Genomic DNA, 144,179 nt, shown 5'->3' with positions numbered 1-144,179 from the left:
GATGACTCTGCTAATCATAAATGAAGTGAATGTAGCAAGGGGCGAAATAGATTGCATGGTCCATGCAACTCCACCCCGTGTCACCACTATAAGCCCTTAAGCTCCAGTCCCCATCAGTCTGGTCTTCCAGAGATGTGTGCACACAGGCTGATGTGCTCCCATGGACTCTGCCAAGAGGAAAAAGTTTACAGTGCAGTCCAGTGAAAAATATTCCACCACTCCCCTTCTTCTTCAGTGTCCTATGGGAACTCTAATGCAAGGGTCTATAAGTCCCATTCTATGATTGATGTCCTGGATTTCAGTCTTCACGATGCTATATAAATATGCAGGATTAACAATCATTGATGTGTCATCTCCTCATGGCCTGTAAGCCCACACCCCCCTTGCCGCACGCGGTTGCGCCAAGACACCATTTACTTGGATGGGTCTCATTTGGTTAAACACGACAGGGGTTATCAGTTTTGCTGTGGCTGCGAAGGAAAGCATAATAGCCGCAGCATGTGTACAACCTCCTTTCGGCTACTGTGTTGGGTTAAGGGGGACGATCAACCCAACTAGGGTGAACTAGGCCTAATAAACATGGAAGGAACTTGATGTGTTCCCAAAATTTGCATCTTTAATAACTTAATTTAGCCAATTAAAGGGATCACTTAAAGCTTAACTCCAGGCAGATATAAAAGACACAATGGGGCTCATTTATTGAAATACACTATATTGTCAAAAGTATTGGGACACCTGCCTTTACACACACATGAGCTTTAATGTCATCCCAGTCTTAAGGCCCATACACACGATCAGACTTTTTGACAACAAACATGCAAATTAGCTGTTTTGGAGCAACATCCGACTGTGTGTACGCTCCATCGGACAAACTTTTTTGGTTTTCATCTGACTTTTGTTGGCTATGCGAACGGACAAACTTTCTGGCAACAAAAGTCCGATGGAGCAAAGTCTGATCGTGTGTACAGAAAACCATAAGACTTTTGTACAAAGTACAAACAGGCATGCTCAGAACCAATGCAAAAGATTAGACAACAATACAGACGTTGACCAAAGGTGGCGGTAATGAGCAGAAAAACCACGTGATTTGGTGAAAGTTTGCTGAAAAAGTCCTGCTGTGTGTATGCAATACAAGTTCAGGGCCGACGCCCTTTGTACAAAAATCCAAGGGAAAGTTTGTACAAAGTCCTATCGTGTGTATGAGGCTTTAGTCCGTAGGATTAAATACTGAGTTGGTCCACCCTTTGCAGCTATAACAGATTCAACTCTTCTGGGAAGGCCGTCCACAAGGTTTAGGAGTGTGTCTATGGGAATGTTTGACCATTCTTCCAGAAGCGCATTTGTGAGGTCAGGCACTGATGTTGGAGAGAAGGCCTGGCTCTAATTCATCCCAAAGGTGTTCTATTGGGTTGAGGTCGAGACCTTGTTTTGGTGATTTTGGTGGAGGGGGGATTATGGTGTGGGGTTGTTTCTCAGGGGTTGGGCTTGGCCCTTTAGTTCCAGCGAAGGGAACTCTTAAGGAGTCAGCTTAGCAAGACATGTTGGACAATTTCATGCTCCCGACTTTATGGGAACAAAGTAGGGATTGCCCCTTCCTGTTCCAACATGACTGCACACCAGTGCACAAAGCAAGGTCCATAAAGACATAGATGAACGAGTTTGGGGTAGAAGAACTTGACTGGCCTGCACAGAGTCCTGACCCCAACCCCATAGAACACCTTTGGGATGAATTAGAGTGGAGAATGCGTGCCAGGCCTTCTTGTCCAACATCAGTGCCTGACCTCACAAATGCACCTCTGGTGGAATGGTCAAACATTCCCATAGACCCCTAATCCATGCGCCCGGCCCCCTAATCTACATGGAGACGCCGGACTCATGGATTTCAATAGGGTTATTTTTTTTAAGCACATGATTAGAGCCTGAGACTTCAAAAAAAGGGTGGGCACTGCGCCCTGAGCCCACCCACTTGAGTGACATTAGCAAATTAATATTCGCTAATTTCTTCCTGCTTCTCCTCCCAGCCAATCAGGGGGGCCTGATTGGCCAGGGACTCTTGGGACTTCCAGCCAATCGGGTCCCAGGACCCACTTCCTGTTCGGCTGGGAGGAGAAGCAATGGTTCCGGCTCTTCCCTCTGCACTGATCACCGCCTTCCTGTCCATCTCGTGGGGGGTGGGGCGTAGTGCGTGTAAGGAGGGCAGGGTCGTTTGCAGCTCCTACCCCAAAATATTGAGCACCAGCCGCAACTGCTCCTATCATTCCCTACAAAGCAGTTCTCAAATTGGGAATGGGATTGTGGAAGACAGTAGAATTACAATACAATTCAATACAGGAGGGATCAGATATAAAACGTTTTGCACTCTTCTTTTCTCCTTAGGTATGACATACTGGATCCCCAGATGATGCCTCATTAAGGCGAAACACGTTTGGAAAGGTTAAATGATTTTTAATGTACATGCCTTTTATGTCTTCTCACGTGCGAGTACCCATTTTTTATTTGATAAATGCTTTCTATATAAACGGTTATAAACTATGTGGCTCCATTTCCTCCTTTTTCGTTATATGTAACCTGGGAAAGATTTGCAGTGTATACCTGGCCACTATATTTTGGATCCCTTTATAATCCATATATGGAAGTATCCAATTTAAACGTTTGATGTGTATGGAAGTCTCAGTGAGCATAAGCCTAGTTGGGTCCATCGCTTCCGGTAAGCCTCACTCCATAAGGTGGTGGATATCTTCAGATAAATCACTAATTTTTCCAGAACTCCTTGGACTCTTTACGGATTCATAGGACCTAATCTTTTTGCACCATTGCTGTTGTTATGGTGGATAGCTTCAGTTTAACCACTCACCTTTTGAGTTTTTACAACACGGAGGAGGTAAACGGTAAGCCCAAGAAAACCAGCCGCTCCTTCGGGGGTCAGTGCTACAATAGTCTTATGAGTATTAATGACCCCAGGCAGAGGAGAGACTGGAGAGATAGCTGTGAGGTGTTGCACATGCTTTCACCTGGGACTACTTCAGATCATCCACTTTATGTAACTGACTGTGTATGTCAAGTGCCTCCAGATTGTATGATTCTAGTGATGTCTTGTCATTCCCTGAAAAACATCAGTAAAGTGCAGTGAAGTTATTTGTTGTGTGGACATTCCTCCTTCAGATATAAAGGTCTATGGCCAGGGATGTTACATAGTTACATAGTTAGCAAGGTTGAATAAAGGCACCAGCCCATCCTGAGTGAGTGAGTGTCTACAATTGTCCCTATCCCTGTACATCGCACACTCACATCAGTCCCTTCCTTCAAGGAGCCCACAACCCAAGGTCCCCATTCATATACTAGGGCCAATTTTTGAACAGAAGCCAAATAACCTACCTGCATGTCTTTGGAGCGTGGGAGGAAACCCACGCAGGCACAGGGAGAACATGCAAACTCCAGGCAGGTAGTGTCATGGTTGGGATTCAGCGACCCTTTTTACCGCTAGGTGAGAGTGCTACCCACTACACCACTGTGCCGCCCTGTGCTGTTGTGAGGAGGCCTACAGCAAGGAACAGGGCACAAGATGGCAGAGGAGTCAGGTCTAGCAGGGCTGGAGTAGGGCCTTTTGCTTGGGTGCCAAAGCTAGCCAACCATAAAGCTCTCTTAAAAGCAAAAAGGGCTTTCTGAGGCCCAACGCTGCTAATGTTTATCACCATTCTGCCCACTTCCTGTAGGCTAAAGCTAAATGTTATAGTTATATAGTTAGTCTGGTTGAAAAAAGACATCGAGTTCAACCAATAAATGGTAAGAATTGTAACTTATTATTTTTCCCTGTTAGCCAAACGGCTTAATTTAAGAGCAGCCCAGAGTGGAGCTTTAAACAAAATTCATGGGTACATACAGTAGGTAACATTGTTAGCAGAAAATACCTAAAACAAAGGTGGCATAGCTTCTTTTTTTTCCAAGTTACAGTATCCAGTAGCAACACAGAGTTTCTAAAAGTTTTATGGTCTACTGCAGTGGTCTCCAAACTGTGGCCCGGGGGCCAGATACGGCCCTTTGCTTGCTTTTATCTGGCCCCTGGGACACTATTCCTCTCACTGACATCAGTGATGGGACACTATTCCTTCCACTGATACCAATGATGGGGCACTATTCCTCCCAATGGCACCATTAATGGGGCACTATTCCTTCCACTGGCACCATTAATGGGGCACTATTCCTTCCACTGGCACCATTAATGGGGCACTATTCCTCCCACTGGCACCATTGATGGGCCACTATTCCTTCCACTGGCACCATTAACAGGGCACTATTCCTTCCATTGGCACTCATGATGGGGCACTATTCCTCCCACTGGCACCATTGATGGGGCACTATTCCTCCCACTGGCACCATTGATGGGGCACTATTCCTCCCACTTATACCAAGGTGGAGGTACTATTCCTGCCACTGACACCAATGATGGGGCACTAGTACTCCCTCTAATAATAAGGATAGGGCATAGTTTACTCCCACTGAATACAGTCTGGCCCCTCTAAAGTCTGAAGGACAGTACACTGGCGAAGACCCCCTGACTTACTGCTTTGTTTTTAAACCAAGTGACAAAGGTGGTGGGTCATCTATATACCCATATCCATTTCTTACCCTGTAATTCTTTATTGGGCTTACCCTTATCTCCTTGTTTGTTTCTCCGTCTAGGGATTCCCGTGGTAGATGGCCTAAAGAATGTGGAAACTGACACAGAATCTTCTTTTGGGTTATTTATTTGGCACAGAAACAACAGAGTCTTTCACTTAGAGGGTAAAGGGTTAGGAGTAAGTTCAGGTACTTAGGTTGCAAAAATTAAAGGAAGCCCTTATAGAAAATCCAGAAAACAAAGACCGTTTCACAACTGGATTTTACAAGCCCCGGATAGACCTCCTCCCACTAGGCCCAGCAGCCGGTAGGGTGCTTGACAAAGTCTCTGCCACAGACTTGTGATGCACACTTGAGCGTTACTGAGGGACATAGATAAATTTAAAGAGCTATCATACGGCACCAGGCTCTCCCAGTCAATCTGGCGATACCCTATAAGTGTGGATCCAGGTTGTGTCCTTCAACTAAGCCTCCAGGCTCCTTCAGAGATGCCAGCCTTGCGCACGGCCTTCTCCTGAAGAGTCCTCCCCTGGGGTTCTTCAGTTGCTGGGCCTCTCCCTTCAGGTGAGACGGCACCGGACCACCCTTGGATCAATAGGCCCCGAAATCCAGAGACTCGGGATGCATGGTTCCGCGCCCCAGGCCAGGAGGGCCATGGGCTGGGTCTGGAGGACCACCAGAACTGAACAGACAGAAAATCAAAGATGGAACCCCGAAGCACGTGGCATCGGTACCTTAAATACCACCCCCCAGAATGCACAGCAGGAGAACACTCCCATTGGGCTGGTTCAGAGAGAACAGTGGCATTCAATACACCCAGCTAAACTGCATTCCTACTCTTGCCGGCGGTGACAGCGACACCTGCGGTCAAGGAGAACCCAGTGCAATCCAGCTGAACTGGTACTGAAACCAGAAATTTAGAGAACAGTCCTGAAACCCAACTGTTTCAGGCAAATTAACTTTAGAAATAAAACCATAGCGCCTGCTCGTCAGGAGTCTATATAAATCCTGTATAATAGTAATAATTTCTATGTCAGCCCAGCAATATTGCAGATCTCTACAGGTAGCTAGGACCAAAAGATTTTAAATATCTGACCATCACATCTACCCACAGTATATGGTCAAAAGTATGTGGACCTTCCCTCCAAATTATAGAGTTCAGGTGTCTTCAGTGAAGGGTACTGTTAATACTACAGCATATAAAGACCTTATGCTGTCCCAACCTTGTGCTAACAGTTTGGTGAAGTCCCTTTTCTGTTCCAGCATGACTGTACCCCTGTATACAAAGTCAGCTTTATGAAGTCATAGTTTGATTAGTGTAGAAGAACTTGAGTGTCCTGCACAGAGCTCTGACCTCAGCTTCATTGACTATCCTACATAAAGACATGGTTTGATGAGTTAGTGTGGAGGAACTCGTGTCCTGCACAGGGCCCTGACCTCAACCCTGCTGACCACCATACATAAAGATATGGTTTGATAAGTCTGGTGTGGAAGAACTTGAGTGTCCTGCACAGGGCCCTGATCTCAACCCTGTTGATCACCATAAATAAAGTCATGGCTTGATGAGTTTGATGTGGAGGAACTCAAGTGTCCCACTTAAAGTCCTGACCTTAACCACTTAAGCCCTGGACCATTTGGCTGGCCAAAGACCAGAGCATTCTTTGCGATACGGCACTGCGTCGCTTTTACTGACAATTGCGCGGTCGTGCGACGTGGCTCCCAAACAAAATTGAAGTACTTTTTTCCCCACAAATAGAGCTTTCTTTTGGTGGTATTTGATCACCTCTGCAGTTTTTATTTTTTTGCCCTATAAACAAAAAAATAGCGCCAATTTTGAAAAAAAAGCATTATTTTTTACTTTTTGCTATAATAAATATCCCCCCAAAAAATATTAAAAAAACATTTTTTTCCTCAGTTTAGGCTGATACGTATTCTTCTACATATTTTTGGAAAAAAAATCGCAATAAGCGTTTATTGATTGGTTTGCACAAAAGTTATACAACTACAAAATAGGGGATAGTTGGGACCATTCACATTTATACAGCGATCAGTGCGACTAAAAATGCACTGATTACTGTGTAAATGTGACTGGCAGTGAAGGGGTTAACCAGTAGAGGGTGCTGGAGGGGTTAAAGTGGAAGTAAACTCCCCTATCGTTTTCAGCCAAGGAAGCTGCCATCTTTGCCTCTGTTTAATCTTCAACTGCTATTGTGCTGCACATGTGATTCGTTATGACACCAGCCATTGGATGGTTTGATAGTTTGGCTGAGCGCACAGCCAATGTGCAGTTAGCATTCCCGGCATGCCTTTTTTTTTTAACTGTTTAAATCGATGGGTTTACTTCCACTTTAAGTGTGTCCTAGGGAGTGATTCTAATAGTGATTCTAACCGTGGGGGGGTGGGCTACTTGTGAAACGAGACTGATCACCGCTCCCAATCACAGGGAGCTGTGATCAGTGTCCTGTCACTAGGAAGAATGGGGGAATGCTTGTTTACATTAGCATTTCCCCAGCATTTCTACCTCTCCTTGAGACGATCGCAGTTATCAGACATCGGTCCACGGGATCCACGATCACACGGCTGCAAATTTAAAAGGACGTACATGTACGCCCATTTGCCTGTCCGTGCCATTCTGTCGACATAAATGTTCGTGCGGTGGTCGGCAAGTGGTTAACCCTACTGACCACCATACATAAAGACATGGGGGTTTATTTACGAAAGGCAAATCCACTTTATACTACAAGTGCAGTTGGAAATGCAGTCACTGTAGATCTGAGGGGGACATGCAAGGAAAGTAAAAAACAACATTTTTGTTTGTACATGATTGGATGATAAAAATCAGCAGAGCTTCACCAGGTTTCAGATCTTCCCCTCAGATCTACAGCGACTGCACTTCCAAGTGCACTTGTAGTGCAAAGTGGATTTGCCTTTCGTAAATCAGCCACATGGTTTGATAAATGTTGGTTTGGAGGAATTTAAGTGTCCTGCACAGGGCCCTGACCTCAACCCTGCTGACCACCATACATAAAGAGATGGCTTGATGAGTTTGGTGTGGAGGAAATTGAGTGTCCTGCACAAAGTCCTGACCTCAACCCTACGTACCTCCATACATGAAAACATGACTTAATGGGTTTGGTATGGAGGAACTTGAGTGTCCTGTGTAAAAGTCCTGATCCCAGCCCTACTGACCACCATATATAAAGACATAGATTGATGAGATTGGTGTGGTGGAACTCAAGTGTCCTTCGTAAAATCCTAACCTCAACCCTACTGAACACCTTTGGGATGAATTGGAATTTTTTGGTTGTGATCCAGGTCTTCTTATCCAACATCAGTACCCGACCTCACAAATGCTTTTTTGCTGAATAACCACAAAATCCCAAAAGACACCTTCCAAAATCTATCCACCGCTCTTTCCAGAAGAGTGGTATATATCATAGCCAAGAAGAAAGATGGGGGCACAAAAGCAATCAAAACTGCTGTTTGTAGGCCAAACATGATGATGCATTTACTTGGATTCTTATGGCTTGGAGTCCTTTCTCCTAAGCAGATCACTTGGAACGGTTGGAGAGCTCTCTCTTTCCTTATTTAGTTGCACTCAATACGTTATAAGGGAAATGTTGCTCACTCAATGGATGGCCAAGTTGGAAGGCTGGCCGCAGGCTAGCCTGAATTTGTAGGAGGAGTCTGAGGGCTTTAAATCCCTCCTCCTCCTCCATCAGAGCCTTCGTCGGCTCATTTCTGGGGGGCGGGGCCGCCTTTCAGAGCGGTGTTCGGCCGCAGCATGCTGTCGGTTCCTCTCTCGGGCACCATCGAGGGACCACTCGCTCGTCCCCCCTGTCACCCCCGGGGTTCTACCTGCTTCATGGAAGCCGCCCTGCCCGTCCTCCCTTGCAGCCATGTTCCACACTGCTTCCTGGGGGGGGGGAGCCAGCCGCTTCTCCCGGCGCACACGAGGGGGGGGGGCGTCCATCTTGCCATCCTCCACCTCTCCACTCAGCTCCTTCTGGCCAGCGTGTGGCCCGCCCGCTTCTCCCGGCGCTCATGCCAGGGGGAGCGGGGGAGCATCCATCATTCCACCCTCCACCTCTCTATGCTGCTCCTTCTGGCCAGCGTATGGCCTGCCCGTTTCTCCCAGCGCTCATGCCGGGGGGAGCGGGGGCCATCCATCATTCCATCCTCCACCTCTCCACTCGGCTTCATCTGGCCAGCGTGTGGCCCGCCCGCTTCTCCCGGCGCTCATGCCGGGGGGAGCGGGGGGCGTCTCTACTTCCAGCCTCCACCTTACAATCTCCCCACAGCTCCAGTTAGCCAGCATGCAGCCCGCCTACTTCTCCCGGCGCTCATGCCGGGGGAAGCGGGTGGGCATCATTCTTCTATCCTCCACCCACTAGTCTCCTTACTCGGCTCCAGCTGGCCAGCGTCTACCACTTCTCTAGGGCTCTGCTTGGCCAGGGTGCTACCCGCCTGCTTCCCACGGTGTATAGGTGGGGGGGGGGGGGGGGTTGTCTGTCCACTAGTGATGTCCAGTTCATGAACGAATCGTTCTTTTGAACCGGTTCTTTTTAGTGAACTGGATGAATCGATTCTTTTCAGTGAACTGATTCGTTTGAAACAGTTCACTCTGCACTCAGTACATAGCAGAGCAGCAGAGCTGGCAGTGGTAATATGATCCTAGAGTGAGAGAGCTCGGCCCCTCCCTGCAACCAATTAGCTGACTCTAAGCACAGTGACACTCAGGAACTGGATACAAACTTAAAACAAGAGCCAGGAGTACACAGTACACCGAGTTAAAGAATCGAACAGTACACCGAGTTAAAGAATCGTACAAGTTACCGAGTTAAAGAATCGTACAAGTTACCGAGTTAACGAGTGAAAGAATCATATCAGTTTTTAGAACACAGTACACTAAAAGAACCATGAGTCACCACCAGTAGAGAACACTACACTAAATCAATGATCAGCTAGCAGTAGTACACTTACAGACTGCTTTATAGACAGAGAGGACAGAGTCAGGATAAGAAGATATCCTCATTCAGATTAATTATTTAACCCTTTAATATTTAGTTGGTTTATGCTAAAGAAGATATTCATGTTAAGAAGGACAGGAATGCCTTCTGGGACATGTGTCTAATTTAGTAGCTATATAACTGAATGAGAGAGCTGTCTAATTTTTATAACACAAAAATACATTTTATCCTGCTTTATGGTAATATTTTTCTGCGTTCTGGTCCTGAGATTTCTATGCCCCCTGGATCCTTAGATTATTATTTATTTTTTTTAATTCCTCCAACCATGACCATTTTTTAAATAGTGGTATAAAAAAATAACACAGACAAAATAGGAAAAAAATCAACAGTTTTTAATAGAACAATATAAAACTATTTAAAAGTACTGGAATAATTACGATAAAAAAAAACATTTATTCACATGCAGATATCGGGGTTGGTGGGGATGGTTTTAGTTTTTATTTTATAATTTTTTCACTTAACAAGCCCCTATGTGATCGTTTGTTGAAGTGACAGGTTCTCTTTATTGCATATGGGGTCTGGTATATGATTATATGAGTATAGGATTGTGCTCAGTGACCTGGGTAGCAGGTGTTCTGTCAGATCAAGCGATCTATAGGAGCAGCCAATATTGCGACTTTCGGTGATGCACAAACAGTCGTGTAAATGAAAAGCGTGTTTTTGTGTGTATTTTCTGCATTCTGATGGGCCAACTTCACAGGTAAGATTGCTAGCTATCAGATTTGTCCGTAGTCTTTACAGTGCATAATGAGGCTCCTTTTACACTTGTGTGACTTATCATGCAACTTGGGACTACAAAGTCGCATGACAAGTCGTACCCCAAGATTTCCAATGAGTACCGTTCATATCTGTGGGTCTTCCAGTCACAGCGACTTCAAAGTAGTTACTGCACTACTTTGGTACGATTTTGATGCGACTTGAGGCAGAGACCTCAAGATTACATAAGTATTCCTTCAAGTCACATCAAAATCGCATCAAAGTCACGGTAAAAATCGTGGCAAAAATTGCATGACTTTCAAGTCGCACAAGTGTGAAAGGAGCCTAACGATTGGATTTTACTACCGTGGACACTTCGCCTGCACGCGGAAGTAAAATACAATCATTTTTCCTGTGAATGCGCTGTAAAGAGAACGGAAAAATATGTCTAGCAATGTTAACTGTGTAGTTAGCCCATCATATGCACAAAAATCCGCTTTTCATTTTCACAGCTTTATGTGTCACCAAAATTGATGACGCTGGCTGATCTGACAGAATAATAGGATTGTGCTACTAGCAAGGAACTAAATGCAAATAAACCTCCCAGGACCTGCCAGCCTTCTGAGAAGAATCATTCTTTTGATTCTAATCATTTAAGAAGGCTGAGTCAGAGCTTCGGTTCACTTGCTTGTCAGTAGACTCAGCAAGTGAACCGAAGAACCGAAGAATCGGTTCATTGAATCGGTTCATTTCACTGAGTAGTTCGAAATGAACCGATTCAGTTAAAAGATCCGGACTTCCCATCACTACTGTCCACCCATTACCTTCGCTGGGCTCAATCATGCAGGGTGGGGGGGTGCCTCCCACTTCTCCCGGCACTCATGTGGGGGGTTTCGGCCGCCCGCCAGCTCCTCTCCCCCTCCCAATGGGCATACAGTAGGGACCTACATAGGGACAATATGTCACTGCATCTACCTACTTCTTGTTTAAGTCCTCCAAAACTGTTTCTAATCAAGGTCAATGCTAGCAGCAGCTGTGAATTCTTAACACTGTACGGTATATATATTTCTTTCTCAGCTCAGGCTGGCGAGCTGCTACTTTCATATGACGAGGAATGTTTTTTGCCCAAACGCATCTTCTAGAGCATTCCTGAATAGGGGTATTGTTGTTCTGTTAATCCACACCAGGCACATTGGTCACGGGTATGGCAGTCATGGGGTCATAGTTACTTCAGGGGTGCATTCACACTGGCGGTTGGGGGGTGGTGGTTGAGTCGTTTTTTCCTCCACTCAACCATTCCGCTTTAGTTGGTTAGTCAGCGGTCGGCGGTGTAGTCAGGACACAGGAGATTTCCCCCCCCCCGCGTTGCACTCAGCACACCTCCTGCATACTCGGCCCATTGAGGTGTTTGGATATTTTACGTATTTCTATCATTAGCGTGTTCTGTCATTAGCGTGTTCTGTCATTAGCGTGTTCTGTCAGCGTGTTCGGTCATTAGCGGGTTCGGTCATTAGCGCAGTTTCTCTTGGTGAGGGGGAGGTGATCGGCCGCATCTCCCCTTGCATGTGCAGAGCACTCGCCATTTCTCCCAGTGTGTGTGTGTGTGGGGGGATTGGCCGCCCGACAGCTCCTCTCTCCCTATGCACTCTGCTTGCCTCTGGCGGCCTCCCGCCGATTCTGGGGGGGGGATTGGTATCTATCCCCACATCTGTGCCGCACACCTGGTGGGGGGGTCAGTGTTCTGTCCCCTCCTTCTCCTCTGGCTCCACCAGTAGGGGGGGGGGCGACGGTGCTCTGGGGGTGAACGGTCACTGACATCTCTGCTGCTGTGACAGAGGATGTCAGACCAACCACAGCAATCTTTAGTACGGCAGGTCTGCCAGGGTTGCTGCTGTCTCTTGTTAATTTGTTTCTTTGGTCTATGTGTCGATCGCAGCCTGCGTTCTGTCCAGGTTTCGGTCATAAGCGTTTTGTCCAGCATTTTCGGTCACAGCATTTTCTGTCCAACATTTCTGTCATAACGTTTCTGTCCAGCATTTTCTGTCATAACGTTTCTGTCCAGCATTTTCTGTCATATACGTTTCTGTCCAGCGTTTTCTGTCTCAGCGTTTTTCTGTCATAGCATTTCTGTCCAACTTTCAGTCGTAGCGTCACCCTACACCCACCACTTGTCGCTTGCCAGCCAGTTCACCTCCCGGGAACTCTCGCCATGCTCCATGGAGGGGAAGCCAACACGCTTCCTGGTTTTCATGGGGGGGTTCTCACCCACCTGTTCACCTCCCGGCACTCTCGCACCCCCCCAGCACGTCCAGGCACCCATTTCAGTCACGGGGGTTTATCACGGCGTTCGGCCCCAGGTTTCTGTCTCTGCATTCTTCTGTCATCACGTTCTGTCCAGGGGTTCCCGTCATATCGTTCGGTCCAGCTTTCTGTCAGTTCGTTCAGTCCAGTGTTTCTGTTATATCGTTCGGTCCAACTTTTCGTTGGTCCAGCTTTTCTGTCATTTCATTTGGTCCAGCTTTTTCCGTCATAGCGTTTCTGTCCAGCATTTCCGTCATAGCGTTTCTGTCCAGCATTTCCGTCATAGCATTTCTGTCCAGCATTTCCGTCATAGCGTTTCTGTCCAGCATTTCCGTCATAGCGTTTCTGTCAAGCATTTCCGTCATAGCATTCTGTCCAGCATTTCCGTCATAGCGTTTCTTTCCAGCATTTCCGTCATAGCGTTCTGTCCTGCATTTCTGTCAGATCCATACAGGCTGAGGTTTGTTTCATTTTGTTTGTCGTCCCTTTATTTTCTCTCCCATATAACACACATCATACGGTGCATGCTCATTTCTTTGCACGTCTACCCACCACGGTTTGTGGGTATACTAGGCCGGAGGGTTGTTGCTACCTGTCTGCATTCTGTCATGGCGTTTTGTATGTAGCTTTCTGTTAGCCAGGGCTCATTTCCTGGTCTGTCACGCCTACGGACCATACGGGCTGAGGTTTCGTTTCAATTGATTGCCGTTCCACAATCTTCTCGCCTGCATACCATACGTTATACGCTGCATGCTTTTTCATCTCACTTGTACATCTACCCACCATGGTCTGTGGGTACACTAGGCCTGAGGGTTGTTTGCTATCTGTCTCTGTTGTTCTGCCATAGCTTTTCTATTCGTAGCATTATTGTCGTTCGTAGTTTGTTAGGTGGGGCTCACATCCAGGGTCTGTCACGTCTATGGACTCATACGGGCTGAGGTTTCGTTATTAATTGATTGTCGTCCCACAATCTTCTCGCCCGTATATTGTACGTCATACGTTGCATGCTTATTTCTTCACTCTTGTATGTCCACCCACCACGGTCTGTGGGTACACCAGCCCGGAGGGTTTGTTTGCTATCTGTCTCTGTTGTTCTGTCATAGCATTTCGTTTGTAAACTTTCATGTCATAGCTTGATGTTCGTAGTATGTCTGTTAGCTAGGGCTCACATCCAGGGTCCGTCACGTCTACGGACCCATACGGGCTGAGGTTTCGTTTTTAATTGATTGTCGTCCCACAATCTTCTCGCCCGTATACCATACGTCATACGTGCACGTTCACCATACCTTTACTACTACCCACCACGGTCTGTGGGTACCTCAGCCCTGAGTGTTCGTTTTTTAATTACCTGTCTTGGCGCTGCAGGTTGCTCGGGCTCACTCACTACATACATTAGGGTTGTGTCAGCATTAGGTTCATATTCACGCGCTGTTGGTATTGTCATTTCTGCACTTACATCCTCATACTTGTTAGGTACGTAGGGGTATTGTTTAGTGTGTTGGTTGTCTGTTCTCTTTTCGCTTGTTGTGTGTTTTCTTGGTTCAGGGTTTGGGGTGGGTTGCGGAGGAGGCCGGTGCACATTCATCCCTCCACCGTCGCATGGGGGTTCAGTGCTTGGTAGCACCCCATTTTTAGGGGTGGGACCAAACTCTCTTAGCTCAGTTGTCCCGGGGTACCCCTTTCCCGGCCTCAGCTGGGGGGGGCAGTATTCAGTGGGTTATTCCCCACTCTGTTCAAACCTCTTACATCCACCAGTGCAGCGCATGTTTCGTGCAGGATTCTTCAACCCAGTTCATGAAGTTTCTCTATGCGCTCTTATTTGTTAGTCAGGATGGTGGGGTTCATAGCCCGCTAGGCTTGCACTGAGGTTTCATCTGCGGCTCCTGTTCTTCTCAGTGCGCCTTCAGGTGTTGTTGGAATTTCTCACAGTGGCTTGTAGAACTGGGGGCAGTGTGGTCTCGCATAATCAATCTGGCCATTGGTTCTTATCCAGAGTTTGCAGTGGGCTTCTCACAAGGCGGAATGGTCTCAGGTTCATGTTTATGGCTTTCGCTGGGTATTGCATCGGCAATTTGGCCTCATCTGCCAATTCCATGAAGTTTCTATCAGGTGACCAGTTTTCAGGACCTACAAACTCCTGTCAAGCTGTCCATTTTTGCGGCTTACCCTCTCTAACCATCAAGGGAGGAGAGTCAGGGATGTTTCTCTTTGGCACGGCTACCAGTTACCGGACAGGTTTTCGTGGTGTTTCAGACTTCCTGTCTCCTTCCCTTGGCAGTTCCCAGTTAGTGCTCTAGGCAGTTTCTCTTTTACTACTTACTCATCTATACCAATGAAGGGGATGTTGTAAGCTAGGGGTTTGTGGTCATATTTCGGTACGTTAGCCTTGGTGTCGGGCAAGTAAGTTAGCCTTCTCTGCTTCATTCCGTGGGTCTGCGCTTTCTCCATCCTCTCACTACAAACAGTTGTTCTCACGCCCAGGTTACTTGCCAAACCAGGCTGGAATCCTAAACCCCCTTTTTTCTGGTTATTCATCTGGTTCCTGGGCAATGTTGGTAGGTCTTGCAGGGGGTCCTTTCTTTACATCAGGTTCATGGGGCGCTGGAGATCCTCCATGTTAGCAGCTACATACGTAACCCCCTTTTCCTGTAGTCAGCCGGGCATTCGCATTTTCCGGACTTAACGATTGTTGCGGGCCTTCTTTGTAGCTTTCACATCACACCTACTTTGTGTCCTTTTTGCCCTCTTTTAGGCATACTGTCCAGCCAGGCCAAGGCACACCTCAGGCCTTGGTAGTTGGGGTTATCGTATTTCCGTATGAAGACTCTGACTACAAGTAATGTTTAATAGTCACCGGTGTATTTATCAGTTACAAATTAAGCTTTAATAGCTAAGCCCTGGTTTTGTGTTATCATTTAAAAGGTAATGCTTTTGTTGGGCTTGAGCCTACACTGCTTTATTTGGTTATGGTTAATTATTTTCTAAGTGTGAGTTAATTGTTTATCTGAAAACCCAATAAGGTACCATGGCAATTTAAAGCTGAAGTTTAGGTATGACTTTTTTCATAGTTACATGGGACCAGCTTGGATCAAAGTCAGGCCCGGATTGGCCATAGGGCAACCGGGCACTTGCCCGGTGGGCTGCGGCCACCGGGGCAACCAGGCTGCAAGTCCTTGCGGGGCTTGAGCTTGCGCTGTTCATCCAGCCTCTCCTCGGCCGCCCGGTGTAGTAGAATTTTCTGCGACGTGCTGGAAAAGAAAATGTGAGTTCAGCCCCCCCCCTGTAAACTGCATAGGAGGAGGGGTGGGGGCGGCTGCATATAGAAGAATAATTCTCTCCATCTTCCTCCTGCACTAGCGGAATGCCTGCGAGAGGGAGAGGAGAAGAATTCAGAGACTGCAGGAGGAGGATGGAGAGAATTATTCTTCTATATGCAGCCGCCCCCACCGCTCCTCATATCCTACTTGTCTCTGCCGCTCCCCCCTGGGCTCTCCACCGCACAAATACTCTCTGCCATCCCGTGCTCTCCTCTTCACCTCCCCCCCATACTCTCCACCTCACCCATGCTCTCTGCCATCCTCCCATACTCTCTGCCGCCCCCCATGCTCTCTGCCGCCCCATGCTCTCCGCCACCTCCCCCATACTCTCCGCCACCTCCCCCATGCTCTCCGCCGCCCTCCCTGTGCTCTCCGCCACCCTCCCTGTGCTCTCCGCCACCCCCCCTGTGCTCTCCGCCACCCCCCGTGCTCTACGCTACCCCCCACTGTGCTCTCTTCCACCTCCCCCATACTCTCTTCCACCTCCCCCATATTCTCCGCCACCTCCCCCATACTCTCCGCTACCTCCTCCGTGCTCTCCGCCGTCCTCCCTGTGCTCTCTGCCGCCCTCCCTGTGCTCTCCGCCGCCCTCCCTGTGCTCTCCGCCGCCCTCCCTGTGCTCTCCGCCCCCCCCCCCCGTGCTCTCCGCCACCCCCCGTGCTCTCCGCCACCTCCCTGTGCTCTCTGCTATCCCCCACTGTGCTCTCCGCCACCCCCCTGTGCTCTCTGCCATCCCCCCATGCTCTCCACCTCCCCCCCATGCTCTCCACGGCACCCATACTCTCTGCCATCCCCCATATTCTCCACCCCCTATACTCTCCACCTCCCCCCATGCTCTCCACCTCCCCCCATGCTCTCCACCTTCCCCCATGCTCTCTGCCACCCCCCATGCTCTCTGCCACCCCCCCTGCTCTCTGCCACCCCCCATGCTCTCCGCCACCCCCATGCTCTCTGCCACCCCCCCATGCTCTCCGCCGCCCTCCCTGTGCTCTCCGCCGCCCCCGTGCTCCCCGCCACCTCCCTGTGCTCTCTGCTATCCCCCACTGTGCTCTCCGCCACCCCCCTGTGCTCTCTGCCATCCCCCCATGCTCTCCACCTCCCCCCATGCTCTCCAAGGCACCCATACTCTCTGCCATCCCCCCATATTCTCCACCCCCATACTCTCCACCTCCCCCCATGCTCTCCACCTCCCCCCATGCTCTCTGCCACCCCCCAATGCTCTCCACCACCCCCCCATGCTCTCCGCCACCCCCCCCCATGCTCTCCGCCACCCCCATGCTCTCCGCCGCCCCCCCATGCTCTCCGCCGCCCCCCCGTGCTCTCCGCCACCTCCCGTGCTCTCCGCCACCTCCCGTGCTCTCCGCCACCTCCCGTGCTCTCCGCCACTCCCCGTGCTCTCCGCCACCTCCCTGTGCTCTCTGCTATTCCCCCCTGTGCTCTCCGCCACCCCCCTGTGCTCTCTGCCATCCCCCCATGCTCTCCACCTCCCCCCCATGCTCTCCACGGCACCCATACTCTCTGCCATCCCCCCATATTCTCCACCCCCATACTCTCCACCTCCCCCCATGCTCTCCACCTCCCCCATGCTCTCTGCTACCCCCCCATGCTCTCTGCCGCCCTCCCTGTGCTCTCCGCCACCCCCCGTGCTCTGCGCCACCTCCCTGTGCTCTCTGCTATCCCCCACTGTGCTCTCCGCCACCCCCCTGTGCTCTCTGCCATCCCCCCATGCTCTCCACCTCCCCCCCATGCTCTCATCGGCACCCATACTCTCTGCCATCCCCCCATATTCTCCACCCCCATACTCTCCATCTCCCCCCATGCTCTCCACCTCCCCCCATGCTCTCCGCCACCCTCCCATGCTCTCTGCCACCCCCCCATGCTCTCTGCCACCCCCCCATGCTCTCCGCCACCCCCCATGCTCTCCGCCACCCCCATGCTCTCCGCCGCCCCCCTCTGTGCTCTCCACCACCCCCGTGCTTTCCGCCACCCCCCGTGCTCTCCGCCACCCCCCGTGCTCTCCGCCACCTCCCCGTGCTCTCCGCCACCTCCCTGTGCTCTCTGCTATCCCCCCCTGTGCTCTCCGCCACCCCCCTGTGCTCTCTGCCACCCCCCATGCTCTACGCCACCCCCCATGCTCTCCACGGCACCCATACTCTCTGCCATCCCCCCATATTCTCCACCCCCATACTCTCCACCTCCCCCCATTCTCTCCACCTCCCCCCATGCTCTCTGCCACCCCCCCATGCTCTCCGCCACCCCCCATGCTCTCTGCCACCCCCCATGCTCTCCGCCACCCCCATGCTCTCTGCCATCCCCCCATGCTCTCCACCTCCCCCCCATGCTCTCCACGGCACCTATACTCTCTGCCATCCCCCCATATTCTCCACCCCCATACTCTCCACCTCCCCCCATGCTCTCCACCTGCCCCCATGCTCTCTGCCACCCCCCATGCTCTCTGCCACCCCCCCATGCTCTCTGCCACCCCCCCATGCTCTCTGCCACCCCCATGCTCTCTGCCACCCCCCCATGCTCTCCGCCGCCCTCCCTGTGTTCTCCGCCGCCCTCCCTGTGTTCTCCGCCACCCCCATGCTCTCCGCCACCCCCCGTGCTCTCCGCCACCTCCCTGTGCTCTCTGCTATCCCCCACTGTGCTCTCCGCCACCCCCCTGTGCTCTCTGCCATCCCCCCATGCTCTCCACCTCCCGCCCATGCTCTCCACTGCACCCATACTCTCTGCCATCCCCCCATATTCTGCACCCCCATACTCTCCACCTCCCCCCATGCTCTCCACCTCCCCCCATGCTCTCTGCCACCCCCCCATGCTCTCCGCTACCCCCCCATGCTCTCCGCCCCCCCCCATGCTCTCTGCCACCCCCCCATGCTCTCTGCCACCCCCCCATGCTCTCCGCCACCTCCCCCATGCTCTCTGCCACCTCCCCCCCATGCTCTCCGCCACCCCCCATGCTCTCTGCCACCTCCCCCCCATGCTCCGCTGCCCTCCCTGTGCTCTCCGCCGCCCTCCCTGTGCTCTCCACCACCCCCCGTGCTCTCTGCCACCTCCCTGTGCTCTCTGCTATCCCCCCCTGTGCTCTCCCCCACCCCCCTGTGCTCTCTGCCATCCCCCCATGCTTTCCACCTCCCCCCCATGCTCTCCACGGCACCCATACTCTCTGCCATCCCCCCATATTCTCCACCCCCATAATCTCCACCTCCCCCCATGCTCTCCGCCACCCCCCCATGCTCTCCGCCACCCCCCCCATGCTCTCCGCCACCCCCCCATGCTCTCCGCCACCCTCCCGTGCTCTCCGCCACCCTCCCTGTGCTCTCCGCCACCCCCCGTGCTCTCCGCCACCCCCCGTGCTCTCCGCCACCTCCCTGTGCTCTCTGCTATCCCCCCCTGTGCTCTCCGCCACCCCCCTGTGCTCTCTGCCATCTCCCATGCTCTCCACCTCCCCCCCATGCTCTCCACGGCACCCATACTCTCTGCCATCCCCCCATATTCTCCACCCCCATACTCTCCACCTCCCCCCATGCTCTCCACCTCCCCCCATGCTCTCCACCTCCCCCCATGCTATCCGCCACCCCCCCATGCTATCCGCCACCCCCCCATGCTCTCCGCCACCCCCCATGCTCTCCGCCACCCCCCATGCTCTCCGCCACCCCCCATGCTCTCCGCCACCCCCCATGCTCTCCGCCACCCCCCATGCTCTCCGCCACCCCCCATGCTCTCCGCCACCCCCCATGCTCTCCGCCACCCCCCATGCTCTCCGCCACCCCCCATGCTCTCCGCCACCCCCCATGCTCTCCGCCGCCCTCCCTGTGCTCTCCGCCACCCCCGTGCTCTCCGCCACCTCCCTGTGCTCTCTGCTATCCCCCCCTGTGCTCTCCGCCACCCCCCTGTGCTCTCTACCATCCCCCCATGCTCTCCACCTCCCCCCCATGCTCTCCACGGCACCCATACTCTCTGCCATCCCCCCATTTTCTCCACCCCCATACTCTCCACCTCCCCCCATGCTCTCCACCTCCCCCCATGCTCTCTGCCACCCCCCCATGCTCTCTGCCACCCCCCCATGCTCTCTGCCACCCCCCCATGCTCTCTGCCACCTCCCATGCTCTCTGCCACCCCCCATGCTCTACGCCACCCCCCATGCTCTCTGCCGCCCCCCGTGCTCTCTGCCGCCCCCCGTGCTCTCTGCCGCCCCCCGTGCTCTCCGCCACCCCCTGTGCTCTCCGCCACCCCCTGTGCTCTCCGCCACCTCCCTGTGCTTTCTGCTATCCCCCACTGTGCTCTCCGCCACCCCCCTGTGCTTTCTGCCATCCCCCCATGCTCTCCACCTCCCCCCTATGCTCTCCACGGCACCCATACTCTCTGCCATCCCCCCATATTCTCCACCCCCATACTCTCCACCTCCCCCCATGCTCTCCACCTCCCCCCATGCTCTCTGCCACCCCCCCATGCTCTCCGCTACAACCCCATGCTCTCTGCCACCCCCCCATGCTCTCTGCCACCTCCCCCCATGCTCTCCGCCACCTCCCCCCATGCTCTCCGCCACCTCTCCCCATGCTCTCTGCCACCTCCCCCCCATGCTCTCTGCCACCTCCCCCCCATGCTCTCTGCCACCTCCCCCCCATGCTCTCTGCCACCTCCCCCCCATGCTCTCTGCCACCTCCCCCCCATGCTCTCTGCCATTCCCCCATGCTCTCCGTCATCCCCCCATGCTCTCCGTCATCCCCCCCATGCTCTCCGCCACCCCCCCATGCTCTCCGCCACCCCCCCATGCTCTCCGCCACCCCCCCCCATGCTCTCCGCCATCCCTCCATGCTCTCCGCCATCCCCCCATGCTCTCTGCCATCCCCCCATGCTCTCCTCTTCCTCTCCCCTGTGCTCTCGCCCCACCCCATGTTCTCAAGGTTCTTCCCTGTGCTCTCCAACCCCCCATGCTCTTTCCTGGTCCCACCTCACCCCCTCCCCCTCTCAGGGGATCTGTCATGGAGGAGAGTGGGGAAGGGGCCGGTTAACATGTCATGGGCTGCTCAATGCAAAATGCCCAGGCCTATTTTTTGTCCCAGTCGGGCCTGATCAGAGTAGATAGTTGGTAAGGTTGAATAAACATACCAGTCCATTCAGTTCAACCCGAGTGTGTGTGTCTATATCACTTCTGTTTTCCATATCCCATGCATTAGGGTTGATTTACTAAAACTGGAGAGTGCAAGATCTGGTGCAGCTCTGCATAGAAACCAATCAGCTTCCAGTTTTTTTTTTTGTCAAAGCTTTACTAAACAAGCTGAAGTTAGAAGCTGATTGGCTACCACTTACAACTGCAGTGGATTTTGCACTCCAGTTTTGGAAAACCAACCCCATGGTGTTCAATAAGAAAAACATAAAAAAGTTTTTTAATTTATTTAATGTCCCCGCTGACACCACCATCTGTGGAAGGGACATGTACATCCTTACGGCTCTAACAGGAAAGATCCCCTTACCCAGGGTAAGATGAACAGCTTCTCATGTGATTTTATTGTGTGGCCGCGTGTTGGGTAGGTGCAGCAATAATCACACGGAGATCCGACGTGCAGCAACAGGTGTATTGGTGAATTTGCAAAAAGTACAACAACACAGTGGGAAAGCACACCTGACCAGGAACTCACAGTCAATGCAGCAGAGAGCAGCGGTGAGTAGGCCTGAGCTGAAGACATCCCCTGCTGAGGGAGGTTGACTGTGGCCTGGATGGTCCAACCCAAAAGGGAGCTTGATGAAATCCAGACGAAGGCCCTAAGCTGACCTTACTCCTCCGGAACCTGTCCCTATCGCTTGGACTGTCCCCAAAGAATGGGGATGTTTTCCCTATACTAGCACTTCGCCAAAGCATGCCAAAACTTGGGGCAGAGACTTAAAATGACTCTGTGTGACCCAAGGTGGTGGCAAGGGTCACCTAGCTGCAGTATAGCCAACCAGAACGCTGCTCAAAGGAGCAAAGGAAACCATACAGAAACCGAGTTTCCCTAGACTTCCCCTCCAGCTGCTGTACCGCTGCAGTCAAGAGCGCCACCTGCAGTCAAAAAAATAGACTGCACCTGCCTACACGTGTGTCTTCTTTAGAGACCCAAGATTAAACTGTTTTCTCCCAATGAGTCCCCCCATTTAAAGTAGAACATAAGTCAAGTCCGGTTAGCTGCACTACTTGATGGCTTTATTAATAAAAGCACTACAATGACATCCTGCAAACAGTGGGGGACAGGAGGGGAAAAGGGGTTTCGTACCCACTCTGCACTTAATCATAACTGGGTTATGACTAATCGCAGGGTGGGTGCAAAAAGCGTAACCTTCTCCTGTCCCCCACTGTTTGCATAATGTACATTTAGTGCTTTTATTAATAAAGCCATCAAGTAGTGCAGCTAACTGGACTTTATTTGTGTTCTTCGTGGTGGCTGGTGGGTCAGGCTTGCACCTTGTGGAGCTTTAGGGCAAGAATTAGTGAGGTGGGTGAGCAGCAGCAGAGTGGTACATAAGTTACCCAAAGTTCAGAGGGGTCCTCCAGCCAGGACCAGTAGCTGGGGTAGGAGCAGAGGGCAGTCAGGGTTGGGCTCAGGGCTGCTGAAACTGGGTGCAGGATGCGACAATCAGTGGCAGGGAGGCCATGGAGTTCCTCCCACCGGCAGGTCAGACCATGAAGTAGTGGTGGTTTGCTGTGAAAACTGCTCCATCGTTTGACCTGTACATTGTTGTGGGTACTGCTTAGGTGCAATTCCAATTCCAAATTTTTACTATAATATAGCACATCCTAACTTTTTCAGTTCCATGTTAATGTAACACACTCGCAGGTACTGCCCCATGAATTTCCTTTTTAATTGGTAGATTGTGTGGGGAATCTTGGTTGCCTTGAAATAGAACATGTGTTGGATTTTATCTGCATTTCATAAATAATTTTTCATGATTAATAAAAAGCTTGTTAACTGCAGGATCAATGTTAATTCTTTCTTGCATTGCATAAATTAAGATCTGCAGAAGAGCCCCCTTGTGGCTGCATATGGGACAGACCGCTGTGAAAAGCTTACAAAAGCTCCATCTGCTGGCTAGATTAAAGACTGCATAACATTCATATGCCTCGTTCTGTATTGTACTATATTATACATCTAAAGGGTTCAATATTGAGTTGCCCCCCCTGCAGCGATAAGATCTTCAACTCTTCTGGGAAGGCCATCCACAAGGTTTAGGAGTGTCTATGAAAATGTTTGAACATTCTTCCAGAAGAGCATTTGTGAGGTCAGGCACTGATGTTTGAGGAGAAGGCCTGGCTCACAGTCTCCGCTCTAATTCATAACAAAGGTGTTCTATTGGGTTGAGGTCAGGACTCTGTGCAGGCCAGTCAAGTTCCTCCACCCCAGACTCTCTCATCCATGTCTCTATGGACCTTGCTTTGTGCCTTATGCGCAGTCATGTTGGAACAGGAAGGGGCCATCCCCAAACTGTTCCCACAAAGTTGGGAGCATGAAATTGTCCAAAATGTCTTGGTATGCTGTCGCTTAAGAGTTCCCTTCACTGGAACCAAGGGGCCAAGCCCAACTCCTGAAAAACAACCCCACACCATAATCCCCCTTCCACCAAATGATTTGGACCAGTGCACAAAGCAAGGTCCATAAAGGCATGGGAGAGAGAGAGTTTAGGGTGGAGGAACTTGACTGGCCTGACCTCAACCCGATAGAACCCCTTTGGGGTGAATTAGAGCAGAGACTGTGAGCCAGGCCTTCTCGTCCAACATCAGTGCCTGACCTCACAAATGTGCTTATGGAAGAATGATCAAACATTCCCATAGACACACTCCTAAACCTTGTGGACGGCCTTCCCAGAAGAGTTGAAGCTGTTATAGCTGCAAAGGGTGGACCAACGCAATATTGAACCCTACAGACTAAGACTGGAATGCCATTAAAGTTCATGTGCGTGTAAAGGCAAGATGACCCAATGTATGTATGTATGTGTGTGTGTGTGTGCGTGTGCGTGTGTGTGCGTGTGTGTGTGTGTGTATATATATATATATATATATATATATATATATATATATATATATATATAGTGCTGGCTCCTGACGAGCATGCGCTATATATGTTTTTCAAAGTTAAATCTCCTGAAACCACAGTTGGGTTTTGGGGCTAATTTTACTAAATTATGGTTTCAGTGCCAGTCCAGTTGGGTTGCACTGGGTTCTCCTTGACCGCAGGTGTCGCTGTCACCGCCAGCAAGTGTGAGAACGCAGTCTAGCTGGGTGTATTAAATGCCGCGTTTCTTTCGGAACACCCAGAACAGTGGGGGTGTTCTCCTGCTGTGCATTCTGGGAGGTGGTATTTAAGGTACAGAGATCACGTGCTTCAGGGTTCTGTGCCAGAAGATATTTTCTGTCTGTTTGGTTCTGGTCCTCCTGAGCAGCACCGATGGCCCTCCTGGCCCGGGGTGCGGATCCATGCATTTCCAAGTCTCGGGGCTGGCTAGCCCGAGGCAACGCAACTGCAGGGACAGGCCTGAATGGATATCGAGGGTCTATTGATCCAAAGGTGGTCCAGTGCCGTCCCATCTAAGGGAGAGGCCCAGCAACTGGAAAAGCATCCAGGGGAGGACTCTTCAGGAGAAGGTCGTGCGCAAGGCTGGCTTCTCTGAAGGAGCCTGGAGGATTAGTTGAAGGACACTTCATGGATCTACACTCATACGGTATCGCCGGACCGGCTGAGAGATACTGGTACCGTATCATAGCTCTTTAAATTTGTCTATATGTCTATGTCCTCAGTTATATTCAAGTCTGTGGCAGAGACTTTACTTTACTTAACACCCTACCGGCTGCTAGGCCTAGTGAGAGGAGGTCTATCCGGGGGTGGTGAAATCCAGCTGTGAAACAGTTATTCTCTGGATTTCTTCTATAAGAGACTTTCCTTTATTGCAGTCCAAAGTACCTGAACTTACTCCTAACCCTCTACCCGAAACGGAGAGACTCTGTTTCTACTTCAAATAAATAACCCAAAAGGAGATTCAGTGTCAGTTTCCATATTTATAGAAGGTATCGGTAAGCCCATTAAAACCAGCAGCTCCTTCAGGGGTCAGTGCTATATATATATATATATATATATATATATGTGACAACACTGAAGAAATGACACTTGTCTACAATGTAAAGTAGTGAGTGTACAGCTTGTATAACAGTGTAAATTTTCTGTCCCCTCAAAATAATTCAACACACAGCCGTTAATGTCTAAACCGCTGGCAACAAAAGTGAGTACACCCCTAAGTGAAAATGTCCAAATTTGGCCCAATTAGCCATTTTCCCTCATGTCAAACTTTCATGCCTTGCAATAGCTCTTTACGAGCCTGGTATTCTCCAATTGTATTATATATTATGTTAGTTCTATGTTATTACATGTGCAATTCGTTTAGTTCCGAATTCGTTTTTTAACGAATTTTGACAAATACGCTAATTCCGAATTTTTCAATTTCCGAAATTCCGAATTTCCGAAATTTCAAATTTCCGAAATTTCCAATTTCCGAATTTTCGGATTTTCGAATTTCCAATTTTCGGATTTCCGAATTTTGGAATTGCAAAATTTTCGAATTTTCGAATTTCCGAGATCCAAAAGTTCAAAATTTGGAAATTCGAAAATTCGGAAATCCAAAAAAATCGAAATGTGAAAACTCACGAAATTTCCAAATTCCAAATTTTTGAATTTCCGAAAAAAGCAAAAAAAAGAATGAAACGAAAATGAAAATGAACTAAATTTTTTGTCAGTGCACATGTCTAATTGTTACTAAGGGGCCCAAAGTGTGCCAAGAAAATATCCTCCACACCATTACACCACAAGCAGCCTGACCCATTGATACAAGGCAGGATGGATCTATGCTTTCATGTTGTTTCGACCAAATTCTGACCCCATGTGAATGTCACAGCTGAATTCGAGACTCGTCAGGTCAGGCAACGTTTTTTCAATCTTCTATTGTGCAATTTTGGTGAGCCTGTGCTAATCATAGCCTCAGTTATCTGTTCTTACCTGACAGGAGTGGCACCCGGTGTGGTCTTCTGCTGTTGTAGCCCATCTGCTGCAAGGTTCGATGTGTTCACAGATGGTATTCTGTATGCCTTGGTTGTAACGAGTGTTTATTTGAGTTACTGTTGACTTTCAATCATCTGGAATTAGTCTGCCCATTCTCCTGACGCTCACTGGATATTTTCTCTTTTTCGGACCATTCTCTGTAAACCCTAGAGGTGGTAATGCGTGAAAATCCCAGTAGATCAGCAGTTTTTGAAATACTCAGACCAGCCCATCTGGCACCAACAACCATGCTACTTTCAAATTCACTTACATCCTCTTTCTTCCCCATTCTGATGCTCGGTTTGAACTTCAGCAAGTTGTCTTCACCACATCTAGATGCCTAAATGCATTGAGTTGCTGCCATGGGATTTCCCGATTAGCAATTTGTGTTACCAAGTAATTGAACAGGTGTACCTAATAAAGTGGCCGGTGAGTGTATGTATGGGTTGTGGGGGGAACTGGAGAGCCCAGGGAAAGCCCAGGCAAGAATAGGAAGAACATACAAACTTCAGTATTTTCATATTAAATCTGTAGCTATTATAACCCTTTAAAATGCCAATTATACTGAATATCAGCCAATTTGAGGCATCTGGAAGTCCCTGTTTTTGATACAGTGCATGGTTATCCCCTAGAACCTAAATGCCTATTACACAAATAGTGACCAGTAGCTATAAGTTTGGGCTGCACTTCACCATTAGCTTATCACTGAGATTGGAGAGGAGAAGACCAGTGGAGTTCCACATGTGTAAAAAGATGCATGGTGGAGGGCGACATCTAAGTGCAGCATTAAATGTATATTGTATGATAAAAACAAATTAGCAACTCACATGAAGTAAGTTTTTTGAGGACATCCAAGGAACCCTGGCTGTAACAGAGGCATCCAGTCCAGGGATTGTGCAGCACTGCCACCTGCTGAGTAGGCATGGAAAGCTCAAAGCACTTCCTGGTTGGACGGATACTCCAGAGGAACCCAATGGATTATGTCAGACTTCCGGAGAACATCCTGGGGTGTGGCTACGCGTTTCTGTTCCTGCCTCTTTGTCAAGCCTCTGTGTGGCTCTGTTTATAATAAATTGCTGAAAAATAGTTCACCATCAGCACATTAAAAGAAAATCTTTCGGAGATTTTCCACAAAACCTCAACTTGGCTATACAGAACACAGTCAATTTTATTGAAACTAATTGAGCTCAGAACCAGAAGCTGGTAATGCAGACACGACTGGTTTCTTGTGTAACACATACTTCGTCAGGGGTAAAGACAACATCAGAGATTGACACAGAGGTAACCACATACTGAAGCTGAATGAGGATGATCCAAGAGCTAATAGCTCATTCCAGTGTAAGGCATTTTATATGTACATTGCCATCTGTCATCAAGTCATTACATGGCCATCACTTCAATCTCCTAAATATGCAACATATATACTATACTCTGCTTACAACCTTCATACTTTAAAGTATAACATACATTGTGGATAATTTCCTATGTTTCATCAATTGCACATCTTACATGCCTCCATTGGCTATATTTGCATCTTACATGCAGCTATGAGTTCTAAATTAGGGTGGTGACAACATGGATACGTTTTTAACCACATAGTGAGATTTTTTAAGGCTGAGGTTGTCACTCCTATATTTTGAATAATGTGCCTATCATGTATTCTTAAAAAAACTTTAGTAATTTTGTATCTATCCCTTATTACCATTATTTAGGCGTGTGTTTGATCTCTGGCCTAGTTTAGGATAGTTACATTGCAACATAAAAATGTACTATAGTGTCCTCTACATATAAATTCTATACTATTACAGACGCCTTTGAAGGAATTTTTATTATTGCTTTAATGCCAACATCAGACACTAACCTTAAAGGGGTTGTAAAGGTTCATTTTCTAAATAGGTTCCTTTAAGCTAATGCATTGTTGGTTAACTTACCTTTTCCTTTGATTTCCCTTCTAAATGTTTTTTTTTTTCTTTGTTTTCTTTGTCTGAATTTCTCACTTCCTGTTCCTCCTCAGTAAGCTTTTCAGTAAGCTGTTCTGGCTGACTAACCACCGCTCGGATGATGGTGTAAAGTTTACTGAGGAGAAACAGGAAGTGAGAAATTCAGACAAAGAAAAAACCATTTAGAAGGGAAATCGAAGGAAAAAGTAAGTGAACCAACAATGCACTAGCTTAAAGGAACCTATTTAGAAAATAAAAAACTAACCTTTACAACCCCTTTAAGTACAGCAGCTCACTTGACCCAGAGGTTCCATGGCTACTACAGATAAAACCAATCCAGTATGATGTTACATATTCTAATACAGTGATTCTCAACTAGGGTTCCTCTAGAGGTTGCTAAGGGTTCCTTCAGCATTGGGCCATTTCTGCCTCTCGGATAAGTTCCCGCCGACATCACTGATCTTTTTAGCTATCTGTAAGGAAAAAATTCTTCCCATTGACCACAAGTGTAAGGTCCATTCTTCCCACTGACCATCACACTAATGTATCATGAGTTGTAGATTTCTAATTTTTATCAGGGGTTCCCCGAGACTGGAGAGCTATTTCAAGGGTTCCTCTGTGTTGGAAAGCTTGAGAAAGGCTGTTCTAATATATCATTTATCTAATGATTATCTACATATGATCGGACTTCCTGCCAACAAAACCATGGATTTTTGTTTTGAAGGTTGTTGGCTCAAACTTGTCTTGCATACACACGGTCACACAAATGTTGGCCAACAATTACGAACGTGGGAAATTGGTGATGTACAAGACGTACGACGAGCCGAGAAAAAGGAAGTTCAATAGCCAGTGCTGCTCCTTCTGCTTGATTCCGAGCATGCGTGAACTTTTGTGTACACACAATCGAAAATTCCGACAACGACGTTTTGTTGGTGGAAAATTTGAGAACCTGCTAGCTAACATTTGTTGGCAGAAAGTCCGACAATAAATGTTCGATGGAGCGCACACACACGGTCGGACTTTCCACCAGCAAGCTCACATCCAACATTTGTTGTTGGGAAATCCGATCGTGTGTACGGGGAATAAGATATAAAGTATCCGAAAGAGGTATGTTATCAAGAAAAACTACAAATGAAACATAATCATATGTATGTGAAGTGATGTTACTCCCCCAATGTAAGCTACAACACACTATGGATATATCAGTCAACATTTAACCTTCATGAAGCAAGAGTTGGTAACCTTTATGCACACTATGTTAAAAGTCTTTGTATATGCCTATAGACATTAAACAATGTTTTAAGGGGCTCTCATACCTCATAAAATGTTTTACTACCCAAAACACTAAATCATTTTTCCAATATTACTGGTTTCTTTTATATTTATTCTTCCTTAGACCTTTTTATGTTCCTCCCACACAGAAATGTGGGTAATAATAATTTCCAATGACTTGAGTTTAATATGGGCGAGTTGAAGAAAGGTGTGGAGGTGTTGGACCTCATAAATCAACAGGTATTTTCAGTCAGGCGTAGGCTCACCTTTACTTGTGATTCCCAATAAGGTCCCCTTGCACCAAAGTGTACCCAATATATTAGAATTCCTTGCTCCTCTCCTAAAACAAATGCCCATACCATTGGCTTCCGCAGTTCCTCCTGCACATCGCCAAAATCGTCCCCTCCGCTCCCCCCAGGACCTCCTGCTCTCTAGCTCCCTTGTACCTCCTCTCATGCTCGTCTTCAGGACTTCCCCAGAGCCGCTCCCATCCTCTGGAACTCCCTGCCCCGGTATCTCCGATAAGAAAGACGCTTACCAGATAGTAAAAGCAAGTAGCATTCATATAAACCCAGCCACGGTCTTAAACATAGGAGATGGATCCCTCACAGCAACCTCCTCCCGATAGATGTAAACACTTGGACTCAGCAATTCATGTGGTTTGTAACAATGTGGACCAAACAGAGGACCATAGCGTGATACCGTAATAACGATTAATTTATTAAAATATAAAATATACTCACAATGTTTCAAAATTAGGAAGCATTAAAAAACAAAATGCCGGCCAGCATTCTAGGAGCCCTTCCTCCTTCGTAAAAAAATGCGGTGACGTCAATTCATGTCCTTCCAGACGTGTTTCGTCATTACCAAGCGTTCTCAATGGGGATGCACCCAATATTTAGAATTCCTTGCTCCTTTCCTAAAACAAATGCCCAGACCATTATCCTCTGCATTTCCTCCTGTACATCACCCAAATCGTCCCCTCCACTCCTCCCAGGACCTCCAGCTATCTAGCTCCCTTGTTACCTCCTCTCATGCTCGTCTTCAGGACTTCTCCAGAGCCTCTCCCATCCTCTGGAACTCCCAGCCCCGGTATACCCGATCAGCCCCTACCCTGTCCCCCTTTAGGAGATCCCTGAAAACTCACTTATTCAGGGAAGCCTATCCCACACCCCTAATAACCCAATCAAATCATTCCCCGCATCTATTATCGTTTGTACCACCACCCCCCCCCCCCCTTTAGAATGTAAGCTCTACGAGCAGAACCCTCCTGTCCCTTCTGTATTGTACTGTAATTGTGCTGCCCCCCCTCGACATTGTAAAGCGCTGCGTAAACTGCTGGTGCTATATAGATCATTAATAATAATAATACAAATAATATGGCAGGATGCACCCAGCACCATATGCGTGGCCCCAGAAATCCACAAATGGGCACTCCTCGCCTCCCCTCAACCCATGCATGTGCTGTCTATTCTCACAGCTCAGCATTTTTGTGAGTAAAGGAGAGCAGAATGTGGGTGGGGAGGGAGGCCGGGAGTGCTTGTTTGTAGATTTCCGGAACATTCCCCTGGTACATCCTTCCATTTACAGAACACATTGGGGAGGACAATGGTGTCAGCAGATGAAGAGTTGGGCATTTGTATGGGAAATAGAGAACAGCATTTTGATATGGTGGAGATACTGTGGTACATATAGACCTGTTTGGAAAACACGTGTGAAGGTGAACCTACCCATTAAGCAATGCAGAGGGTATAATTCTCCTTAGGCGTCTCTCCCAGGGGTGGTGGCCAAAGGTCGGCTCTTTGCTCGAGTATGGACTGGTTGTGCAAGGAGAAAAAGCACCAGAAGAAGAATAAATCCAATAATGCAACACATTATTATTAACGCAACGGCGTGTGATGCACCCAATCTAAATAATGAATAAATATGGTGGTAGTATGGTTAATAAACTGAATAATGAATATATATCTTAAGAAAAGTCCAAAGTTCATATAAATGTAAACCCAAAATAGAAATATACTGGGAAATGGCTAAAAGGCACCAAATACTACAATATACATGATTCCATATATTTTCTCTTGTTAATGACTTTTGTCTTAATGGATTTATTTCTCAAAATGTTGCTCCCATATATATTAAGCTGCCTGTAAATCCTTTTGAGTGAGAAAAGATTTATATGCAATCCAAAGAATGAGCTCACAGAACTCTCACCTCCACTCCTTGTAGTATCAGCATAGAAATCCTATGGATAACTTTTTCTCCCATTCCGATATCCGCCCCTAGGGCATCCTCCGTCCCTCTGCTCCTTGTAGTATCAGCATAGAAATCCTATGGACAACCTTTACTGCTATTCCAATATCCTCCACTAGGGCGTCCTCCGTCCCTCCACTCCTTGTAGTATCACTATAGAAATCCTTTGGATTACCTTTTCTCCTATTCCGATATCCGCCATTAGGGTGTCCTCCGTCCCTCCACTCCTTGTAGTATCAGCATAGAAATCCTATGGATAACCTTTACTGCTATTCTTATAATGCGCCACCAGGGGGTCCTCCGTCCCTGTATACATTATACATGCACGGATACTCCGCATCCACTTCTGCACACTCCAATGCTGATCAAACTCACAAAGGAGGAAAAAGAGGAAAATATGCCTCCAATAGTGTAGTATATCGAAAACACTCAAACCATTTTATTAAATAAAGCAGATTGGACTCTTACATCAAATAAATGTGATTAAAAAGCATAAAAAGCAACAGTGTGATGTTTCCACGCCGTATGTATAGGTATAGGTATAAGGCTTACCTATAGGTAAGTATAGGTAAGGCTTACCTGTAGGTAAGTATAGGTATAAGGCTTACCTGTAGGTAAGTATAGGTATAAGGCTTACCTGTAGGTAAGTATAGGTATAAGGCTTACCTGTAGGTAAGTATAGGTATAAGGCTTACCTGTAGGTAAGTATAGGTATAAGGCTTACCTGTAGGTAAGTATAGGTATAAGGCTTACCTGTAGGTAAGTATAGGTATAAGGCTTACCTGTAGGTAAGTATAGGTAAGGCTTACCTGTAGGTAAGTATAGGTATAAGGCTTACCTGTAGGTAAGTATAGGTATAAGGCTTACCTGTAGGTAAGTATAGGTATAAGGCTTACCTGTAGGTAAGTATAGGTATAAGGCTTACCTGTAGGTAAGTATAGGTATAAGGCTTACCTGTAGGTAAGTATAGGTATAAGGCTTACCTGTAGGTAAGTATAGGTAAGGCTTACCTGTAGGTAAGTATAGGTATAAGGCTTACCTGTAGGTAAGTATAGGTATAAGGCTTACCTGTAGGTAAGTATAGGTAAGGCTTACCTGTAGGTAAGTATAGGTATAAGGCTTACCTGTATGTAAGTATAGGTATAAGGCTTACCTGTAGACAAGTATAGGTATAAGGCTTACCTATAGGTAGTGTAAATATCTCCTAAACTGGTGCAGTTTAGGAGATACTTACTGTAAATGCAGTCAGTGAGATCACTGGCGCGAATGCGTTCTGAAGGAACGGCCACCCACCTGTGCCGTTTCTGCAGAGCCCTGTGGCGTGACCGGCGGCTCCTGTGCGTATGCGCGGGAGGGATGTCACCGCGGCTCTGGCCAGTCACAGAGCCGGAGTCCGCGAACCCGGAAGCAAGATGGGTGAAGATGGGAGCGGCTGCAGTGCTGACATCTCGGCACGGGAGGGTTTTGTTTTAAAGCAGGCCTGTAGTCTTTTTTTGTCTTTCCATCTATTCAATCTTCTGCCCTTGTTGTTGTTGTTTTAACTTTTGAGAGTAAAATTTTTTTCCTGTTAATAAATCCCTTATACAGCCCACTTCCTGTTTCCTGTCTGGTCATTAGCCTAGGATTATGACATCATGCACAGCTCAATCTCTCTCACTCTCACTCTCCTGAGAATTTGCCAGGAAGGGAAGAGGGATAAGTCATAAGAGGGCCAATGAGAGCTGCAGAGCTGGAGGTGTGCCTCTGTGTGTCTGTGTCAATCCAGGAAGTGAACAGGCAGCAGCTTCAGCTGCCCACAATTAAAATGGCGGAAGCCAGACTCAGTGGAGGGAGATTTCTGCAGCATATTTGGCAAGTACAGAATCACAGTATATACATGTAAAATAATATGCAAAATGGTTGGAGGGAAGCTTCAGAATGGCAAAGATGTTTTTATTACAAATTATGTGAGAAAACTGCAGTTCCTCTTTAAGGCAAGTTTAAAATAATGCTCTAGTATGCGGCGATGCATACTAGCATATTATGACATTACCTAGCAGGTACAAAAAAAAAAAAACGTCCAGTGATTTACAACAGCTTTTAAAAAGTCGAGTATAATTTCCAATTGGAAATTTTGGTAATGAAACTGAAAATTCAGGATGCACTTGGCCGAAACTGGAGCCGAAAATGACCGTTAAAAAAAAAAATATATATATACTATGGTGTGAAAAGTATTGTAATGACCGCCATTTTATTCTGTAGGATGTTAGAAAAAAAAAATATATATATATAATGTTTGGGGGTTCTAAGTAATTTTCAAGCAAAAAAAAACTGTTTTAAACATGTAAACTCCAAATCTGAAAAAGAGGCCTGGTCCTTAAGTGGAGATATATATATATATATATTAGAGGGGCACCAAATGGAAATTTTGGTCCCGAAACTGAAAATTCAGGATGCACTTGGCCGAAATGAGCCGAAAATTACAGTTTAAAAAAATAAAAATAAAAAAGAAATATATACATGAATATAAATATATATATATATATATATATATATATATATATATATATATATATATATATATATATATATATATATATATATATATATATATATATATATATATATACACACACACACAAAAACCTTTATTTCTGCAATATTATTTATTCCTACCAATAGGTACTTAATTTAAAATTGGCACACATGCCTATTTATTTACTAAAGGCAAATAAACTGTGAACTGCGGGGTGGGGTGGCGCTAGGTGGGTACCTGGGTGTCCTGATGAAAAAAAAATTGTTCTAGCACCCCTATACACACATAATGAGAATCCAGCATCCAGGACAGCAATCAGAATGTCAGCAGTTTTCAAATACTTGTAATTGTCTGGATGCAAACAGCCCTGCCAACAGGGGACTTGTTTCTATCTGTGGAGGGATACAGGAACACCTAGCCTGGCACCCTGTGCTTCCATCTACTGGAGTCCTCTGAGGACTGATCACATGGCTCAGTGATCTATTGGAGGGAAGTTGCAGGTGTATGTGGGCGGGGAAGAGGGAGGGGCTTCAGCCACAGGAAGTGACCAGCAGGAGGAGGAGAAGGTGGGTGCTCATTAGAAGATTCATTATGTATGTCTTCATCTCATAGTATGCATGTGTGTGTGTGTGTGTGTATATATATATATATATATATATATATATATATATATATATATATATAAAATTGAGCACATGTGTGTGTATATATATATCTATATACACATACATACATCTCTATCTGACTATGTATGCAGGGGCAACTTCAATTTTTTTTTTTGGGGGGGGGGGGGGGGTTGTTCTGTACTGTTGCTGGGAGTGTATTTGGGGGTGGTAATGAGGCGCGGCGTCCGCACACTTTTGCATTCCTGTACAAAAAACGCGTGGTCGATATAACGGGTGTCGCCTCACCGCGTATGGCTTGTAGTGTCTCCCACGTCTTCCTTCCAGGGTACTCCACGTCCACGGGTACCCTGAAAAAAAATGTGGTGAGTAAATTAACCACTTTTGCTCGGGAAGATTTACCCCCCTTCATGACCAGGCCATTTTTTATTTTTTTTTGTGATACGGCACTGCGTCACTTAACTGACAATTGCGCGGTCCTGCGACGATGTACCCAAACTAAATTTACATCCTTTTTTTTTTCTCACACAAATAAAGCTTTCTTTTAGTATTAGTATTTAGTATTTGATCACCTCCTGCGGTTTTTATTTTTATGCGCTATAAAAAAAAAGCGCAATGCATATGTTTTAGACTTTCTGCTATGAAACATATCCGATAAAAAAAAAAAAATCCTAAATTTCTTCATCGTTTTAGGCCAATATGTATTCTGCTACATATTTTTGGTAAAAAAAATAATAATAATCCCAGTAAGCGTATATTGATTGGTTTGTGCAAAAGTTATTGCGTCTACAAACTATGGGATATTTACAGGAATTTTTTTTTCTTTACTAGTAATGGCGGCAATCAGCGACTTATCGCGGGACTGTGATATTGCAGCAGATTATCTGACACTTTGTGGGAACCGGTGACTCTAATACAGTGATCAGTGCTAAAAATGTGCACTGTCACTGTACTAATAACACTGGTAAGGATGAGCTCAGGTGTGTTTGCTAATCACAGGCAATGAGACATTGCCCCGATGCGCGGTTGCAGAGATCGAGAAATGTCTCACTGCCTGTGATTAGCGCAGCGCTGCGCCGACTTCCTGGCGGGCTCTGCACATGTTCCATGCGAACACGCCTGAGCTCATGCCTACTGGCTGGGAAGGGGGGGGTAAACATATAGGGCGATCAAAGAGTTAACTGTGTGCCTAGCCAGTGTTTTTTTGTTTTTTTCACTGTGGGGGGGGGTGTGCTTTTACTATGGGAAGGCATAAAACAATGTTCCTGCTTTGCAGAGATACAGGATTCATGCCTTCCCCACTGACAGAACAGCAATCTGCCTTGTTTACATTGGCAGATCACCATTCTGGCTCTCTGCTGAATGATGTTCCCAGCGATCACCGGGTGCCGGCGATCATCACCAGGGGCACACGCCTCCCCTACTCGGAAGTGCCAGATCACATACCTAGTATATATGTACTGTACGTTTTATACGCTTGGCAAGCAGTTAAATTGACTTATTCAATAAACAGTGCATTGTATGAGGTGCAAAGTACACTGCTTCTAAACTTTCTTTCAAAGAACACTAAGAAACAATCTGTTTAACCACTGGAAGTTTTACCCTCCCCCTTCATGGCCAGGCCATTTTTTTATGATACGGCACTGCATTACTTTAACTGACAATTGCGCAGTGGTGCGACACTGTACCCAAATAAAATGTATGCCATTCCCCCCCCCCCCCCCCCTACAAATAGAACTTTCTTTTGGTGGTATGTGATCACCTCTGCAGGTTTTTATTTTTTGCACAAAAAAAATATATATATATTTCTCATATCGTCTTCCAGGACAGCCTCTGAGATATAGGGCTCCTCCCTCCGGGACAGGAAACACGTCAACCCAATCAAATAAAAGGTGTGGTCCTCCAGGCCCTCCTCAGTTTTTGTGTTTCCTGCCAGACGGGAAGGAGCACGTCGGAACTAGTAAAGGGGAGCTCTTTCTTCTCAGGGGTTTGTCCTGGGGGGAGCACCTGGTGGACCTGACCCTTAGCACCCCTCGGTCCGTTCGGAGGGAGGAGAGGGTATCTATCAGTCCCCGCTGCCATTTAACGTTCGGAGAGAACGGGACCCCGATGGGCGGCAATCTCCCCCCTCTGTAGTGCTAACCGCTCGTACCTGGTCGGTCGGATGGCTGGCGAGAGACTTCGTTTCACCGGCTGGCGTTCGGGTACTGTGAGCGGTGCGTTCGTAAGGAGTCAGAGGGTGCGTTCGTAAGGAACGCACGGCGTTGGGGGCGGAGTCTTTGCGTTCCGGCATCCGGAAGTGGGAGAGACGCACTTCCGCCGGATTCGCGTCATCTGGGGGCGCCGCAGGACCTGTTCCAGTCCTTTGGGCGTGGCGGTGTGACTACAGGGTTGCCTGGAGCGGTGTGAAGGCTCAGAAAGACTGAGTGAGACACAGGAACCATGGAGAGTGCAGTTGTGCAGGTGGACTCCGGTTCAACAGGCTTCAGTACCTCTCAGGTAAGCTTGGTGAGGGCAGACCAGGACTTACACTGGGGGGTGGAGGGGTCACTCTGACCTTAGTACCCTCCCGGGGTGGAGAACCTGCTGGTGAGGGGGGCACTTCCTAGGCAGACCCTAGAAGCACAGTGGTGTGGTCAGGGGTGGTATTTTATTGGGACCCTGTTTTTCATTGTTTTTAGGTTAAACAGGACAGAGCCCAGATACCTTTGCCCAGAAGGAAATGTGCCGTGTGCGGGGCTAAGTTAGGCACCGGTTGGGAGAAGCCGCTTTGCCCGGATTGTGTCAGTAGCCTGGTGAAAGAGGACTCGGTGGCAGCTTGCCACAAGGTTTTGACGTCCGTAAAGGATGAGATAGCATCCACCTTCCAGTTATTCAAGAGCATGATGGATAGGGTGCAGGGTCCTTCTGTCTCTTTACCCAGGGCCGTGAGTATGCCCTCCTTGTCTGAACCAAGTCAGGAGGAGGAGGTGGATAGGGAGAGGTTACCTAGGTCATTAGCCTCCTCTAGGACAGAGTCTACTTCGGAATCTGAGGGGGAGGAAGAGGCCATTAGATCAGCCAGATACAAGCTGTCTTTGGATGATGTGGGTGACCTCCTCAAGGCTATATATGACACTTTGGAGATCAGGGAAGAACAGGTCCAGCTTTCAAAACACGACATGATGTATCAAGGGTCGAGTGTGCTGAAAGACAGGGTATTCCCCATCCATAAATCGCTAGTTGAGGCGATTCTGCTGGAGTGGGAACAACCGGAAAAAAGGCCATTTTTTTCAGGTAGCCTTAGAAGGAGGTTCCCTTTTGAGACGGATGCGGTGCATCCCTGGAACAAGGTTCCCAAATTGGATGCTCCCTTGGCTAAAGTCTCTAAGAAGACGGATTTGGCCTTTGATGATATGGGTTCACTCAGGGATCCTATGGATAAGAGGGGAGATGTGCTGCTTAAGAGAGCCTGGGATGCCTCTTCCATTGGGCTTAAACCAGCCTTAGCAGCTACCTGTGTGGCCAGAAACTTAGAGTGTTGGCTTACACAGTTACAGTCGCATATTTCAGCGGGCACTTCGAGGCAACAGCTGTTGAAGTCCTTTCCGCTACTGTTCAAGGTGGTGGGGTTTTTGGCCGATGCCTCTGCAGAATCAGTCAAATTGGCTGCTAGATCTGCAGCACCAGTGAACGCTGCCAGAAGGGCCGTTTGGCTTAAAACCTGGTCAGGTGACGCAGCTTCAAAATTGAAGCTATGTGGATTACCGTTTTCAGGGGATCATTTGTTCGGGCCCGGCCTGCAAGAGGCGTTAGAGCGCACGCAGGATAGGAAGAAAGCTTTCCCAGAAAGGAAAAAGAAACCTGAAGGGAAGCGCCTTTTTCGAGGCCCCAGGCAGCAGAACCTGCAGGAAAGGGAGGTTCGCCCCAAAAAACATTGGACGGGTCACAAGGGAAGGGGCAGAGGAGGAATCTTATTCAATCCTCCTCAACCCTCCCCTAAAACCCAGTGACTCCTGCGTCCCGGTGGGAGGAAGACTGGGGAAGTTCCTTCCACAATGGGATACTTCAACCGAAAGTCCGTTCATTCGAGATGTAATAAGGAACGGCTACAGGTTGGAGTTTGGTTCAGTTCCCCTCACAAATTTTCAGGTAACCAGGTTACCAAGGGACCAAGAGAAGGCAAAGGCTCTGGGTCTTCTCCTGGGGGATCTGGTGGACCAAGAAGTACTGGTGCAGGTGCCTCCGGAGGAGCGAGGCTTGGGGGTTTACTCCCACGTATTCGCGGTAAAGAAACCTTCGGGAAAATTCAGGCTAATACTAAATATCCGCCCCCTGAACAGGTTCATAAAATACAAGCGGTTCCGTATCCGAGTCAATCTTCTCGGTAACCAAGTTTCTGTTTCAGGGCTGTCACATGGCCACCGTGGATCTCAGGGATGCATATTTGCATATCCCGATTTATCTGGAGTCCCAGAGGTTTCTCAGGTTGGCGCTGAGGTTGAACATGGGTGTGTTACACCTCCAGTTTCGAGCTCTCCCTTTCGGGCTTTCAGCCTCACCAAGGATCTTTACAAAGGTTCTGGCAGAGGCACTGGCCCCGTTAAGGCTCAAGGCTATAACAGTGATTCCATATCTGGACGATCTACTGTTCATAGCCCAGTCGGCCCAACAGCTGCAGAAGGATGTGCAGGAGGCCTTGGGTTTCCTGCGCTCACTGGGGTGGCTAATAAACCAGGAAAAATCCCAGTTGACCCCCTCACAGGAGGTCCTGTATTTAGGATACAGGATTTCTTCGGTGGAGATGAGGGTATTTCTTCCTGCGGAGAAGATCAACAAGCTAGAGCAGGCAGTAGCCCAGCTTCAATCAGGTCGGGAAGCCCGGATCAGGGAGGTTATGAGAGTCCTGGGGTTGATGACATCATGCTTTCTAGCGGTGGCCTGGGCAAGGCATCATCAGCGCCCTTTGCAGAGACTCATGCTCCATTATTGGGATGGCAGGGAGCAGAGCTTGGATCAGGTTATGCCCCTATCCTCGGCCGTCAGGAGGTCTCTGTGGTGGTGGCGGGCCCAGGTCAACCTAGACAGGGGTCTTCCCTGGTCCCCACAAGCTACAGTGGTGGTCACGACCGATGCCAGTGCGCTGGGTTGGGGTGCCCACCTAGAGGGAATATTAGCCCAAGGTACCTGGTCGAATCTAGAGGCAGGTCGTTCCTCAAACCAGAAGGAGCTTCTGGGAGTTTGGAAGGCTATAGAAACCTTCCAGTCCCAGTTACAGGGCAGGGATCTGCAGGTTCGGTCAGACAATGTGGCAGCAGTAGCCTACCTGAACAAGCAAGGGGGAACCAGAAGCCCCGCGCTGCAGGTGATTGTGGACAGAATCTTCTGCTGGGCAGAGAAGAACTTGTCCTCAATATCAGCCATTCATCTGAAGGGAACTCAGAATTTGCTGGCCGACTTTCTGAGTCGCCAGAAGATAGGTCAGGACGAGTGGTCCCTCAACAAGGAAGTGTTCGAGGAGATTGTGTCATGCTGGGGAAGGCCAGAAATAGACCTATTTGCAACAGAAGGCAACAGGAAGGTGACACAATTTTTTTCGGTTCACCCACAGGATCGGGCCAGGGGGATAGACGCCCTTGACAATCCATGGCGGTTCGGCCTGTGTTATGCCTTTCCTCCTGTAAGGATGGTGGCGGAGGTTCTGCAGAAGTTCCGTTTGGAAGCTACGGACCTCATTTTAGTGGCTCCTTTTTGGCCAAGGAGACCCTGGTTTGCCAGCATAAAGAGATTGGCTGTTCATCCTCCGATGTTACTACCAGTCAGGGAGGATTTGCTTTCCCAGGGGCCGATCCTGTATCCTCAGATAGAGAGACTCAAGCGTGCGGCCTGGTATCTGAGGAACAGATCTTAAGATCACAGGGTTTTTCAGAGAGAGTGGTTAAGACCTTGTTAGAATGCCGTAAACCAGTAACTAGAGCAATTTACGCCAAGATAGGAAAGAGGTTTAATTCCTGGTTGCGAGAACAGGGGATTGCAAGTCCCGGGGTCCCGGCAGTCCTAGATTTTCTACAAGCAGGGGTAGAGCTGGGCCTATCTATCAGCACTCTAAAGGTACAGGTGGCGGCCTTAAGTGTTTTCCTTCAGTCCTCCCTCCAGCAGAATCCTTTTGTCAGGAACTTCTTCAAGGCTTTATCTAGATCCAGGCCTGTGAGAATGAAGACCTGTCCTACTTGGGATTTGGCCTTGGTTCTTAGGGCTTTGACCCGAGATCCATTTGAACCATTAGAGGGAGCATCACTTAAGTGGATGGTACTAAAAACTGTGTTTTTGATAGCGATCACGTCAGCTAGAAGGGTCAGTGATCTGCAAGCGCTCTCGGTCAGAGAGCCATTTTTGTTAATTTTAGAGGACAGGGTAGTACTTAAGACTGACCCTAGTTTTCTTCCTAAGGTTGTGTCCACTTTTCATAGGACACAGGATATTATTTTACCAACATTTTTCTCAGCCTCAGGAGAGGATGAGGCGAGATCTTTAAGTTTGTTAGACGTCAGGAGAAGTCTATTAATTTTTTTAGAGGCCACTAAGGTCTTCAGGAAGTCAGACTCACTTTTTGTTAATTTTTCGGGCGCCCGCAAGGGCTGCAAGGCGTCCAAAGCGTCTATCACCAGTTGGATACGAATGGCGATAGTTAAAGCCTATGAGTTAGAGGGGAAGCAGGCACCCTTAGTTAAGGCACACTCTACAAGGGCGGTTTCCGCATCATGGGCAGAGAGGGCTGGAGCCTCTCCGGAGGAGATCTGCAAGGCAGCAACGTGGTCCAGCTACTCAACGTTTGCAAGACATTACCGTCTGGATTTATGGTCTGATAAAGAGCAGACTTTTGGACGTAAGGTCCTCCAGGCAGTGGTCCCGCCCTGACAAGGTGAGCTCCTTGCTTATCATCTCAGAGGCTGTCCTGGAAGACGATATGAGAAAACCGGAGTTAGACTTACCGGTAACTCTTTTTCTAGGAGTCTTCCAGGACAGCCTGGTTTCCCACCCAAAGTTATTTAAGTTGGACTAAGTGGTGAGGATGTGTACTAACGTGATTGTTAGTGTGTTATGTCTTTCAGAGCCTTCCGGCGGTTCTTGGAGTAAAACTGAGGAGGGCCTGGAGGACCACACCTTTTATTTGATTGGGTTGACGTGTTTCCTGTCCCGGAGGGAGGAGCCCTATATCTCAGAGGCTGTCCTGGAAGACTCCTAGAAAAAGAGTTACCGGTAAGTCTAACTCCGTTTTTTTTTTTTACTTTCTGCTTAAGACATGGCAAATAAAAAAAAAGAAAAAATCTAATTTCATCATCAATTTAGGCCGTTATATATTCTGCTACGTATTTTTAGTAACAAAAAAAATCCCAATAAGTGTACATTGATTGGTTTGCGCAAAATTTATGGCGTCTACAAACTATGGGATAGATTTATGGGCTTTTTATTTTTACTAGTAATGGCGGCAATCAGCGACTTCTAGCGGGACCGCGATAATGCGGCATACGAATCTGACACTTTGCGGGGACCAGTGACACTAATACAGTGATGAGTGCTAAAGATACGCACTGTCACTGTACTAAGGACACTGGCAGGGAAGGGGTTAACATATGGGGCGATTAAAGGTTTAAAGGGGCGTTCCGGGCCAACACATTTTTTTTTCTTTTTAATGTCACCAGCTACAAACACTGTAGCTGCTGACTTTTAATAAGGACACTTACCTGTCCAATGATCCCAACGATGTCGGCCGCACCGAGGCCGATCCGTCCATTGGATCGGCTGCTGTCGCCTCCATCCTAACGAAGGGAAACGGGCAGTGGAGCCTTGCGGCTTCACTGCCCGTTTCCTACTGCTCATGCACGCGGCGCTTTCTGATTGGCCCCGTTGTTTTCCGGGACACACACATGTCCGCTCGCCGAAGAGGAGGAAGCACCGCGGAAAAGGAGGAGGCAGATTAGGAAGACTGCCTACCAACAGCGTTTCAGGTAAGTGAAAAATGTATTTCTTTGTTTTTTTCATATTATTAATGCTTTTTTATTTTTATTTTTTTGGGTGGCCCTCCACTTTAAGTGTGCCTAGCCAGTGCTTTCCTACTGTGGGGAAGGGGCTTTTACCAAAGGCCCATACACACGATCTGAATATCGTAAGACCTTTTTTTCGTTTAAGCCCTTGTACACATAGTCGGACATTCCGAAAACAAAATCCGTCGGATTTTGTCCGAAACTTGTGTTGCATACCCACGGTCAGACAAAGTTGTCGGAAAAATCCGATCGTACGTAACGTGATGACGTTATTTCGTTACGACGGGACTACGTTCAGGCTAGTAGCCAATAGCTTTGGTCTAAGAATTTGATCTGAGCATGCGTGGCACCGATCGGAATTCTCTACACACAATCGGACAAAGTCCGATCGGATCATGTTGTCGGAAAGTTTTATAGCCCTGCTCTGGCCCAGTCCGATGGAGCCCACACACAGTCGGATTATCCGACAACACGGTCCGATCGGACATTTTCCGTCGGAATGTCCGACCGTGTGTACAAGGACTAATAGTCGCAAGTAGAAATTGAATAGGTAAATAAAGTCACAAATTCTAAAAAAAAAAATCGGAAGTGATGTTGTGTGTTGTTGTAATGTATGTGTATTGTATTTTCGGACGACAACTATACTAACTAAACGAAAATCAAATGATCCGGTATCATATGAGGAAAATTTTCATGCTTGTCCGGTCGAATAATATTGGATGAACTGTCGTGATCTTCTCTGGAAAGTCTTCCTGGGACGTCCGTTTTCATACGATATTCGGATCGTATGTACAGGCCATAAGGGAAGGCATAGATCCATGTCCATGCTTTGCAAAAACACAGGATCCATGCCTTCCCTACTGACAGAACAGCAATCTGCCTTGTGTACTTAGGCAGATCGTCGTTCTGGCTCTCTTAAAGTGGAGGGCCACCCAAAAAAAATAAATGCATTAATAATCGTAAAAAAAATAAAATCCTCCTTTTTGGTGAGCGGCCCCATTGTCTTCTGGGACATGTGCATGTCCCAGAAAACAATAGGGCCATTCACAAAGTGGCGTGCGACTCGCACATGCACATTAGGAAACGGACAGTGAAGCCGCAAGACTCCACTGCCTGTTTCCCTTCGTTAAGATGGAGGAGCCGGCAGCCGATCTGATGGCCGGAGCGACCTCAGGGGGGGGCGACATTGTGGGATCGCTGGACAGGTAAGTGCTGACTTTAAAAAAAAAAAAAAATGTATTGTCCGGAACGCCCCTTTAAAGCAGCATTCCACCCTCCAAAAATGATTTTTTTAGCTGCTGACTTTTAATAAGGACACTTACCTGTCCAGCCATCCCGCGATGTAGCCTTCAGGCTTCGCAGCCAGTTTCCTACTGCGCATGCGCGAGTCGTGTGTCGCTTTCTGTACGGCCCCCGTCATTTTCTGGGACACACACAGATCCCAGAAGGCAGTGGGGGGGGAGGGGCAAAGCCAGAAGAGGAAATGATGTATCTCGCCGCGGTGATGGAAGTTCACCTGTCTACTACTAAGGTAAGAAAAAAAAAATAATGTATATCCAAAAACAAGCGGTTGGCTTTCATTTAAGAGAAGGTAGTAAAGTTGGGTGGAACTCCACTTTAATGTTACGTTTCCACTATTGCGATCCCCCAAAGTCGCATTATTTGAGTGCAGCTTTGCACCAACTGTACACTCTCAGGATCAAAGTCGCATCAAAGTAGCGCAGGCACCTTTTTCAAAGTCGCTGATTTTCAGAGTCGCATAGATTGAAACAGGTGCCATTGAAATCAATGGGCTGTGACTTGTCATGTGACTTTGTGTCCAAAAAGTCACATGACAAGTCTCACTAGTGAAAACGTAGCCTTAACAAAGACAATGAGGAGGCAACATAACACCTCCTCACCACCTGTCAGATCCCCTCTGAAGAGTGATCCACATATGAACAAGTCCTAAGAGAGGAGAATTGGGGGGAGATGATTTATGCTGAAAGGGCGATGGGGGGGGGTTTATGTTAAGATGAGGGATTTGGAGGGGAAACGATTTGTTATGGAGAGGGTGAATTTGGTGGGGAGAGAATCAGCGCTGGTGGGGGGGGGTGAAAGGATTTGTGTCGGGGGGGTTTATGCTGGGGTAGGGGCAGAAGAATTAGTGCTAGAAGCTGGATTGGGGGGGCGGGGCGGTTGTGCTGGGAGGTGGAATTTGGGCTTAGAGGAAGGACTGGATGGAGAGGATTTGCGCCGTGCAGGTGGGATTTGTGGGGGAGGGGCTTGTGCTAGGAGGAGATATTTTGGAGGGGAGGGGATTTGTCCTAGGAGGTGGATTTTGGGGGCGCAGATAGTATTTGTGCCAGGAGGGGGAATTGGGGGGGGTTCATTTTGCTGATTTTCAGCTTCCAGCGCTGTCACCTTGAATGACAATTGTGCGGTCATGCAACACTGTACCCAAACTAAATCATGATAATTTTTTTTTGGGGATGGAGCTTTTCTATTGGTGGTATTCAATCACCAATGGGTTTTTTGTTATTTGCTAAACAAGCGAAAAAAAAGACACAAAAATTGTGAAAAAAAAAAAAAATTTCTGCTAAAACATGCCAAAGTCATTTTTCTTCTTCACTGCTTGGCACTGATGGGGCTGCACTGACGAGGACGCATTTATTAGGCTGCACTAATGGACACTGATAGGCACTGATGAGGCTGCAATGATGGGCTGCACTGACGACGTATGGATGAGGCTGCACTGATAGGCACTGATGGGGCTGCAATGATGGGCTGCACTGACGAGGACACATTGATGAGACTGCATTAATGGACACTGATGGGACTGCACTAATGGACACTGATTGGCACTGATAGGGCTGCAATGATGGGCGGCAATGACAATGTATGGATGAGGCTGCACTGATAGGCACTAATGAGGCTGCAATGATGGGCTGCACTAATGGACACTGATTGGCACTGATGGGCCTGCACTGACGAGGACGCATTGATGAGGCTGCACTGATGGGCACTGATAGGCTGCGCTAATGGACACTGATTGGCAGTGATGGGGCTGCAATGATGGGCGGCACTGATGACCCATGGATGAGGCTGCAATGATGGGCTGCACTGATGAAGCTGCACTAATGGACACTGATGGGGCTGCAATGATCAGGACGCATTGATAAAACTACACTAATGGACACTGATTGGCACTGATGGGGATGCAATGATGGGCAGCACTGATGACGCATGGATGAGGCTGCACTGATAGGCACTGATGAGGCTGCAATGATGGGTTGCACTGATGACATACCTCTCAACTTTTTGAGATGGGAATGAGGGACACCTATCAGCAAATGTATGCAGGCATAGGACTCACCCCTTGCCACGCCCCCTTAAAAGGAGAATTGTACAAAAAATCAAGATTGGTTAAACTCACAAGTGCTTTTTTACCACTACTATTCCTTTATATTGGCTTTTGAAATGTACAAATTCAGGAATTTATAAATCAGATGAAAGGTTTGGCTCTGGAAAACACTTTATGAAAGATAAAAAGTAAATTTTATATACATCTACATAGATCAGACCAAAATGCGGGACACGTGGAGGAATGAGGGACAGAGGGACATTGCTCTAAATCAGGGACAGTTGGGAGCTATGTGACAAGGCTGCACTAATGGACATTGATTGGCACTGATGGGCCTGCACTGAGGAGGACTCATTGATGAGGCTGCAGTGATGGGCACTTGTAGGCTGCACTAATGGACACTGATTGGCACTGATGGGGCTGCAATGATGGGTGGCACTGATGACGCATGGATGAAGCTGCAATGATGGGCTGCACTGACGATGCATGGATGAGGCTGCAATGATGGGCTGCACTGATGAGGCTGCAATGATGGGCGGCACTGACAATGCATGGATGAAGCTGCAATTATGGGCTGCACTGATGAGGCTGCACTAATGGACACTGATGGGGCTGCAATGATGGGCTGCACTGATGAGGACACATTGATGAGACTACACTAATGGGCACTGATTGGCACTGATGGGGCTGCAATAATGAGCGGCACTGACGATGCATGGATGAGGCTACACTGATGGTGCTGCAATGATGGGCTGCACTGACGATGCATGGATGAGGCTGCAATGATGGGCAGCACTGACGATGCATGGATGAGGCTGCAATGATGGGCAGCACTGACAATGCATGGATGAGGCTGCAATGATGGGCTGCAATGACGATGCACTGATGAGGCTGCAATAATGGGCTGCACTGATGAGGCTGCACCAATGGACACTGATGGGGCTGCAATCATGGGCTGCACTGATGAGGACGCATTAATAAGACTGCACTAATGGGCACTGATGGGCTGCACTAATGGACACTGATTTGCACTGATGGGGCTGCAATGATGGGTGACAGAGACGAGGATGCATGTTGGGCACTGATAAGCTGCACTGATGGGGCGGAACTGATTATCAGTGTAAGTGTGTGCTGTCACAGGATAGCCGGTTCTCAGCTTTCCTGTCCTCACACAGTGACAGCGCTGAGGAAAGGAAATGGCGATAACCAGCATTTGTTTACATGGGATCAGCTGTGATTGGCCCTTTACCCCAAAGAAATTTTAGATATTTTTGTTTTTCATTTTGTTTGTACATTTTTATAGCTATATCTTTATAGAAAGTAAAAAATATTGTTGTTTTTTTTTTCTTCCAAATGTATTTTTTATTTTTTTGTTTATTGCAAAAAAAATTAAAATAAAGCTGAAATATAGAGAGAGCTCCATTTGTGTGAAAATAGTGCAGTGCTGAATAGCAAAAAATGGCCTGCTCATGAAGGGTTTTAACTCTTTCAGCGTTTTGACAATAAGGAAAATGAAAGAATTCTTATCGGACTTCAGCCTTCTAGTTGCAAACAAAGTCTAGGAATCTGACGTGACAACATTTCTCACATTCTCAACAGAGACACCGAGGGGGTCAGCACTTTACCTAAACGAGAAGCAAACCTCACGATGAATGGAAGAACACTTTGGCTTTTCCTTCTCCTGTCCTCCACAGGTCAGTTACAATTAATGTTTTCACAGTATTTGTGCAGCAAACGCATATTTTCATGAAAAAAAAACTTACTAAAAAGAGGGTTACGCCCCCTTTCACACGGGCTGTCCGATCAGATCCGACTGTCAGTTTTTCAGGCAGATCTAATCGGACCCTCCATTCACTCCTATGGAGCGACGGATGTCAGCGGTGACATGTCATCATGTGACATCCGCCGCGGTTCCGGTCCACAAAATCCAGGCGGATGGTGACCCTATTTTTCCATCAGTCGATCAGATGAAAACGGACAGGCAGTCTGTTGTCACCCGATTTGCCCATAGAGGGACTGGGTCCACCTGTACAGTGAGCGGAGACGGACCTGTCATCCGCCTGCTCAGCCGGGCTCAGCAGAGCGATTTCCCCTCCCCCCGACAGTGAGCAAGCGAAGTCCGTCTAACGGAGACGCCCCGTGTGAAAGGGGTCTTTGTGTAAACACAATATAATACCCGTTACACCTGTTTTGGGTAAAATAGAAAAGACGAGGTCGTCTCAAATAAATGGATACATATCAAGCCTTAAAATTGCACGCAATAAAATGGCAAAAAACGACAGCACCCAAAAAAATGTCCATAGGGGGTACTTTAACCAGCCCCGGGAGGATTTACCCCCTTCCTGACCAGAGCACTTTTTGCAATACGGCACTGCGTCGCTTTAACTGACAATTGCGCGGTCGTGCCACGTTCCGCCCAAAAACAAAATTGACGTCCTTTATTTCCCACACAAATAGAGCTTTCTTTTGGTGGTATTTGATCACCTCTGCGGTTTTTATTTTTTGCGCTATAAACAAAAATAGAGCCTTTTGAAAAAAAAAAAAGCTGTATTTTTTTTTTTTTTTTTTTTTTACTTTTTGCTATAATATATATAATTACATATATATATAATATCCCCAAAAAATATATAAAAACATATTTTTCCTCCGTTTAGGCCGATACGTATTCTTCTACATATTTTTGGTAAAAAAAAAATCGCAATAAGCGTATATTGATTGGTTTGCGCAAAAGTTATAGCGTCTACAAAATAGGGGATAGTTTTATGGCATTTTTATGAATAATTTGTTATTTCTTTTTACTAGTAATGCCGGTGATCAGCGATTTTTTTTTTTTTTTAATCGTGACTGCGACATTATGGCGGACACATCAGACACTTTTGGCGCTATTTTGGGACCATTCACATTTATACAGCAATCAGCGCGGTTAAAAATGCGCTGATTGCTGTGTAAATGTGACTGGCAGTGAAGGGGCTTACCACTAGCTGGCTAGGAAGGGGTTAAGTGTTTCCTAGGGAGTGATTTTAACTGTGGGGGGGGATTGGCTAGCAGTGACACATCACTGATCTCTGCTCCTGATAACAGGGAGCAGAGATCAGTGACACCGTCATTAGGAAGAATGGGGAGCTTGTTTACATTAGCGGTCGGACTCGCGGTGGGCACGCGCACCTGCTATGCAAGCCTCGCGAGATCAGGTAATATACCGTGATTTTGCGCAGCGGAGCCAACCTGCCGCAGTAAGACTGCGGCGGCTGGTCCGCAAGCGGATAATGATTACGTGCACGCCCTATACATGCTTTTGCATTTGGATTTCTACAGGGATGATTTAACTTTTTTTTTTTTTTTTGTGAATTTTTTTTTATTTTATTTACTTTTATACATGTAACTTTATTAATGATGAGCCCCCCTACATGATAATATTGGGCAGATGAGATATCCTCCCCTATGGAGACATCAAGGGGATAATTTACTAAAACTGGAGAGTGCAGAATCTGGTGCCGCTGTGCGTAGGAACCAATCAGCTTCTAACTTCAGCTTGTTCAATTAAGACCCCTTTCATACTGCAAGCGTTTTTCAGACACTTTAGCGCTAAAAATAGCGCCTGAAAAAAAGCCTCAGCTGCCATCGCAGTGTGAAAGCCAGAGTGCTCTCACACTGGGGCGCTGCACTGGCGGGGCATCAAAAAAGTTCTGCAAGCAGCTTCTTTGCAGCGCTTTAGGAGTGGTGTATACATTGAAATCAATGGGCAGCACCGCCAGCAGAGCGCCACTGCAGCAGCGATTTTCAGGCGGTTTTAACTGCCCCGCTAGCGGCCAAAAAGCGACCGCAAAAACTACGGTAAATCGCTGCTTTACCGCAGACGCAGGCAATGTGAAAGCTGCGTAATGGGGCCTTGAAAACCACCGCCTTCAGGATTTCTAAAGGCGTAAAATCGTGATTCAATTTTTTTTTTTACACAACATTATCACTAAATGATATATTGTTCAAACATGGCATTTGGGGGGGTTTTGTGCTATTTTGGCATTTTATGGTCTTCGAAACTGTGATAGGTAGTGAGGAGGGAAATCAAAAATTTACGCCCTTAGAAATCCTGAAGGCAGTGATTGGTTTTCGGGGTCCCGTACGCGGCTAGGCTCCCAAAAAGTCCCACATATGTGGTATCCCCGTACTCAGGAGAAGCAGCAAAATGTAATTCCACATATGCCCACGGCATGTTTGAACAATATATCATTTAGCGACAACTTTGTGCAACAAAAAAAAAAATGTTTTCATTTTCCTGCAACTTGTGGAAAAATATAAAATATTTCATGGACTCAACATGCCTATCAGTAAAAGGCTTGGCGTGTCTACTTTCCAAAATGGGGTGATTTGGGGGGGGGGGGGGGGGGGGGGTTGTGCTATCTTGGCATTTTATGGCCTTCAAAACTGTGATAGGCAGTGAGGAGTGAAATCAAAAATTACACCCTTATGCCGCGTACACACGATCGGAATTTCGGCCAGAAAAAGACAGATGAGAGCTTTTCATTGGAAAATGCGACCGTGTGTATGCTCCATCGGAATTTAGCTGTCCGAATTCCCGCCAGCCAAAAATTGATAGCATGTTCTCAATATTCCCAACGGAAAAACTTTCTATCGGAAATTCCGATCGTGTGTATGCAATTCTGACACGGCAAAAATCACGCATGCTCAGATTCAACTGCGAGACGGAAGCTATTGGCTACTGGCTATTGATCTTCCTTTTTCTAGTGCCATTGTACGTGTTGTACGTCACCGCGTTATAAACGAACAGAATTTGGTGTGACCGTATGTAGGCAAGACGGCTTGAGCCGAATTCCGTCGGAATTCCATCGGGAAAACCATCAGAGCTTTTTCCGATCGTGTGTATGCGGCACTAGAAATCCTGAAGGCGGTGGTTGGTTTTTGGGGCCCCCATACGCAGCTAAGCTCCCAATAAGTCCCACACATGTGGTATCCCCGTACTCAGGAGAGGCAGCAGAATGCATTTAGGGGTGTAATTCCACATATAACCATGGCATGTGTGAGAAATATATCATTTAGCGACAACTTTGTCATTTTTATTTTATTTTTATTTTTGTAATTTTTCAATCACCTGTGACAAAAAAAAAAGCAAAAATTTCAATGGGCTCAACATGCCTCTTAGCAATTTCCTTGGGGTGTCTACTTTCCAAAATGGGTCATGGGGGGGGGGGGGGTGTTTTGTACTGCCCTGCCATTTTAGCACCTCAAGAAATGAGATGGGTAGTCATAAACTAAAGGCTGTGTAAATTCCAGAAAATGTACTCTAGTTTGTAGACGCTATTACTTTTGCGCAAACCAATAAATTACGCTTATTGACCTTCTTCTTCTTTTTTTTTTTTTTTTTTTTTTTTACCAAAGATATGTGGCTGAATACATTTTGGCCTAAATGTATGACTAAAATTGAGTTTATAGGTATATAAAAGAAAACCGAGAAGAAGGAGCTTCTAAGTGCAGTAGTAAAACACTTTACTGACAAGGAAGGGCTAAAACTACTTACAAGATGAAAGTGAAAAACAGCCATGTCAAGGATGCAATGGATGCATTGATATGCCTGTTTTTCACTTTCATCTTGTAAGTAGTTTTAGCCCTTCCTTGTCATTAACCACTTCTGCCCCGGACTATTTGGCTGCCAAATGACCAGACCACTTTTTGCGATTCGGCACTGCGTCACTTTAACTGACAATTGCGCGGTCATGCGGTGTGGCTCCCAAACAAAATTGACGTCCTTTCCCCCCCCACAAATAGAGCTTTCTTTTGGTGGTATTTGATCACCTCTGCGTTTTTTTTTTTTTTTGCACTGTAAACAAAAATAGAGTGACAAGTTTGAAAAAAAGCTATATTTTTTACTTTTTGCTATAATAAATATCCCCAAAAAATATGTAAAACATTTTTTTTTTCCTCAGTTTAGGCTGATATGTATTCTTCTACATATTTTTTGTTTAAAAAGCGTTTATTGATTGGTTTGCACTAAAGTTATAGCGTCTAAAAAAATGGGATAGCCTTATGGCATTTTTTTTTTTTACTAGTAATGGCGGCTATCAGCGATTTTTTTTATGCTGACTGACACATTATGGCAGACACATCAGACACTTTTGGCGCTATTTTGGGACTACTCACAATTAAAAATGCATTGATTACTGTGTAAATGTGACTTTCAGTGAAGGGGTTAACACTAGGTGGCAGCGTAGGCGTTAAGTATGTCCTGGGGAGTGATTCTAACTGTGGGGGGGAGGGGCTGTGTGTGACACATCACCGCTCCTGATCACAGGGAGCGGTGATCAGTGACACTGTCACTAGGCAGAATGGGGAGATTATTATTTTTATTATTATTGTTATAATACAGGATTTATATAGCGCCGACAGTTTACGCAGAGCTTTACAACATTAGGGTAGACATTACAATACAATACAATACAATACAATTCAAGACGGGGGAATCGGAGGGCCCTGCTCGTTAGAGCTTACAATCTAGGGAGATGGTTGTTTTACATTAGCATCTCCCCGTTCTTCCTCTCCGTGAGACGATGGCGGTTATCCCCGCGGGGTGACACGGCGGCAGATTTAAAGGGATGTACCTGTATGCCCATTTGCCTGTCCGTGCCATTGTGTCGACGTAAATGTTTGTGCGGCGGTCGGCAAGCGGTTAATGACCAGGCCATTTTTTTTTGCGGTATGGCACTGCGTTGTTTAACTGACAATTACGTAGTTGTGCCTCACTGTACCCAAATAAAATTGATGTCCCTTTTTTCCCCACAAATAGAGCTTTCTTTTGGTGGTATTTGATCACCTCTGTGGTGTATTTATTTATTTATTTTTTTAAACAAAAAAAGATCAAGTTTGAAAAAAAAAAAACAATATTTTTTTACTTTCTGCTATAAAACACACCAAGTAAAAATCTAATGCAAATAATCGAATTTATTTAACAATTTAAGGCAAAATGTAGTATACTACATATTTTTGGTTAAAAAAAAAATCCCAATAAGCGTATGTTGATTGATTGGTTTGTGCAAAAGTTAGAACATCTATAAACTATGGGATCGATTTATGGACTTTTAAAAAATGTTTTTTATTGTTTTTACTAGTATTGGCGGCGATCAGCGATTTTTTTTATTTATTTTTATTTTTTTAAATGACACTGGCAGGGAAAGGGTTAACACCGGTGGCGATCAAAGGGTTAAGTGTGTCTGCAGGGGGTGCTTGCTAACTGTTCAGGGGATGGTCTGACTGGGGGAAACGCAGAGAAAGCAGGAACACAAGATCTCCATGTTCTCCCCTGACAGAACGCCGATCTGCCTTGTTTCTGCTTCTCTGGGGAAGGACCGCTGATTGGCTCCGCCTCTGTCCAATCAGCATGCGCGTGAGCCACCCATAGGGGCTCCTGCACAGAGCGGCGTACAAGTACGTTGATTCGCACAGCCGGGCCGCCTTGTCACAGTAAATGTGCGTAAGGTGGTCTGGAAGAGGTTAATCACATTTTAAGAGCCAGTTAAGTACTGTTTGGTAAAGTCTCCTTGTAATCCAGAGCACCTTATTCTCCACACTCCATATAAAGAAACAGGAATTCAAAGTACCAGCTGGACAAGGAGATATATAGAGTGTGTGTATGTATATTATATATATATATATATATATATATATATATATATATACATACACACAGTATCTTGCAAAAGTGCGTACACCCCTCACATTTTTGTAAATATTTTATTATATCTTTTCATGTGACAACACTGAAGAAATGACACTTTGGTACAATGTAAAGGAGTGTACAGGTTGTATCAAAGTGTAAATTTCCTGTCCCATTAAAATAACTCAACACACAGCCATTAATGTCTAAACCGCTGGCAACAAAAGTGAGCACACCCCTAAGTGAAAATGTCCAAATTGAGCCCAATTAGCCATTTTCCCTCCCTGGAGTCATGTAACTCGTTAGTGTTACAATTCTCAGGTGTGAATGGGGAGCAGGTGTGTTAAATTTGGTGTTATCGCTCTCACTCTCGCATACTGGTCACTGGAAGTTCAACATGGCACCTCCTGGCAAAGAACTCTCTGAGGATCTGAAAAAAATAATTGTTGCTCTACATAAAGATGGCCTAGGCTATAAGAAGATTGCCAAGACCCTGAAACTCAGCTGCAGCATGGTGGCCAAGACCATACAGCGGTTTAACAGCACAGGTTCTACTCAGAACAGGCCTCGCCATGGTCGACCAAAGAGGTTGAGGTCACGTGCTCAGCGTCATATCCAGAGGTTGTCTTTGGGGAATAGACGTATGACTGCTGCCAGCATTGCTGCAGAGGTTGAAGGGGTGCGGGGGTCAGTCTGTCAGTGCTCAGACCATACGCCACACACTGCATCAAATTGGTCTGCATGGCTGTCGTACTAGAAGGAAGCCTCTTCTAAAGATGATGCACAAGAAAGCCCAGAAACAGTTTGCTGAAGACAAGCAGACTAAGGACATGGATTACTGGAACCATGTCCTGTGGTCTGATGAGACCAAGATAAACTTATTTGGTTCAGATGGTGTCAAGCGTGTGTGGGGGCAACCAGGTGAGGAGAACAAAGACAAGTGTGTCTTACCTACAGTCAAGCATGGTGGTGGAAGTGTCCTGGTCTGGGGCTGCTTGAGTGCTGCCGTCACTGGGGAGCTACAGATCATTGATGGAACCATGAATGCCAACATGTACTGTGACATACTGAAGCAGAGCATGATCCCCTCCCTTCAGAGACTGGGCTGCAGGGCAGTATTCCAACATGATAACGACCCCAAACACACCTCCAAGAGGACAACTGCCTTGCTTAAGAAGCTGAGGATAAAGGTGATGGACTGACCAAGCATGTCTCCAGATCTAAACCCTATTGAGCATCTGTGGAACATCCTCAAACGGAAGGTGGAGGAGCGCAAGGTCTCCAACATCCACCAGCTCTGTGATGTCATCATGGAGGAGGGGAAGAGGACTCCAGTGGTGACCTGTGAAGCTCTGGTAGCCCATTCCCAAGAGGGTTAAGGCAGCGTTGGAAAATTATGGTGGCCACACAAAATATTGACACTTTGGGCCCAATTTGGAAATTTTCACTTAGGGGTGTACTCACTGTTGTTGCCAGCGGTTTAGACATTAATGGCTGTGTGTTGAGTTATTTTGAGGGGACAGCAAATTTACACTGTTATACAAGCTGTACACTCACTACTTTACATTGTACAAAGAAATTTCTTCAGTGTCATTTCTTCAGTGTTGTCACATGAAAAGATAGAATAAAATATTTACAGAAATGTGAGGGGTGTACTCACTTTTGTGAGATACTGCGTGCGTGCGTGTGTGTGTGTGTGTGTGTGTGTATGTATATATAATATATATATATACACCTCCTGAAGAAGAGTTTTTCCCAAGAAATATTTATATAGTATGTATGTGTGTGTGTGTATGTATATATATATATGTATGTGTGTGTATGTGTATATATATATATATATATATATATATATATATAATCTATATCTCACACACACACACACACACACACACACACACACACACACACACACACACACAGTTTCAGAGGTTTTTCTAGCCAAGGGACATTGCCCAACATGCTGCTTCTAAAATCAGAGATGATTACTGGTTCCGCCTCCATATATAGGCCTATTACCAGGAAGGAGCCGATGGCACAAAGGCTCATCTCCTCAGATCTGACATGAAGGTCAAAAATCCAAATCTTCAATTGGTTATCAATATACTAGGAAGAGTTTGAGGGATGTTAGTAAGGATCTAGGAGTTACCAGCTTGTCAAAACACCAACTCAGGCAGTGAAAAAACGGGGGTTGAGAGTAGAAGTCCAAACCTTCTCAACAATGAGGTCTACAGGCTTGTACATAGTCATATAGTTCATAATAAACATTCATAATCATTCATAATCAATCATGACATCTTCACCACAAAAGAGGGGCCTCAGAGAACCTCACAAGTCTCTTTAGCACACATCCATTGTGATTTTTTTTTTTTTTTTTTTTTTTTTTTTTACATAGTTGCAGACAATAGTAGGTGAGGTTGACTGAAAAAACCAGTCCATCCACTTCAACCTGTGTGTATGTGTATGTTAGTGTTAAAATAGTAAAGGTCTTGCGAGCTACAAAAACAAAGTTCCCCTATCTTCAAATATCATGATGACGGACGGGGGAAAAAATTGATTTAAATCTTGAATCGAGTTGTTGAGAGGTCAAATCGTGTTTTTTTTTTTTTTTTTTGTCGATTTTTTTTTTCTCACCACCGCCATGGTCCTGAGGTGCTAGTGGCAGGAGTTTTTAGGCGAGGCCACGGCTTCGGCCAAGTCTGCGAGGCCGGACGAAACTGCGACCTCGCCTAAAAACTCCTGCCAGCAGCTTTTTTTTTTTTTTTAGAAAATCACCCAGCTCTATGATGACAGCTGCTAGCACTAATCACGTCCCATACTAAGGTGTGAGGTACAAAGAGATAGAAAAATCATGTGCTGCACTGTTCCCTTAAAGGGATTGTAAACATGTTATACTTCCACTGTGCAGCTCGTTTTGCACAGAGTGGCCCCGAACCTGCTCTTCTGGGGTCCCTCGGCGGCTGTCTCTGCTTCCTCCCACAGGTACTTCTCACGTTCATGCGAGCTCCCTCACATGATGAGAAGCACCTGCGGGCGCGCTCCCGTGATACAGCCACCGGCTATAGCTGCTCGCTATATCACACGGGCCCGGCACTCCGCTTCAGTGTATGTGATTGACAGCAGCATTAAGGTGAAAAAACATTTACCTTTACAACCCTTTAACCACTTAAGCCCCAGACCAATTTGCAGCCAAAGGACCAGGCCCCTTTTTGCGATTCAGCACTGCGTCGCTTTAACTGACAATTGCGCGGTTGTGCGACGTGTCTCCTAACCAAAATTGGTGTCCTTTTTTTCCCCACAAATAGAGCTTTCTTTTGGTGGTATTTGATCATCTCTACGGTTTTTATTTTTTGCGCTATAAACAAAAATAAAGCGACAGTTTTGAAAAAAACTGCATTATTTTTTACTTTTTGCTATAATAAATATCCCCAAAAAAATATATAAAAAAACTTTTTTTTTCCTCAGTTTAGGCCGATACGTATTCTTCTACATATTTTTGGTAAAAAAAATCACAATTAGCGATCATTGATTGGTTTGCGCAAAAGTTATAGCATTTACAAAATAGGGGATAGTTTTATAGCATTTTTATAAAAAAATTTTTTTTTACTAGTAATGGCGGCGATCAGCGATTTTTTTATTATGACTGCGACATTATGGCGGACACATCCGACATTTTTGACACATTTTTGGGACCATTGTCATTTATACAGCAATCGGTGCTATTTAAATGCACTGATTCCTGTGTAAATGACACTGGCAGTGAAGGGGTTAACCACTAGGGGGCAGTGTAGGGGATTTGTGATGTTTTTTTTTTTTTTTGTAGGGGGCGTGGCTTGGCATGTGACGTCATATAAAAGGGAACAGACGATCGGTGACAGCCACACTAGGAATCACGGGGAGAGGTTTGTTTACACAGACCTCTCCTCGTTCTTCAGCTCTGTGACCCAATCGCAGGACACCAGCAGCGATCGGTCCGCTGGTCCCGTGGCCAGGGTCACGGAGCTCAGGACCGGGTCGGGAGCGTGCCATTCTGCCGACTTATATCGGCGTGAGGCGGTCCTTAAATGGTTAATGAGCTGCTGAACCTGCAGCAAAAACCTAAAAAACGAAGTTGATGTGCCTATAAAATCAAATCTGAGAATGAAATAATAAAATATAAGCTACTAATGTCGTCATACAGCTTATAACATCATACAGCATGAATGTACACACATTTCATATAACATTAGCTACATCGCTAAAAATATCGCCTGGAAAGCGCCCTGAAACAGCCGCTGCTGTCTCTCCAGTGTGAAAGCCCTGAGGGCTTTTAAAACTGCCCCGCTAGCGGCTGCATAGCGCCGCTAAATATAGCGCCGCTTTACCGCCAGCTCCCGCGGCACCCCAGTGTCAAAGTAGCCTAATACAGAGCTAAAAAACATGACTTGATAGGTGACTGAATATAGCGATCTGCAGCAGTGATTACACTCAGGTGCTCCTCACTCCAATGGCCCCCAATGGCCGCTCCCCTCAGAGCGTGTGACCTCACAATTAAATTTGGTCAATACGCTCTTTTGAATCATCAAATCGGATTCCAGGTCAGGCTGCACGGTCCATAGACTGCTCAAAGATGTGCCATCCTCATATATAAATATCAACAAGAGACTTCCATAGTGTGATACCGTTTTAAAAGCTTTTATTTGCTGAAAGCAAAGCCCTATCATAGGGAACTCACCTGGGTCTGGTGCGTTCGTGCACCGCTCTATAGCATGCCTTAAATCGCACCAAGCCACAGATGAGATCGTGTGCCCCTACTCCATAAGACAGACCAGCTGCCTCCTGCGCCATCCAGTCACCTCCCCTATGTATGTGTATGCTAGTGTTGCCAACCTACCAGATTGAAGTGTACTGACATGACAGCCAAGTTTTTACTGACATTTCCAAAAGTTACAAAATTACATTTTTAACCACTTGTTGACCGGGCCATAGCCGAAAGATGGCTACAGCGCGGTCGTGTTTTTCTGGGTAGATGTCCATGGACGTCCTCCCAGAATCTAGCTCTTGCGCGGCCCCTGGGACGCGCTCCCGCCGGGTCCATCAGCCATTTACCACGCGATCACTCCATCAAATGACGGATCGATCACTTGTAAACAAACCGGCGTCATGTCATGACGCCGGTCCCTCCCTCCCCTGTCTGTACCGATCAGTACAGTGAGAGGGGTGAGGGGGAGAGATGGCAGCAGAACTGTGGGCTGGATGTGTAGTGCCCACAGCGCTGCTCTGTGACAGTACTCTGCCCATACTGTGCAATACTCTGCAACACTGCAATAATCTGCCAATGCTCGCCAATACTCTACAATAAATTTTAACAGGAAGAAAGAATATTTTTTTTTTTTACCAAATTTTCAGTCTTTTTTGATTTATAGCGCAAAAAAGAAAAAATCTAGAGGTAAATAAATACCACCAAAAGAAAGCTCTGTTTGTGTGAAAAAAGGACAAACATTTCATATAGGTACAGTGTTGTATGACTGAGTAATTGCCATTGAAAATGTGAGAGCACCGAAAGCTGAAAATTGGTCTGGTTAGGAAGGGGGTTTAAGCACCCAGTGATCAAGCAGTTAAAGTGGCTGTAAACCCACAAAAAAAAACCTGCTAGACAAATATATAATGAGCTAGTATACATAGAAAACTAGCTGATTATGAAATACTCACGTTAGATCGAAGCCCCTGCAACGGTCCCAGTACACCGATTCAGCCAGGAACACCGATCCCAGAGTTAATTCCGGGTATTGGGGGCTCTGGCGCTGTGTTTGGCCGGAGCCGCTATGGCGCCACCGTAATGGCACACTAGCTGAAGCAACGGCACGAACGAGCCATTGCTTCAGTGTGCATGTGCCGATGACGTCGGCACATGCTGATATAGGAGGATATGAATAGGGGGATACAGGGGATATCTCCTAAACCATGCAGGTTTAGGAAATATATTATTATAGGCTTACCTGTAGTAAAAAGTGGATTGTAAGTAGGGATGCACCGAATTTAAATCTCCTGGAACACCTGTTGCGTGTCCCAGGATATCGCGTAGAGGGAGGGGCCGCCCAATGCGAAAGGAGGAGTTGCCTTGGTGGTCCCTGTGCGGAAGGAGGAAGTGGGACAGGAAGTCCTCCTAATGAAGCCCCCCCCCCCCAAAAAATGACATGCCAAATGTGACATGTAAAGGGGCGAGGAGTGCGGAAGTTTCAGTTCCATTTTTGCGTGTAACTCCGCTTTAAGGTGAAAAACCATGTGGGATTAGAACCCCTTAAGCCCAGGTTCACACTTGTGCGAACACAGACATCGTATGTGATTCGCACCCGCACTGCGGTGCCAATCGCATTCAATGTCTGTGCAATGCGAGTTCAGCCATACATTTGTATGACTGAACTTACATTGGATTCGCAGGAAAATAGTGCAGAGACTTTTTTTTTTTTCACCGCACTAGAACCAGATCGCATGGGTGTTCTCACCCAATGTGATCCGATTCCTGTACGAGTTCACACTGTGATCTGTGAGCCAATCTGGGGGTGTCATTGGCATTGTAATGGCAGCAGAGGGCAGTGTGAGATGCCTGTGGGAGAGGAGCGGTGTGGGAACCCGGCGTTGCTTCCCGCATCGCATATATGTGAATCTAGGCTTAAAGTAAGTTGAAGAAGACCTGTGTTTATGCCAAATATCTAATCATGCAAGGAAATAGTTCTATTTCTCTTGGATGTGATTTGAAGTTCTATGTGAACACGGGATCGCTTGGCCCCATCTTACTGGAAGTATAAATTTGATTTCTATCTCATGCAGGTGCTGCTCTACAGATGACGGGACCTTCTACATATGAAGCCAGAGTTGGATCCAATGCCCACATTCCCTGCACCTTCACCGCAGATACACTTCCTGTAGATCCCAAAAATTTTATAGTTTTTTGGTATTTAGAAAAAAACCTCATCCTACAATATGATAAGATCGTGACATCTGATCCCAGATATTCATTGGATGAAGCTCAAGCATTGAATGGAATCGCTGATCTGACCATCTCTAATACATTTCTATCAGATGGTGGAACCTACACATGTTCAGTGACCAAAGAACCTTCACGAAAAGTGAAAGAGATCAAAGTAGAAATTTCAGGTAAAGAAATTCAAATTTTGTTTTTTTTGTTACAGGAATATTTATTTTCTTGCCTAATGAACCATTATCAGTTCCCTCCACTACCACCAGTTAGCTATATCTTAAGCCAAACTTTTTTTATTTTAGCAAGACTATGGAATGGTTAGCCCCCTTCGGGTCCCCCCCAATCAGCCATATTATTATGACTATGGACAGGTAACGTGAAGAACAAGGATTATCTTGGCATCTGAAAGTGGGTGGGGATATATTAGGCAGCAAGTGAACATGTTGTCGCAAATTGGTGTGTTGACACAGCAGAAAAATTGTCAAGTGTAAGGATTTAAGTGACTTTGGCAAGGACTAATGCTGTGTACACACAATCGCAAATTCCGCCAGCAAAAGACCGCTGAGAGCTTTTGGTCGGAAAATGCAACCGTGTGTATGCTCCATCAGACTTTTGCTGGTGTTCTCAATTTTTCCAACGGAAAAAGTTTCTATCGGAAATTCCGATCGTCTGTGACAATTCCGACGTGCAAAGATTCCGACGCATGCTCGGAAATAATTTGACGCATACTCGGAAGCATTGAACTTCATTTTCACGGCTCGTCGCAGTGTTGCACGTCACCGCGTTCTTGGCAGTCGCAATTTGGTGCGACCGTGTGTAGGCGGCACAAGCTTGAGTGGAATTCCGTCGGAAAAACCATCCAAGGCTTTTCTGTTGAGAATTCCACTCATGTGTATAAATTGTAATGGCTAGACAACTGGGTCAGAGCAACTCCGAAACTTCAGCTCTTGTGAGATGTTCCTGGTCTGCAGTGGTCAGGAGCGACCAAAAGTGGTCCAAGGAAGCAGAACCAGCAACGGGTTCATGGGCAGACAAGGCTCATTTATGCAAATAGGGATCGCAGGCTGGCCTGTGTAGTCCGATACAATAGAAGAAAGAGCTACTGGAGCTCATATTGCTAAAAAAGGTAAAGCGGAGAACCACCCAACAGGGGAAGCTCTGCTTGTTCACACACACACTCTAAACCCCCCCCCCCCCCCCCCTTAACCACATTTTGGCACCTGTTAAAACAAGCTACCTGCTCCCACTTCCTGGTAAGATTGCCACACCGCAATCTACGACATGTCCGGCCCCTCCTCCTTCCCACCGCTGCCTTCTGGGACCAATCAGTAAGCGCAGCGTGACTCTCGCATGCACAGTAGGAAACCGGCTGTGAAGCCTGAAGGCTTCACTGCTGGTTTCCCTTACTTGCAATGCCGGTGGCTGCACCCGAAGCTGATGGCCGAAACAACTTGGGGTGCCAACATCGCAGGGATCACTGGACAGGTAAGTGTCCTTATATTAAAAGTTAGCAGCTACAGTATTTGTAGCTGCTGACTTTTTACATTTTTTTTTTTTCACAGACTGGAACTCTTTAATGATTGTTCTGATAGAAAGGTGTCGGAAAACACAGAGCATTGCAGTTTGTTTTGTAGCTGCAGACCAGTCAGGGTGCCCCCATGCTGACCCGTGTCCACAGCCAAAAGTACCTACAATGGGCACATGAGCATCAGAAGTGGACCACAGAGGAAGAAGGTGGCCTGGTCTGATGAATCACATTTTCTTTTACATCATGTGGATGTCCGGGTGGGTGTGCGTCACTTACCTGGGGAAGAGATGGCACTAGGATGAGGTATGGGAAGAAGGCAAGCCGGCAGAGGCTGTGTGATGCTAGTGGAGTCCACACCTCAATGGGTCAAGGCTGTTTTGGAGGCAAAAGGTAACCTACTCAATATTAGGTGGGTAGTCATAAAAATAAAAATGTTACAATGGGTGGTCATAATGTTATGACTGATCACTTTTATTTCCTCTCCAGTAGACAGGAAGTGAGAGGAAATCACTTCAAAGTGAGGGAGATCCTCCTCCTTGTACAGTTGGCATGAAAACATAAGAACATTTCTCCTTAGTTCCTGTTCTAGTTGCAACTCAAAATGTTTGATTCCCTTAATTTTAATCTGATGACAATGATCACCAACAGCAAATAAAACCTGAGATGGGGTCTGACGCCTGCCTTTACACGCACATGAACTTAATGGCCTCCCAGTCTTAGTCCGTAGGGTTCAACATTGAGTTGGCCCACCCTTTGCAGCTATAACAGCTTCAGTTCTTCTGGGAAGGCCGTCCACAAGGTTTAGGAGTGTGTCTATGGGAATGTTTGATCATTGTTCCAGAAGAGCATTTGTGAGGTCAGGTACTGTTGTTGGCAGGGCCAGATTAAGAGCATCATGTCCTTGGTGCTGAGGATTTTGGTAGGCCTTTTACTGGGCACCCTTCTGCTTTCCAAGAGCCTGTGCTGGCATGCGCCCAAACTCAAAAGTGTGCAGCTGCACAGGCGTAACACTAGGGAAGCCTGACATTTGATTTGCCAAGTTTCTGTAAGGGCCGTGCATTGGCGTGCACTCTGAGCTGAAAGAGTGCAGCTGCGCAGGCCTAACACTATGGAAGCCCCAGACTTCTGTAAGAGCCCTGCATTGGCGTGCCCCACCACCCTGCCAAGGCGGTGCATGTGGAATGCAGGGTCCATCAGGTGAGTTCTCTTCCCGTTGGCCCATTGCTTTCCATGTCCTTTTTGGGTGGCTGGGCCTATATTAAGGTAGGGGCCTGGAGCTGCAGCTCCAATAGCCCCTACGTTAATCCAGCCTTGGTTGTTGGACGAGAAGGCCTGGCTCGCAGTCTCCGCTCTAATTCATCCCAAAGGTGTTCTATCGGGTTGATGTCAGGGCTCTGTGCAGGCCAGTCAAGTTTCTCCACCCCAAACTCGCTCATCCATGTCTTTATGGACCTTGCTTTGTGCCCTGATGCACAGTCATGTTGGAACAGGAAGGGGTCATCTCCAAACTGTTCCCACAAAGTTGGGAGCATGAAATTGTACAAAATGTCTTGGTATACTGACGCCTTAAGAGTTCCCTTCACTGGAACTAAAGGGCCAAGCCCAACCCCTGAAAAACAACCCCCCCCCCCCCACCATAATCCCTCCTCTACCAAATGATATATATATATATATATATATATATATATATATATATATATATATACTTGCACTTGTCGAACAAGTATTATGATATAACAACTTAAAGAGGGATTCCGCCCAAAAAAAAATTATTAAAAGCCAGCAGCTATAAATACTACAGCTGCTGACTTTTAATAAATGGACACTCACCTGTCCCGGGTTCCAGCGATGCCGAGGCCGATCGACCGCTCGGGCCTCGGCGGCTGCCGCCGCCATTCAAGGTGAGGGAATCAGGAAGTAAAGCGAATCGGCTTCACTTCCCGGTTCCCTACTGCGCATGCGCGAGCTGCGCTGCGCAATAGGAAATCTCCGCGCTGTCACTGGGACCCGTGTGTGTCCCAGCAGACAGCGCGGCAGGGCAGGAAATGGCGTAGACTCTATGGCGTAGAGTCTATGCCCGGAAGTGGGTGAAAATACCTGTCTTAGACAGGTATCTCCACCCCCCTCCCCCCTGAAAGGTGTCAATTGTGACACCGGAGGGGGGGGGGGGGTTCCGATCAGCGGAGGTTCCACTTTAGGGTGGAATCCCGCTTTAATGTTAAAATAAAGCGCAAGAACAGCTGTGCAGCATGTGGGAATAAGGGGCAAGAAACTAGATTTCTGCACAATGGGGGTTCTGCTTTCACTTGACTTAAGTTAAAGCTGAACTCCAAGCAAATATTTTCTTAACACATTTGTAATGTGTATTTTTTTTATTTTAATCTCGGTGAGCTTTGTGTATTTCTTTCCAGATCTGTGCAGTAATTCAGTGTGAGACTTCCTGTAATAAAGACCGCTCACTGCTGACCTCTCTCCTTGTGCAGGGGGACTGGTCTTGTCTCCGCCCCCCTCCTGTAGTGTTCTGCAGTAGGTGGGGCCTGTTGGGTCCATCCCACAGCTCTGCTCTCAGCACTGGCTGTGTACAGCACAGTTATGATGTCACCGCCACTTTTGCAAGATACAATATCTGGGTTTACAAATGCATTTATGGCACATGAAGTGCATTTATAGCCATTGTTGCTTTCGAAGAATATTTTTAAGTGAAATGTTTGTGCCTTTAACCCTTTTAACGTTCTGCTCCACCGTTTGGTAGCACACATTTTGAGTCACCATAGCAAGTGAGGAATTTAAAGGGTTAAAGTAGATTGCCCGGTTCACCTTACTATAAGTATAAAGATTATTTATTATCATTTCATGCAGGTGGTGCTCTACAGATGACAGGACCTTCTAACTATGAAGTCAGAGTTGGATCCATTGCCCACATTCCCTGCACCTTCACCGCAGATACACTTCCTGCAGATCCCAGATATTTCGCAGTTGTTTGGCATTTCGAAGGAAAACTTATCCTAAGCTACAATAACACTGTGATACCAACTGATCCCAGATATTCATTGGATAAAGATCGAGCATTGAATGGAAATGCAGGTCTGACCGTCTCTAATCTATCTCTATCAGACGGTGGAGTCTACACGTGTTCTGTCAACTACAGTTCTTTCCCAATGGAGAGAGAGATCCGCATGAATGTTTCAGGTACAGAAATTCAGATTACGTTTTTTTTAAATGAGGGGAAATGTTATACCCCGCTTCTTCTTAAAGAACTGTCATTTCCATCAGTATGATGTCCTCTACCCGATCAGCAAGATAAAATGATTTTAAAATTATATTTAACCTCCATTGAGCACTACCCCCAAAGGAGCCGCTGGTTAAGACGGGTCCTCTGTTTCTGGCCTCAAGCTTCTCAAAGACCTTGGCTCCTCTGACGTGCCAGGCTGGGTACATAAACACACAACGGGCTCCATTCACAGAATCGGATCGCATGCGGTATTTAGGCGTTTTACCAAAGTGGCCAGGGGCATGCTGGGTCAACGATGTCACTTCATTTTTTAAGACCTGGCAGATAGCTTCAATGTTAGAGCGAAGCTTTTTTTATTTATTTATTTTTTTCTCGTGGCAGCGGTCATCGTGATTGATGGTGGATCTACATCGGGACATTTATTTTTTATTTATTATTTTTTATATTTATATTTTAATATTTATTTTAAATAAAGGACTTATGTTTTTATTTTTATTTTATTTTTTTCATATTTCTTTACACTACATTACTATATATATATATATATATATATATATATATATATATATATATATATATATATACATTTTTGGGGGGGTGAATGTGTAGGGGTACTATGTACCCCATACGCATTTACATGGGGGACGTGATATGGGCCACTCAGATTCCAATAAGCCCCCTCCAGCAGATCCCCCACAACCACCAACTAGGTTTGTGGGTAAGAGGCCCTTGTCCCACACTGGAGTGAAAGGGACTGTTTTTTTTTCAGGCGCAATTTTTAGCGCTACAGCGCCTGAAAAACTCCTCAGTGTGAAAGGGGCCTTATAGAATAATGGAATGAGGGAATACTGCATTATATCATTGGTCGCTGGACCCGAATTCTGATATCATTATTGCACTTGCAAGAGAATAGACACACACACACCAAGATGTGGATAAATGCTATTCCAATGTATTTTGAAGAGGTGTACAAGTTTTTATAGGCAGTGAATGAGTCCTTGGTTACATAAGACTATATGGTTATATGCACAACAAATGACAACAAAATGAAGGTCACTTGAGCGTTGGCGTGGGGTTTCTGTAACAATTCGCACGTACGGCAGCTTGGTGTCCTCTTCCAGTTGTTGAAATTCCTGTTCGCTAAGCTTGTGCCCGTTGTGTACAGTATATACACACAATAAGGAAAACATTTCATATACAGTAGTTAACATAAAATGGCCAAAAAAAAAACAAGATTAGATAGAAGATGGCTATACTTTAGTATAAGCAAAGGTCATTTCCCATTCAAGAGAAAGGTCCCTTGTATGTGCAGCAAAACCGGGTAAATTCCAACTAAAAGCTGCGTTTCAGTGGGTGAGATGAGAAGGGATTTGAAATTCCTCTTCAAACAGGCATGTGGGTGGCTGCATTTTCCCTCCCAACCGCCTGGGCCAGCAGCTGCTGATAGCAGGATTGCAGCTCTCCCTCGCATCATAGCTCAAATCTAAATAGCAACTCCATGCATCAGTCCTACTCCCAATTCCTCTTGGCACGTCCTGTTGGTTTAAAGTGGTTGTAAACGTTTGATATTAAAAAAACAAAAAACGCCTATACTTAACCTGCTCTATGCAATGGTTTTGCACAAAGAAGCCCCGATCCTCTTCTGGGGTCCCCTGCTGGTCCTCTTCATCGGGTGCCTCCATGGAAAGCCGTCCGGGCCCCTCCTCTTCATTGGGTACCTCCGTAGAAAGCAGTCCAGGCCCCTCCTCTTCATTGGGTACCTCCATGGAAATCCATCCAGGCCCCTCCTCTTCATCGGGTACCTCCATTGAAAGCCATCCAGGCCCCTCCTCTTCATCATGTACCTCCATGTAAAGCTGCCCAGGCCCTTCCTCTTCATCGGGTACCTCCATGGAAAGCCATCCAGGCCCCTCTTCATCTGGTACCTCCATGGAAAGCCGTCCACGCCCCTCCTCTTCATCGGGGACCTCCATGGAAAGCCGTCCAGGCCCCTCCTCTTCATCGGGTACCTCCATGGAAAGCCGTCCAGGCCCCTCCTCTTCATCGGGTACCTCCATGGAAAGCCGCCCAGGCCCCTCCTCTTCATCAGGTGCCTCCATGGAAAGCCATCCGGGCCCCTTCCTCTTCATCGGGTACCTCCATGGAAAGCCGTTGGGGTACCTCCATGGAAAGCCGCCCAGGCCCCTCCTCTTCATCGGGTACCTCCATGGAAAGCCGTCCAGGGCCGCCCTCTTCATCGGCTACCTCCATGGAAAGCCGTCCAGGCCCCTCCTCTTCATCGGGTACCTCCATGGAATGCCGCTTTTCATGGCGGCACAGGTGCAGGCTCGCTCCCGAGTCCCCCGCTGCTGTATCCATAGACAGACAGCGGGACTCGGCCGCACTCCCCACCCCTGTGTCTCAGCTTTTGATTGACAGCAGCAGGAGCCAATGGCTCTTGCCGCTATCAATCTGTCCAATAAGTGGTGGGACAGCAGCTGGAACCGTTGCGCTTGTGCACATTGCTGGATTGGATCGGACTTGGGTAAGAGAAAAGGGGAGGTCTGGGAGGGGAGCTGCAGCACAGGTTTTTCACCTTAATTCATAGAATGCATTAGGGAGAAAACCCTTAAAGTGGTTGTTACATCACCTACAGTATGAAAAATCATGTAATTTCCTTTCCTTTTTTTTTTTTTTTTTTTTAAATGACTCCATGAAATACCTTATTTACAGCACCATGGGGCGCTCACATGACCTGCTGGCGCTCTCCCTCTTTGATCCGAGCACTACAGTGGGAGGGGCCATGTTACACCACTGACATCAGCTGGGAGAGAGGAGGAGGGTGGTGGGAGGTCACGTGAGCGCCCCGCAGGTCTGTTAAGGTATTTTGCAGAGTCATTTTTAAAAAACAGAGCTACTGCACATTAGATCTCCATGCAAGGAAGGGAATTTCATGATTTTTTCACTAGTAATTTTAAACAGCTAGCGGCCTGAGGAGCGGGGAGGAGATGGGCAAGACAGACTTTCCGAGCTGACAAGCAGGGAGGGGGAGAGAGAGAGGACAGCGGCAGGATGACGAAGGTGCGTAAACTGACCACTGTAATCGGGGCTCAGCAGCCATGATTGCCATGGTCAGCATAGACAGGTGGACACAGGAACTCGCAGGATCAACCAGGCTTTTTACAGCTTATAGAAGGACAAATGTCCCCCTGGTGCATGGTGCATTATCCTGATGGAAGGAGCCATCAGAAGATGGGGACACTGTGGTGATAAAGGGATGAACATGGTCAGCAACAATACTCAGGTAGGTCGTGGGGTTTAAACAAATGCTCAGTTGGTACTAAGAAGCCCAAAGTGTGCCAAGGAAATATCCCCCCAACACCATTACACCACCACCCTGAACCGGTGATACAAGGCAGGATATATCCATGCTTTCAAGTTTAAAGTGGTGTTGCCACAAAAATAAAAATAAAAAAATTGTTTAAAATTGTTACCAAAAAAATATTTGAATTTCTTTTTTTTACTCACCTCTAAATGCCTGTTGCTAGGGGGTCCTTCGTAGTCTGCCTTCTTCCTTGCCTGGGCTGGTGACATCACTTCCCCTCGCGCCGTACAGTTATCTGGGACCTGTCACGTGTCCCAGATGACTGTGCAGTGTATCACGGCGCCCTGCGCCGCTCACGCATGCGCAGTGGGTGCCCGGCTGTGAAGCCACAGCCGGGTGCCCACAGTAAGAATGACGGCGACCTGAGCGGAGCGGGGAACGGGGGGGGGGGCTTCGTTCCCCCTCATCGCTGGACCCTGGGACAGGTAAGTGTTCGATTATTAAAAGTCAGCAGCTGCAGTATTTGTAGCTGCTGACTTTTAATTTTTTTTTTTTTTTTTAGGGGGCACCCCACTTTAAGCCAAATTCTGACCCGACCATCTGAATGTCGCAACTAAAATCGAGACTCATCAAACTAGGCAAAATTTTCCAATCTTTTATTTGACCAATGTTGGTGAGCCTGTACAAATTGTAGCCTCAGTTCCCTGTTCTTAAGTGACATGAGTAGTACCCAGTGTGGTCTTCTGCTGCTGTAGCCCATCTGCTTCAAAGTTAGATGTGTTGTGCGTTCAGAGATGGTATACCTTGGTTGTAACGAGAGGTTATTTGAGTTACTGTTGCCATTCTTTCATCTCAAACCAGTCTGCCCCATTCTCCTCTGACATCAACAAGGCATTTTCCTCCACACAACTGCCGCTCACTGGATATTTTCACTTTTTATAACTCTAAACTGATCACCTGTGTGGATCAAAAGTACATTCTTGTGTATCTAATGCACAGCTTCATTAACCATCCATATGTTCTCTACAGCCCAACCTCTACTCTCCATACTCAACAAGAATGTCCAGAGAAATACAGAGAATATCCTGACCTGTATGGCCAGTGGATTCTTCCCTAATGATATCAATGTCACGTGGTATAAAGATGGAGAAGTCCTGAAGAATCAGTCCATGGGAGAACCACTCCAATATGACAATGGAACCTACCAAGTGAACAGCACAGTGACAATCACACCGAGCGATGATGACCAGAACAAAATGCTCTCCTGCAGAATCCAACATGTATCCCTAGAAGAACCTCTACGGGAGGACTTCCACATCACCTATCAAGGTGCGAATAATCATCAGATCTTCAAGTCACGTATTTGATTATGTCTGTCCCCCGTGTGTGTGCTACGAACACCCTCCCCACCTTTAATAATTATTGTCTTCTATTTCTCCAGAGTCCTCATCTCAAGCGGGCATGATTATCGGTATTGTCATAGCAGTGATTGGGATAATTGCAGCTGTCATTTGGTGGAAAAGAAAACTCTGTATAAAAGGTAACCTACACACACATTGAGCTCTTTAAATAAAATAATCATCGGTCTGAAATAATATATCAGTGTAAATTCCAGTTTAAAACATTTGCCCGTATATGGGCCGGTTCACACTATTGCGATGCGAGAACCCTGCGAATCGACTGCGGATTGCCGCATCGCACCCGACACGCACGGCAGTTCACACTGCCATATGCGAAACTGCTGGGGAGTGTCATTATATGTTAACGACACCCCCATTTCAGCTTGCATATCGCACTGCGAACTGACAGTTTGGACATGAATCGGATCTCATACATGTGAACACACATGATCCGATTCTGGTCCGAACAGAAAAAAGGGCCCTGTGCGTGTGTGCATCGAATGCGGTGTGATATCAGCCATACTATCTGTATCTATCTGACATCCCCACCGCACAGACATCGCATGTAATGTGAACAGCAGTGCGCTGCAAATTGCATGCGATATCTGCCATCGCGCTAGTGTGAACCGGCCCTATCTTGTAGGTTTAGTCCATCTCCTCTTTAACATATTAAGAGATGATAAAGATTCAAAGGTTTTCATGACATTCCTTTTTTTTTTTTTATGCCCGTTTTATGTTTTTGTTGGATGACTTCTGCTTTTAATCAAGTTTGGGTGTTCAGAGTTGCCTCCTCTGCTTTTTGAATACCAAGAGATGCGGTCACCTTGCAATGCATAGCATATACTCCTCTTACCAGCAGTCCATTGCCGCTCCTTTTTCCTCCACAGCTGGCATTAGCATAACTGGCGTTTGTAAACTGGCGGAGTGGTGATGTCACTCCCGTCAGTCATGTGACAGTGCATTGGTCTAACGATTGGCTGCTAGACCCTACCACTATGGTAATCAGTGAGGAAGTGCAGGTAGGGTGAATCTAGGCGGGGGGGTGGGCGTGTCCTTTCCAAACACACTGCATAGGCAAACAGAAAATGGGGCTGATGTACTAAGACTGTAGAGTGGAAAATCTGGTGCAGCTCTGCATAGAAACCAATAAGCTTCCAGGTTTTGTTGTCAAAATTTCATTGAACAAGCTGAAGTTAGAAGCTGATTGGCTACTATGACCAGCTGCACCAGACTTTGGACTCTCCAGTTTTAGTAAATCAACCCCAATGTCTCTTTAACTGCTTAAGGACCGCCTCACGCCGATATACGTCGGCAGAATGGCACGGCTGGGCACAATCACATACCTGTACATAGCTCCTTAAGTGCCCAGCCGTGGGTTGGGAGCGCACCGGCGGTGGCGTGCTCCCGACCCGGTCCTGAGCTCCGTGACCGTGGCCACAGGACCAGCGGACGTTATGTGTTTTTTTTATTGTAGGGGGCGTGGCCTGGCATGTGACGTCACTGATTGTCTTTCTTCAGCTCTGTGACCCGATCGCAGGACACCAGCGGCGATCGGGTCACAGAGCTGAAGAAAGACAATCAGTGACGTCACATGCCAGGCCACGCCCCCTACAATAAAAAAAACACATAATGTCACACATAACCCCTACACTGCCCCCTACTGGTTAACTCCTTCACTGCCAGTGTCATTTACACAGGAATCAGTGCATTTAAATAGCACTGATTGCTGTATAAATGACAATGGTCCCAAAAATGTCCGATGTGTCCGCCATAATGTCGCAGTCACAATAAAAATTGCTGATTGCCGCCATTACTAGTAAAAAAAATTAATAAAAATGCTATAAAACTATCCCCTATTTTGTAAACGCTATAACTTTTGCGCAAACCAGTCAATCGCTAATTGCAATTTTTTTTTTTTTACCAAAAATATGTAGAAGAATACGTATCGGCCTAAACTGAGGAAAAATAAATGTTTTTTTTAATATATTTTTGGGGGATATTTATTATAGCAAAAAGTAAAAAATATAGAATTTTTTTCAAAATTGTCGCTCTATTTTTGTTTATAGCGCAAAAAATAAAAAACGCAGAGGTGATAAAATACCACCAAAAGAAAGCTCTATTTGTGGGAAAAAGGATGCCAATTTTGTTTGGGAGCCACGTCACACGACTGCGCAATTGTCAGTTAAAGCGCCGCAGTGACGAATCGCAAAAAGGGGCCTGGTCCTTTAGCTGCAAAATGGTCCGGGTCTTAAGTGGTTAAAAGAAATCTTAACTGACAAGTTATGCATGCTTGTTCCAGGTCAGTGATTTAGCAAGCATAGAACTGTAGCACCCTGGTGGGCAGGGCTGCTATTAAATTTAGTTGCCAGGTGGTAGTTGCCTTGGCCAGTTGTTAGGAGATCAATTGATTTTCCCCCCTAATTCTGGAATTATTGCACTTCTCTCTTCTGTCACTAGGTGGCTGTGTATCTGGTGACATTGGATAAGACAAGGGCATGGCAAAGACAGATTATGACTGAATGGGGTGTCTCAGCCAATGGGCAGCGATTTTCTTGGGTCCCTTGGCCTCCTGGGAGAGCCTATTTATTTGGGTGGAGTCAGGTGATCTGTGTTCTGTGCCGCCTGGGCGACTGTTTTGGGTGGGCATGTGTTATGTTGCCCCGGGCTCCTAGGCCATAAGCCTTAGGCCTATCCCGGAGACATCTGGCTGCTAGGCTGTCTGAGGGTCTATCCAGAAGCAGGAGAGCAGCATAGGATTGGGACTGCGTTTGGTATCTATTTACTCGGCGTAACATCATCTTTCACATTATAGAAAAAAATTGGGCTAACTTTACTGTTTTTTTTTTTTAATTCATGAAAGTGTCCCTTTTCCCTAAAACTTGCATTTAAAATACTGCGGCACAAATACCACGTGGCATAAAATATTGCAACAATCGCCATTTTATTCTCTAGATTCTCTGCTAAAAATATATATATATATATATATATATATATATATATATATATATATGTATGTATGTATGTGTGTGTATGTGTATATTATATATATATATATATATATATATATATATATATATATATATATATATATATATATATATATATAATGTGTGTATATAATATAAATGTTTGGGGGTTCTACGTAATTTTCTAGCAAAAAATACAGATTTTAACTTGTAAACACCAAATGTCAGAAATTGGCTTACTCATGAAAGGGTTAAGGCTTACTTGTAGGTGCTTGAAATATTCCCCAGACCTGCACGGGTCTAGGAGATATTTGCAAATCGCCGCAGGGCGATTTCTTCTGCGCATGCGCCATAGTCAGAAAGGGCACGCTGTGCTGTTTCTAGCTCGGGTCAAGCCGCTAAAGGCGGCTCCCACACATAGAATATTCTTAAAGATTAAAACCGTGTATGGATGGCAGTATCTCATGGAAAAACCAAGTAAATGCCATAGAATTTTGATTGTATGGCATTGGGTAGAGGTTGTACAATTACAGTTCTATCTCGGATTCAGTATTATTGGCAAGAAAATCCACTCATCTAAGCCCTTGTACACACGGTCGGAGATTTTGACGGAATGTTTCCTATCGGAGCGTTTTGTCGGATATTCCGACTGTGTGTGGTTTGCATCGGACTGTTTCCATCGGGAATATCCAACGGACCAAGTTTTCCAACTTGCCGGTAAAATTTTCCGACAACATGCTCCGATCGGACATACTCCGATCATGTGTAGCCTACTCAGAGGGACAAAGTGCCACGCATGCTCAGATCAAATTCCTAGACCAAAGCTATTGGCTACTAGCCTGAACGTAGTCCCGTCGTAACAAAATAACGTCATCACGTTATGTACAATCGGATTTTCCGACAACTTTGTCCGACCGTGTGTATGCAACATCACTTCCGGACCTCTTCCGGAATTAATCCGTCAGAATTACTCAGACGGATTTGGTTGTCGGAATCTGCGACCGTGTGTACAAGGGCTTACAGGGTAGCAGACGTTTAATTCCTGAAATAAAATGCCCTTCCTTGATATTACTTTGGTTTTGTTTTATACCGTTTTATTTGGTTACATTTTTTTTGTACCTACAGTGCCTTGAAAAATTATTCATACCCCTTGAAGTTTTCCACATTTTGTCATGTTGCAACCAAAAATGTAAATGTAATTTATTGGGATTTTATGTGATAGATCAATTAAAAGTGGCACATAATTGTGAAGTGGAAGGAAAATGATAAATGGTTTTCAAAATGTTTCACATACAGTATAAATATGTGAAAAGTGTGATGTGCATTTGTATTCAGCCCCCGTTACTCTGATACCCCCAACTAAAATCTAGTGCTACCAATTGCCTTCAGAAGTCACCTAATTCGTAAATAGAGTCCACCTGTGTGTAATTTAATCTCAGTATAAATACAGCTGTTCTGTGAAGCCCTTGGAGGTTTGTTAGAGAACCTTAGTGAACAAACAGCATCATGAAGGCCAAGGAACACACCAGACATGTCAGGGATAAAGTTGTGGAGAAGATTAAAGCAAGCAGGGTTAGGGTATACAAAAAAAATCCCAAGCTTTGAACATCTCACAGAGCTCTGTTCAATCCATCATCTGAACATGTGAGGAAAAGGAGTAAAAATGCAGCAGAAAAAGCAGCAAAGATGCAACAAAAATGGTGGGACTTTATATGAAGCTCATGGTAATGAATAGAGTGGTGGATAGTAAAATAAATAAAGAATACATAGATACATGTTTACAATCATTGAATTTCATATACAAAGAATTGCACACTTCCATGGTGCCAATTTCTAAAACGGTAATATCTGGTAGTAACATATTTATCAACATTAACCACATGATGAAATTAAGGAGTCCAACAATATTCATGATTGGGTATACACAATTGAAAAATAGCATCTGAACGGTCTTTCTGATCCCCGTCGCAATAAAAATTGTATACATGGGCACATATCTTAGTGGACGTGTGATTGAAATACACGACATCTGGTAGCTCGACGCGCTTTGCGGCTTTAAGATGCTCTTCAGGAGAAGATACGTGATGTATCTGCAATGGGAGAGTAAAATTACTAACTAAACTAACTTGTATCAATATAGGGGAGGATAGATAGAAAACACCCCCCCCCCCCTTCCATTTGAAACAAGATCACTTATAGGTATATGTGCATTTACTGGTACAATGTCAGGGACCGTGTGCCACCCAAGGGCATCAGTATCAGGAGCTGAGGGGGTATGTTCAGCGGGGCACCCATCAGACAAAACGCCCTATGCAGATCTGGGCACACTGAGCACTCCTGGTGTAAACATGGAAAACCTCAGTGTACCAGTCTACCAGATATCACCGTTATAGAAATTGGCACCATGGAATTGTGCATTTCCTTGTATATGAAATTCAATGTATGTAAACAATGATAGGGATGGAGGTACATGAACATACCCGGCCATGGCTTCATTTAAAGTCCCAAATTCCCCAATCCTCCACCCCCCCCCCCTTTTTTTATGATAATCATCCAAAAATGGAAAGAGTATGGCACAGCTGCAAACCTACCAAGACATGGCCGTCCACCTAAACTGACCGGCCGGGCAAGGAGAACATTCATAGAGAAGCAACCAAGAGGTCCATGGGAACTCTGGAGGAGCTGCAGAGATCCACAGCTCAGGTGGGAGAATCTGTCCACAGGACAACTATTAGTCGTGCTCTCCACAAATCTATCCTTTTATGGAAGAGCGACAAGAAGAAAGACATTGTTGAAAGAAAGCCCAGTTGAGAAAAGTCCCGTTTGCAATTTGTGAGAAGCCATGTGGGGGACACAGCAAACACGTGGAAGAAGGTGCTCTGGTCAGATGAGACCAAAATGTAACTTTTTGGCCTAAAAGCAAAATGCTGTGTGTGGTGGAAAACTAACACTGCACATCACCCTGAACACACCATCCCCACTGTGAAACATGGTGGTGGCTGCATCATGTTGTGGGGATACTTTTCTTTAGCAGGGACAGGGAAGCTGGTCAGAGTTGATGGAAAGATGGTTGGAGCCAAATCTTAGAAGAAAACCTGTTAGCGTCTGCAAAAGACTTGAGACTGGGGTGGAGGTTCACCTTCCAACAGGACAACGACCCGAAACATACAGCCAGAGCTACAGTGGAATGGGTTTGATTAATGTATATTCATGTGTTAGAATGGCCCAAAGTCCAGACCTAAATCCAAATTGCTGTTCACAGACGCTCTCCATCCAATCTGACAGAGCTTGAGATATTTTAGAAAGAAGAATGAGCAAAAATGTCCCTCTCTAGATGGGCAAAGCTGATAGAGACATCCCCAGAGAATAGTAAGTAACTTGGTGAACAGAATAGGATAAAGCTCAATTATGGCTTGTTTGAGCACTGATCCTTTTTCTCTGAGAAAGTTATACATTCCAAACCGGGCCATAGTAAAAAGACGTCCTCGGTTTGAAGTGGAATACTGGGGTCATGGCTGCAGCAATAGGCCATAACCCTGGTATTGTTTTATTTAGTCAGCAATTCCCTAACTGCTAAAAGTGATCCGAGTGGCTGATTAGCTGCTGGATCACTTTTAGAAGTGGCGGGATGGGCCCCCATCCACTTTCTGGTGGCTCTCAGGCTTTCCTGGATGATTGGGGAGCCCAGGAACTACTAATCCAGCGGTTGCAGCGGCTGACCACAGAGATTAGCTGAGGAAAGATTGGCTCAGCAAAACTCTATGGTCTAGGAGGACCAGAGCGACGTCATGACTTCACTTCTGGTTCCAGAAGAGAGAGGTGGGGTCTCATAGACCCCACCTCTTTCCATAATGAGGACCATAATAAGGACCTGTCATGCTGTATTGTTATCGCAAAGGATGTTCACATTTCTTGCGATAAATAGAAAGGTGATCCAAAAATTTTTTTTAAAGAGATGTAAAAATAAAAAAAAAGTAGCCAAATGATTAAAAGAGAGAAAACAAAACCTTTAAAGCACCCATATTCCCCCCCTTTCCCAATTCTAGCACTAGACCTCCTCTGTAACTCTAAATATGTAACATCTAAACATAAACTCTAAACATGTAACCTGTAAACCTTTTTAAAGCGCATGCAATTTTAAAGCATGACATGTAAGGCATTTAAACGTCATTACGTCATCTTTCATATTGTACAAAAAATTGGATTGTATATTGTGTCTTTTTTTTTTTTTTTTTTTCAATTCATTCATTCAAGTGTATTTTTTCCAAAAAATTGCATTTGAAAAATTGTTGTGTGACATAAAAAATTGCAACGTTATTCTCTATGGCGGGGGTGCCCAACCAGTGGCCCGCGGAGCTCTCTGATGTGGCTCGCGACCTCTTGCCCTGGGATGGCAGGTTGGCAAGCCCAGATTGCAGTTTGCCGACCCGCCATCCCAGAGCATAAGTGTTGTGAATGAAGCAGACAGTAAAGGAAGCAGCAGCTGCAGAGCAGAGCCGCATAAGCCAAGCTTCCTGTATAGCGCTGGGTCATGTCATAGGCGGAGTGATACCAAATGCGCTCTGCCTGGGACAGCAGCAGCTGGTGATAACTGAATGGAACTCATTAAAATCACAGTGTATGTAAGGGCATATCTGTTCTGCAGTGGTTTCTGGGCTGCTTTCAAACTGATCTGCAGGTGCACCTGGGGGTTACCTGCACTGAGCCATAGACTTCTTGTTTTTCCTGTGGGTTTGGGCGCTTTCAGAAAGTGCACCAAACCCACAGGATATACCGTATTTATCGGCGTATAATATGCGCCGGCGTATAACACGCACCCCAAGTTTAGGAGGGAATTTAAAAGAAAAAAACTTTTAGGAGGGAAGTTTAAGGAAAAAAACTTACATTTAAATGCCCATCAATGCAGCCTTGTCAGTGTCATTTGCAGCCTTCCATTGCAGCCTTTTCAGTCATTTGCAGCCTTCCATTTAGCCTTGGCAATCATTTGCAGCCTTGTCAGCGTCTTTGCCATTTAAAAATGGCTTACGGGTATTTTCAGCCGTTCTCGGCTATTTTCGGCCGCACTCGGCTGTTCTCAGCGGCTTTCGGAAAGCGGCCGATAACAGCTGAGTGCGGCCGAAAATACCCGGAAGCCGCAGAGAACGGCAGAAAGGTTTAGAAACAGCGGGGGATTGGTGTATAACATGCACCCCCGATTTCCCCCTGATTTTAGGGGGAAAAAAGTGCGTTATACGCCAATAAATACGGTACTAGAATTGTATGGCAAAGTGCAGCTAACCCACAGGAAAACCACAGGTGAACTGTGCTGCACCTGTGGCGTGGGTAGGCCACAAACCATCAGTGTAAAATCTACCTTAGGCCCCTTTTGCACGATTTGTCCAACCCAATCGGACGCTCTATTCACCTATATGGAGCTGATGAAAACAGACTTGTGTCAGTTTACACCCGCCTACCTCGGATCCGATCTGCTAAAAAAACAGAAGTGGATCCGCCCCCTTCCATCTGATCAGATCAGAAGGCCCATAGAGTAGAGTGGGCTATGTCTGTGTCCATTCTGCATATGCGGAGTGTACACGGATCTGTCATCCGCCCGCTCCGGTCTTTGTGGCCCGCGACTGGTTACTAAGTCCCTTAAGTGGCCCTCGCTCTTCAAAAGGTTGGGCACCCCTGCTCTAGGGCTTCTGCTCAAAATACTATATATATAAAGTATCACTAAATGGTGGACCGTGGTCCAAATCCAGACCGAGTCACTGTCCCACCCAGACCCATGGTTGCGCAATTTAAGAGCCGCTTCTATCCACCAGGCTGTACCGCAGTCATACTCTGAATTCTGAGGGCAGGATGCTAATAGGCTGAGTGCGGCAGACACAGCTCTGCATTGGATAGAGGACGAGACCAGGAGCTGCCGGAGGTTAACTTTTCCTATTAAACACCATGTGATTGGGGGCTAAGGCCGCCCTGTGTCCTAGCAACCAATCACCTGCTGGTTAATCTGTAAAGTTGACTCATGCAGCTTCTGCCCTCCATCCAATGCATAGTTGTATCTCCCGCGCTCCGCCTATTAGCATCCTGCCCCCTGCTCTCTGCTTGGTCTAAGGTAGGAGAGGGAATGGCACAGGACACCACTGGAGGGGAGGAGGGCTGATGTGGGGGGGGGGGGCTGGCTGGAGGACAGACACACCAGTGGGGGGGTTGTAATGAGAGAGGGGGCAGTGCTGAAGGGTGGGGAGGTGATGGAGGGGGAGGGGCAGTGCAGTAGGTGGGTGATATGAGGAAGGCAGAGTTGTGGGATTTCTGATGTGAGGTGGGCAGTGCTGTGTGTGTGGGGGGGGGGGGTGGGGAGTTGATGTCAAGTAGGGAAGTGATGTGGGGGGAGCAGTGCTGAGGGGGCAGGTAAGGGGGGGAGTGATGTGAAGGGGGAAGTTCTGGGGGGGGTGCAACAGGTTATGTGAAGGGGCAGTACTGTGTGTTGGGGGGGGGGTGATGTGAACGGAGAGCGGTGATGTAAGGAGGGGCAGTGCAGGGGGGCAGGTGATGTGAAGGGGGCAATACTGTGTGTGTGTGTGTGGGGGGGGATTTATGTGAAGGGGCAGAGGACAGTACTGTTGGGGGGGAGAGGGGGGTGATTTGAAAAGGGGGTGTGTTATGTAAAGGGCATTCAGTACACTACTGTGAAGGGAGGGTGGGGATGATGTGATGGGGTGGCTGAGAATTACTTTGAAGGGTAGACTATGAAGTGGGGGACTGTGATGTGAGGGGGGCTGAGGACATGTAAGAGCAGGATTGTGATATAGGGGATGTAAAGGAGTCTTTGCACGAATATGCGATTCGGACCTCTGCTGGAAGAAAATTTTACTGATCGGACCTGTAACTTTAATTCAATACCCCTGTTTTAAAGTAAAAGAAAAGGTCAAAACTTTAGAGTCTGGATACGGTAGGGAAAGGTTTTTTTTGCCATGCTTTTTTTTTTAGGAAGATTTTCCTTTTTCCTTCCTTTTTATAAACTCAAGCAGAAGTGAGAAGATATATTTTCCATGTGAAGAAAATCCCCTCCTAGACCCTCGTATATAAAAAAAAAAGTGTTCTATTGGAAGATTTGCCCCTCCGTTCTGGTTCTAGTGGCAACTGTGGTGGGACACAGACCTCAGTGAAAACCTGACAGTGCATATTTCAACTGGGATACAAACAGCTGTAGCTGCCAATATTAACCTTTGCTCCCAATAAAAATCATATGCTTTAAACCTTGAAGCTATAAAACTTTTTATGGCTTTATCTTCACAAAGTCTTGGCCGTGAGAGACTTTAGATCAGGGGTCTCCAAACTACGGCCCTCCAATTGTTCAGAAACTACAGTTCCCATCATGCCTAGTCATGTCTGTGAATGTCAGAGTCTTACAATGCCTCTTGGGATACGTAGTTCCGCAACAGCTGGAGAGACGTAGTTTGCAGATCACTGCTTTAGAGATTATTTTCACACTCGCATTCAATTTCCTGATACTTCGCGATCTACCTCCCTCCGGTAAACAATGTACAGGGGTTCTAGACAGAGCTGCTTGCCTGTAAAACTTTCGTAGACAAAAACATTTTCATAAAAATTTTCATCAGCGGCATATTTACAATGACCGAAACGAAAAGTACACTGCATTGTCGTCCATTGACGAAAAGTATGACAAAAATCAATTCCGTTTTTGTCAGCAAACTTTGACACCTTAAAGAGGAAGTAAACCCTGGAGGGTGTTACTTCCTTTTTGTCTCCCTGCTAAGGTGAAGCATAATGGACTACTGTGCATCGCATAGTAGCCCATTATGTGTCACTTACCTGACACAGGAGCCAGCGATGTCACCGCTGTCCCCTGTAGCACGAAGCGTCCATCTTCGTCTGGGTATCGCTGCTCCGGCCACTCACAGCGCCGGAGCAGCGATGACGTCACTCCCACGCATGCACGCGGGAGCCACCACTAACGGCCGTTAGCGGCATCCTCAGTGCGCCTGCGCGCCGTAGACAGCGGTGCCTGTCTTTTTGCCAATATCTCCTAAACCGTGTAGGTTTAGGAGATATTTCATGGACCTACAGGTAAGCCTTAATCTAGGCTTACCTGTAGGTCAAAGTTGGTTGTAAGGGTTTACAACCACTTTAAAGTGTTACTAAACCCACAACAGTAAAATATGTCTTTATATGCAGCATAGCATGCTTTTTTATACTCACTGTGGAATTAAGTGGTTAATCCTCTGCATTGTGTAAAAAGGCTCTTTTGATCCTATATGGCTAGATTCTTCCCCTCCTGCACTGTCTATCTTGGCAAGGCCGTATAATACAGTGAGGGTAGCCATCCTGCACATGCTCAGTTTAATCTCTATCGCTGGAGAGAACATTTCCTGTTTCAGTTGAACTGTCCAGTTCCCATGATATTGACATCACACATGTGGGCATGTATGCAGGCTATAGTGGAAATCTCCTCCTACCTGAAAACTCAACACTGGACAAACTATGTGTCAGGGCTGGGCTCAGCCCTTCCTTCTCAAAGCTAGTCGCTCAGCTGTCGGCTAATTGCCAGCTCCAATCTCTCCACAGTGACTCAGCTGTTGATGATATCCTACTCGTCAGTCCTGCCTACTTAGGGTCGGTTCACACTGGGACGACTTGTCAGCCGACTTAGGTGCCTGGCAAGTCGCGTCCCGTTCTGTACAATGCAACCGTTCTAATCGGAGCGACACAAGTCGCTCCGACTTAGAAAAAGGTTCCTGTACGACTTTGGGGGCACCTTGAGGCAACTTGCATGGACTTCTATAGAGAAGTCGTTATGCAAGTCGCCGCAGCTGTCCTGTCCAGGTCGCCTGAGGCAGTCGCGCTGCAAATCGTGCTGCCTCAGTGTAAACAGACACTTAAGCCATCCAGCCCAGATGATCTCTGCCTTCGCCTTGGTCACATCTCTAGAGACGCTCTCCTGTGTTCCTGTTAAAGACTTTCTTGGCTGACATTCCTTCTGGCTCCAGCAGTTTGCTGTTTTACTACGCTGTCCTCTGGCTCCCTGACGTTTTGACTTGTCTGACTATCTGTTCCAGTTCCTGAACTCTGGCTATGTTTTGACTGCGTTTACTCTGTTTTTGTTTTTTTTTTATTTATTTTATTTATTTTTTAATTAAATATTATTATTAAACAAGTGAGATTTAACTGTACTTATGTCTCAGTCTGATTCATGGTTTCTGACATTGTGCAGTTTATCATGTGACTGTGCTATACAGATCAGCCAAAAAGGAATATAATGGCAATATTTTAATGTAAAAAGATGTATAAGCAGCTGGCACTGTGGGGGGGGGGGTGCAGAGGAACTTTTTTTTTTTTTTACTGGGTTTAGTAATACTTTAAGTAAGGGCAAATATAGCATATAAATAAACAACCCTACGTGAAAATGTAAAAATTGCTGACACAAAATTTCCTTCATTCCTCATAGAAGAAGAAAATCCAGGAATTGTCTAGCAAATGAAGATGGAGACGTTAAATGAAGGAGATTGACATCCATCAGACACTAAATGACTTTCAGAGGGGTAGATCTGATGGCGAACCTTGGCAACCCAGATGTTTTGGAACTACATTTCCCATGATGCTCAGGCACTCTGTAGGTGAGCAACATGGGAAAGTAGTTCCAAAACATCTGGGGTGCCAAGGTTCTCCATCGCTGGGCCCATCTTTAAAGGGGTTGTAAAGGTAATTTTTTTATTTTCTACATAGGTTCCTTTAAGCTAGTGCATTGTTGGTTCACTTATCTTTTCCTTCGATTTCCCTTCTAAATTTTTTTTTCTTTGTTTTCTTTGTCTGAATTTCTCACTTCCTGTTCCTCCCCAGTAAGCTGTTCTGGCTGACTAACCACCAGCTCAGATGATGGTGAGAAGTTTACTGAGGAGAAACAGGAAGTGAGATATTCAGACAAAGAAAAAAAACATTTAGAAGGGAAATCAAAGGAAAAGGTAAGTGAACCAACAATGCACTAGCTTAAAGTAACTTATGTAGAAAATAAAAAATATACCTTTACAACCCCTTTAAATGTAGATGAGGAATCCAGTACTCTTAGTGAAACGAGGCAGAAAAGTGATGGGAGATAGACAAGTTAAGAAGAGAAACCAGGAGAATTTCCTAACTCTCCTCCATGTTACCCTCTGTAACTCTGTAAAGCAAATGGCTGCCTGATTGGATATAGACCGATTGGTAAGTTTGGTTAAGTGTTCAGTTTACCTAGTTTTGGTAAATCTCAAGTTGATTGTTTAAAGATTGTACAGTAACATGTATTGTAAGCTTAAGCTAAAAGATGAGCCAGGAACACAATGCCCAGTAATATAATGGCCTACATATTATCACGGTGTAAAGCCTGGTACTCGGCACTAGTTTTTTTTTTTTTTTCATAGGCTGAGAGCAGTGATCGGGAGCTGGTCACCTGCTGCTTTTTCCAGCATGTTTGTCCGACAGAAGTCCACCAAACGCCGCTTCTGCCGGACCAGCTCTGAGCTGCCATACACACGGGCGGAATGTTGGATGTTTTTTAATAATTTTGAAAAAACCAGCAAAAAACAGTGCATGGATAATACGATGACAATGGAATCACGTAGCATAAATCCTGTCTGGATAGACTTATTCTCAGTTTATCAGTATATCCATATATCTCCTTATATAAAATAAAATGGCCAGTCCTCTCATATGAACCAAGGCAGGCACGGACACCAACGACAACAATCTGTTTGTCTGTAGCATTCTCTGCAACACTCTATAGGTATAAGGTAGGTACTCTTACCAGAAATGTTGGACCTACATGCCCCACGTCAGTGGGTCTAAAAGGCTTGTAATCCTGAAGGAGTATATTCCGACTTCAAATGGAAATGGGTCGTGATGTGACGTTCCTCCTATAGGCGTCCTTGGTCCTAGATCGAGGTGGGTGAAGTCACCGAATCCGAGCCGCTGCTTTCTCCCATTCAGGGGTGGTAATATCACCGAGGCCAAGTGTATTTAAATTTCAGCAACGGGGCCAGTACAGAAGGCATATATCAGGAAAAAGAAAGAGGGCTCCGGATGGTGTAGGTAAAAAAAAAAACAGATTGGTTTTATTAAAAATGGACATATTGTACAAATATAAAAAGTGATCACAAAAAAAACGAATTGGATAAGAGAAAAAAAAGCAATGTGGGGTGCAAGTAATGCTTCCTGATGCGTTTCGACACAAGCGATCATCAACAGGGGCTGACCATTTTATTTTATATAAGGAGATCTATGGATATACTGATGAACTGAGAATAAGTCTATCCAGACAGGATTTATGCTACGTGATTCCATTGTCATCGTATTATCCATGCACTGTTTTTTGCTGTTTTTCACATTATTACAGTTATCACATTATGTCTATGATGTTTAAATGTGCTTTATAATAAGCTTATAACTTCCTTATTAGAAGCATAGCTTGTTTATACTTATATAGTATTCGTCCTCTGGTTTCAGAGTACATTCACTTCTTAGCGCTAGATTTTTGGTTTTCGCGTGTGTTTGAACTTTGTTTGAGTGTTAGCTGCTGGGTTCACTTAAGTAGCGCAGTGTTTTCCCCTTTCTTTCATTTTATTGAACCGGCCAATGTCACCCGACATTCGGCCCGTGTGTACGGAGCTTTACACTATAATGTAGATGTCATTCCTGGACTTTAGCCTTATATTGAACAATCCCACACTCTCGTGGTGTATATTGCTGAATGATAGGTTTGAGGGAAGATGGAGATAATTGTGAGTAAATTAAAAAATTTAAAAATATATATCTTGTAATTTTGTTCTACAAGTACATCCTTGATAAAGTGTTTCAAGAAACGTGATGGAAGAAATTTAGAATAATCTACTGTTTCTGAGGTGTAATTACAATCAATATGAACAGGGTAATCTTCAGTTTTTTTATATGTAACTATATGTTCATAAGCAGGCCATTTTTCTTGTGATTAAACTATGTTTTTGTTATTTATGTTTTGTTAAAGTAAAATAATATGAAAAGTCTCAAATCTTTACATTATTGGCTAGTTTATGCATATCACAGTATCCCTATGGCAGTGATGGCGAACCTTGGCACCCCAGATGTTTTGAAACTACATTTCCCATGATGCTCCACTACAGTGCAGAGTGCCAGAGCATCATGGGAAATGTAGTTCCAAATCATCTGGGGTGCCAAGGTTCACCATCACTGCCCTATGGTCTTTAACCATAGGATTCTATATATCAAAAGGAGAAACGGATATAGGGGACTTTTTAAAGTGCCAAAAATTACCCCAGATGACGGACACGGGACCTTTTTGTTAAAATTGTAAATCTTTTTAATTTTATCCACGATAATTCAAATCAATACATTAAGCACAAATGAAATGATGATGAAATCAAATGTCAAGCCATCCCCTGTATGTTCTGTTATAGGTTTTAGATATATATTTTTTTAGATTTTTGTAATTGTGAGCGCGGTTGAAATTTCTGCCCTGTATGCTAATCTCTGCCACCAGAACCACACCCTCCCGTAAGCCTATATGGATGTAGTTGAATATCTTTTTGTACTCCTGTTATTTGTATATTAATATTCATCTATCCTCTAATATATCAAGCTCTCCTGAAGAAGCACTAATTACGAAACGCGTTGAGACCTCTGGACACTGCACAATATATAAACATCTAATCTCCTTGAAGCATCCATATTCCTTCATTATTTGTAATTTAACTACCTCTTTATATACATATTGGCTTACAGAGGGGTGGTTCTGGTAGCAGAGATTAGCATACAGGATATATTATTTTATTTCATGATGTGTTCTATGGCTTGATTTCAATCATGTTGGATAAATTAAAAGATTTAACATTTTAACAAAAAGGTCATGTGTCTCTTTCCTGGGGTAATTTTTGGCACCTTAAAATTCCCCTATCTCTGTTTTCTCCGTTTGGTATATAATTTTGTTTTTGGGATTTGGTACCATGCGTGTCATGTTACATCTCTAGTTAAACTTAGGATTCTATCCTAGCACTTTATTTGTCTTTAGACCCAGGTCTAACCTCACTAATCTTTAATTATACACGGCCTAGGTAAAATGTTGTAAAATATGTACAGTATACATAATGTATATTGCGGTTGTTTATGATTATTTTTTTTTTACTTTAATAAACTTTGGTTTGTGTGGAAGTTCTTTGTTTTGTTTTTTATTTAGAAAAAAAATAAAATAAAAAAACAAACTAAAATTCATTTGGGCTTTGTCATCCAGCTTAATATATTATACAACATAATGTATACAGTGTATAACATGAATGCAGTACAGTGGGTCGGGAGCATAATGTACACCATTACGTGTACAGTGCATGGGTCATAATGTATGTAATGTGCAGTGGTCAGGAGTATGTCATACAAAGCCCAGCATACAGAGCCCATTGATCAGGTGTAGGAATTGTACAAGATAGTGTCTGTCTTGCAAGTGTCAGAAGTGAGTAACACACAGGGTGCAGGGGTTAGCATTACATAATGCAGAGTACAGGGCTAAGGAGTGTATAATGCACAGAGTGTAATGGCCAGGAGTGTGCAATGCGAGTAAAGGGACTAGTCTTCAGTTTATTAATAATGCAGAGAATGTAGGGACCAGGTGTGCATAATGCAGAGTGAAGTGCTCAGAAATGCGTAACGCACAGAATGCAGGGCTCAGAAGTATATAACTTCCAGAGTCCAGGGGTTAGGAGTGAGTATTGCACAGAATGAAAGGCTCGGGTGTGCATAATGTACAGAGTGAGCAAACCTAATCTGGAAGAGCTGTGCATGGCAACCAATTGGCTTCTTGACCTTGTTCAATTAATGAAAATTTCAAGATAGAAGCTGGTTGGTTGCCATGTGCAGCTGCTCCAGATTTTGGCTGCCCAGTTTTAGTAAATTCCTCTAATGCTGGCCATACATTATACAATTTTCTTCTATAGATTTCCTTTAGATTTACCAAAACCATATAATATGAGGTCAAATCTAAACACTTTCAATTTGTGTGCAATCAGACAGGCCCTTGTACCACACAGTTGAAGGTAAATCTAAAGGAAATTGAATAAGAAAATTGTATCGTGTATGGCCAGCTTAAAGAGGAATTAAACTCTGATGGGTTTACTTCCTCTTTCATTCCCTGCAAAGGCAAAGCATAATGGACTACTATGCATCGCATAGTAGTCCATTATGTGTCACTTACCTGACACAGGAGCCAGCGAAGTCACCGCTGTCCCCTGTAGTCTGGCGTATCCATCTTCTCGGTGGGTCTCGCTGCTCCGCCGCTGTCATTCGGCGAAGCCGCGATGACGTCTCTCCCGCGCATGCGCACGGGAGCCGACACACGCGGCATCTTCGTTGTTGACGATGCCACGCTCAGTGCGCCTGCGCGCCGCTGTCTACGGTGCATATATCTACGGGCAAATGTCTCCTAAAACCGTATAGGTTTAGGAGATATTTCTTGGACCTACAGGTAAGCGTTAATCTAGGCTTACCTGTAGGTCAAAGTGTGTTGTAAGGGTTTACCACCACTTTAAGAGTGCAGGGAACAGATGTGCATAACACACATAATAGAGGGACAAGAGTGCGTGATACAAAGTGCAGGGGTAGGAAGTGCATAATGCACAAAGTGCGAGGGCTCAGAAGTGCATAATGCACAAAATTAAGGGATCAGGAGTGCATAATGCCAATAGTACAGGACTCGAGTGCATAATGCAGACAGTGTAACAGGCCAGAAGTGTGTAACACAGAAAGTGCAGGAGCCAGAAATACATAATGCACAGAATGAAAAAGCTGGAGTGGATAACAGTGTGCAGGGCTCCAGAGTGGGTAACACACAGAGTATGGGGATCAGGGGCAGTTGTAGAGGAGAGAAGTCCATTATGCACAGAGTGCAGGGGTTAGCAGTGCATTATGCACAGAGTACAGCAGTCAGGAGTGCAACGGTCAGGAGTGGTTATTGCACAGAGCACAGAATGCATGGATCAGGAGTGCATAAAGCAGAATGTGCAGGGGTAAAGAGCATGTAACTCACAGGCAAAAAGAAATTACCCTCTTCTCCCAGTTCAAACCTCCCGACATCCCCCCCCCCCCATCATATCCCCCATAGTACAGCTCTCCCCCAACAGCCCCAATTCCCCACCCAGTATAGATTTCCCCCCACCACCCTATACTCCCCTCATCACAGACCCCCCCCCCATCACACCTCAGTACAAACAACCCCCAGTACAGACTCCTGTTACAGCCCAATACAGGTACCCTAGTACTGACCCTAGTACTGACTCCCCAGCGCAACCCCTCATTACAGATACCCCCAGTGCTGACTCCTTCCCAGCCCAGCCCCTCAGTACAGAAGCCCCACCCAGCCCCTTATCAGTACAGATCACCTCCCACTACAGACTACCTCCAGTAGAGAATCCCTCCCTCCCTTCCCTGATATACATGTGTGCTCCTTTGTCAGGCATCTGAAGCCATGAAGGGCCTCCCAACCCCTGGCCGGGGGCCCTTCTCTCTGAGTCCGGTGGTGGAACACCAGGGCCCGGTCACAAGTGTGACCTTTGTGACCCTGGTAGTTCCACCACTGTTGTCAGTCACTTTTTTATTTTTGTTATTTTATCTTTTTTTTTTTTTTACAATATTATTTATTACCATTTTTTTGGGGGGCTTTGGTGAAATATCAGTGGTATGATGTTCCACCTTTGAGACGGAGAAAGGAGATTAACCACTTGGCAACCGCTTCATGGGGCTATATGTCGGCAGAAGGGCTCGTACAGGCAAAATCACGTACCTGTACGTTGCCCTTTAAGAGGCGGCCAGTGGGCACGTGCGTGCCGCAGCAATCTCCGTGTGTCGGGGAGCGGGTCCCGCGGACTCGATCGCTGTGGGGATACCCGCGATTGCCTCACAGGGAGGAAGAACGGGGAGATGCTGATGTAAACAAGCATCTCCTCATTCTGCCTAGAGACACTCTCACTGATCTCTGCTCCTTGTGATCAGAGCAGAGATCAGTGACGTGTCATACACAGCCACGCCCCCCCCCACAGTTAGAAACACGCCCCAGGACACACCTAGTGGTTAACCCCTTCACTGCCAGTGTCATTATACAGGAATCAGTGCATTTGTATAGTACTGATTTTTGTATAAATGACAATGGTCCCAAAAATGTGTCAAAAATGTCCGATGTGTCCGTCATAATGTCGCAGTCACGATAAAAAACGCTGATCGCCGCCATTTAAAAAAATATATATATATATTAATAAAAATGCCATAAAACTATTCCCTATTTTGTAAACGTTATAACTTTTGCGCAAACCAATCAATAATCGCTTATTGCAATTTTTCCTTTTTTAACAAAAATATGTAGAAGAATATATTTTTGGGGGATATTTATTATAGCAAAAGGTAAAAAATAACGCGTTTTTTTTTTCAAAATTGTCGCTCGTTTTCTGTTTATAGCACAAAAAATAAAAACCGCAGGGGTGATAAAATACCACCAAAAGAAAGCTCTATTTGTGGGGGAAAAAAAGAACGTAAATTTTGTTTGGGAGCCACGTTGCACGACCGCGCAATTGTCAGTTAAAGCGACGCAGTGCCGAATCACAAAAAGTGCTCTGGTCAGGAAGGGGGGTAAATCCTCCCAGGGCTGAAGTGGTTAAGCACACACCCCTCAGTCTCCATCTCTGCTGCTTTAGCTGCACCGGATGGATGGACAGGAATAGCTCATTTTCATTGGGTGAATCCTAGGAAAATTTTCACAAATTTGACTTCATTCACAGCATAAATGTTTAACGAAGAATTCTGGGCAAATATTGGGCAAAATCACTAATAAATAAACCTCTAAGTGGTATGGGCTTAGGTTTCATTCCCAGACCAACACACACAATAGTGGTGTAGCTCTACTATAAATGCCTGAATCCCCATTGGAGAGATTTCTCATCAGTTCCTGTCCGGATGGGGATATCTCCCGAATAGGGACATAGATGGCAATAAAAACCTGACAGAAGATCTAACACACCAGGGCTCTATCCAAAATAAATAAAACGTTTTGCCTGGAGTTGTGCTTTAACTTGTCATGTCAAGGTCTCTTTTTTTTTACAGACCAGGTTCTGACAGCAGTGTCACTTCCAGTATCCTACAGATCTGATTAATACATCACCAGCCAGAAAAAAAAAAAATGGTTTAGCTTCATTCTTTGGACGACCTTTTGATTTCTTAAGGCTGGGTTCACACTATTGCCGCATGCGGCTCACAGCAGGAGTCCGGTGCATTTTTGGCTAAATTCGGACCTGAAAGGACCAAAAGACGCACAGGGCTCATGTGCAGAATTCGCACCGGAGCCGCATCGGAGGTATGTGAACCGACTCTATAGAGAGCCGGTCAAAATCTCCTGCTATTGCGAATTGGATGTGGAGAAATCCACATCCAATTCGCAATGGTGTGAGCCCAGCCTTAGTCTCTTCTCACAATAAACTGTATGGTTATACTGTCTTGTTGGGTCCAAAGTTCTATTCCATAGAAGCCATGATTTCTATACATTGCACTGAATGATGTGTCTGAAATAGCTGGTTCTGTAATATTTGTACTATTCAGGCCAATGGGGTGTAAAGCAAAGATTTGCATGTCCTGAAGTGAGAAATATTCTTATTTTGGGATAAGGGACGGAATGAGATGTGAATACCTTCTATTCTACGCTTTACCATCCTTTGCAAGCAAAAAATGTATCCACTTGACCTCCGGAAGGTTTTACCCCCTTAATAACCAGAGCATATTTTGCTATTCACCACTGCACTACTTTAACTGCCAATTGCGTTGTCATGCAACACTGTACGCAAATAACATTTATGTCTTTTTTTTTTTTTTTTTTTTTTACACAAAAAGCTTTCTTTTGCTGGTATTTGATCACGATTGTTTTTTTTTCTTTTTTCTTTTTTTTTTTTTTTTCATTCTATAAACAAAAAAAGATATTTTGAAAAAAAGCCCAAGATTTTCTACTTGCTGCTATAAAAAATATCCAATAAAAAAGTAAACAAAATCAAGTTTCTTCATAAATTTATTCTAAAATGTTTTCTGCTACATCTTTGGTAAAAAAAAAAAAAAATCACAATAAGTGTATTTTTATTGGTTCATGTAAAAGTTATAGCGTCTACAAACTATGGTATATATACTGGAATTGAAAGGGGAGGTCCACCCTAAAAAAAAAAAAAAAAAAAAAAAATGCATAAAAAGGCTCCAAAAAAATAAAAATAAAAGTTTTCACTTACCAGAAATGGCTGTTGCTAGGCAGATCATCCTAATCTGCCTCTTCTTATTCCGCGGTGATCTTCTGTCTTCTCCTCCTCGTGTTGTCTTCTGGGGAATGGGGCGCGGTGTGTTCTAGGAACTGTGTGTGTCCCAGAACACAGCGCGTCCCATTCACAAAGCGATGCGCGCCTTGCACATGAGCCAAGGGACGAGTCGGCCTCAGGAGGCCGACATCGCGGGAACCCTAGAAAGTTAAGTGCTTATTAAAAGTCAGCAGCTACAGTGTTTTGTAGCTGCTGACTTTTAAATTTTTTTTATTTTTTTTCGCTGGCAGCGTTACTGGTGATGGCGGTGATTCAGTGACTTATAGTGGGACTGTGATAGCGTGGCGGGCAATTTTGCACTAACAGACCCCCTCTGGGAGGCACACTAACTGACTGACACTGCCATTAATGGTGAGACTAATAGAGTGATTAGTATTAATACTGTACACTGTACTAATGGCATTTATCAAAAAAATTAAATAGATCCCGTTCCCTTAAAGCATGTTACACAGCACAGTGCTTGTGCCGTGTCATTTGGCCCCCCGTATATAACCTGAAAAACCTGGCTGACCCTGCCTGGCTATACCCTCCCCCCTGTAAACTGACCACAGTTTGCCATGGCTGCTGAGCCCTGACACCGTGGTCAGTTTACGCGCCTCCGACATCCGCAGCTCTCCTCTCTGCTCTATCCCACCCCCCCCCCCCGCCTGTCTGTCAACTCCGTCCACTCCTCAGTCCTCCCCTCCTGCTGCAATCATAACTACAGTATAACTATAAAATAACATGTATCCCTGATATGTGTCTGATCTATATAAAAAAGATGCAGGGGGGGGTGTTGAATGTAGTCTCGGGGGTTGACGGGGATTTCTGGGGCGAGTGATTTGTCAGGTGAATGGCTGGTTTTAGCACTTATATCATCCCAAAACCATGCTTGATATGGTGTCAGGATGATCAAATCATATTATTTCTATTACTACATTACTACATTGTAATATATAATGAAATAGTTCAACTCACCATAATGCACAATCAGTGGGAACCCTGAGCTTGTCACTTGCCACCAGATGCAGCATGCCACCGTCGCCTGCTACCAGATGCAGTGTGACACTTGCCACCGTCACATGCCAGTAGATGCCGCGTGTCACTTGCCATTGTGGCAGTGTGGCCCGGGGACCTGTTTTAGAGCATGCTGGTGTGGGCCCAGAGAAGATAGAGGAGGTGGTTGGCAGTGGCTTTGCTAGGGTTGGTGTCAGCCCACCGGTGCGGTAAAACATGGTGTCACCTCCTGCCAAGTAAAGTCCCCCCTCAGTACAGACCCCCCTTCATTAAGTATAGACCCCTCTCCCTCATTATAGATCCCCCTCCTTCAGTACAGACCCCCCCTCCCTCAGGATAGATCCCCCTCCCTCAGTACAGATCCCCCTCCCCAATAAGTACCAACCCCCCCAATAACTATAGACCCACGCTAAGTACAGACCCCCCCCCCCCGCTCAGTACAGATCCCCGCTCAGTCCAGACCCCCCTCAGTACAGACCTCCTTACTTTCATGCAGGGGAGGTCACAGCTCCCCTCGGCTTGTCTGTGCTCCGGCGGGTGCCAGTCTTGGCTCCCCTCAGCTCGGGTGTGTTCGTCTGTGCTCGGGTGGGGGGGCATCTCAGCTCCCCCCGGCTGGAAGTAGATGCAGCTGGAGGCAGAGCGAGTGCCAGCGCTATAGAAGGGTTTGTTCGCTCTGTCAATTTCATTCCGGGACACTGTATTGTCCTGGAATGAAGGTGCCCGGGACCTGGGACATACCTGCTAATTGCGAGAATGTCCCGGGCAATCTGGCACACGTGGGTACCCTACGCTCACGTGACTCCTCGGCTCTCTCTCCTCCCCGGCTGATGTCAGTGGGAGTTCTTGGCCCCTCCTGCTGTAGCTGTCAGTCGGGGAGAGGAGAGACGTGAGTGCCTGGAGACGTTCTAATATACGGTAGAAATCTGCATCTTTTATATATAGATCAGATACTGGGATACATAATGTTATTTTACTGAGAGGATTGTCTGGTTATACTGTAGTGGCTTAACAACCACTTTATCTGTGTTTCTAACAGGTGTAATACAGTATGTGCTGCTTATGCTTACAGATCTGGAATTTTTTTCTCCCTGATTTGTGTACAGACTGACCACAGCCGATCAGCAGGTCTCAGCCATAAATCATTGGCTGGGGCCTGCTCACAAAATCTCGCTGTAGCTCGCGCCCCTAACCCGGAACAGGCTGGATGACGTGCATGTATGTGATCCAGCCTGTCTGTGCCGCCTGCCCTGCCCGTAGCAAATGTACTGTGGGCATGTGGGAATTGGTTAAAGTAAGTCCTCTGCTTTTTGTATTCTTATGAGCTTACATGCAGAAAAGTAGATACCTTAACAAAGTGAAAGAATGTCTGTTTGTTATCACTGTCTTCTGGTTATATTGCCTGTCCTTGACTCTGTGTTCAGTCATAACATACCTTTCCACCTCTAACCTAAATGACAAGTGAGAATCTCAGCTAAGGTCCTTACAGAAAGCAAACAGACCGAATGAAACATTCAGAACAACATGGATTATGGGAAGACAGCTGTCCTCCTGTTGCTTCTCTATTATACAAGTCAAGTAGAGAGTACAGTACACACTGCATATCAGTGGCTGCCCCCCGACACCTCCTCCGCCCTCCCTAGCTATACGCACAGCCCCTTTCAGGACACAGAACGCATGAATTACTGGGGCGGGGATAGGTGGGGGGCGTGTATTTTGAAGCATGTGATTAGAGCCAGAGGCTCTAATAGGCTCCAAAATAGGGTGGGCTCGGGGGTGCAGAGCACTGCATCCCGAGCCCACCATGTTCTGTGGTATTGGCTATTTTCACACTAACATTCCCCCCTGCCAATCAGGAGGCAGGTCTGTGAGACCTGTTTCCCAATTTGCCAAAGCCTCAGGCGATCCTATTGGCTGCCTAGCACTTTCGAGAACAGAGAGGAGACGCGGGAGGAGCGGACAACGGAGCCAATGCCCGCACCTGAAGAACAGAGGAGACCATAGCCCCAGCCCTAGATTGGGTAGGTGCCTTACTGCTGGCTGCCGGATGGGCGGAGAGGGGGCTTTCTCTGTCCTGGGCGGGGGGTGGGTTGTCAGTTACCCGCCATGGCCCGGGAGGGGTAATTGTCAGCTGCCACTGTTGGACAGGGGGCTATGCATGGATCTGATTTTGCTGTCTCTGGTTCATTTGGTGAACCAGAGAGAGCATTTGGTGTTTCCCTGCCTATTGTTCTATGCTGTCCACATCTCCCCTGATATTTACTGTGCTTGGGTTATGTATCATGTAGATCAGTGTGTCTTTTCACCCTGCTCTACCTTGTTTTTAACTGTCTTCTTTTTCCCACTGTCACTTGCTTCTCTTTCTAGTAGGACTGCAATTGGAAAAGTATTCATTTTATAGCAGTCACTGCTGGAACATGACTGTTGTATGAATGTTCTGACCTGATCTGTAATGCTGAGCTATACACCCTGATCTGTAATGCTTGGCTATATACCCTGATTTATGAGGCGGAGCTGTATACCCTGATCTGTAATGCTGAGCTGTATACCCTGATCTGTAATGCTGAGCTGTATACCCTGATCTGAAATGCTGAGCTGTATACCCTGATCTGAAATGATGAGCTATATACCCTGATCTGTAATGCTGAGCTGTATACCCTGATCTGTAATGCTGAGCTGTATACCCTGATCTATAATGCTGAGCTGTATACCCTGATCTGTAATGCTGAGCTGTATACCCTGATCTGAAATGCTGAGCTATATACCCTGATCTGTAATGCTTAGCTATATACCCTGATTTATGAGGCGGAGCTGTATACCCTGATCTGTAATGCTGAGCTGTATACCCTGATCTGTAATGCTGAGCTGTATACCCTGATCTGAAATGCTGAGCTATATACCCTGATCTGTAATGCTGAGCTATATACCCTCGATCTGTGTGGCTGTGCTGTATACTCTGTCCTGTGATTCTGGGGCTGTATACTCCTGACACTATGAGTGGAAGCACGTGGAATACAGGGGACAGAGTGAGTGGATTCTATAAGGGTTGTGGCTTATGAGAAGTCCTAAAACCATCCTAAAACTTCACTAACTGCCACTGCTGCATATATGCAACCCAAAAAAAAAAACCAGGAAGGCACTCCCACCGTGGCGGTAGGAGGTGCTGGTCCCAACATCTGCTACATCCCTACGATACCTTGGAATAGAGCCATCACTGGCGGCAAAAGATTTAGTAATCTTGTAAATCCAGTTTTGGATTACATTGTTTAACCACTTCATCACTGGGCCTATTCTGATCCTTTTCTGCTACATGTAAAAATCGACATTTTGTTTTGTAGAAAATGACTTAGAACCCCCAAACAATATATTTATATATATACATTTTTAAGCAGAGGCCCTAGAGAATAAAATGGTGAGTGCTGTGATCGTTTATGCCACGTGGTACTTGCACAGCAGTTTTTCAAACGCAATATTTTGGAAAAGATACAATTTCGTGAATTTTAATGCACAAAAACCCAATAAAGTATAAAAGATGATGTTATGCCGAGTAAATAGATACCTAACATGTCATGTCACTTAAAAATTGCACACACTCATGGAAAGACACCAAACTACGATACATAAAAATCTCCATAGTAAAGCTTAAAAGCCTTTACAGGTTACAAGTTTAGAGTTACAAAGGAGGTCTTGTGCTAGAATTATTGCGCTCACTAAAACGCTCAAGGCAATACCTCATATGTATGGTGCAAACACCGTTTACATGAGGGTGTGCGACTTATGGATGTGTTCAACTTTGCACACAGACGGGGTTTGGGCGTGTGTACAATTTTTTTTATTTTTATTAATTTCGTAATTTTACACTGTCTCTTTACATTTTTTTTAAATCCAATTTATTGCTATTAACGTCCCTTGTGATAGCATGGGCAGTGGCAGGTCCTCCTTGCTGAGAGATCATCTCCGCCACCTACCGGAGCCACAGTAGCGGCGGAGACAATCCTTTCCCCTGAGAGGAATGGAGCCTACCCTGTTTCCCCCGAAAATAAGACCTATCATGATTGTCGGTGATGGCTGCAATATAAGCCCTACCCCCCCCCATAAGCCCTAGTTAAAGTCTTGTAGGTCTTATTTTCAGGGTAGGGCTTATTTTTGGGGAAACAGGGTAGGGGGGTAGGGTTTATATTGCAGCCATCACCGACAATCACGCTAGGTCTTATTTTCGGGGGAAACAGGGTAGTTAGGGAAAGATGATCCCCACCCGGCTCCATATTATTGGATGACGGAAGCAACGTCACTTCCGCCCAATGGCTTTACATGGGAAATTTTTCTTTTTATCGAAAAAATAAACTTTTTTTTTATTGCATTTAAGTGTAAATGTTACACTTTTTGACCCCAGATCTCACATTAAAGAAGTCCTGTTATGATTTTTTTTTCTATAAGGGCACTTTCACGCGGGGGGGGGGGGGGGGGTCGTAGTCGGTAAAGTGCCGCTATTTTTAGTCATTTGAGCAGCGCTTTTCAGCCGCTAGCGGGGCGCTTTTAACCCCCCGCTAGCGAAAAAAAAAGGGTTAAAAGTGCCCGCAAAGCGCTAGCGCCTGAAAACGTCTCAGTGTGAAAGCAGTGTTTACATTCCTTGTAATAGGAATAAAAGGGATCCCCAAACTTTTTTTTTTAAAGGGACAGTGTAAAAATAAAACGCAAAACTGGTAACCTTTGGAGATTTTTAAGGGTAAAAGTTTGTCGCCATTCCACGAGTGGGCGCAATTTTGAAGCGTGACATGTTGGGTATCAATTTACTCTGCGTAACATTGTCTTTCACAATCTAAAAAAAAAAATTGGGCTAACTTTACTGTTTTACAAAAAATTGGGGGACCCCTAGTGGTGGACTTTTTAGGCACGTACAATAAACATCAAAATTATAAAGTACAAAAGGATTTTTTATTAAAGAGATATATTAAGAATACATATAAAATAAGGAATGTACAAACCGATTGATAATCAATATACACACTGGTTGCTCAAGACAACCTACGCGTTTTGGAGAGACAGAATCTCCTTCTTCAGGGGTGTGTATAGATATGTAAAACAGGTCTATTAGAGAAGAATAGAATATATAATTAAGAGACCTGTTTCACATATCTATACACACTGGCTGGTGGGTTTTGCACACATGTGGGGCAGAATAGTGTGATTTTTGATAAAGCTGAACTTACACTTTAGGGCCGTGTGTTCAAGACCTTATTGTTATTCTTTTTTATGCATGGTGTGGCTTTCTTTTTCTTTTTTTTTTTTGCAAAAAATAAATGTGCAGTCCATTTTGGTTACCGTATATTTTTAACTATGAAAAAGAATTGTACACAGTACCCGCTGTGATGCTTATATTCATTTGCGGATGCCTCTAAATATATTTTAGAAAAGCTATATTACAGATTAAAATGGACCCTGACCCCATCGCACCCGGTCCCGCTAACCTGGAGTCCGACGATCACCCGTTCTGACAGATCGTATAGCCGATTTAACAGTCCGGGGATTTTCAATCCTAGTGGACAGAACGGGCAACGCGGGTACTGATTGGTCGGCGCCGCCCATGTGATGGTGCCGACCAATTAGAATGCTCCTATATGTTCCTCCTTACGAGGTACGTTTAGGAGATAAAGCCGAGGGGATTTCTAAGCCCCGAACTGGTGAGGCTGCTATACGAGGTCTCCTAGCGGGTGATCGCCGGCTCCAGGTCAATGGGACCAGGGGGGGTGAGGAGGGGGACCTGTATAAGTTCAGCTTACAGATTTTTCTGTAACGGTGAATTTACCCTTTAAATATACTATGTACTGTGAATCTATATACTGTATATACAGTATGAATACGTTTTTCAAGATATTTGCTGCCTCCTAGTGGTCAGTTATAGTAACCACGTATAATGTAACCAAAGGCAGGGACAAAGATATAACATCTGTTTGAATATTTGTTAAAGCAGAGTTCCACCCAAAAGTGTAAGCTCCGCTTATCTGTTCCCCCCCCCCCCCCCCCCCCCGATGTCACATTTGGCACCTTTCGAGGGAGAAGGGATACCTGTCAAAAACAGGTACTCGCTCCCACGTCTGTGTAAGGGAACTGCAGCGACTTACGTCATTTATGGCCCCTTCTCCTTCCCCCCTGCGGCCTTCTGGGAGACACACACAGGTCCCAGAAGACAGCAGGGGCCATTCACACAAGCACAGTGCGAATCACGCATGCGCAGTAGGAAACGGGCTGTGAAGCTGCAAGACTTCACTTCCTGCTTCCCTTAGTAAGGGAAAGACTGGCGCCTGCACCCGGAGCGGAGGGATGGCTTTGGGTGACCGACATCACGGGCTCCCTGGATAGGTAAGTGTCCTTGTATTAAAAGTCAGCAGCTATGATCCAGGGCCCCCCCTTCTCTATGTCTTCTGGTCCATCGACACTTACCCCATCTAGACGGCGGGCACATCAGGCAGCAGCGGGGATCAGGCAGCAGGGGGCACAATGGGCAGTGGTGGGGATCGGGTAGCGGTGGGCACATCGGGTAGCGGTGGGAATTGGGGCATTGGCAGACATCAGGCTGCGGCGGGCATTGGGCAGCAGCTCCTGTGTCTTCTCCTCCTCGCTTCTGCCGTGTGTCTCCTCCTCTCCTCCTAGGCATCCAATTGGATCACCTGTCCTTTGAGCCAATTGGGTGATGGGTATCAGACCCGCTTCCCGATTGGCCAGGAGGAGGATCAGTGTTGCAACAGCGAATATTAATTTTCTGTTGAAAAACCTGGCACCACAAGCCCACCCTATTTTGAAGCCCTATTAGAGTCTCTGGCTCTAATCGGGTGCTTCAAATAAACACCCCTATCGCTGTAATTCATGCTCTCTGAATGGGCCTGACACATAGGGGATAGTGGCCATGGATCATAGCACAGGAATTAGGATGTGGCAGACAGGAAAGAGGCTCGGAAAAGCAGAACGAGAATAAAGGAAGGGAAAGAGGGAAAAAGAAGGAGTTGACATCAGGGGCCCAGAAAAAGTAAGGGGCCGAATAAAAAAAAAGGACATCAAGGAGTGGGTGAGGGAGCAGGGAAGGTACCCCAGAGGGCAGGCCAATCTATAAGTCCAATACATGAGTGGCAGTATAGGTAGACACGAACTAGCTCAGCCATGGTTGACAGATTTTGAGGAATTTATCATATGGGTCATCCCGGATCACCATTGGTTTCTTGTTGATAAATGTGCCCTGTATATGGCCCTTGACATTAAGTAGATGTAGATGATTTCCATGCCCTAGTTTTGTTGCCTTAAAGAAGGTATATCTTATTTCCATTGCAGAGTCCAGGTCAGTGCCCGGACCTGAAGTTGGAGTTCCCCTACAACTTGTGTATATCTGCTCCATAACTGCTACTATACCCAGTACTTTCTTTATAGTAACACACTAGCCAATGAAGTACGCAGTGAACTAGTAAGTTTTTTTTTTTTGCAGAGTAGATTAGGGACTGGCCAGAGAGGGATTACTCAGTTGGCCGTCTTAAACATGAATTGCAATGTATGTGAACTAAAAATCCCTGTTTTTATGCAACGTTTTCTTGAAAGGGTGTATAGCTATGGAATCAAGTCAGAATTCTGAGTTAAATTTTTTTTTTATATATAGAATTCTGAGATTGAAAGTCAGAATTTTGGAAAAAAAAAATGTTATAATGGCCCCAGGGCTCTTCCATATATAGCAGTATGCAGAGGGTTCATCCAGAATTTTCAGGGAGTTTTTATGCACGATTTCACACTGTATCCTGTGCCATCACTTTCTCTTCCTTTATGGGGATCGCACTGGCATGAATTGGTCCTTAAAGTGGTTGTAAACCCTTACAAACCACTTTGACCTACAGGTAAGCCTAGATTAAGGCTTACCTGTAGGTCCAAGCAATATCTCCTAAACCTATATGGTTTAGGAGATATTTGCCCGAAAACGGGCACCGCTGTCTACGGCGCATGCGCCGTAGACAGCGGCGTGCAGGCGCACTGAACGCGGCAGTTCCAAGAATGGAGCTGCCGCATTTGTCGACTCCCGTGCGCATGCGCGGGAGTGACGTCATCATGGCTTCGCCGAATGACAGCGGCGGAGCTGCGAGACGCCACCAGCAAGATGGATGCGGCGGACTACAGGGGACAGCGCGACTTCGCTGGCTCCTGTGTCAGGTAAGTGACACATAATGGGCTACTATGTGATGCATAGTAGTCCATTATGCTTTACCTTTGCAGGGAAAAAAAGAGGAAGTAAACTCATCAGGGTTTACTTCCTCTTTAAAGTAGGTAGTAAACTCTGTACTACCACTTATACCTACAGGTAAGCCAATAATAATACTTACTTGTAGGTATTGTGAATATCTACTAAACTTGCAACCGATACTGTCACCGGCGCATGCACTCTGATGGTCCGGGATACTGCGCCAGATCTTCAGAGCCCGTGCCATAAATGGTGGTTCCTGCATGCGTGTGCGGGGGGGTGACGTCATTGTGCCCCCGGCCACTCATGTAGCCAGAGACTGCCAACACGGAAGATTGAGAGATGATGGAAGCCCCCTCAAAGGTAGTCTCTCATAATGTGCTAATATGCAATGCATACCAGCACATTAGGACATTGCCTTTTAGGTGATCTTTTTTTTTTTCTTTAACTGTTTATACCACTTTTATGTAAATCTTGCATACAGAACATTTTTATTTCAAGTTGGCAAGTGAAACTCAAGTCTCATTTTTGTCGTGTTTTCCAGGCTACCCTTTCCTATTTTTCTGAAATAAAGTCTGTTGGTTACAGAGCACAATAACACAAGCTTAATTTTCCCTAAATTTACACACTCAACTCAAATTCAACTGGATTTGTTCTGTAATGTTGAAAGTATTTTGTAGGTTCTGCAAGCCACATCAGTTCTAACGAGTATCAGGAACCTACCTGGGGATGGAAAGTGTGGAGCCACAAACAAATCGCCCAATATAAGAGGGTGAATTGTACATGTCAAGACTCAGCAGTTTTCTTACACCTTAAATAATAGGGACATCTTTTGAGGACAGTAGGTGCACATTTACGACAGAGAGCAGAAACATACCTACAGGGGTTGCAATTGTGACCCAAACCCATGATGCAAGGGGCTCGTGCGCCCCCCTCCCCCCACCAATTCCCTGAACAGCTGGGTAGGAGGAGCGGCGGGGGTGGCATATAGAGGAATTCATCTCTCCATTTTCCTCCTGCAGCCACTGAATTCCCGCTGGAGGACGAGAAGGAGAAGCAGGCGTCCAGCGACTGCAGGAGAAAAATTGATAGATTTTTACCAATCACTGACACTGTCCATTCATAACTGCGGCATAATAAACTGTGTTTACTATGCTTCAGTTTGTGAATGAACAGAAAGCTCTCTACAGAGCTATTCCTGTCTATTCGTTTTGTGCTGCTGAAGCTGCAGAGATGGGGATTGGGGGCTGTGTCCTCAATCTCCTTTCTCTGTCTCAAATCAGAGGTCTATTTAGGCTCCTAAAAAATTGTAAAAAACAGTTAAAAAAAAAATTGTAAAAAAATAAATAACAATAATAAAAAACTACTGACACCAGTGGTGGAACTACCAGGGTCTTTAAAGGTCACATTTGAGACTAAACCCTGGTGTTCCACCACTGGGCTCGCAGGGAAGGTCCCCAGCCAGGGGTCAGGGGGGGTCCTTCATGGCTTCTTGCACTAGGGCCCTGAAGTTACGTCATTGACAGAGCAGACAAATGGTTGGAAAGAGGCCTAAAAGAGGCCACCTACAGCATGTCAAACTGGAACAACTATCTATGAACCATAACTGCAGTTCATTTTTCCCTCCTGTGACCTGTTTTCAACAGACAGCAGATTGAAGCCTGCTGTCGGCTGACATCACAGTGCCGGTTCAGGCTCGGGCAAGATCGATACAATGAAGTTGGGATCTTCCCACATGCTTGGACTGGCTCCTGGATCAGCCTCTCACCAAGCCGCTAAGTGGCTGAGCCGGCCGCTCCTGCCCCCTCCACAGCCCATCACTCCAGTGAGCATAGGGTAAAGAGCAGATAGACACTGACTGACAGTCACCAGCTCTCTCTGCTCAGAGAGCTCTGAGAACTAATCAATTTACGGTGTTTGATCGCTCGGTTCACAGACTTAGAGCTGGCAGGGGACCAATGCTGCATCTACCGAGCTAAGTATGAATCTGCAAAAAAAACAAAAAAAAAATACTTCTCTTTTAAATTACATTTCCCCGGGCCCCATCAGGCCAACAGAGGGGCCCAGGAGATGGGAACAGAAGAGGGACTTTTTAATTTTTGGGTTGTAGGTGGATAAAGTCAGTGCTGCTGTTCCACTGCACCCTGGGGGGGGGGGTGGGGAGGTGTAGGAGGAGTTGGGGGGGCCCGTCAGGAAGGCTATACGGGGTCCATGATTTCTAACAGCAGCCTTTAGCAGTGGTGGATGAACATACCTCCCAACTGTCCCTGATTTTGAGGGACTGTCCCTGATTTGGAGCAATATCCTTCTGTCCCTCGTTCCCCCTCATTTGTCCCTCGTTTTGGTCTGATCCATATAGTTGTATATAAAATGCACTTTCTGTCTTTCAAAAAGTGTTTCCCAGTGCTAAACCTTCCATCCAATTCCTAAATTGCTGCATTTGTACATTTTAAAAGCCAATATAAAGTAATAGTAGTGGTAAATAAAAGCACTTGTGGGTTTAATTAACCTTTTTTTGGGGGGGGGGTTAATTCTCCTTTAAGGGGGTGTGGCAGGGGCGTGTCCTATGCCTACATACATTTGCTAGTAGGTGTCCCTCATTCCCATGTCAAAAAGTTTGGAGGTATGGTGGATGCATTTTCTCAGGTAATCACAAGCACACCCTCCTGCCGGTGTAACGACATATGGGCGACCTGTCTCAGTTTGCTACGGAAGTGAAATTCCGACGCCGCCATCTTGCTACACCCCACACTCGTCCACAGTAAGGATACACTAAGAAGGGGGAAAGCTGACATGTTGTTACACCCACCGGAGTTTTGCATTTTACACGTATTTATAACTGTAAACTCAGTTTATATAGTGAAATACAGCACTTACAACTCAGTCCGACTACTTAGATCTTGAATTTTCAAAGCAACGGCAACCCTGCTCATCTCACAGCTTTGCTAAATGCTAATCTGATAATCTATGGAAACTCACTTTACTGTTATAAATGCGTGTAAATTGCAAAAGTCCGGTGGGTGTAACAACATGTCCGCTTTCCCCTTCTCAGTGTATCCTTACTGTGGACGAGTGTGGGGTGTAGCAAGATGGCGGCAATGGGACGTCACTTCCGTAGCAAACCGTGATGGATCACCGAATATGTCCTTACACCTGCCTGAGCTAAGGGCAGATGGATCCCAGGAAGTAAATCCTACATGAATCATTTGCCCTTACTCAAGATGGCTGCAGCCAGAAATGCTAGGGGATGTTTTTTCTTATAATGAATCCTCAGCAAAATAAAGCCTAGATACACGGGTGGATGGGGGATTATGTAAATTGAATTAAATAGCATTTTTAATTTGTGGATGCAGTGTAGTTCTGATTTAATTGTGTCCAATGTCACCCATATATAAATCTAAAAGTAACTCAAGTTGCCAAAATATTATTTATTGATAGTTTTTTGAAAGAACGCTGTGAACACTGAGGTGCTTTTCCATTTATTACTTTTTCTTGAAATTTCAACGTAAGTCAGGCTGTGTCAGCCCAACATCATGCAGTAAAGTAAAATTTTTAGAAGACATCTAGAAGAGGCACGGCTGCCAGCCCAACAACATGCAGCAAAAAAATAAATCACTAGAGCTACAGAGTGAAAAGCTGCATCCACTATAGCGGGGGTCTCCAAACTTTTTCAATAAAGGGCCTTATGGGGGGCCGGACTATGGTCAGTTTGAGTAAAAAATGTCCCGGCATCAGTGGGAGTAAACAATGCCCCATCATTGCTTTTAACAGGAGGATTGTTGTTTGTAGCAGGAGGAATAGTGTCCTATGGTTGGTATCAATGGAAGGAATAGTGCCCCATCGATGGGGTCAGTGGGAGGAATAGTGCCCCATCGACGGGGTCAGTGGGAGGAATAGTGCCCCATCGACGGGGTCAGTGGGAGGAATAGTGCCCCATCGACGGGGTCAGTGGGAGGAATAGTGCCCCATCGACGGGATCAGTGGGAGGAAAAGTGCCCCATCGACGGGATCAGTGGGAGGAATAGTGCCCCATCGATGGGATCAGTGGAAGGAATAGTGCCCTATCGACGGGATCAGTGGGAGGAATAGTGCCCCATCGACGGGGTCAGTGGGAGGAATAGTGCCCCATCGATGGGGTCAGTGGGAAGAATAGTGCCCCATCGACGGGGTCAGTGGGAGGAATAGTGCCCCATCATTTGTCTTAGCAGGAGTAATAGTGCCCCATTAATGGTGTCAGTGGGAGAAATGATGCCTCGTCATTGGTGTCAGTTGGAGGAATAGTGTCCCAAGGGCCAGATAGAGGCCAGTAAAGGGCCGCATCTGGCCCCCGGGCCGCAGTTTGGAGACCACTGCTCTATAGCCTGTAACAATTTTTTTTTTTTTTTCTTGATAAGATTAGATACAGTGTATGTACAGGTAAGGAGGAACAGCCCTTTAATGCAGGCTGATGTTTGTTATGCATTTTGGTTCCAGCCCAAAATCCAAAATTCGCCAGTTGCACCGACCAACCGCAGAGCAGCTTCAGGGAGCGGAAAAAAGTTCAAAAAAATCAGAGAAGAATTTGGGTATTCCTATCCTCCATGTCCTCTTCTCTGCATTGCTACCTCCAAGTTTCTTGTGCTCCCGCCATTGCTTATACACCATACCGTGCAGGACCAGCAGGGCGGCGATAAAAACACCTAAGGGGCAGCAGGCGATCAGTGTGTCATACAGAGTGCCTGGAAATAAAGGAAACGGATATGCATTAATAACTTGGTTTATTTTTTTGTTTTCAATCATCCATGAAGGCATTATTACCTTTACAACTATTATGCCCCGTACACACGGTCGGACATTCCGACGACAAAATCCATTGGATTTTTTCCGATGTATTTTGGCCCAAATTTGTCTAGCATACACACGGTCGCACAAAGTTGTCGGAAAATCTGATCGTTCTGAACGTGGTGACGTAGAACACATACAACAGGACTATAAAGAGGCCAGTAGCCAATAGCTTTCGTCACGTAATTTATTCTGAGCATCCGTGCCACTTTGTGCGTCGGAATTGTCTGCACACGATTGGAATTTAAACGATCGGATTTTGTAGTCGGAAAATTTTAGATCCAGATCCCTTAATTTGTGTATCGGAAATTCCGATGGGAAAAAGTCAGATGGAGCCCACACACGATCGGAATTTCCGACAACATGATCCGATAGCACATTTTCCGCCGGAAGGTCCAACTGTGTGTACAGGGAATTATAGTGTATGTCCCGCTAAAGCATTTTTATTTAATATTTGATAGAGTGGGCAAGGGTTTGAATCCTTGTGAGGTTTTTACTGCTATCTGCACCTGGTTAGAGAAATTTTTCCTAAAAACGGATTCACATCAGATTTATTGGACATCAACGCAGATCAACGCAGGCTCAATGCAAGGACATTAAGAAAACAATTGCTCTCTATGGGTTTAACATCTTAACCCTTGAAAGCCACAACCATGTGCATTACACGGGGTGGCAGGGCAGTTGTGGCATGGTCCCATTCACTGGAGAGTGGTACTCCCAGCTGATTGCGACCTGCGGTATCACTTTTGCCACACCACAGTGCGACCGTGGCAAGCGTGTACTAACATTAGCCAATACCCATGGATGGGATGGCTGGGATTTATTTCAGGTGGCACGTCTGCCTATTTTTACTGTCTCGTCAGTGTACAGTAAGAAGAGCATGTACCCTTCTCAGCCGAAGCCCCCTTTCACACTTATACGACTTGTCCCATGATTTTGGAACCCCCACACTGTGGGCTCCCCCCCAAAATTCATACAAGACCCTTATCCTAGCACCAGCCTGGCCGGTCAGGAAAGGGGGTGGGGACGAGCGAATGCCCCCCCCCCTCCTGAGCCACACCAGGCCGCATGCCCTCAACATGGGGGGTGGGTGCTTTGAGGCAACATGGGTGCAAAGCACCTTGCCCCCATGTTGATGAGGAAAAAAAGCCCCTTCCCGACAACAGGGTTGTCGGGGTCTGCAGGTGGGGGGCTTATTGGAATCTGGAACCCCCTTTAATAAGGGGGCCCCCAGATCCCAGCCCCCCACCCTATGTGAATGAGTATGGGGTACTCATTCGTACCCCTACCCATTCACCTGGGGGGAAAAAAGTGTCAATAAAAAAAACACTACACAGGTTTTTAAAGTCATTTATTAGGTAGCTCAGGGGGTCTTCTTCTGACTTTGGGGGTCTCTTCCGACTTCTCCGGCCTCTTCTCCCACTCCCGGGTGTCTTGTCCTGCTCTCTGGTGTCTTCTTCCGCTCTTCGATTCTTCTCCCGCTCTCCAGTGCCTTCCGCCGGGCTCCTCCGCTATCTTCTTCCAGCTCTTTTACTAGCGTTGGCCCGGTCGTTAATAAGCATTTATTGATTGGTTTGCGCAAAAGGTATAGCATTTACAAAATAGGGGATAGTTTTATGCCATTTTTATTAATAATTTTTTTTTATGAGTAATGTCGGCAACCTGCGATTTTTATCATGACTGCAACATTATGGAGGACACATCGGACACTTTTGCTGCAATTTTGGGACCATTCACATTTATACAGCGATCAGTGCAATTAAAAATGCATTGATTACTGTGTGAATGTGACTGACAGTGAAGGGGTTAACCACTAGGTGGCGCTGCAGGGGTTAAATGTGTCCTACAGAGTGATTCTAACTGTGGGGGGGGGGGGGGGGGGGCTATGTGTGACACATCACTGATCACTGCTCCCGATTACAGGGAGCGGTGATCAGTGTCCTGTGACTAGGCAGAACAGGGAGATGCTTGTTTACATTACTATTTCCCCATTCTTCTTCTCTGTGAGATGATCGCGGGTATCCCCGCGGACATTGAATCCACGGGACTCGCGATCCCGCTCACGAAGCTCACAGTGCATGCGCCCGCAACCCGCCTCTTAAAGGGCAACGTACAGGTACGTGATTCTGCCTGAACGTTCCCTTCTGCCGCAGTATAGCTGCGTGAGGTCATCGGGTAGCGGTTAAAGGTCCAAAATTACAGATTGTCGTTCTCACTGTAAAGATTGGTAACTACAGATTGCTGGTCCTGGTTGTTTGCCAGCTATTGATGTACCATCCTGGAGGACTTGGACTGCCTGTGCAACCTCTGTAGGGTCCAGGTATCGCCTCATGCTACCAGTAGTGACACTGACCCTAGCCAAATGCAAAACTATGGAAAAAACTGTCAGAAAAGATGAGTAGAGAAAAAAAAAAGTCAGTGTCCTCCACCTGTAAAACCATTCCTGTTTTGGAGGTCGTCTCATTGCTGCCCATCTAGTGCACCTGTTGTTAATTTCATTAAAGCGGAGGTCCACCCTAAAGTGGACCTCCGCTCATCGGAACCCTCCCCCCCTCCGGCGCCACAATTGGCACCTTTCAGGGGGGAGGGGGGTGCAGATACCTGTACAGTACAGGTATTCTGAACCCACTTCCGGGATAGCTCTCTGCGGAAAGGGGCGTAGATTACACCCCTTTCCGCAAGTGCCCGCCCCTTTCTGCAAGTGCCCCGCTGCCTGCTGGGAAACACACAGATCCCAGAGGCAGCGGGGACCGTCCTTATTGCGCAGCGCGATTCGCGCATGCGCAGTAGGGAACCGGGAAATGAAGCCGAAAGGCTCCATTTCCTGATTTCCATACCCAAGATGGCGGCGGCAGCACCCGACAGACGATCTAGAGATCGGCTTCGGGTGCCGACATCGCGGGCGCGCTGGACAGGTAAGTGTCACTATTTTAAAAGTCAGCAGCTGCAGTATTTGTAGCTGCTGGCTTTTAAAAAAAAAAAAGAACGCGGAGTCCCGGCGGACTCCCGCTTTAACACCAAAGCAGTGAAACAAATTAACAACCCCCTCTGCTACTCATCTGATTTTACACCCTATCAATATACACAAAGTATTGTGAATCCAAATTTAGTTTCACCTGTATACGAGCTGTATGTGATCTGTATGTGGTCTGTATGTGGTCTGTATGCAGTCTATATGTGATCTGTATGCAAGCTGTATGCGAGCTGTATATGATCTGTTTGCGGTCTGTATGTGATCTGTATGTGGTCTGTATGCGAGCTGTATGCGGTCTGTATGCGAGCTGTATGGGGTCTGTATGTGATCTGTTTGCAAGCTGTATGCGATCTGTATGCGGTCTGTATGCGGTCTGTATGCGAGCTGTATGTGGTCTGTATGCGAGCTGTATGTGGTCTTTATGTGAGCTGTATGTGGTCTTTATGTGAGCTGTATGTGGTCTTTATGTGAGCTGTATGTGGTCTGTATGCGAGATGTATGCGGTCTGTATGCGAGCTGTATGGGGTCTGTATGCGATCTGTATGGGGTCTGTATGCGATCTGTTTGCGAGCTGTATGTGGTCTGTATGCGAGCTGTATGTGATCTGTATGTGGTCTGTATGTGAGCTGTATGTGGTCTGTATGCGATCTGTATGTGAGCTGTATGGGATCTGTATGTGAGCTGTATGCGATCTGTATGGGGTCTGTATGCGATCTGTATGGGGTCTGTATGCGATCTGTATGGGGTCTGTATGTGATCTGTTTGCGAGCTGTATGCGATCTGTATGCGGTCTGTATGCGGTCTGTATGCGAGCTGTATGTGGTCTGTATGCGAGCTGTATGTGGTCTTTATGTGAGCTGTATGTGGTCTTTATGTGAGCTGTATGTGGTCTGTATGCGAGATGTATGCGGTCTGTATGCGAGCTGTATGGGGTCTGTATGCGATCTGTATGGGGTCTGTATGCGATCTGTTTGCGAGCTGTATGTGGTCTGTATGCGAGCTGTATGTGATCTGTATGTGGTCTGTATGTGAGCTGTATGTGGTCTGTATGCGATCTGTATGTGAGCTGTATGCGATCTGTATGGGGTCTGTATGCGATCTGTATGGGGTCTGTATGCGATCTGTATGGGGTCTGTATGCGATCTGTATGGGGTCTGTATGCAATCTGTTTGTGAGCTGTATGCGATCTGTTTGTGAGCTGTATGGGGTCTGTATGTGATCTGTATGCAAGCTGTATCCGATCTGTATGCGATCTGTATGTGAGCTGTATGCAATCTGTATGCGATCTGTATGTGAGCTGTATGTGGTCTGTATGCGATCTGTATGTGAGCTGTATGCGATCTGTATGCAATCTGTATGCGGTCTGTATGTGGTATGTATGCAAGCTGTATGTGGTCTGTATACAAGCTGTATGTGGTCTGTATGCGATCTGTATGTGAGCTGTATGCGATCTGTATGCAATCTGTATGCGGTCTGTATGTGAGCTGTATGCAATCTGTATGCGGTCTGTATGTGGTATGTATGCAAGCTGTATGTGGTCTGTATACAAGCTGTATGCGGTCTGTATGCGAGCTGTATGGGGTCTGTATGCGATCTGTATGGGGTCTGTATGCGATCTGTTTGCGAGCTGTATGTGGTCTGTATGCGATCTGTATGGGGTTTGTATGCGAAATGCATGCGATCTGTATGTGACACTTAAAGAACGGGAAGTCGGAGAATACAGTTCCTCTGAAGATGAGGATGTGTGCTCCTATAAGACATACATAGAGCTGATATTACTTACCAAAGAGAGACCACAGGTTCCAAACACTAATTTTCTGGCTAAGCAGAGTCATCTAAACCCTTAAAGGGGTTGTAGTTTATCTCCCTAATGCCTAGTGAAAAACCTAGTGAAAAACCTCCGGTCATGCAGCAGCCCCTCCGAGCCCCCCTTTTACTTACAAGAGCCCCGTAATTCCCACAACGGGAACGAGCACACCAGCCCCGGTGTCACATGTCCTGATTAGATAGATTGATAGCAGCACAGCCATTGGCTCCCGCTGCTCTCAATTAAATCCAAGGACACAGGAACCGGGGGGAGCAGAGCCGAGTCCTGCTGTCTGCGTCAATAGAAGCAGGACACGGGAGCGCGCCCACACGAGAGTCCGCGAGGGAGATTGTTTCTCCGGTGGGGCTCTTGAGAAGAGGAGGAGCCACGAGTGCCGCTGAGGGACCCCAGAAGAGGAGGATCGGGGCCACTCTGTGCAAAACCAACTGCACAGAGGAGGTAAGTATGACATGTTTGTTATTTAAAAAACAAAAACAAAAAAAACGAGGTAGGCTAGTAACCCTTTAAAGTGGTTGTAAACCTCAAACATGAAATATGAACAAAGCATATCCCTCTATAGTGTGTACTTTTCTCATGCCAGAGCACTAAGGCTCGATTCATATCTATGCATGTTGCTTTTGAGCGTTTCTGCAGTGCTTTTTGCGGTGCTTGCTGCGTTTTTGGACACATGTTTCTACTGCGATTTTGCCATGATTTGCTTTTTGTGTTTTTTTTTACACTGTATATAGCTGGTTGCTAAGGAGAGGGCCGCTTCCTTCCCGCTGAATGTAAAAAAAATAATGCTGGCTAAAAAAAAAAATTGTGAAAAAAAAGGCGTGGGGTCCCCTCCCAGGTCCATACCAGGCCCTTGGGTCTAGTATGAATTTAGAGGGGGCCCCCACGCCAAAATTTGAAAAAAAAATTGGCGTGGGGGTCCCAGAGTGCAGAGTGGATTTGCCTTTTCGCAAATAACCCCCCATTGAAACCAAACAGTGCAGCGCTATAATCATCAACCTCGACACTAAAGTGCTAAATCTAGTGTATATCCAAATATATGCAAAATAAATATTTAAGCAAACAAAATGTATAAAAAACAATAAAATAAATAAAAATAAAATAGAAATCAGTCCATAAAAGTGTCCGTATACACTACAATAATTGCCAAAATAATTACAGTGGGTATAGAAAAGAATATCCCCCCTTTATAACTGTCACATCGTGTTGTTTTGCCGCCTAAAATGAAAACAGACACAGTTTTTGTTTTATCCAGCTGTATTTACTAGTGCAATTTATAACATCCAAGTGAAAGATAGAACAAAAAAAAAAAAAAAAGTCAAAAACAGGATTACTGAGTTGGAAAAAGGATCACCAAGTTGGAAAAAGGATCGCCCCTCTTATGTCAGTATTTTGTTGGACCACCTCTCGCTTTAAAGTGATCGTAAAGGTTTTTGTTTTTTTAACAATAACAAACATATCATACTTACCTCCACTGCTCAGCTCGTTTTGCACAGAGTGGTCCCGACCCTCCTCTTCTGGGGTCCCCCGGCGGCTCCTCCCCACATCAGATAACCCCCGTGGAGAAGCGCTTCCCCGAGGGGGTTACCTTGCAAGCATGCTCCCGAGTCCTGCATTTGCGTCTATAGACACAGAATGCCAGACTCGGCACCATCGGCGTACTTGGTACCGCCCCCCCCCCCCCCCCCCGGCATAGGATGCATTAAAGTGGATGTAAACCCACTCTCATCCTTTCTAAACTACTGCAATATTGGTTATCTAGAAGAATATACACGCCTCCTGCATGTATACTTCTCTCTGAAATGCCTCCCGTCTGTCTGCTATGAGACCTGAAAAACTGCAGATTTTGTGGTTGGGTCTGTTTTCCAGGGCTCAGTGGGTGGAGTCATGATGTCAGTAGACTCCCCGCCCACCTCTACACTCCCCTTATCAACATACATTTTCTCCTGTGTATTTCTTACACTGAACTTCTGCTATGATCTCTAACATCCAGTTAAAACCCAGAAAAGTCCCCACATGACTTCAGCATGAAAAATCATGCTGAGGTGTGGAGCAGCCAATCCTTGCAGAGCTGCTGAGGAAAGGAGTGGGGGGTGGGGATTAAAAAATAATGCATGTCTCTCAGGCTAGTGCACGAGATATGTAAATCATCTGTCACTCACAGCAAGGGGGAGAATTTGACAAAGTTTTTCTTTGTTTGTGAAGATTTATCTCACTGAACAATAAGAGGATTGCTGAGAGCTGGATTAACTCTTTGTGACAAAACTGGGCTCAAATGATAGGAAATCTTATACTCTACATTATGACATCAAAAAAAATAAAAAAATTTCGGGTTTACATCCACTTTAAGGTGAAAAAACACGAACCTTTACAACCCCTTTAATTCCAGCATTTATTGCAGGGGTCTCAAACTGGCGGCCCTTCAGTTGTTGCAAAACTAAAAGTCCCATGAGGTATTGCAAGGCTGACAGTTAAAAGCATGAATCCCACAGGCAGAGGCATGATGGGACTTGTAGTTTTGCATCAACTGGAGAGTCGCCAGTTTGAGACCCCTGTGTTTAGTCTGTTGGGATTTGTCTCTACTAACTTTGCACATATAGACTTTGTAATATTTACCCGCTCTTCTCTGCAGAACTGCACAAATTCAGTTCAATTTGATGGTGACCGCTTGTGGACTGCAGTCTTCAAGTCATTCCACGGATTTTCAATGGGATTTCAGTCTGGACTCTGACTAGGCCATGCAAGGACAGTCATCTTTTTCTCCTTCAACCGCTGTGTACTCATTATTGCTGTGTGCTTTGGGTCATTGTCATGTTGGAAGGTAAACTGTTATTTGCCCCATCCATTTTTTCTTCTATCCTGACAAAGCAACAAAGTGTGATTGAAGACTAGGCCTTTTATGGAACTGGGGGTTTTTATCCCCTTCATGACCAGGCCATTTTTTGCGATACTGCGTTACTTTAACTGACAATTGCGCGGTCACGCTGTACACAAATACAATTGATGTCCCTTTTTCCCACATATATAGCTTTCCTTTGGTGGTATTTGATCACCTCTGTCATTTTTATTTTTTGCGCTATAAATGAAAAACGGCCAACAATTTTTGGGATGAATTAGGGAATGGAGACTGCGAGCCAGGCCTTCTTGTCCAACATCAGTGCCTGACCTCACAAATGTGCTTCTGGAAGAATAGTCAAACATTCCCATAGACACACTCCTAAACCTTGTGGACGGCCTTCCCAGAAGAGTTGAAGCCTTGTTTTGTGCACTGGTGCGCAGTCATGTTGGAACAGGAAGGGGACATCCGCAAAATGTTCCCACAAAGTTGGGAGCATGAAATTGTCCAAAATGTCTTGGTATGCTGACGCCTTAAGAGTTCCCTTCACTGGAACTGGGGGGCCAATCCCAACCCCTGAAAAACAACCCCCCACACCATAATTCCCCCTCCACCAAATGATTTGGACCAGTGCACAAAGCAAGGTCCATAAAGGCATGGATGAGCGAGTTTGGGGTGGAGGAACTTGACTGGATGTTAGCGATCATAGCAGAAGTTCAGTGTAAGAACCTGACCTCAACCCAAAAGAACACCTTTGGGATTAATTAGAGCAGGGGTCTCAAGCTGGCGGCCCTCCAGCTGTTGCGAAACTACAAGTCCCATCATGCCTCTGCCTGTGGGAGCCATGCTTGTAACTGTCAGCCTTGCAAAGCCTCATGGGACTTGTAGTTTCACAACAGCTGGAGGGCCACCAGTTTGAGACCCCTGAATTAGAGCAAGGAAGTGTGAGTCAGGCCTTCTTGTCAACATCAGTGCCTGACCTCCCAAATGTGCTTCTGGAAGAATGGTCAAACATTCCCATAGACACACTCCTAAACCTTGTGGACAGCCTTTCCAGAAGAGTTGAAGCTGTTATAGCTGCAAAGGGTGGGCCAACTCAATACTGAACCCTACGGACTAAGACTGGGATGTCATTAAAGTTCATGTGTGTGTAAAGGCAGGTGTCCCAATACTTTTGACAATATAGTGTATTTATATTAATATCTGACAGTGATTATTCAGTAATGAGGCATTATTGGAAATTACCTTGCACGTTCAGGTAGATTCCATTTATTCTGTATTCCTTTTGACCTCCGTCCTCCAGTACGGTGATTCGGCACAGGTACAAGCCCGAGTCCCGCCCTGTCAAGTCTTTCATTATCAGCCCAGCATCCGCCTGATTTTTGAATGCCTCGGGGTCCATGTGAAAGCGGGCTTTGTCCGAGGCACTCTGCTCGGGGTAGATTGTGACCTCTTTGTTCCCCTTTTTTCTTGTCCACTTGAGCGAAGGTTTCTTATCCTGAAGAGTTGCATTAAAGGTGCAGTTCAGTTTCAAGCATGCTCCGCGTTGTACGGTGATCTCTCCAGACTGCAGCACCACGTGGTCCGGACAGCCTGAAAAATCACAAATGTCCAATCAATCCTAATATTGGCCATTTTTAATTGAATTTTGTGGTGCTAAATCATTTGTATGGAACATGTTGATGATGAAATGAAAAGTAGTAAAATAGATCCCCTGCAGCCAGCAACAGAATCCCAGCAATAGATCCTTACACAACAATAGACTCCCTTAGCAACAATGGACTCCACCCCAACAACAACAGATTCCCTGCAGCAACAGTGAACTACCCACAACAAAATATCACACCCAGTAACAAAATATCCACCCAAAGCAACATTACCCCCCCCCCCAGCAGCAACAACAGATCTCCCAGCAGCCAGCATCAACAATAGATCCTCCAGCAGCCAGTAAAAATAGACCTCTCCCTCAACAGTAGATCCCTTCCAGCCACATAAGACCTCCCAGCAACAATAGATTCCCCATCAGCAAGAATAGACCCTCACACAAAATCAGATCCCCACCGGTGACAATAGATCCTCCAGCAGCCAACATCAATAGACTCTCCAGTACACCTCACACTCCATGCTATTACATACATTCAGTGCTGAAGGTGCCGGAACGTTCCCCCACGTTCCCGCTGAAAAAAATCTCTGCTCCCACAGACATTAAAAATTAGGCACTATTGATCTTTTTTTTTTTTAGAAAAGAATCAAGCAACCAATAATTTTACACAAAAGTAGAAAACAAAACCATAGTACAAAACTTCAACAGAAATCAAAGGAATACACATCCATTTTCATGACCATTGTATAACATCTGTGACTAATTTCCCCATTGCTGTAACCAATACCTCTAACTGCTACGTCCCCCCTGTACTTGACCCCAGAAAATGAGACCACACCAATCTGGAGTAAATATTGGCCATAGCAGCCAATTAACTTTATTATTAAATATTCAAATAAATTAACATAAATTAACATAACTGTATAAAACCTGTAATATCAGTTAACTCCTCCCGTGGTCTTGCAGAAAAAAAACCCACTCTTACCACCATATCCATTCCGACACTGCGGTATCTTAAAACTAAAATAGGCCTCCAGCTGACATGCTGGCTCGGAGACACAAACCACTGACCGCAGTGCACCCGGTAACCACCTTCCAGCTAAACCATCGTTAGCTGGACCACCACCCACGGGCCCCATACCACCGATGGGTCCCGAACTCTTCCATATCTGGGGTTTAACCTTCACTCGCAAAGACCAACACCACGCCGCTGCCACGACATCCATTGTTCTGTAAATGCAAACCTTAACCACTTCAATACAGGGCACTTAAACACCTTCCTGCCCAGACCAATTTTGAGCTTTCAGCGCTGTCGCACTTTGAATGACAATTGCGCGCTCATGCTACACTGTACCCAAAGGAAATTTTTATCATTTTTTTCCCACAAATAGAGCTTTCTTTTGGTGGTATTTGATCACCTCTACGGTTTTTATTTTTGCGCTACAAATAAAAAAATACAGAAAATTTGGAAAAAAAAAAAAAAATTTTTTGTTTCAGTTTCAAAACTTTCTAAATAAGTACGTTTTCTCCTTCACTGATGGGCACTGATGGGGCTACACTGATGGGCACTGATAAGGTGGCACTGATGGGCACCAATGAAGTGGCACTGATGAGGTGGCATTGATGGACACTGATAGGCGGCACTGATAGGCGACACTGATAGGCGACACGGATGGGCAACACGGATGGACACTGATAGGTGGCACAAATTGGCACTGATAGCTGGCACGGATTGGCATGGATGGGCGGCAGAGATGGGCATGGATAGGCGGCACAGATGGGCATGGATAGGCGGCACAGATGGGCATGGATAGGTGGCACAGATGGGCATGGGTGGGCACTCATAGGCGGCACAGGTGGGCACTCAGAGGCGGCACAGGTGGGCACTCATAGGCGGCATTGGTGTTATACTGTACTAATGGATGCCAATTAGTGCCAAACAATAATGCATGCCAATCAGTGATGCCCATTGTGAGCACTGATTGGCATCCATTATGGGCACTGATTGGCATCCATTGTGCTGACTGGCATCCCTGGTGGTCTAGGGAGGATTACCTTTTCCCTGGTGGTCTGGTGGCGTCCCTGGTGGTCCAGTGTGGGCATCCTCGGGGGGGCTGTGCTGATAATCGATCAGCACAGACCCCCCCTGTCAGAGGAGCAGCCGATCGGCTCTCCTCTACTCGCGTCTGACAGACGCGAGTGAGGAAAAGCCGATCACCGGCTCTTCCCATTTACACTGTGATCAGCCGTGATTGGACACGGCTGATCACGTGGTAAAGAGTCTCCGTCGGAGTCTCTTTACCGAGATCGTAGTTGCCGGGTGTCAGACTGCGACCCCCGGGGGCGCACAGCGGCTCATAATCCTGAGGACGTCATATGACGTCTGGTCAGGATTATGAAACCACTTTGCCACCGTCAATTTGTAATAGGGCGGGCGGCAAGTGGTTAAAGATTAATAACAACAATCCCCCCTAAGATCAGGGAGGGAGGGTGGGAAGCTCGCTCCTCGTGGCCAAAATGAGCTAGGGAGGAACCACTCCCCCGTAGCTAAACCTCTGCTCCACCCTCACTCAAGCTCCTCCAATCCCCTCATATTTCTCAAAACCTAAAGCCCTTCCCCACTATTAACTATGTCATGCCCGCCCTACGCTGAGTTGTTTTCTTTCTTGTGCTCCGGGCTCTCTGAATATATACAATATATACATAATCCACTTGACATTCCTCTTGATGGGGTTCAGTCTGTTCCCCCACAGCATCTGGAAGAGCACACTTCTGACCCTAGCATAGAGAGACACTGGCAAGATGTAGACAAAGCTGACATACAAGAAGATCGTAATCAAGTAAGTCTTATTCAGATCAGCCCTTTCCCTCAGAGATAACTTCCATCTCTTCCGGCTGACCACCTTAGTATTGGCAATTTCCAGTCTGGCTTCCCAGTTCTTGGGGCCATAATCAACGGGTCCGAATTCAATGCCAAGATCAAACCCCTTACCTTCCTTTGCCATCCAGAAAACTTCACTCTTTTCCTGATTGATCTTGGAGCCTGATGCTTCAGAGTAACGTGATGCCAGAGATACCACCTCCTCCGCTTCATCGGTCCCAGTGACAATCACCGACACACATCATCCACATAGGCAACAACCCTCAAAGGCAGCTCACCTGGGAGCCCCACTGGTACACCACACAACATACCGCTCTCTAGCCTCCTGATGAAGGGATCAATTGCAAACACATAGAGCAGGGGACTCAGGGGACAACCCTGACACACTCCAGAGCCAACCTCAAAGGACTGCCCAACCCAACCATTAACAAGATGAAAGCTTTCTGCCCCCTTATACAAGACTTTTAACCAATCGACAAAACCACCCGGCAGACCGTACTTAATAAGGAGCAACCACAAGTACTCATGGTTAACACAATCAAAAGCCTTTGCCTGATCCAATGTCAGCACATACTTTCCCCAGCATGCAGCCCTGTACCTCTTCAAGGCCTCCTGGACAGCTAAAACCGCTGTAAAGGTGCTCCTACCTTGGACCAAACAGTGCTGATGGCAAGAAAGCAAAGACTCTGCTACTGACGATAGGCACCAGAAAAATATCTTTGTCAGCACCTTTCTATCGACATTGAGAAGGCTGATGGGGCGCCAATTCTCAATTATGGAAGGATCTTTACTTTTTTGAAAGAAGAATCACAGCTGAGTGCCTCATGAAAGGAGAAAGCACCCCCTCAGCAAGGCAACTGTTAAAAACCTCTACCCAATAGAATAGACTTAAAGGCTTTGTAAAACTCAGCCGTCAAGCCATCTGGTCCAGGTGACTTTTTGATGGCAAACTGTTCAATTGCCCTCATCACCTCTTCAACTGTGATCTCCTCTGTCAAATTCATTAATGGGACATCTTCATCATTTAGACCTGGAGTAGAGTCCAAAAAGCTTTGCATCCTGTCATGGTCAAGCTCTTTCCTCCCAAGAAGGTCAGCATAAAAGGACCTCCTGACCTCCAGGATCCCTGACCTGGACTTTATCAAGGAACCTGTCCTATCCTTAAGGCCAACAACTGTTTTAACAGCTACACCTTGTTTGCAGTTCTGATAAGGGTCAGGCAAGTGGTACTTCCCATAGTCCCTCTCCAGAACCAAAAAGGCAAGCCAGTCATATTGACACTTCCTGAGAAGGAGTTTGACTTCGGAGATTGCCCCAGGATCTCCACCTCTCCAGACAAGCATATCCAGCTTCCTCCTTAAACGTTGGTAGATCATGTATTTATTAAACTGTTTTCTATTGGCTAGGCCCCTGAAGAATCCAGTGATCCTCTTTTTGGTCAGCTCCAACCACTCAGCCTTGCTGCTACAAAAGTCCAGAATGTCACCTGTGCCTGAAGGATTGTCTAACATGTTCTTCCTTGAGAAGAGTCGAAATTCAATCTCCAGATGCCCTTGCCCCTCTGAGGGGCATCTGTAGCGTTCAGGACCACAGATAGCATACAGTGATCAGAGAACTCTACTGCCGGCTCCCCTGGGAGCGAGAAAGCAGAGGTCTCCTTAAAAGAAAAAACATATCTATCCTGCTCTGACTACAACCACGATGAAAGGTGAACCCGGTGTCATCCGGGAGTTGCTTAATGTGCACATCCACAAGACCAGCATCCCTAACCATACTATTTAAAAAAACGCTATCATATCCCAGCCTGTCCTTGGGCCTAGTTACTGTATTAACTAACTCCAAAGACCACTTGCCGGGATGTAAAAAGAAATGGCTTGATCCTTGTAAAAAGGCATTTCCTGTCCCACTTTGTGTGCGGCCCATAAACATTAATTAGGCGCAGGTCCTGCTCTCCCACAAGGATGTCTAAAGCCCCGTACACACGAGAGGACTTATGTCCGACAGACTTCCTAAGGAGTTCTGCCGGAGTTCTGCCGTAGTTCCGACAGAGTTCTGACGGACTTTTCGGCTGAGCGGACTTGGCCACACACAATCACACTAAACTCCGACGGATTCGAACGTGATGACGTACGACTGGACTCGAATAAGGAAGTTCATAGCCAGTAGCCAATATCTGCCCTAGCGTCGGTTTTAGTCCGTCGGAATAGCATACACACGAGCGAATTTTTCGAAGGGACCGGGTCCGGCGGAGTTCCGTCGGAAAAATTTGAAGCATATTCCATATTCTAAAGTCCGTCAGACTTTGGTGAATCAAAAGTCCGTTGCAGCCAACACACGATCGAATAGTCTGACGGAATCAGTCCGTCGGACTTTGGATGTTGAAAAGTCCGCTCGTGTGTATGGGGCATAAGACCATAAATCCCCACCTCAATAACCCACAGGACAGATACCATGTCGGTTTTAAACAACATTGCCACACCACCGTAAGGCTCGGCCGCAAGAGACCAGTAAGATGGACCATACCTCCAATCTCTCTTGGCCATATGAATATCTGCCAAGGAGGTGAGCCTAGTCTCTTGCAAAAATAAAATTTCAGTATCTAATTGTCTGAACAAAAAGAAAGCCATAGAACGAGCTCTTACTGGCTTAATACTGGCGACATTTATTGTCACCACTTTTAGAGGAGGGAGAAGTGCCATTTGGGTTATTGGGTGGATTGCTTCTTAGCTCCCCTCTGCTGCTCATCACCAGAAGTCTCTCTCTTTCTTGAGGCAGCCTCAAACTCCATTTCAGAATTGGGGAACTTTGCTCCGAAGAAGATCCAGAAGTGGAAATATCCCACGTAGAGGACCCATGATGGTTGGAGACAGGCACTGGACCTTCCTGACCCCGTTCCATCCTCACCGCCTGCTTCTTCCGCTTCCCAACCTTCCTTCTCTCCTCCTTTACAGAGGAAGCAGCAGAATCCCTTTTGATATTCTCTACCAATCCTGGTGGGGGTTGGGGGCTTTCTTTAAGTCAGACTTAGGAGAGGTAGACTCCTGGGGGGTAATTGACTCAGGGGGTACAGACTTGGAAGGCTCTGACACAAGAGGAGAGGATACAGTAGGCTGGGGGGACACAGAGACAGATACCGAAGGAATACTACAGATACAGGAGGGGTGGCCACAGGAACTGGAGAGGGATCCTGAACAGGACCAGGGGAGTTGCTCACCGCAGAGGAGGATGGTACACCAGGGGCCTCACCCTCCAACCTGTCCAGCCTTGACAAGTCATCTATTACCTCCTTCTCCGTGTTGTGCCAGGCTTCAGGACATCTGCTGTAGGGGTGGCCAAGGCGCAGGCACAGGTTGGACCTGATCATCTCGGTGTAGTCCTTGGCCATATGACCCTGAGCCTGACACACTGAACATATCAAGGCTGAACAGGAGAAGCTCAAATGCCCGTTTTCTCCACAGCAGTGACACAGCTTCGGCTGACCAGGGTAGAAAATAGTCATCCTATCCTTCCCTATAAAAGCTGAGGAGGGCAGGTGACGGACAACGGACATTCCCATCCCTGGCCAACCTGACTGTAACCGACCAACCCCCAGTCCAGATGTTACGCTCATCAAGTATTTTATCAGGATTAGTCAAAGGCATAATTCTTTAACCAGTCCTCTAGATCCCGAGCGGGGACTCTCTCATTAGTGAGAATAATTGTGATCTTTTTCACTGTTGACCATTGAGAGACTGCAACTGGGGCCTTCCCATTCGGATCTTGACCTGCACCGAGCCTCATATCGCTCCCAAAACAGGTCAAGACCCTCTGGCCTGGTGAAACTAATAATATTATTCCCGGCTCCCAGCTACATGTATTAGGGCACACAGATCGTTTGCCCCAAAACCCATCTCCAAAATCATGTCCACCACTGCACGGCGTGTTGGAGGGATTGCACCACCTTCCCATTTAAGAATTACTACATTTCTTCTCGGACCCCCAGCAGAAGCTAGAGACCCAAGACCAGATCCTGGGGTGCTCAACGTGGTAGGCCGCAGGGGGGAAAACCCGATTGGGAAGGAAGTTACCAGGAGCACAGCGTACCACCTGAGCAAATGTAGGCTTATCAGGGCCAAGGCCCCACACTGATGTCACATTAGTCTGTACATCACTATTATTATTATTATTATTATTAACTGCTTGAATTGAGTTGGTAGGATTGTCCATCACACTTGTACTGGGACCATTTTCCATCACACTGGTACTGGGATGATTTTTATCAGTCACACACACATTCAAATTCCCTTTCTGGAATAGTCACAGTTTCTGCTGCAATACCAGCTGTCTCCTGAAGCTGTGCTGTAGAGTCTTCAGCAGCTGTGGGGCAAACAGCTTTGGACTCAGCTAAAGGAGGGTTCATCATTGGTTCTGCTGATTCTTGCAGTTCTAAATGCAAACTTTGCTGTACTTCAGCATCAGCAGGTGCAGCATTGCTGCACATAGGATTAGCAGCCTGATTGTCATTGGGCACATTGTCAGCATCAGTTATGGTGTTGAATGGCACAAAAATAGTTGTATCCACCATATGTAACTTGACAGGCTTTACCTTGTCAGGCACATTATCCGTAGACATGGGCGCCGTCAAAAAAATCGTATTTCGTGTACGAAAATTTAATACGAATTTTCGTTAGATTCCTAAACTAGTCGTTAAAATAACGAAAGTTTGTTTTGATGAATTTATCATTATGAGGGGTTCCCACCATCCCTGTGCTGACTTCCTGGGTTTTTAACTTTTAGGTTTGTTCACTTTTCGTAAAAATAACAAAAGTTCGTTATGATGAATTTATCATTATGAGGGTCTTTCACCATCCCTGTGCTGTGCTGATTTCCTCTGATTGGTGAACAAAACACAAGTCATGTTTCTGTTAATTTGGATCTGAAATGCATTAACGAAATTTCATATTTCGTATGAAATTCATAAGCATAAAAATTTGTATTTCGGATTCGTACGAATGTACGAATTTCCGGAAATTCGTACGAATTTTCAATTCGTATGAAACTAATCGCACATGTCTAATTATGAGGAATGTCCTCATCATTAAACAGCAGCTGATCCCCCCGCACAGGAGACTCTATGGGCTGGGTGGCCCTCAGCATGCCTTCCTGATAAGGACGAGCTCCGCCGTGTTCGCACACTCCACATGCAGAGCCTGCCAGGAAGTCCGTACGGCTCTGCGCTAATCATAGGCAGCGAGACATCTCCTCCTCCACCTCCATCTTTGTCATCCTTGCAAACCCTTTGTCATTGCAAAACTTTTCCTTAAAGGGCCCGTCTTTGCCTTCCATCATGGACACAATGGTTTCCTGGTGTTCCACCCAGACTTTAGCTAATTGGATCTCTGAATCCATCGATCCACATTTCTGGCTGTGCAAGCCCTCACGCTGCCTTCTTAAGCGTTTTAGCTCCGCTCTGGGTTTGTAGAGCTTGTCTCTCTCCCTATTCAGGACCTTTAACCTGGCCACCACTCTCTCCCGAATAAGGATGAACTCCGGCGTGTTCACACACTCCACGTGCAGAGCCCGCCAGGAAGTTGTCGCGGCACTGTGACATTGCCCCGATGTGCGGCTGCAGAGCCACGCCGACTTCCTGGAGGGCTCTGCACGTGGAGTGTGCGAACACGCCAGAGCTCATCCCTACTCCCGAATGGCCTCCGAGCCTTCATCCTCACCAGGGGCAGAGAGATGACCAGCCATGGCATGTACAGGGGCAGGCATGTCACCCGACGGCCCAGGAGATGGCTGCAAGCTTCCAGCAGGAGAGGCCCCGCTGGCCTCCATAGCTTCCCCAGAAAGGTGCCAGGAGAGCTGGGAGAGATTTCACCACCACACCCCTCTTACACAGATCGCCTGGAAGAGCTTCAGAGACACCTTCCTCCTGACACACCTGTGCTCCAATGATGGGTGAGGCACTATTCATCCCACTGACACCAATGATGGGCCACTATTCCTCCAAATGACACCATCAATGAGGCACTATTTCTCACATTGACACCAACAATGGGGCACTATTCCTCCTACTGACACCAACAATGGGGCACTATTCCTCCCACTGACACCAACGATGAGGCACTATTCCTCCCACTGATAATAATGATGGAGCACTATTCCTCCACTGACACCAGCAATGAGGCACTATTTCTCCCACTGACACCAACAACAGGGGCACTATTCCTCATACTGACACCAACAGTGAGACACTATTCCTCCCACTGACACCAGTAATGGGGCATTATTCATCTCACTGACACCAAAAATGAAGCACTATTCCTCCGAATAACACCAACGATGGGGCACTATTTCTCCCACTGACAACAACATGGGTATCAGTGGGAGGAATTCCTCCCCCTAATGCCAAAGGTGCACTGTTTAATTCCACTGTTACTAAGACAATTTCTATTCCCAATGACCACAGTCTGGCCAAATCAAATTTGAAGACGGTAAACATACCCTTTGTTAAAAAGTTTGGAGACCCCCTGAGCTAGAGGTAAGACAGAAGGGCCCTGGACTCCTGTGGCACTGCACATAAGGAAAGTGTGTGCAGAACAACATATATGATAACGTTCAACTAAGATGTACAGCTACATATACGTTCACACTTTCCTGACTAGTTTCTTCACTCCCTCTAGCTGTCCCTGATTGGCAATTGATTATAGGAACATTCCCCAACATCAATTTAATGACAATGGTGAAAGTTCAATAAATTCTATCAAATAATCCTACCTGTAGAGGGCTGGGCGTATATGATGATCAGAAGTAGAAGGGCAGCTGCCATGTTGGTGGCCCTGGCAGTCTGAGCTCCAGTTGATGAACAGATGGCAACGTTCCCAGAAGACAATGTCCTCCAAACTATAAACAGGTTGCAGGTAATGGAATGTTACTTCTGTTTTTACCGTACAGGAAGCCAAAACTCCTGCTTCCTCTTCTCGCAACAGCCTCGGAGTCCAGAAAGAAAGCCGACATACATCACTAAAGGATCAGGCCACCCAAAAGCCATATTTCAGCTAGACGTTCCTTCTCCATCTGCTGAGTTCTTAAAAATGTGAAGACTGTAATGTAGAGATCTGCCTTGTACCAACCTTGTGGTCTTCCTTCATCTGCTGCTAGGGTTGCCACCTCATCCCTTTAAACCCGGACACGTATGAATTACACGGGTTCTGTGGCTGATTAAGGTGGTAATTAAACTCGCTTGGTGCCCTATCGGCATTAAATTAGCCTCAGAACCTGTGTAATTCATATGTGTTCGGTTTTAAAGGGATGAGGTGGCAACCCTAGCAGCAGATAAAGAAAGACCACAAGGTTGGTACAAGGCAGATCTATCTATTGGTCTTCACATTTTTAAGAACTCAGCAGATAGAGAATGAACGTCTAGCTCTGTGATGGCGAACCTTGGCACCCCAGATGTTTTGGAACTACATTACCCATGATGCTCATGCGCTCTGCAGTGTAGTTGAGCATCATGGGAAATGTAGTTCTAAAATATCTGGGGTGCCAAGGTTCACCATCACTGGTCTAGCTGATAATGGGATTTTTATATACAGCTTACCTGTAAAATCCTTTTCTTGAGAGTACATCACGGGACACAGGAGCTTCATTACATAGTGGGTTATATAGGCACCTCTGGTGATTGGACACTGGTTGACCCCAATTAAGGAGAATTCCTCCCCTATATAACCCCTCCCATCTGGGAGGCACCTCAGTTTTGTAGCAAAGCAATAAGAAACCACGTAAAAACCCAAGAGGGGTGGGAGCTCTGTGTCCCGAGATGTACTCTCAAGAAAAGGATTTTACAGGTAAGCTGTATATAAAAATCCCATTTTCTTGATCATACATCACGGGACACAGGAGCTTCATTATATAGTGGGATGTCCCATAGCAATGCTCAGATTGAGGGGAGGGAGACACAGATCATAAATATAGACCGCCAGGGACCGGAGGACCTAAACTGCAGCCTGCAGTACACTGCACCCGAAGGCGATATCCTCTTGCCCTCTGATATCCACCTGATAGAATCTGGTGAATGTGTGGACTGATGACCAAGTCGCAGCCTTACGGATCTGAGCCAGGGAGGCCTGGTGATGCACTGCCCAAGAAGCACTAACAGCCCTAGTAGAGTGCGACTTCACCCGAAAAGGAGGAATCTTCCCCTTTAAACCATAGGCCTGAGAAATAACTTGCCTGATCCACCTTGAGAGAGTGGATTTTGACGCCGCCTGGCCCTTTCTAGGGCCTTCCGGCAGAATAAACAAAGAATCCGTTTTTCTTATCTGAGAAGTTGCTTGAAGATAAATACTGATTGCTCTAACCACATCCAAAGTGTGTAAAGATTCTTCTTCTGTGGACTGTGGGTCCGGAAAAAAGGATGGTAGGATTACATCCTGATTCAAATGGAAACCCGAAACCACCTTAGGTAGGAAGGACCTGTTGGGACGCATGACCACCCGGTCCTTATGGATAATTAAATACGGCTCCTTGCTGGAAAGAGCTGCCAACTCTGATACTCTTCTAGCCATAGATATGGCTACTAAGAAGACCAGCTTTTTAGTCAGGAGAGCTAAAGAAGCCAGATGCAAAGGTTCAAATGGTTGCCCCTGTAAGGCCGAGAGAACCAAATTCAGATCCCATGGGCATACCGGAGGTTTAACTGGCGGTTTTGTCCGCATAGCCCCTTGGATAAAAGCCCGTACTAGGGAATGTGATGCAAGCGGCTTTTGAAAAAATACTGACAGGGCCGAAATCTGCACTTTGATAGTGCTTATGGCCAAATTCATCTCTAGGCCTGACTGGAGAAAAGCCAAGATTCTGTTAATGATATACTTTCTAGGATGCCATTTCCTGAGTTCACACCAGGAAACATATGTCCTCCAGATCTTGTAATAAATAAGCCTGGAGGCCGGCTTTCTGGCATTGACCAGAGTAGAAAGGACTGGCCCCGAAAGGCCACGGTCTCTCAGAATGTGGGTCTCAGCAGCCAAACCGTCAAATTCAGACTGCGTAAAGCAGGATGGTAGATTGGACCCTGTGAGAGCAGATCTGGCCGGAGAGGGAGGGTCCATGGCCTGCCTACTGCCAACTTCATGATTTCTGCATACCATGGTCGCCTGGGCCAGGCCGAGGCCACCAAAAGGACCGACTTTGTCTCCCTCTTGACTCTTCCCAGGAACCGCGACAGAAGCGGGCTCGGGGGGAAGGCATAGATCAGATTGTACTGATCCCAGGGAACTGTCAGAGCATCTGACCCCTGAGCAAGTGCATCTCTTGTCCTTGATACAAACTTGTCCAGTTTCCTGTTGAACCTGGATGCAAACAGATCTACGTCTGGAGTGCCCCACTTGTGACATATGTTCTGAAACACGTCGGGGTGCAGAGCCCATTCTCCCGGGCACAACTGCTGGTGGCTGAGAAAATCCGCCTGCCAATTCTCCACTCCTGGGATGAAGACTGCAGAAAGACACGGAACATGCTTTTCTGCCCAGACAAGTATGCGATTCACCTCTTTTTGGGCCACCAGACTTCTGGTACCGCCCTGGTGATTGATATAAGCCACTGCGGTGGCATTGTCGGACTGAACCCGAACCGGGAAACCTCGCAGTCTGTAAGACCACTCTATGAGTGCCATGTAAACTGCCCGGATCTCCAAGATGTTTATGGGCAGTAGATTCTCGGTCGCAGACCATTTCCCTTGCGAGCATGTTTCCTCCAATACAGCTCCCCAGCCTGTCAGGCTGGCATCTGTTGTGATAATCTTCCATGGGAGAGGAAGAAAAGTTTTGCCCTTCAGCAAATTCTTGGTTTGTAACCACCAGGCAAGACTCTTGCGTGTCCCTGGGGATAGACACATAGGAAGATCCAGAGATTGGGGCTTCCTGTTCCAAGCCCCAAGGATGCATCTTTGCAGAGGCCTTGAGTGGAACTGGGCGAATGGGACGGCCTCAAAGGAGGCGACCATTTTCCCTAACAGTCTCATGCACAACCGAATGGAGGAAGATCTTCTGCCCAGAATCAGGCGCACCAGATCCCGAATGGCCAAGGCTTTTAGCCTTGGGAGAAACACTCTGCTTTGAGCGGTGTCGATGATCATACCTAGGTATTCCAACCTGGTAGTCAGTTGCAGGGACGACTTTTCTAGGTTTATGACCCAACCTAGGCGTTCTAGCGTTTTGGTGACGCTGCGACTTAGGAACGCTGCAGTTTTCTCCATGAGAAGCAAGTCGTCTAGATAAGCCATGACGGCTATGCCCTGAGCTCTTAAGTTTGCTATGAGAGGGTCCAGAATCTTTGTGAAGACTCGAGGGGCTGTAGCAAGCCCGAACGGCAAGGCCACAAACTGAAAATGGCGCCGCTCTACCGCGAACCTTAGAAATTTTTGGTGTGCGGGAAAAATTGGCACATGGAGATATGCATCCTTGATATCTATTGATGCCATGAATTCTCCCCCTTGCAAGGAGGAGTCTACAGTGCGGATTGACTGCATTCGGAAGGACCGGATGTTTAAAAACCGGTTCAGATCCTTCAGATCCAGGATAGGTCTGACACTTCCATTTGGTTTTGGAACACGGTGAAGAGATTTGAGTAAAACCCCGAACCCTGATCTTTCGGGTTCACTTCTACTATCACACCCTGGGATAGTAACTGATCTAAGGCCAGAAATAGCGGTTTTTGCTTTACTGGATCCCTGGGGATCCTTGACCTTAGGAAACGAGAAGGTGGAATCTCCTGAAACTCTAGCTTGTAACCCAAAGATACTGAAGAGATCACCCATTTGTCCTGGATCTCTTCCCGCCAGGCGCCTGCAAACTGCAGGAGCCTTCCCCCCACTCTGCCGAGCGGGGGCGCCCCTTCACAAGGACGTTTTTGGGCTCTGCTTGGCAGGCTTTCGCCCCCAAGTCTTTTTCTGTCCCTGGGCTCGGCCTTGAGCCTTTCTAGTAGAGGAGGACTGAGAAGGCCGTCGCCACTGTTTAGAGCTTGATGCTTCGGGAGAGAGAGTACGCCTGAATGAAGGACGCTTGCTCTTTTTGACTGGAAGGAGAGTAGATCTACCTCCTGAAATATTTTGGACGAATTTATCTAATTCTTCTCCAAACAAACGTTCCCCTTTAAACGGGAACCCAGCCAAATGCTTCTTGCATGACAGCTCAGCTGCCCAATTCTTTAGCCATAGGGCTCTTCGCATGTGGACCAACATGAGAGACAAACGTGATGCTTGTTGGACGGAATCCAAAATCGCATCAATTATGAAACACAGAATGTGAGGCAATTCTGTATAATTTTCTACTTCCTCACTGGGAAGGAGCCCAAGCATCTGTTTAACTTGTTCCTTGAGGAACTGACACAACCCCACGGCTGCGACTGTAGGTTGCACCACAGTGCCAGCGATGGAAAAGGAGGCTTTTAATAAGGTTTCCAGCTTTTTATCAGTTGGATCCTTGAATACCTGCGCATTATCCAATGGACAAGTTAGGTTCTTATTCACACAAGAAACAGCCGCATCGACAGATGGGACCCCCCACTTCTTGGTGAAACTTTCCTCCACAGGATAATGCATAGAAAACCCTTTAGGAGGAGCAAACAGTTTATCGGGACGTCCCCAATCCTCATACAACAATTCATCCATTAAGGGATGAATTGGGAAGGAATAGGCAGTCTGTGGGGCTTTCCTGACTCCCAGGGAAGAGACAGAGGACGTAGCGACTTCAGCAGCAGGCATTCTGAATGTGGTACGCACCAATTCAGTATAATACTGCACCTGCTTTCTGAGTGCCTGGGAGGAGGGGACTATCTCCTCTTCCTCTGACTCATCCGACTGCTCATGATCCCTATCCAAAGATAGGGATCCCTCCTCATTTTCAGAAGATTCATCTGAGAGAGGGATTTCAGCAGAGGGAGGGGATCTACCCCTTTTCCTGCTATCTTTTAGGGAAGTAGAAATAAAATTCATGATTCTCCCTTCAAAACCCTCCAATGTAGCCCTAAGGGAGTCCTCAGTGACATAAACTGGGGCTGCGACATTAGGAGAGGCTGCAAAACCCGACAGGGGCACTGACTCGTCTTGAGAGGCTGGCTCCAGTCTTGCAGGGGGGGATGGTAGCTTACAGGCACTTTTGGAACCCCTGGACCTAGGCGGTGATTTACCAGTGCCTTTGCTACCTCCCCCTGAGATCCTCTTAGGAGGAGACATAATACTAGGCTACAAAGCAGAGGTACTAGTACAAGTGCAATCACTGTTGTGCTTAAAGTCTCACAATAAATATATATGCTTAAATTGCACAACCTGATGCTGAGTAGGTGTCTAAGGTTTGCCTGGATCCAATCCCCATGGATGCTTACTGCCCACAGCTCCTGTGTCTCCAATTACAGCCCCCTGACGCTCTGGGCTTTTAAAACTGCCGCCTGGCGTCTGCGCAGTACAGCGCCGTGCACACTAACGTGCACGGCTCGCAACCACACCCCCCTCCTCCATTAGGCCGGGAGCGCGCCCGGCGCGCGTGCACACGCCCGCGCGCGTGCACGAGGACCGCGGAATCCAGGGGGGGAGGAGAAACCAAACGGAGCTGCGTGGGACCCCTGAACTGCGTGGGACCCCTGTTTACCTTAGTTTGTGGCAGGGACTGCAATGGAGACATGAGTCAGCTGGAGAACCAGGCTTCACTGAGCGTGTGTAATGAAAGGCATGTAAGTATGCATCAGGCTGCTCTTACTCCCTCTAGTGGTGGAAACCAGGTAAGACATACAACTACTCACAATGAAGAAATCCATTCATATAATTAAATATACAGGATAACTTCCCATACCTGTCCTCGCCGCAGGAATTGCCAGACAAATTCCAGCCTTCACCCATCACGGCGGGTATTGTTAGCCAACCTTCAGGTTTATCTGGGGTTCCTTCTCGGAAGAACCTCCCACCTGGGCCATGTAGAAAGGTCTGCCAGAAACTTTTGTGCACTCTGTACAAACAGTACACCAAGTCTGGTTTTCCCAGAGCCCAGTCTTCCAATGGAGAGGACTTACAGGCAAAACCTCGCTTCTTCGGCTGACGAGGCCCGGGTACCATACCATCTTGGGAGTCAAATATCGGCCCGAGGTATGGATCCGGTTTGTTGTAGCCCTTCGGCCCTCGCAGGGACCTGCATAGAGCTAAAGTTTTACGTGACCATCACCATAGACACTGGCGAAAAAACTGAGGTGCCTCCCAGATGGGAGGGGTTATATAGGGGAGGAATTCTCCTTAATTGGGGTCAACCAGTGTCCAATCACCAGAGGTGCCTATATAACCCACTATGTAATGAAGCTCCTGTGTCCCATGATGTATGATCAAGAAATATGGCTTTTGGGTGGCCTGATCCTTTAGTGATGTATGTCGGCTTTCTTTCTGGACTCGGAGGCTGTTCTGGGGTTCTGAGGTGGCAACCCTATCTGCTGTAGTAGTTGACTCCAGCCTAGATGTCTCACCACCCGAGTCCCCGAGAGAAGGTGGCGTAATTCTGCACCATCTATAACAATAAACAACAGTAAAAATAAATTGATATATAAAGGGACCTTGCTAAGTCCACACAACTTTTGGAACTAATTTTTAGGATTTGTTGAGAGAGGTTGGTGGCAAAGCTATGGCAGAGGACACCTGGCAATGGAGTTTTTATGAGATTTATGAATCTGGATGATGTTTTCAATAAAAAGTAGTCTCCAGAGCAATGGCTCATAGACTGGAAGACAAAAGAGGCAGGACATGTTGACGGAAGAGATATGACCCCATCAGTCTGCTTCTGCCCCTGTACTGTCCAATCTTAGCCTGGGGCAGGATGGTGACCAAACTTTATAGCTTATTGGCAGTAGACAATATTGAGGCCACCAACATGGCTCTGTTCTCTGGTGGAGCTGTGTAATTCTCAGTACTGGGAGGACTGAAATATAATTTGTTTAGCAGATAAAACTGCTTTTCCATATACAGTACTCAAATCAGCTGTATATTTAGACTGTAACCTCAGGTCAAAAAGAAATATTTTTGAAAAAACAGCAAAACGTAAAGCACCTTCAGATGTCCTTTGCGGCCAGTAGCTAATTTGAACTGACCAGTTTGTACTGTGAGCAGACCCGGACTGGGACAAAAAAACCGAGCAGCCCATTTTTATTAAAATGTTTTTTGTTTTTTTTTTAACCACTTGACCTTCGGAAGATTTACCCCCCTTCATGACCAGGCCATTTTTTGCGATACGGCACTGCATTATATATATCTGACAATTGCGCAGTCGTGCGGCGCTGTACCTAAAAAAATTGATGTCCTTTTTTTTCCCCACAAATAGAGTTTTATTTTTTTTGTGGTATTTGATCACCTCTGGGGTTTTTTTTGTTTGTTTTTTGCTAACAAAAAAAAGCGACAATTTTGAAAAAAAAGCTAAATTTTTTACTTTCTGCAGTAAAACATATCCAATAAAAAGATATAAAAAAAAACAAATTTCTTCATCAATTTATGCCAATATGTATTCTGCTACATATTTTTGGTAAAAAAAATAAATAAGCATATATTGATTGGTTTGCGCAAATGTACAAACTATGGGATATTTATATGGATTTTTGTTTATTTTTTTACTTTTTACTAATGGCCAGGATCAGCACCTTATAGCAGGACTGCGATCATGCGGCGGACAAATCGGACACCTAACTGACACTTTTTGTGGACCAGTGACACTAAAGCCCCATACACACTATCAGATTTTCTGCTGATTTTTTCCTTCAGATTTACCAAAACCATATAATATGAGGTCAAACCTTAGGAAATTCAATTTGTATGCAATCAGACAGGCCCTTGCACTACATGGTTTTGGTAAATCTGAAGACGAAAATCTGAAGAAAATCTGATAGTGTGTATGGGGCTTTATACAGTGATCAGTGCTAAAAATATGCACTGTCACTGTTTACTGTCAACTTTTACTGTCAACTTTGGTGCAAACCAATCAATATATGCTTATTGGGATTTTTTTTTTTTTTTACTGAAAATATGTAGCAGAATAGATATTGGCCTAAATTGATGAAGAAATTAGATTTTTTTTTAAAATTTTATTGGGAATGTTTTATAGCAGAAAGTAAAAAATTATTATTTTTTTTAATTGTTTTTTTTTATCTATAGCGCAAAAAATAAAAACCGCTGAGGTGATCAAATACCACCAAAGGAAAGCTCTATTTGTGGGAAAAAAAGGACATCAATTTTGTTTGGGTACAGCGTCGCATAAGTTAAACTTATGCAGGGCCGTATTGCAAAAAATGGCCTGGTGACACCCTGGGTTATACTTCCTTTTTTATTCTATATACAGAAGGAATAGCCCCGGGACTTTGTATGAAGTGAGCACAGTTAGCCACTGAGTAACAGAAGTAGATACAGTAAAATCATTTATTGAGAAATTAATATACATACATGAATCATAAGCCAATAAATTGTACATGATAAAATAGTACACATTATTATTATTATTATTCACGATTTATATAGCGCCAACAGTTTATGCAGCGCTTTACAATGTATAGGGGGGACAACACAATTACAGTACAATACAAAAGGTACAGGAGGGCCCGGCTCGTAGAGCTTACATTCTAAAGGGAGGGGGTGGTGGTACAAAAGGTAATAGCTGCCGAGAATGATTTGATGGGGGGGGGGGGGGGGAGGGCTCGGGGACAGTTAGGTGGGTGTGGGATAGGCTTCCCCGAATAAATGAGTTTTCATTAAACCCTTAAAGGTGGACAGGGTAGGGGCTGATCGGACAGACTGGGGCAGGGAGTTCCAGAGGATGGGAGAGGCTCTGGAGAAGTCTTGAAGGCGAGCATGAGAGAAGGTAACAAGGGAGCTAGAAAGCAGGAGGTCCTCTGAGGAGTGGAGGGGACGATTTGGGCGATATCTGCAGATGAGGTTGGTGATGTAGATGGGGGCGATGTTGTGAATGGCCTTGTATGTTATGGTTAGCATTTTGAATTTTACACGGTGGGGTAGGGGAAGCCAGTGAAGGGATTGGCAGAGAGGAGCAGCAGTCATGGATCAGCTGGTGAAGTGTATTAGTCTAGCAGCAGCATTCATAATAGACTGAAGGGGGGAGGAGCCGGCGTAAGGGTCGGCCATTAAGGAGAGAGTTGCAGTAGTCAAGGTGGGAAATAATCAAGGAGTGAACGAGTTGCTTTGTGGTGTCATTAGTCAGGAAGGGTGGAATTCTGGAGATGTTGCGGAGGTGAAGGCGGCAGGATTTAGCCAGTGATTGGATATGGGGGCTGAAGGAGAGGTCAGAGTCAAGGATTACACCCAGGACCCTGGCATGTGTGGAGGGACCAATGGTTGTGTTGTTGATATTAATGGTGAAGTCACGGGGGGGGGGGGGGGGGGAATCATGAAGGAGGAAACATAACAAGCTCAGTTTTAGAAAGATTAAGTTTGAGGAAGTGGTCCATACTGAATTGTCAGTTAACCACTTCCCGACCAGCGCACGACAATGTACGTCGACAGAATGGCACGGGCAGGCATATTGGCGTACAGGTACGTCCAATATTCGATGCCGCCCTGCCATCGGGAGCGCGCCGCCGGCGGCGCGCTCCCGCGCTGGTCGGGACCCCCGTGAGTCCGGTCGCGGGACCCGCGGACTCGATCGCCGCAGGCATCCCCGCGATCGTCTCAGGGAGCGGCCGAATAGAGCAAATGCTGTGTAAACAACATTTGTCTATTCTGCCTAGCAACTAGTGACGCTGATCTCTGCTCCATGTGATTGGAGCAGAGATCAGTGTACACTAAATGAAAGCCCAACCCCCCCACAGTTAGTAACACTCCCCTAGGAACACTTAACCCCTACACTGCCACCCACTGGTTAACCCTTTCACTGCCAGTGTCATTTACACAGGAATCACTGCATTTATATAGCAGTGGTTACTGTATAAATGACAATGGTCCCAAAAATGTGTCAAAAATGTCCGATGGGTCCCCCACAATGTCGCAGTCACAATAAAAATCGCTGATCGCCGCCATTACTAGTAAAAAAAAAAAAAGAATAAAAAATTATTAATAAAAATGCTATAAAACTATCCCTATTTTGTAAACGCTATAACTTTTGCGCAAACCAATCAATAATCGCTTATTGCGATTTTTTTTACCAAAAATATATAGAAGAATACGTATCGGCCTAAACTGAGGGAAAAAAATGTTTTTTTATATATTTTTGGGGGATATTTATTATAACAAAAAGTAAAAAATAATGCGTTTTTTTCAAAATTGTCGCTCTATTTTTGTTTATAGCGCAAAAAATAAAAACCGCAGGGGTGATCAAATACCACCAAAAGAAAGCTCTATTTGTGGGAAAAAAAGGACGTCAATTTTGTTTGGGAGCCACGTCGCACGACCGCGCAATTGTCAGTTAAAGCGACGCAGTGCCGAATCGCAAAAAGTGGTCTGGTCTTTGACCAGCAAATTGGTCCGGTCTGAAAGTGGTTAAAGCAACGCCGTGCCATATCGCAAAAAATGGCCTGGTCATTAAGGGGGCAAATCCTTCCAGGGCTGAAGTGGTTAACCGCTTCCCAACCGCTTTGCGCAGATATACTGCAGCAGAAGGCCACGTACAGGCAGAATCACGTACCTGTACGTTGCCCTTTAAGAGGCGGCTCGCGGGCACGCCCGCTGGGAGCTCCGTGACCGTGATTGCGGGTCCCGCAGACCCGATGCCCGTGGGGATACCCGCGATCGTCTCACGGTGAGGAAGATGCTAATGTAAACAAGCATCTCCCCGTTCTGCCTAGTGACACTGTCACTGATCAGCTCTCGCTGTAATCGGGAGCAGTGATCAGTGATGTGTCACACACAGCCCCTCCCCTCCACAGTTAGAATCACTCCCTAGGACACACTTAACCCCTAGAGCGCCACCTAGTGGTTAACCCCTTCAATGCCAGTGACATTTGTACAGTAATCAATGCAATTTTTTTTAGCATTGATCACTGTACTAATGCCAATGGTCCCAAAAATGTGTCAAAATTGTCCGATGTGTCCGCCATAATGTCACGGTCATGATAAAAATCGCTGATCGCTGCCATTACTAGTAAAAAATCAATAAAAATGCCATAAAACTATCCCCTATTTTGTAGACGCTATAACTTTTGTGCAAAAACCAATCAATAAACGCTTATTGCGATTTTATTACAAACATATGTAGAAAAATACGTATCGGCCTAAACTGGAAAAAATAAAATCTTTAAAAAATAAAATCTTTAAAAAATAAAAACCGCAGAGGTGATCAAATACCACCAAAATAAAGCTCTATGTGTGGGGAAAAAAGAACGTAAATTTTGTTTGGGAGTCACGTCGCACAGCCGCGCAATTGTTAGTTAAATAGACGCAGTGCCGAATCGCAAAAAGTGCTCTGGTCAGGAAGGGGGGTAAATTCCTCCGGGGCTGAAGTGGTTAAAATGCATTCTTTGTACATTGATACGTGTTGGGTTAAAAAAAAACTTATTCTGTCCTACACAGCATGTTGCATTTTGCTCATTAACACACATCAAAACGCCCCTTAACGCCTGTGCATAGGAGTGAATCCTGACTTAAACTTTGTGATGTATGGAGAAGCCACAAGTTTGATGGCACTGGTATTAAAATAAAAAAGAGGGAATCCCCACCCCATCCCGTACAAGTACAAGTATATGGTTCGCTCCTGACTTTCCAGTCTGCAGGATATGGGAGGAGCGGCTTTTATTTTCAGCCAATCACAGGCAGCGTTCTACAGCTGCAACTGCATAAATAGCACATGTGGCCAATGTGTGGTTTGCACCAGATAAACAACATGGTTAAAACAAGGAGGAAGCAGAAGAAAGCGGTGAGGAGTTGGCTACTACTTTGTGGTTAAAATTGGTGGAATTTTATTAGCATAAATTGTCTAAAATTTAACTTTAAGGCTGGGTTCATACCTCCGATGGATGCGGCTTGCAGCGGGGGGGGTCCGGTGTGTCCCTGGTCTCTATTTCTGGGAGGAATCGGGGGCCGAATCTTTGCCTGAATCCGGCCCTGAAACGGAGCCAAAGACGCACGATTTGTGAAGAGCCAATCACAATCTCCTGTCATGCGAATTGGATGTGGGGAAACCAATTTGTGTTGGTGTGAACCCAGCCTAAATCAAAATGTAAAAGCAATGGCCATCTTCTGTCATCCTGAAGCTAGTGACAACTTGTCAGCAACAGAAGGATTGCTAAGGGACTACTTACCTGTTATGGATGGTGCTCAGAATAGGTGCAGGTACTCCCCTCTTCCAAGTCGCCCCCTTGCCTCCACGCCTTACCCACCTCTGTTGCTTGGTGCCACCATCTACCCACCTCCCAATATGGCCTTTTTTTTTTTTTTTTGCGAATACATAGCCAAGAATGATTTTGTTATTGATAAGGAACCAATAAAATAGATCCCTTGCAGCCAGCAATAGTACCCCCCCCCCCCCCCCCCCGCAACAATAGACCACTCTTGCAGCAGCCAGATCCAATAAACCCCATCCCTCAACAGTAGAACCTTCCCAGCAACAACTGACCCCCAGCAACACTAGATCATCATATGCAAAAATAGCCCCCCCCCCCCCCGCTACAATAGATCTCCCAAAAGCTAGCAACAATAGACCCTCCAGCACACCCCTTCACTTCTAGGCATTACATTCACTGCTGGAGGTGCTGCAACTGACCCCCCCCCCCCCCCTCATTCCTACTGGAAAAAAAAATAAAAACTCTGCCTGTGTGTGACACGGCTCTTGCTTTATGGTTAGTTACATGTAGTATGTTTTTTAAGAAAAATTCTGATTGCCGTGATGCATAATTTGTAAAGTTGATTTGTATGAATTTCCTAAATATAAGTTCTGTTGCCTAGTGAATAAATTGTCCTGCCTCGGTTCCTATTGTATTCCTGTGGATAAAATGTACAGTGCATACCTCCAATCCATCACTGAATGATCTCTGGATCTGGTGGGGTGAAGGCAAGCGTGTGCATTATATGTGCCTCTAGTTTAACGTGTTGCACCCTTTAAGAACAGGACGTTCGCATTATCACTTAGCAGAAATGAGCTAAGTTCCCGTTATGAACGTTCCCGCTATGTTGAGCGAATTTCATGCCATTGTATATCATAGGGCAGCCCGTTCTCTTGAATGACCTGCCCTATGTGTGTTACTTGAAAAGAAGCTGCTGCGTGTGTTTTTTTTTTTTTTTTTTTTTTTTTTTTTTTTTTTTTGACAAGCCTCACTCAGTTTTTGAAAGGTGCAGTTTGCTGTGATTGCCGTACAATAATCGGGGCAGAACTGTATCGTTTTTGGGGTGCCACTGAAGGATAATGGCACCCAAAAGCACGCAGTGCGTGTGCTGCGATTGCAGTGATTCTCCCCCATGGTCACAAATTGGGAGATGTGAGCGAGACCTAAATGTATGGAAAATTCCAAGCTACCCCATTCTATAATCAAAAAAAATCCAGTATTACTTGTCAATTGGAAACCCAAGCATGGGATGAAATTTACCACGTCAGAGGCTACCAAGGAAAACACTTGTATAGGTGCTGCAACTTTTCCACATAGGCTACACCCTTCACATCAGAGGTCCCCATGTGTTTAGAGAAACCCCATTGGTGTCACACAGTCCTTTAATGACAGAGCTCCTGAATCACAGCCCCTCATCAGAGCCCTCCAATCATAGTCCTACCTTTTTTGACTCCAACTGAGGGTAATGCCATCTACAAGCAACCGGTCTTCTCGACGGACTAGGTCCCACTGACTTTCTGAACGAACAGACTTGGCCACACACGACCGGACTAAGTACGTTCGAAAGTCCGTTAGTTTTGAAGGTGATGACTTAAGACGGGACTAAACAAGTAAGTTCAATAGCCAGTAGCCAATAGCTGCCCTTGCATTGTATTTGGTCCGTCGGACCAGCACACAGACTAACGGTTTTCCAGATTTTTAGGCCGTTGGATAGATTTGAAACATGTTCTATTTCTAGGTCCGTCAGTCTTTTGGGAGAAAAAGACCGCTGGAACCCACACACAATCGACTTGTCCGACGGCTTCTGGTCTGTCGGGCCAAGTCTGCCGGAAAGTTCAATCGTGTGTATGCAGCATAGGAGGTGGAAGAGGCAGACTTCTGTCTTTTCCTGAATGCTGTGGGGCCGCCTACCCTAGATCAGTGCTGTGCAATTCCATGGTGCAGCCAGCCACCAGCAACTTAACTCCATGTGACTTGGCCCTAGGATGTTGTGGTGCTGGTGGCCAGCCGATCCATACCATGACAACTTGGGCGGCACAGTGGTGTAGTGGTTAGCACTCTTACCTAGCAGTAAGAAGGGTTGCTGGTTCAAATCCCAACCACGACACTACCTGCCTGGAGTTTGCATGTTCTCCCTGTGCCTGCATGGGTTTCCTCCAGGTACTCTGGTTTCCTCCCACACTCCAAAGACATGCAGGTAGGTTAATTGGCTTCTGTCCAAAATTCACCCTAGTATAAGAATGAGGACCTTGGGTTGTGGGCTCCTTGAGAGTAGGGACGGATGTGAGTGTGCAATGTACAGGGTTGGGGACAATTGCAGACACTCACTCGGGTTGAACTGGATGGACAGGTGTCTTTATTCAACCTTACTAACTATGTAACTATGTAACTTATGACGCTGATCCAAGGCAAACTAGATCCCGTGCTTGCGGCATCCCAGAGGAACCCAAACGGCACCTTGGGTGAGAAGCTCTCTGCTCAAGTCCCTCACAATAGTCCAGCTGCTAATGGTAGGTCCTGGTGAGTTTCCACCCTCTGCAGAGGGACAAAGTTTGTCTTTGAGAGAGAAAAAAATTGGGTTTTCAAAATATTTCAGCTGACACAATCTCGATCAGAGTATAGTATATAGCACTTCCGTAGAGGGCCCCCCCCCCCACACACACACAGCCAGGCAACAGGAATTTTATTACTCCAGAGGCTCAAAGCAGGCCATTGGATTTGGTTTTGTTTAAAGGGATGAACTGGGATAGGGATGCATGCCTCTGGCTGGTGATCCCTCTAGTGAAGATTAATTTTGTAGGGGCTCAAATCGCACCACAAAAAGGTATCTGTCTCGGGTATTGGCACATTTGCACGAGTACTTGTGCAAATACTTGGTATCGGTGCAATCCTACTTGTATTATGATAGGCTTTTATTGGGGTCTGTGACCTCGTTGGGAAGATTCTCAGTTTTCTGTCCTAAAAACCAGGAACTGGACATCTCAATCACCAGAACTGGAATCCCCATCAGAAAGCTAACCACCTACTTTTTCAAATGGCAATGGATATTTTATACATGGTTACATTGGTCCAGCTTGGACCAGTGTAACTATGAATATACCATACCTGGCCGATGCCCCTGGAAATCACTGTAGTGGGGTACCACTACTCCGGTGATCTCTATTTGCTTCTGGATTCCACATCAAGTGGCTGCCCTGCTGCATTCTGAATACAGGTCGGTTACTTGGTATGGGCGCCATTCAGAGAATTATTTTGCGTTTATTGAACGAATGTAAAGTGTTCTCTAATTGGATAAAGCGGTGCCTGTGCCAAGCAGCCAATCTCTGGTGTTCAGCATGGGTCCTGGAATGCCTGGAATGTGGGGCCCCCCCCTCCTATTTTTGGTCCCAGTAACAGTGATCACCAGAACAAATGTTGATGTATCCCTTAAACGGGGACCTAATTGGCAACAAAACCCTGCAAGAAGTTATGACCCTTCTCCCCCCTATCCAGACCCAGGAATGCGTTGACTGAAGTCCACCAACTACTAAAGCTTCAAGCTCTTCTGCTTGATTATAGCAAAATAGTATATAATTGCATGTAAAATACACCTTTGAGCCTTTCTAGGCAGTTCAAAGCATAAAGCATTGTTTAAGGGTCAGGGAAGTATGCACAGGGGGGGAAAAAACTGCGTAGACATGTCTAATGCCGCGTACACGCGATCAGAATTCTGGCCAGAAAAAGACAGAGCTTTTCATCAGAAAATGCGACCGTGTGTATGCTCCATCAGAATTTAGCTGACCGAATTTCCGCCAGCTAAAAATTTATAGCATGTTATCAATTTTCCAGACGGAAAAACTTTCTATCGGTAATTTCGATCGTGTTTAGGCAATTCCGACACGCCAAAAATCACGCATGCTCAGATTCAACTATGAGACATAAGCTATTGGCTACTGACTATTGAGCTTCCTTTTTCTAGTCACGTCGTACGTGTTGTACGTCACCGCGTTATAAATGATCGGAATTTGATGTGACCGTGTGTAGGCAAGACAGCTTGAGCTGAATTCTGTCGGGAAAACCATCAGAGCCTTTTCCGACGAGAATTACGATCGTGTGTATGCGGCATAAGGGTCTTTTGGGAGAGTCGTCTACATGGGGCACTTGATAAGCACAGACCTTTTATGCAGGGGCATAAAATGTTGATGGCTCTACACTGTGAAGTCAACTCTGATAACGGAATAGAACTCTTACAATACATGGAACTCCTGAAGGCCAATGTGGCCCCCTATCTGAGACCAGCGGTAGGTTCTATTGCTTACAGAGAAATGTTTATATTTTGACAAGTAGAGGAAAACCTTTATAGCGCCGTGACCACTAATTCATGTCATTAGCATGTTGATCGAAGGAGGAGAGAGAAACCAGGGAAGACAAATATAAGGCAATTAAACTTTTAGATTTAAAGTTTTATTTTTTGCATTTAAACTATGCAATGACTCCCATTGTTTGGTCACTTACAGCTTTTATCCATCCTGTCACCAGCTTCCAAAATTGCCTCCCAACAATCCTATTGTGATACAAGATGTTGAGGAGGGTCCCGCCTGCCTGGGGGCCGACGAGGAGGGTCCCGCCTGCCTGGGGGCCGACGAGGAGGGTCCCGCCTGCCTGGGGGCCGACGAGGAGGGTCCCGCCTGCCTGCAAACAAAAACTGAAAATCCTGAACTTCAAGATTCTGCACAAGAGCGGATCGGGCACCCTGCAGAGTCGGCGGACAGTCCACATGTAGCGGCCTCACCCAGATCACATCACAGGTATGATGCGGTAGGTAAATTGCAATTCACAAAGCAGACACCAGGTGGATGATTAAATTTAAAAGATCGACCATGAATAGTACTTCAATGTGAGATATAAAATAGTTTGAAGCAGCCTTTCTCAAACATTTTATTCTAGTCTAAAGGAACCCTAAAGTCTCTGGGAGCCCCTGCTAAAACAAATGCATTGGGTTAATGGAAAAAAGCCCCTTTGCGTTGGCGGGCCCCCCTTTGCGTTGGCGGGCCCCCCCTTTGCATTGGCCCTGGATTATCCAGATCCCATCAGATGGGAGGCCAATCAACCATAGCATCCCTATGGTTCAATGGCATTCTGGCTGAGAATGTCTGTCTGGTTTTGGTTTTAATGCTTTTTCTACTTTGGATGGATGTTGCGTGTCTACAACATTGGTGGGTTCTTGTCTGTGTGTGCCCCCCCCCCCCCCCCCCCCCCGATGCTACAGTAGCCTGGAAGGTGTAAATTGGACTAGCCAACTGGCTGTACAGCTGCCCAATGACTCTTGCAGACCCCCATTAGAGTGCCCACCACCAAGTTTCTTGGGCCCTGCTGCTCCACCTTTTGGAGCAGGGAAGCCCATGTTGGATGTTGCTGGATAGAGACAGGAGATAAGCGAGCATCCATGTGCTGATGATCTCTACCTTGTAAGAACCTGGAAGTGATGAGTAATGCATTGCCTCTGGGGTGTGGCTCTCGGTTTCCTGTGACCATTAAAAAGCTGAAAGTGCATAATTGAGAGGAATATGATTGAATAATTTTGTTTTTAGGTGTGTCTAAGATTTGTGTTTTTTTTTTTTGTTTATTTACTGAATTTGTGCTTGATAAACTGCTACAACAAATATTTGTTTTGGGGGGTTTAACTAATCTGCCGTAAAGTGGAGTTCCACCCCAAAAAAAAATGTATTAATGCAGTATTTATAGCTGCTGATTTAAAAAAAAAAATTGTACCCTGGACAATCGGCATGCAACCCTCGCAGTGCAGGTGTCCCGTCAGATTGTGTAACAGAAGTGACGTTCCACCGATGGCAAGTTTGCTCATCTAACACCTGCAGTCACAAGGCGGCAGTGGACATCTTGCTACACCCAACTATGTGGGTGAATTTCACAGTACATTTAGCAATAGTTAGCAGATATACTATATTTATATCCCCTCAGTTTAGTGCGAAAATGACTGAGATTTAAGAGGTAGCTGGGTGTAGTAAGATGGCCGCTGTCGCCTTGTGGCTGCAGGTGTTCTGTCAGATGAGCAAACCTGCCAGCGATGGAACGCATGGCACAGCTGATGGACCGTCACTTCTGGTACCTAATCTGACGGAACACCGACACAGAGCTACTACAAGAGTAGACTTTTTTTATTTTCCCCCAGCTATTGCTGACCAGCTGCCGTCGTTATACAGCAGCAGGTTGGCATGGCTGGGAAAATCGCCGTAGGTGTATGTCAGGCGCTTTAAGGGCTGTGCGAGGCGCCTGCCAGAGCCGATGTCTGCCGGCCTCCCGCGATCGCTCCAAAGAGCCAGAATGGGGATCTGTCAATGTAAACAATCATATCTCTGTAATGATAGGGAACGGGGAGAGAGATCTGCTGTTCTCATGATCAGGAACAGCGATCTGTCTCCTCCTCCAGTCAGTCCCATTCCCCCCGCAGTTAGGAACATCTCCATAGGACTTAACCCCTTGATCACCAGTTACATTTATACAGAAATTGGTGCATTTTTATAGCACTGATTGCTGTATAAATGACAATGGTCCCAAAGTGTCAAGTGTCCAATTTTTGCAATGTCCCAGTCCTGCTAAAAATCGCAGAGCACCGCCATTACTAGTAAAGTAAAAATCTAAAGAGTTCTCTAACCACTTGCTGACCTGCCACCGTCATACTGCAGCAGGTCGGCACGTTACCGCAAATCGCCAAAGCTGTACGTCGGCTCCTTTTAAAAGGCTCTAGCAGGTGCGTGTGCCCGCTGCGGGGGGGTGGGGGGCAGGATGCACATGGTCGGCGGCCGCGATGTCCACCGGCCACGTGTGATCATGGGCACAAGAGCCAGTGTATGTGTAAAATGCACAAATCCTCATTCTGTCAGCAGTTTGTTTCTACTAGGTAGGAACAGCGATCTCTCTCTTCTAATAGGTCGCATCACCCACAAAGTTAGAAACACCTCCCAGGGAACATGTTTAACCCCTTGATCGCCCCTAGTATTAACCTCTTCCCTACCAGTGACATTTACACAGTAATCGGTACATTCTTATAGCACTGATCGCTGTATAAATGACAATGGTCCCAAAGTGTCAAGTGTCCGCTTTTGTCCACCACAATGTCCCAGTCCTGCTAAAAATCGCAGCTCACCGCCATTACTAGTAAAATAAAAAATTCAAAAATCCCCAATGTTGTAGAAGCTATAACTTTTGTGCAAACCAATCTAAATACGCTTATTGCCTCGGTCACGCAGCAGGGGTAAATCCTTCTGGTCCTTAAGTGGTTAATGGAGACCCCCTCCTGAGATTCCATGCTGAAAATGCAAAATTCCTGACTTTCTCCTCCAGCCATGCACCAGCATACAGTCAGTAAAGTCTG

General features: G+C 46.2%; 2 protein-coding genes across 2 annotated transcripts; one reads left to right on the top strand and one right to left on the bottom strand.

Annotated features, from left to right (window-relative positions):
• Positions 1–47,529: 47,529 nt before the first annotated feature.
• LOC143923699 (natural cytotoxicity triggering receptor 3 ligand 1-like) lies at positions 47,530–82,991 on the top strand. Its single transcript, XM_077447503.1, has 6 exons — positions 47,530–47,686; positions 60,466–60,792; positions 65,004–65,333; positions 69,710–70,009; positions 70,122–70,220; positions 82,498–82,991. Exons 1-6 carry the CDS (start codon positions 47,641–47,643, stop codon positions 82,521–82,523), a joined length of 1,128 nt encoding a protein of 375 aa, XP_077303629.1. The 5' UTR covers positions 47,530–47,640; the 3' UTR covers positions 82,524–82,991.
• Positions 82,992–104,036: 21,045 nt separating this feature from the next.
• Positions 104,037–124,415, bottom strand: LOC143923698 (uncharacterized). The gene is made up of 3 exons (XM_077447502.1): positions 124,301–124,415; positions 114,303–114,650; positions 104,037–105,322 (listed from the first exon to the last, which is right to left on the bottom strand). Exons 1-3 carry the CDS (start codon positions 124,350–124,352, stop codon positions 105,126–105,128), a joined length of 597 nt encoding a protein of 198 aa, XP_077303628.1. The 5' UTR covers positions 124,353–124,415; the 3' UTR covers positions 104,037–105,125.
• Positions 124,416–144,179: the final 19,764 nt, after the last annotated feature.

Source organism: Lithobates pipiens, unplaced genomic scaffold (assembly GCF_037356315.1).
Source record: "Lithobates pipiens isolate NorthernLeopardFrog02 unplaced genomic scaffold, aLitPip1_a1.2 Scaffold_22, whole genome shotgun sequence".
Lineage (NCBI taxonomy): Eukaryota > Metazoa > Chordata > Amphibia > Anura > Ranidae > Lithobates > Lithobates pipiens.
The sequence above is the reverse complement of the archived record's forward strand: the minus strand, read 5'-3'. Positions and strand labels throughout refer to the sequence as shown.

What these genes read in the sequence shown, in the direction of transcription:
- LOC143923699 (XM_077447503.1), top strand. Translation starts at nt 47,641, where the DNA reads ATGAATGGAAGAACACTTTGGCTTTTCCTTCTCCTGTCCTCCACAG. An exon ending in GATCAAAGTAGAAATTTCAG is followed by an intron (nt 60,793 to 65,003) that starts GTAAAGAAATTC and finishes CATTTCATGCAG; the next exon opens with GTGGTGCTCTACAGATGACA. An exon ending in GATCCGCATGAATGTTTCAG is followed by an intron (nt 65,334 to 69,709) that starts GTACAGAAATTC and finishes TGTTCTCTACAG; the next exon opens with CCCAACCTCTACTCTCCATA.
- LOC143923698 (XM_077447502.1), bottom strand. Translation starts at nt 124,352, where the DNA reads ATGGCAGCTGCCCTTCTACTTCTGATCATCATATACGCCCAGCCCTCT. An exon ending in ATACGCCCAGCCCTCTACAG is followed by an intron (nt 114,651 to 124,300) that starts GTAGGATTATTT and finishes GTGATTTTTCAG; the next exon opens with GCTGTCCGGACCACGTGGTG. An exon ending in AATCTACCTGAACGTGCAAG is followed by an intron (nt 105,323 to 114,302) that starts GTAATTTCCAAT and finishes CTTTATTTCCAG; the next exon opens with GCACTCTGTATGACACACTG.